The sequence below is a fragment of the Cupressus sempervirens genome, chromosome 5 (assembly GCF_028749045.1).
Source record: "Cupressus sempervirens isolate cs-2001-9-10 chromosome 5, ASM2874904v1, whole genome shotgun sequence".
NCBI classification, from domain to species: domain Eukaryota; kingdom Viridiplantae; phylum Streptophyta; class Pinopsida; order Cupressales; family Cupressaceae; genus Cupressus; species Cupressus sempervirens.
Window position 1 is genome coordinate 628,851,426 of NC_143122.1, and position 144,179 is coordinate 628,995,604.

The window sequence follows — 144,179 nt, forward strand, 5'->3', positions numbered from 1 at the left end:
CAAGAACATAACTCCAATCTGATTTGAATATCCACCCATAGACTAAGATAATTTGTGGTACCTTGTTGATTGGTTCCATATAATACATTGAGACCCTTTCAGATCTTCATTGAATTTCATAGCAGCAATTCTCAACATTTTTCATGATGATATCATGTTTGATAACTTATTCAAATTACAGATTGAATTTCTTTTAATTTAGCCTTGTTCCTAGTAAGTGATAGCCAAGTAACATGAATCCTTTATGAAGCCATATGCCCAATTTGAGTGGAACACATTGGCTAAGAATGTGATATGTTTTTGTACTCTTATGAAAGACAAGTATTATGAATCTTTTGTTGAAGCCAAGAAAAACATAGTATGGATCCATAATCATTTTACCGATGGATATTAGAATTAAACAATCAAAATTATGGAATCTTTAAGGAACATAATTATGTAACTACAGGTAGTGAAAAGTTGGATGCATATAATCTTTTTGTATAATTGATAGAATTGGTTGTTTTGAGAATTTCGAACACCTAGGACTCACCTGGTTGTGTAGCCAAGGAAAAGGGTGAAGAGGTAAGAGAAAAGAATCTGCAATAATATGAATCAGTATCAGTTATGACATAACAAGATTTAATATTTTTTTAAAGAAATATTTAATAGCTCATGCAAGATCCTGTTAATGTACCCCTTGCTGTCAAGTAGAGATGTGTCGTTAATATCAAGATGCCCAGAGGATGGTAGAATGACCCCTGTCTATTCTGGGTGGGGAGGGCCTTTCTCGTTAGAGATTGTGTGGGGAATAAGTTAAGGTTCGAGGTTGGGTAGTTAAGCCCTTGACAATGTTTCACCTCTCCATAAGTTACCAGACACGCATCGAACAAAGATAAGTCATACATTCAGTGGGTTGTTGGAAACAGGTATTATCACTTTTATGATGTATATGCAAGAAGGTAAGATTAATTGAGTTAATCCATTGTTACAGTTATTTTACACCTGGATGCAAGAGATAGATTTATAAATTGTTTATCATTATCGAATATGAGCATATTTTCTAATCTTGAGTTATTGCCACAATTAAGTAATTGGAAGGAAAGAAATGTTACAGTGGTATCTAAAGCCCTGATTTGATTCAATGGTAACTGGAACCCTAAATGATATAGTGGTATCGAAAGCCCTAATTGAATCAGTGGTATCAAAAGCCCTAATTGATACAGTGGTATCGAAAGCCCTAATTGAATCAGTGGTATTGGAAGCCCTAATTGATACAGTGGTATCAAAAGCCCTAAATGATCCAATGGTAATCAATGTCCTAATTGATACAATGGTATGTGATGCCCTAATTTTATATGGTGGTATTTATTAGTAATCGTCATTTAATTTCGATATAGTGGTATTGGATAGTAGTTGTTATTTGATGTTGCTATAGTGGTTTTATGTGGACTAACTTGGGTGGTTGTAGAAGCATCCCTACAATGATTTCTTGGTTTGAGTTCCATGGTATGTGGATTTTATTTTCTATAGTAAATTCATTGATGATGTTTTAAGTTTTTTATTAAAAAAATTGTTTAACTGTTTTTTATGGTAAATCTCTTTCACATGAACACGACTATTATAATTGTCTTACTATGAATTTGAAATAATCACTATATTTCTTGGAGATGATAGTTGTTAAATAAGACCCAAAAAATTAGGATGTTACAATACTCCCATGAATCAAAGATTATGACTAAGTCTTCGACTATTCTCTCTAAATTAATCGTCAATCTATTTGTCAAATGTAGGACTATAGGATTTGGCCTTAGGTCAATTAATTGTAGGCTTTGAATTATCTCCCTTGTCATGATGTTAATGACATGACCAAGGTTAATCAAAGTATTTGACATCAAGATCACATTAATAGTAACATAAAAGTATTGGACTACATGGATCATTATATTTGGGAATTAGAAGCTTGTATAAAACTATATTTGCTAATTTCCCAAAACATGAATCGTTGTAGGAACTTCCTTTAGTAGTATGGCTTCTTGATACAAATCTCTTTAACAGGCTTATTATAAATAGGGACATTCTTAATGGCTTTAAATAAGGGAATCTTATTTTCTTGTTTATCTTGCTAACCATCCTCATTAGATCAGGGTTGTACTATTGTTGAGACATCCTCCACTTGGATTTACGTAAAGAGAGGAGGTGTTGGGGTAACCAATATCTTTCTTGATCACAAATGCACATTGCCAACATCAAGACCATAAATAAGATAATATTGTATATCAGGTAGAATATGCTATCTTAGCAAGACTATTATTGGGTTAGGTGAAGGTTAAGATTTTAAGTAAGTTTTGCATGCAAAGGTTGAAAATTTGTAGCATTTGGCACAATAGCTTGTTGAGTTGAGGGTCCTTTCAAAGGTTATTGTTGATAACCCTTGTTTTGTTGGCCCAAAAATTAATTACCTCTCTATGGATTTTGTTGCCAATCCATTAATGGTTGTCAACAATTAGCTTGTGGTGGTATTAAGCTGGGTGGTTGACCTTGTTGTAGAGGCCATGCCTCTTGTTGGGTGTTTCATGGTGTATTACCATAATTCATTGATGCTTGAGAGAATTGATTTCGCCAGGGAGGATCATTTGTATAAAATGGTCTTGAGGCATACTACACCATTCGTTATTTCGTTTCCTCCAAGAAAAATAGAAAATATGGTCCTCTTCATTGTCTAAAGTTTCTAAAATCAAGTCTTTTCTCCATTCTAGCAATCCTTTTACACATTAAATCCTTCTTACAGTGGCAAGTGGGGCATTACTTTGTTAAAGTAACTTTATTTTCTTTCCATTTCCTCCTAGCTTGTAGAATATCCAATTGAGTAGGTATAAGGTTGATAATATCTTGCTTCATATCAATAAGAAGATTATTCATCTCTATTCGAGATACTTTAAATATTGTTTTAGAAGCTATACGCCTTATGCTTTGAGACTTCTTCATGTTTGTCCTTGATAAGTTACAAATATTACCCAAAGGACATTGGGAAATATTTCCTTCACCCATTAGATCTAATGCATGCATGCATCCTTTGTGAATCACTCTGATGAAAATCAATTTTATTTACTCCTCCCCTAAAGTATTGTGTCTAAATTTTTTGAGGTTGAACAAAAACCTCTTTGAATACTCTTCTAATGATTGATCCTCTTTTTTAGTCATTTTGAAGATATCATCACCACACAAGTCTCCTCTCCTTGAATACTCCTTGTACTTTTTGAGGACCTTCTCTTTCATGAAAGTTCACATTGTAACTACATTTTTCCCTAGTCTCATGAACTACCTCAAGGCAAAATCCTTGAGAGTTGTAGGGAACAACTCAAGTCAATGAGAACTTATAGCGGTCATAACTTCAACACAAAATTTTGAAATCAAAGAGAAATATATCTAGATCTTTACTAACTAGTCCATGAAAGTTTTAAAAGGGGAAAAGGTTGTATGTTTCTCATAACTTTGCCCCTTTGTTGATGGACTATAGGGAAGTGACTGATTGGTGCAACATCATTGTTTCCTCCTCCATCATGTCCCAAGGAATAACAAATGGAGGAAGAGTTTTGTGAAGGTGGACATAAAGCCATGCATGATTCAAATATCGGTTTCTCTATAACCGCTTGTTTAGGAACAACTTGTGTGGCAGTTGTTTCTTTAAGTATTGTTTCTTCCAATTATGGTTGACTTCTTTAAGGAAGGAATCTTCCACGAGTATCCCTCCTTTGGTGCATACAAGGAAGAACATTTAATTCCCACTATCTTACACAATGTTAGTAAAATGGGTACTCCTAAATATGGCTTCTAACTCTAATCTACTAAATTGCAACTCTTAGGAAACTGTTAAGTAGTCTACATAAAATAATGATTCAACACCATCCCAACAATAACACAAACAATTTAGAGATTCGTTATCCGTTAGCCTATCATCTCTAAGAAACTTCTATACTTGAACAACTTCTCTTGAAAATGGTAAACTTATCAATCTAAAGTCATAAGCATGAAATGTTGTAGCATAATTTATGTATCATGATCATACTTAGACTGTCATCTAGCTACTAAAATGGAAGTTACAATAATGTAACTATTCATTCATTCTCAAGAGTGTAATCAAGTTAATTAGTTAACACTAATCCTATAACATGAAGTAAAAATATCTATGTTATCTTAATAATGAAGATGACTATGAACACAATGCATAAACCAAAAAAAGAATCAAACACCTACAACAACTTATACATTGGTGTCATCCAAAGCTACAAGAGGACAATCACATAACACAAACAATATGTCTCAATAGATTCTAATAACAAGTATAACATACTACTGCTATATTACATAAAGTAAGTATAGAGATGTACCTCAAGTGGGGCCCCTTGATGTAACTCCAACTAAACTTTACAGAAGAAGATAAGTCAATTAACACTTAGTTCAACCATGAATTCACCAATACAAAATATAATTGTTCAGATTTGACTATATAACATTATATTATCTAAAGAGTAGCACAATTACTTAATTATATTCATATATAATGATCTCATAAGCCTACAAATGCAACTCGAACTGATTATTTTTTATTAATATAAAAACAAGTATTGAGGGGACCTAAAACTCCTAACAAGTATATTTTGAAGGGTATCTAGAACCCACACAAAGATGAAACACTGCCACAAATATTACAACTACAATCTAGCAACCCAAAACTAACTAACAAATTGCAACCTAGATACAAAAGGCAAACTAAACACCCACTACCCCTAAAAAACTAGTACCTAAGGCCTAAGCCTTACAAGGAACAAAACAAAACAAAAGAGAAGGTTTTATCAACATGCTCCCTCAACCTTTGACCCCCTTCGTATGGGACCGAAGAGTCGTATCAAAAGAGGACAAAGACTTCTTGAGGAATTTTCCTTTTACCAGGATCCAGCCTTGTTCCACCTTCCCAACCTCAACCTGCCAAGCTAACGAAATCCAATGCAGAAAACCCACCACCCATAGGGAATACAGCGCATTGCACATAATACTAATTCAAGATCTAGAGCAACACACAACCCCAAAGATAGCATCATCCCTAAGGATAGCACCATCATGACCAACAAAAACCATGCCAAAAACACTAGAAGAACCAACAGGAATCTTATCGCAAATACCATCAAGGTCAATAGGAGTTTTATAAAAAAACGTAAGTTGACTTAACAAGACTAACAGGACCCTTCTCAATAACACCAACCAAACCATCATATGAAGCAACAACTCCAACAGCAATTCGAATGAATTGTTATAATAGAGGTATTATAGGTAATTTTGTTAGAAGGTCATGTAGACCTTTCATAGTTGAACTCATTGAATAAGCTCCATATCGATGATATTCTTCACCACTCTGCATGCAATGCAAAGAGTTCATAATATCTCATAGGCTAACTAATGAGCGTGTACAAGATGTGATGAAAGTCAACATGAAAGATTTTTGGAGATATTAAGTAGGCATGTCTCTATCTAATGTAGAGAAACTTCAAATGTTGCCTACTAATATTAAGGAACACACTTCCAAATTACAACTGCTACATCGAATATGCATAAAAGAAAATTGAAGACAAAAGGGTGTAAAACTTGATAAACATGTGTGCTAATGTATATATCCATCTACAAAAGAGCCTCAAATATTTTAACAAATGTGTGAATGAACTTATAGTATACCAATCTTTCCATAGGTGGCCCACTCAATATAGAATATCAACAATCAGATTGACCAAATAGTCTCAAACATATACATTTGAAAAATGATTATAATAGCACTAGGAGATTTTTATTTTATTTTATTTTTATTTTATTTTTGGGGGGAGGGGAAGAGGGGGGAAGGGGTATCAGAAAAGAGCTGTCCAAATATGTGTTTTGTAGTGATAGTTGAATAACGTGGAGATATCACCCTTTCGCCTTTGATGTCCAATGAGGAGAGAGATACAATTGGGAGGTATACAAAGATTATACAAGTGTTATTAATGACAAAGGGGGAGATTGTAAAGTGTTGTCATTAAAGTCAAACTCATTGTCATTGATGTCAACAAAGGTCAAAAGAGTATACATTTAGTTGCATTCCTATTGGTTCCAAAGGGAGTTGTATTACAATATATAGAGATTGTTGGTGATGATCACAAGTGGAGTACCTAGATTATTCTTGTCTATTCCAAAGAATTGAAGCATTGTTCATGTATTCACATCAAAATTTGGCTTTCATTGACGTGGTGCCATTGATGTGATGCTCATGTATTTGCATCTAAATTTGACAAAGTGTGATTTTCCAGTAAACAATATAATAAACAAGTTTCACTAATGTAGTTTGTATTGTTCTAGATTGTTTCACCTTGGATTGTTCTCGAAATACATCTTAAGATTCAAGTTCTAGTTCACTTCGCTAAAGATTTTTTGAGGTTTTGAGTGTTAGACTATGCAGTGATAATGAACCTGAAAGTTGGAATGGCTTACATCCTCCCCCTTTCTAGATTTTATGTCGTGGCTCTCAAATGAACTTTGTTGGTGTCAAGAGATGCTATGACATACATCTTGAGATGTTATTGAGCTTTCCATCACATTTTTTAGTTTGTCGGTTACCAATTCCAGCTTAAATTAGAATGCCTTGCATCATCACCCTTTATAGATTTTATGTTGTGGCTCTCAAATGAACTTTGTTGGTGTCAAGATGTTATGGAGGTTTCCATCACATTTTTCAGTTTGTTGGCTACCAATTTTATCTTCCAAAGCCAACTTGAGAAGTTGTTGGTTTGTGAGTTAGCATATAGAGTTGAAGGCAATGCCTTGAGTGTGATAAGGTGTGGCAACATGGTCTGATGCTTCAAGTATTTTCCCTTCCACAATGCATTAGAGAAAGTATTTTAGGTCCAATATTTATGTTCTACACAGTACATCTTTAGGTCGACCTAATTGATGTTATATGTATGTATGTATGTATGTATGTATGTATATATATATATATATATATATGTATATATATATATATATATATATATATATATATATATATATATATATACATACATATATATATATATATATACATACATATATATATATACATACATATATATATATATACATACATATATATATACATATATATATATATACATACATATATATATACATATATATATATATACATACATATATATATACATATATATATATATACATATATATATACATACATACATACATATATATATATATATATATATGTATATGTATGTATATGTATGTATATACACATATGTATGTATGTGTATATATATATATATATACATATATATATGTATATATACATATATATGTATGTATATATACATATATATGTATGTATATATACATATATATGTATGTATATATACATATATATATATATATATATATATATATATATATATATATATATATATATATATATATATACATATATATGTATGTATGTATGTGTACATATATATGTAGATGTGTATATATATATGTAGATGTGTGTGTATATATATATATATGTAGATGTGTGTGTGTGTGTGTGTGTGTATTCCAAAGTTGACTTGAGGAGTTTTTGGTCTATGTGGTAGCATGCAAAGGTGAAAGTAATGCTTTAAGTGTGATAGGAAAGTGTATCACATGGTGTGTTGCTTCACACATTTTATTTCTCTTTCACAATGCATTACAAAAAATATTTTGGGCTAACTAGTTATGTTCTACACATTACATCTCATTAGGTCAACCTAATTGATATGTGTGTGTGTGTGTGTGTGTGTGTGTGTGTGTGTGTTGGATAAGGGTGTGCATATGATGCATGGTGTAAGTGTGAAGGTGTGTAACCATAGATGAGCAATAATGAAGTCAAATTCATTTCAAATGTATATAACAAAGAAATGTAATCAGTATAGTAGAGGTTGTTTTCCACTTTAGTTCAGTAATCATATCTTATTTTAATTAAAACATATTGTATCTTGCTCTCAAGTTGTGCACCTTAGCTTCTAAGTCACATTAGGAGCAACGAGCATTCTTGGCCTTGAGATAAACTATTGTCATGAAATTTCATATAGTGAGATAATTCTCTATAATTTTTCCCCCATCCTTTTGTGTTACTTTTTTTATATTTACTTTTGCACATGATGAATGGAATGAATGATTAACAAACGATTAAGTTTCAATACATGATGATTCTCCCCCCTACCCCACCCTAAGCATCTGAAAATATCAACAATTATCTCAACCTATCCACTAAGCTTCCATAATTGAATGATCCATCTATGCACAGTATGAACATTGGAGTGATTATAACAAAATCTCCTAACAACAGAACTCATCAAACAAATCATTAATTCATCAAGATGGGAATCAAGAGCAATGAATTCAATTTGTCCTTCCTGCATTACCTTTAAAGGCTCATAAAAAATAGAACAAAAAGTTTGTCCCAAAGAAGTCTCCAAGGGTAAAGCATTCTTAGCAACTGCATCAATGCACGATAGCATGAGGTATACCTATGATGTCTCCATCTCATTCAAATTATGATATTTGAGTAGTCGCGGTATTTAAAGAGTCTTAAAAATGACTTTTTTTATTGGTTGAATATTGGCAATCATTGCCATCACGATGCCACCATGTTTATTAGTCCCTACCTATATATGTTCCCGGTGGCACCTGTCTATTAATTTATAATCTAAAAACATTTCAAATCTCTAATGTTTAAAAAGATCTATTTTTAAAATCAATTTTTATGTGTTAATTTCTTTTTTCTAATTGATGAGTCTTTTTTCCCAGGGGTTTAATTGTTTTTTAAATTTAGAAAAATAATAGAAATTCGGATCTCTCCAGAACATTCCATTTTTCACTTTATCAATTGAAAAAAAAAACATAAAAATTAAATAGTGGCAATGACCGACTGCAATTAGGGGGAACTGTGTAAAGGGTTTCGTTTACTGGCGGATCCGCAACAGGGTATGATTACTGTCAAAAGTCTAAGGAAAAATTTTGCAATTTAAGGGGTGGAATCTTTGATAGATTCAGAAATAGAAGCGATGGTGTGGGAATGAGATTTAGACAGTGACAAAGCTCTGAATGAGCATGAATTTTGCATTCTGATGGTTCACCTTAGCCCTTCTTTCATGGCGAAGGCCGATAATTGGCTCAAGGAAGCCCTACTCGATGAATTGGAATAAACTCTGAAAGATTGTAAATCTTAAAATATAGAAAAAGATAAATTTGTTTGCATAGTATTTTTTCCTCTCCCTTTCATTCCTAGTTTTTGAGATGTGAATGATAACATCTGCATCAAAAGCTGCATAAGGAGTTTTTTTTTTTCCTAAATTGAAAAAAGCTTATAAAAAAATTATATAAGAAATGAATAGCAATCTAGAAAGAGACTGTACAAGATACAAAATAAGATACTACATCACTGAAATGATCAGGTAGTCAGTTCTGGAGAGTTATCATCAGCTAGATAATACCTTGGTCAATTTGTAATCAAATGATGGGGTATAGACTTAGCATATGAATTGTTTGACAAAATCTCATTAACAAATATGACTCCATAGACTGGTGATTGCTGGATTTGCACATTGAATTCTTAAAAAGACTTTAGAAACTTTCAACTACATGCGTTTTAGAAACTTATGGAAGATATGGCTGAACAAATCAAAGGGATTTCATCTCATCGAATCCATTGACAGTAAGATACACCGAAAATGGATTGTTGAACCAAATTTGTAGAAGCCTTCAAAAAATGGATTGATTGATATGATTACACATGTGAAATCATAAAGAACGAGTCTAGATTGTTTAATGGAAGGCATCACAATACACAACGCACCCCAATTGTTTGACAGAATGCCTATAAAGATGTCGCATTGGGAGATACCATGAGTGCAAAATATCCTCGTTACAAGTTTATTGAAAGGGTTTAGAACCTCCAGAGAAATAAAATTGATAGCAGTCAATCCAAATTTTGCAATGGGGTCATTGCAGTTAATCCAAATTTCAAATAATACAAAACTGTGGAACCATAGATGATGACGCTGTGAACTGTTTGACGGAATGCCTCAATTAGATGCTGCAACTTCTGCAAAAGTTATGAACCCAATGTGAAAGCTTCAAAGCATAGACACATCGTTTTATTTAAAGGTCTCCAAATTTTTAAGCAAATGTAATGGCACAAACAGTGCCAATTTCTTAACATTTGTCAAAACCCCGTTGCGATAGAATGAGAGCTTTGGAACAATATATTAACATATATCAGCAAGTGAAGCTGAATATAAAATGGGGAAGCATAGATAATGCACTTGAATTGTTTGTTAGAAAGCCTAAATGACAACGCATTTGAATTGTTGGATAAAATGCTTCGTAGATGTCATCTTAGGGAATGAAAGGATATGATTGATTATGAAATATACACAAGTGATTTGTCCTAAAAGGTTTGAGAAACTTCGAAGTATCAGCCACACCAAAATGGGAAGCTTTCAAGCAAAATAAAGGGTTTTGTTCGCCAGCAGATCCAGAATGGGGTTTGATTATTGTTGAAGTTCTAAGGAAAAATTTTGCTATCTAAGTAGTGAAATCTTTGACAGATTCAAAAATAGAAGCGATGGTGCAGAAAGGAGATTTGGGAAATGATGGAGTCTTAAATGGTTCGGCCCATAAATCTAAAAAGGTCGAGAGAAGTTGAATAGTTGTGTGATCGTAAGGCTTCATGTCTCAACAGTCTCCACTATGAACACCAATTAGCACAGTCACAGACAGTAGCATCCTTTGTTTTGTATTTCGAATCTCAGAGCACAACTAAACCCTTGAAAGATTTCAATTTCACTAGACTATTTCAGCAACACTCCGTATGAATAATATTTTCTAAACCTGAAACTAAGCTTAAAATCACTACATTATGATAACAAAAAATAACCTATAAATAATATTAAAAATTTAAACTCTATTAATATATTAATTTCTAATTTTACAAATTGGCAAAAATATTTTAAAAATGAAACCATTTTTCTTCCTATTTTTTAATTGTAAGTCTAAAAAAGTTGAGGAAACATTTATACATCAAATAAAAATGCATATCTTACCAAATGGTCATTTAATATATGTCCACATGGATTTCTATTGATTCAATACTATAACCAAAAAAGTATGCCTCTCAAAATAAGTCAATACTATGGCACTTGCTAAACCATCAGATATTTGTACCTACTAGCAGTGCCCCTTTCCCATCCTTCCAAACACCAACTATTGAATGGGTCCTCAATCAATTTGTACGAGACCACTCTCCACTATCAACGGATCATTAGAATTTTTTGAAATTATAATAGAAGTTATAAATTGGGGAACTGTTGTCAGTGCACTTTAACTAGAGATTAGCTATTTATTCAATATGCAGGGACTAGCTCTTCCAGAGCTCGTCTAACGTATATTATTGTGTCGTTGTGTCTATTCATATAATGTATCTTGATTTATTGATATTGAATACACACATAGGTGTAACTGTTGATGACTCATTCAACTTTTTGGAAAGACATTCAGTTCGTATGTGTCAATGAAAGGTCGCGAAAGAGAATTTGTAGAGATGGTCATTTCAAAAGATAAATGGCCCACGGAAGACTATTTTGTGTTACAACATTCTTGATTCAAAATAAGCCCTCTTTGTTTTATAAATTTGATTCATTGTCTCCCGACATGGCATATCATCCGCCATAGATGTTTTAAAGTTTCTTGTATACATTTGAATAATGATGTTGGAAAGTTTTCCTTTTATCGTCATTTCAATATTGATGGTATTTATGTGTTCACAGTAACATATTATAGTGTTGGTTTGTTGAGAGGTATTTTTTGTGACATTATCATAAGCATTCTTGTTTTGATCTTTGTGTGGCTGGATTTTTCCCTCGAGCGGGAGGGTTTTCCTAGGGTATCTCTGATGTTATTGTGTTTTTTAATTTACCAGCACTTCATTTGTGCAATTATGGTTCAAAAACTTAACAACAACCACCATCAATCCCTCGAGCGGGAGGGTTTTCCTAGGGTATCTCTGATGTTATTGTGTTTTTTAATTTACCAGCACTTCATTTGTGCAATTATGGTTCAAAAACTTAACAACAACCACATTCAGTTCGTATGTGTCAATGAAAGGTCGCGAAAGAGAATTTGTAGAGATGGTCATTTCAAAAGATAAATGGCCCACGGAAGACTATTTTGTGTTACAACATTCTTGATTCAAAATAAGCCCTCTTTGTTTTATAAATTTGATTCATTGTCTCCTGGCATGGCATATCATCCGCCATAGATGTTTTAGAGTTTCTTGTATACATTTGAATAATGATGTTGGAAAGTTTTCCTTTTATCGTCTTTTCAATATTGATGGTATTTATGTGTTCACAGTAGCATATTATAGTGTTGGTTTGTTGAGAGGTATTTTCTGTGACATTATCATAAGCATTCTTGTTTTGATCTTTGTGTGGCTGGATTTTTCCCTCGAGCGGGAGGGTTTTCCTAGGGTATCTCTGATGTTATTGTGTTTTTTAATTTACCAGCACTTCATTTGTGCAATTATGGTTCAAAAACTTAACAACAACCACCATCAAAAGTAGAAGCTTTCTCCAAAGCTAAAGGAGGAACACCCTCAAGACCAGCAATATTCAACTCATCTTTGTAAGGAAAGAGTCAACCCAAAATCATTTTGACCTTCTTCAAAGCATTTTGAGAAAAATTTGGGATACAAGCAAAACAACAAACCACCTCATCCTCCACTAAATTAGAGAAGGGGAAGGAATAAACCTATCCATATAATTATGATATGATTTGGAGTATCTTCTCAAGAAGGTGAAACACTTTTTCAACCCAAAAAACTTACCACAAGAAGAGGCTTTTGAATCTAAACTCAAAGCCCTCCTTTCCTTCTAAAGAAATGCCCAAAAGAAGCTCATCCTCATTAGGAACATCAACCCCGTCAAAAAGGAAGAATCTAGTAAACAAAGGGGTAGAAAGATCTCAACCCAATCCAAAGGGGAGAAACTAGGAGACAAAGGAGTAGAAAGATCTTCCAACGAATCCAACCTTCTTCACTCCTACCACCTTCACTCTCGCCTACTTCATTCTTCTCTTTAGTACAAATATGAGTGGTACAATATGGTTCTACCCATGGTTGACATGTATGTGCCAAAATGGACACACCTAATTAGAACGATAATTTAAAGTGCATCACAAACAGGTTAGCCATATCCAACAAAATTAGTACTTTGACTTGTAAAAAATTGCACATACAACATTCATTAACGTTAATCAATTATATTGCATTATACATTATTTTTAAATGGTAATCCTCAAATTAATTATTTCTCGATTTTACAAGTTGTGGGACCAATTTTTATTGGATCATTATGAGGAGGTTGAGGGACTTAAATATGGTCGGCAGTTGATGGCCAATGTATCTTTTAAGGGCCGTTTTTTTTTTCCGGCTAATGTTTCGCAAAGTTTTTAAAACGTGCATTCACTTATTAGAAAATATTTTAGAGGTTAATCATCAAGTTTACCAAAATATGCACGTATTGGTAGTAAGTTTGGTCCTTGACTTTAATTCCCCATAGTACATATTTTCGAACTGGAACAATTTGTCTACCACTCAGTAATCCAAAATAATTCTGTAGAGCAAAAACATTTATAGACATTGAAGCATTAAGCAAATGATCTCTCCCCAACAAATACAAAATATAGAGGAAGCTATACAGAGTTTCAATGTTCACTATTCCCATCAACTCCATTAAAAGATTCATCCAGGCATTACGTCAAGTTTTCAGTACAACATTCCATGCAAACTAATTAAAAGTCGGCACGAGTGTACTTTCCGAAGTTTCAATTTTCTATATACACAATCTATCTTGTTGGAATCAACAGTAAAAAGGATACAAATCTAACAACAATAACATCCAGGTGTCCATTGCATCATAGTTGAGGTAAATGATTCAATAATTTATTGATCACATCTGAATTGTTGAGCTAGTCAGGTATGATAATATCAGACATCGAAGAGAATTTACATGACCTTGAACTGATCTAGCTAGTTGCATCTGATGAAAATATTTTCAAGATAATCACCTTCCATTAGAACTTTCCACTATACGTTATTTGGTAAAACCTCTCTCATTAAACCTGTTAAAAATATATTACCCTTAGATTCTTCTTGAAAAGCTGGCAAGTGAGCACAAACACTTAACGTCGCTAATGCACTAAGGTAGTTTATAGGTAAAAGACGAAAACCATTTATGCTATCATCAAAATATAAAAATATGGCTTGCCGTGCAAGGAGATTCAACTGACCATGAAAATCACAAATATAACCTCTATGCTATCTAGAAATGAAATGCTATACATCCACTGCAAACCAAGTTAATGAGCCACACATACCTTGTTTGTTCTGTTCTATTATCAGTTCATATACTAAATGCAGAACATGGCTATTTCTACTCTATTTAAATCTTTGGATAGAATACAGATAAGATCATGCTCCTAAGATACATCTTTTACAGGCTAACTGATGCCATTGACCAGAGGCTTAACTGCATTAAACAACCATGAGAAATGACATTTTATGCTTATCCCACTCTCTTGAAAAGGAGTTCATGATAAGCTTATGAATCACAGTAAAAAATAGATAAAATTTATAAAAAGAAAAGCATGACCCAAGGAAAATGTAGAGAGACACCTGCAGGCTGTGGCATTTGCCACCTTTGGATCTTGTACAATAGAAGCGATATACAGAAAAAATAGCTAATGGCTTGGAATCACATAAACGAAAAAAATGAGTCCTGTAGGATGCACCATTTACAATCCAAGGATCTCTAAGAGCAACATGAAATATACCCACAAAACAGGCAAGTAAATAGTGATTTGGATAATTATTAATTAGAGAATAAGGATGACTAATATCAGCTTCAATCATTACCTTTAAACTCTCCAGCTTTCTACGAAGATCTTACCTTTGAGCTTGAAGCCATATACTGAATTAATAGCCAAAAGGTTTGTGTTTTTCAAAACGGATTAAATAGTAGATGAAGATAACTTCTCCCTATCAGCTTCAATCATAGACTTAATATAATACTCTCCAGCTTTATATGAAGATCTTACCATAGGCCCAGATGCTACATAACGAAAACCCTGCAAATTATTGCAGAATAACATTAATACAAATTTATGCTTCATATCAAACAGCTACATGTTTTCTTTTTCTTGTGTGGTGAATCTTGAAATAGAGTGCACATCAAAGGTAATAACAGCAGAGATTGCATTATCCCACCAAAACGTATGCATCAATATCCTCTATTCTACAGAAAGGACATGACCTCTTTGTGAGCTCAATTCAAAGACAGCATGGATAAACATGACTACTAAAGGCTTTCTTTTCTTCTGTAGAACGTCTTAACAATATGAATATTTGTTTAATAAAATACAGTTCCATTTCAAGGTCAGTAAGAGCAGAGAGATTATATCATCCCATCAACACACAGCAATATCCCTTATTCTACAGAAAGGATACGATCTCTCCATGAGCAAACTACTTCAGTAACATAGATAGAAATGAATACTTCTGTATTTCCATGAACAAAATCTGTCAGTTTTCCCATTAACAAAATCTGTGCTAGCCAAGACTCAATGATATATTGGCAGAATAAAGGGTTTGTCATCATTAAAAATTCACGTTCAAAAAAATGATGTAAAGAAGAAAAATCTGCATACGATGTAGTTTTAACTTTTTCATATTGTTTCTGATCTAAAACTTCGTATATTTAGCATTAGATGCAACTTAAGGGTCTACCCACATGCTAAATTTTGCAATACAAATTATTAGAGGATATATCAGCACGCAATAGAGTTAAAAGGTCATAACTAGTGCCCAGAAAGAATCATGACAATGATTTGAACTTAGAGAAACAAAACACCGGCTGTAAACTGAATATAGTCCAAGTTAGAAATTAAGGTACAATAAGGTGTCAATAGAAAAATAGTTTGAATATTTCTTTTAGCTTCTTTTTGTTCAATTAAAGAGATTACCTGGTAGAACAATGATGACTGAGGCATCAAAATTTTAAATATTTGATTAGCTGTGACTGTATTTGAGCTTTGTGTGTGCATGTATGGGTAGTTAAACTGCCTTGGCAAGACCTAGAATAGGGAATCTGACATGCAGAATTCATTTAGAGATTAAACAGGAGGAGATCTTTTACATTCTCAACTCTGGTTTCAGATTACTTTTCTAATTGAATAGGCCTAGGTTGTTTTCAGGCTTCAGGGCATCATTAGTGTGGCAACTGATAAGGAGGCTGAAATAGTCTAGCTCCAATGTCCTCCACTCGATCTTCCTAAAACCCTTAGATCTCTCCTCGGTAACATTCTTCTTGGGTTCCCAAATATCTCCAGTGCCTCACGCAGAACATCTAGATTGTGATATTTCCAATGACCATATCCTTGAGTCAAAAACACTTACTTTTGGGTATTCATAGCCCTTTCTTGATGCAAAACAGGCCAAACAAAGAGAAACTGATCACCTAAAGTTGTACACAAAAATCTGCCATCAATCCAACCAGGTAGTAGACTGGCTTGATATTATTCCCCCGATAATATGACAGTGCCTTATTATTACTTGGTAATGAGGACACAAGTATAAAAGCAAAAGTTATCGTAAACTATAATACAAAAATGATAGCTTTCACCATTATCATAAACTGTAGTCACAAATTCATACCAAGTTCATATTTCTAGGTGATAATGTTTTTCCCACTCTAATTCAGAATTTTCAACTGGTCTAAATTTCGAGGTTGAAAAAATCAGACTCCACAATATCTCGGCCAGCCCAAAAAATTGGACAATCTCAGAATCGCCAGAAACTCCACAAAAAATCGGTAATAAATCAGCACTTTTATCAAATACTTGAGAATATATAATTTCTTACAATGATTTCAAAAACACACATATCCACCAAATTTGTAGAAGATATACTGATTTGACATATGCACCATATATTATTCAAAGTTTTGAGTTAAATGCACAGCTGCTAGCTTTAAGTTTGATTCTCCAGAGTTAAAATAGTCAGCAACTGCTTTATCCCCTATCAATTTTTCTTGATGCAACTTTCAGTCAAATTGACTGTTTTTCTCACTTATGGATATTGATACATTTTCTTTTAGTTTTCTTTTATCTAAGGGTGGAAATGTCTTATAAGTTACATTTGGCATCATACCTTTGTTGACTTTACCGCCAGTTTAAACTCTAATATTTCGTGTTATTTTCACGTTTGTTTCTGATAATATCTGGGTATGAATATGGAAAAAAATCCTAAGTTACCGATTCGTCAGGGACAGGTTTGGGTGGGGAATCCGATGTGGATGGGTTCTGGAATTGTCCGGAAGCCCTGTGGAAGCTGGCCAGAAGCAAGCCACGAGCTTCCAAACGCATCTGGAAGCCTATGGCTGGCTTTTGGCCAGCTTCCACGGGGCTTCCGGATGCATCCAGGAGCACCCATAGGCCCCGCGGCCAAAAGCATTCAGAGAACCCAAAATAACATCTTAAGTTGGACAATATGGATGTGTTTTAATTTTATTATTCTTTTAATTGATTTTTTTTAGGTCGTTTTTTGCTATGAAACCCTAAAATGACCCTAAAGGTGAATGTTGAAGCTTTCACAACTCATTTTGGAACTTTGTTTGCACCGACAACCACTTCTCATTTGGTCTCTAGTTTATATTGCCATTGTGAAGCCAAGTTCAGCATTTTCAAAGAGGATCAATCGAAGGGCGAGAGATGGCTTTCTCAAAGGAATTTAAATCATTCAAGGTAAGTGATCAATCCCATTTTTGAGTATTTTGATGAATCTTTTCAAGTTCTTGAAGAAATTTTTCAACTCTTTTTTCATTTTTTTTTTAAAGACATAAAAAAGCAAGTTCGGGTATCTATTTTAGTATTTCTTTCACTTCTTTCTACTTGTATGCGTGATTTTTATAGTTGTTAGGACCTAATTAAAATTTATTTATTTTCTGATAGAATAGGTTGCAAAAAACTAGGCAAGAATGGATGTCAATGGTAGTGGTAGTGCTAGTCAAAGTTCAATGCGGGGACAAGGAGGGCAAGGGAATGATAATTTCAAAACTGATATAGGTTCTCCTTTGTGGAGACATAAAATGCATATATCACAGGTTGCAGAAGGTGACTCATACTATTAGAAGTACAATTATTTTCAAAGTAACATAGGAAAACTTTTCAATAGCCTAGGTGAAGCTTGATTTTATGGGCCCTACAAGCAAAGCATTTGGAATGTGCAAAGGAAAAAATGGTACTGGGATGACTAGTGTAGAAATACTTTAATTTGTAAGAGAACAAGAAGCTACTGATGCATTGGTCAATAGATCAAAAAAAAGCTACTATCAAGGCCCATCCTCAAAGAGAAAGATGCATGCACTCACTGAACCAATTGTATCCTCCCAACATCCATTCTTGTAAGTACCTGTGCCAAGAGAGGATGAGGAAGAAGTAGAAATTTCAACCCGCAAAAGAGTCCAATTGCACACCGCATCTAAAATGGAAGCAAGAGATCGTGCTAATGAAGCTATTGCACATTGCCTCTACACGAATGAGCTTCCTTTCAAATTGGTGAGATCACCGTATTGGAAGGAAATGGTGGGGCAGTAAGCAAAGAATCACCAGCTGACTGCACAAGCCCGAGGTATGAAAAGGTGCGTAGAACTCAATTGCAACAAGAGAAGACACATATAGAGAAAGACCTTCAACCAATCAAAAAAATTGGAAAACTTCAGGCCTAACTGTTGTGTCAGATGGTTGGGAGCATACACGAAACCGGCCACTAATTAATGTGATTGTAGTTTCCCCAAAGGTGTAATGTTTTTGAAGGTTGTTGATTGTGAGAGGCAAGTGAAGGATTCCGAACTCATTTCTAGAATTCTCATCGAGTCCATCAAGATAGTGGGTAGTGAGAATGTGGTACGAGCAGTCACAGATAATGCCAAAAATTGCAAAGGTGCGGGTGCTTTGGTTGAGAGTTGGTATGACCATATTTTTTGGATCCCATGCACTGTTCACTCCCTTGACTTGATCTGCAGAAGATTGGCACTCGAATAGATTGGGTGAAGAAAATATACCAAGAGAGGGAGGAGATACAAATGTTTGTGACAAACCACCACATGTCACAATCCATTTTTAGAACATACTCCAAATTGGAGTTGCTGAAGTGATCATGCAAAAGATTGGCACTCGAATAGATTGGGTGAAGAAAATATACCAAGAGAGGGAGGCAATACAAATGTTTGTGACAAACCACCACATGTCACAATCCATTTTTAGACTACTGAAGGTAAATTAATTTTTTTAAATTACTATGTTTCATTGATTTGTAATTTAGTTAAAAATTAAAATTTATATTAAAAATTGTCAATTGACATATTGTTAACTTGCTTAGGTTGTTGAGACCCATTTTGCATCTCATACAATTGTTATGAGACGACTCCTCAAGGTAAAAGATGCATTAAGCCAAATGGTCAACGATAATCAATAGGGCATATGGAAGGCCTCAAATTTAGAAAGAGCACAACGGGTCAAGCATTTGCTCTTGAATGAGAGTTGGTGGGCTCGTGTGGCATATGTATTGGATTTCATCAAGCCCATCATGACTATGCTCCGCTTTGCTGATACAAATACACCTTTTTGGGGGATGTGTACGATGACATGGACACCATGGTTGAGAAGGTAAAACATTCTATACAAGCACATGAGAGTGACCCCACACAAAGTGAAGCCTTATGCAATCAAGCGGAAGCAATCATCCGCCATCACTAGAATAAGATGACTAGCCCATTGCACCTCCTTGCATATGCCTTATCACCTAGGTACTATAATGAGGAGGTACTTGATATGTCAAGTAGAGTTGCACCATTTACCGATGAGGAGGTTGCTGAGGGGTGCCACAAAGCTCTTACAAGACTATTCCCACTGGAAGAAATGCATGAAAAAGTAAGGGTAGAATTTGGGTTGTTTGCTTCAGGGTTAAAGCATTCTCCATTTGCACTAAAGGACCAAAATAGAATGGGAGCTATCACATGGTGGTACATGTATGGTCAACCTTTCGAGCATCTTCAACCTCTTGCAATCAAGGTCCTATCAAAAGTAAGTTTTTAATTTTGTTTTGTTTTAAGCTTTTATGTTTACACTTGCATTCTAGAATTTAGTATTTCACACATTCTTTAAAATGTTTTATGACTACTATCTAGGTTGCTAATTCTTCTGCTCCTGAAAAGAATTGGAGTACATACTCCTTTGTCCATTCAATGATGAACAACCGACTGGGCTCCAAGAAAGCTGAGGATTTGGTCTTTGTCCACACCAACTTGCGTCTTTTGTCACGTAAGAATGATCCTTACAAGGAAGGGGCAGCAAAGCTTTGGGATGTAGCCCTTGAGTGTGTGGATTTGGATGCAACACTTCATGATCTTACTACAGTCAGAGATGGTGATGATGATAGTGTGGCACGTGGTGCATCGAGCATAAGTGGAACCATGTTTGGTTCAAATCATCTTTCAGCAGTTGGAGATGATGATGAGAATGTGGAATTTCATGTGAACCTTATGATTCAAACACTAATGCATATTAGTTGATTGAATCTTCAATCATTAACTAAGTTTTTATTTTGTTGGAATCTTGAACATGACCTATTTGAACTTATAGTCTAAGACTAAACTCTTATGTTGGACAAGCACATATTGATATATCATATGAATTTTGAAATATCTTGAATTTTGATAAAGGGTTAAGTATCATTGTCATACTATCAAATGATTTGTTTTTGTATATTTCTTGCATTTTTTTGCATATATTATATATATAATTATGTATATATATTTTTAAATATATATATGTTTCCTCCCACATCTGCATCCAAAAAAAAATCCTCGCATCCTATATCCGCTTTCAGAATCCGCTCCGAAATCCGCATCTAAATCGGTAACTTACAAAATATCACTGGAGAAGTCAACAAAGATTATATCTTTGTTGAGCTTGACTCGTGATATATAGTGCTACAAGAGATATTATCGCGAGATTTTCAACTATGGACTGTCTAATACTATCGCTTCAAGATCTGAAAATGGAAAAGAATATGCTTGCCTGATCAAACTTTCACCTTCATGAATTTTCCACAAACACAGGATTTATAAATAAAAAAATTCTTTATTACACTGACCCAATTTACCTTACTTTCCAGGATTGAGCCCCTCTTATCAAAATTTCCAGCAAAAGCATTTTGTTTTATAATCATGACTTCCATCCTCCCTCCTTTGGTTGCAGTCTCTACTAATCATCTCCTTCACTGTTATTCCTATCTTTGCATCCTATTTGTTTCATTTATTTTGGCTCAAAATAGATCATACTCCTAAGTTTCGGATCATGCTCCATGATCCATCATTGGCTCTCTTCTAGCTCTCATCTTGATGATGGATCATGGAGCATGATCCGAAACATTAATGGTTAAAAAGTGCTAACACAATCAAATCTAGAAGATACTAATCATAGAATCAACCAATTTCCATTCCCATAAATATATAGTGTATCAAAAGAATGGTGGGATGGTTTGATCAATTTTGTACCCTTTCAAGTTTCAAGCAGCCTAAGAAATGTATAATCTAGCACTGGCTATACAGCTGACAATTTGTACCAGTCGGCATGCCATGCCATAACCATTTATACAATCCCCATCAAATCAACTATATTGTACCCCTTCTGCCATCTATGACACAACGACCAATAGTAAACAACTTTTCTGAAATCAAGGGACGAGCCTATGTTATTATATCTTATGTCTCACTACAATAATTTTAAACTTATATCTTTCATGTTTCATGAAATTTTATGATTTTATTAGAGTTTTATCCACACCAAATTTCTTGAACTTATATATCTCGTCACAAAATCAAATAGAATGTAATATTAGTTTTTTGTAATCTAAACTCAAAGAAAAGTTGATATGATTATTTAATTGTTAATATTATTTTTATTGAACACTAACTATCTAATTTTAGTAGAAATATTATTCGTATATATTAATAATTAAAAATGTATTTGATTTTTAATTAAGAAAAATAGGTGGTTTTTATCTTCTTTTTTTCATACTTTTCAAATTATATGAAGGTAGAAATGTTATTGGTGTATATTTAATAATTATAAACATATTTGATTTGTTAATATCAAAATATTATTCTTAACAGATCTTGTTTAGGATTTGGGTTTAATATTAGGATTATGGTTTAGAGTTCAAAGATTTACAATTATTATTAATAGTTTTTTTGTATTTTTGTATTGATTGGCTTAAACTTAGGACTATAAAAGACTTTATATTTATGTCATGTTTAGGGTTATGGTTATGAAATCTAAATTTTCTAATATAATAAATATTTTAATTTCTAAAATGAAAATCATAAAACTAACAGATATAATCATCAAATTGTGATATTGTTATCAGGATTAATACTGGGATGGGTGACCTCCCGGAAAGTCATGGTGCTTCACCTTTGTGAGCATCACCTAGATCCAATGAGTACTAAGTTAACCATTTATTCTCATGAGATACGGTCCTCATAAAACATGGGTCAATGAGTTTGACTCAAAATCTACACAATTAAAACCTGATAGCAATATCACAATTTGACTTGATGTGGAAATATCTCCTACTTATCAATTGATGAGCTAAAGGAGCTTTCTAATGAATGGTTCATAAGGCACAACACTTGGTGAAGGTTTTGCAAATGGGGTTGCAAGAAGAGTGGGTTTAACCATGGCGGAATCCCTATATTTAAGCAATGATCAAGCAAGAGTAGTACTGGGATGGGTGATCTCCTGGGAAGTCACAGTGCTTCACCTCTGTGAGCATCACCTAGATCCGATGAGTGCTAAGTGTTCCATTTATCCTTATGAGATATGGATTAATGTGAATCACTACTCATGAAACATGGGTCAATCAGTTTGACTCAAAAACTACATAGTTAAATCCTAATAGCAATATCACAATTCGACTTGTTGTGGAAATACCTCCTACTTATCAATTGATGAGCTTAAGGGGCTTTCTAATGAATGGTTCATAAGACACAACACTTGGTAAAGGTTTTACAAATGGGGTTGCAAGCAGAGTGGGTTTAACCGTGGAGGGATCTCCATAGTTAAGCGCACTCAAGCAATGAGAGGTTGAATGATTGTGGGTTAACTGCCACTGGGTCTGATTTCTTTGCTCAGTTTTCTTGTTAAATGATCTTGGGACTGTGTTGTGCTCTGAACTCCATTCTCCAAACTGGATGAATTCAATTGCTTTGTTACCATTTGATATTGGATCATGTGTCCAATCACTGACCAAATTATTTATTCACTTTGCTTCAAAGAAAATAGGAACATGCCCCCCACTCTTTTTCAGGTGTACACCATACCAAGGACATTCTGAGGACACAAGAACACCTAAAAATGTCCTCAAGCCAACCCCTAACCCTCACTGCTGTTAGGAAACATAACTGAAATGTTTAGGAAGCTTCAGACAGCCAGCCATCCTCCCTCTAAAACAGTCAGAAAAAATTAAGAATTTAACCAGGTTCAATGGAAAATTATAAGACTATCTTCTCCTATGGATTACCATGTCACACTCAGCCCTGTAGTACATATACCTCAATGTCAAACATAATGGATAAGCATGAAAAATCCAGCGGAACAGTTGGAAGATTAAAAAAAAGCTCGTTAATTGTTTGACCTTTTGAGGAGCAGCAGCAGCAATAGTAGAGGTACATGTGCCTTTTTTCTTATAACTTTTATTCCTAAAGTTTCAAAGGTTCAAATTTTTTGCCCCCTTTTTGGCATTTTCAGTTTGCAACTTGCACTTCATTGTTTTCATAAAACGACAGCATGAATACCACCAATGAGAATAATGAACATTAAACAATTGGCATGGAAAAAAAGAGTTTCAACAAGGGGTTCATCAAGGTGGTTGAGGTAAAATAGACTATGACCTGTTTGAAAGCCCTTCCATTCTTTTGAGACCTTATGCATAAGGCACATTCAAAGCCTCTAAACCTCTTCTACAGTTTCTAAACAGTATTAGACAAAGATAAAGAGAAAAATATGGACAGAGCAATTTAGACGTTGTCATCTATGCAACAATAATTTTGCTGGAGCTACAGCACAATATATAGTTACCTTTTGGGTATTACAGGACAAGGGACTAAGATTTGTCCAAAGATAACCGCAACAAAGAAAACAGAGGTCAATATACTGTTTACAAACTAAGTTGCACGGGTACCTCACCCCCCCCCACCCTCCGCACCAAGAAAAGTTCAAACCAGTTCGTAGTTCTAGTCCGGTTCGGACTTGGTTTGACCAGGGTACTGTTTTTGCCGTGTAGGTTCGATCAGGGCGAACCAGCACCAAAAAGTTCGAACCCGCAGTGAACCGGACCCCGCGGACGGTTGGGAAGTGCTTTTTTGGGCAAAAATTAAATGTTTTTTGGTGTCCACAACCCTAAAAGTTGTTATGAATTGCTTTGGTTGGCCTCTCATTATCATTTTATGTTTCCAAACAAGGTATTTTGTCAAATGTTTTGAATCTTTGATATTGAAGTTGATTGAACTAAATGATGGTTTGATCACTATGATTACAAGTTTAACTGTTTATGATGTTTTTGTTGCTTAAATGTGTTTATGCTACTATGCTACATCTAATTTAACTCATGCTTCATAAATATGTTTGTGTGTGTGTGTGTATATATATTTATTTATTTATTTATTTATTTATTTTTTACATGTTTTTCTACTAACGAACCCAAACCACTTTCCAAAATTTTGATGAACTTGCGAACCGGTTCTCGAACTTCGAACTTGGAACCACACTCGAACTGGCAACTTAGTTTATAAAGAGCAAACCAAAGTCTAAGAATATGCCATTACTAGTGGAGTCTACAAAATCCACTATGCCATCCATGGTTGCCAGAATGGCCAGCAGTGATATTCTCGTAAGACTAAAAAGAAGACTAATGGTACTAAGAAGTCGAGGCCTAGGACAATACTGAAGAGCACACGATTATACTGAGAAGGGGGGGTGAATCAGTATAATAATGATTTTGCCAATTTAAAACTTAAATCCAAATAGTTAACTTCAAATGCTGAAATAAACAATTATGCACATGAACACAATAACAAATGATTTACGTAGAAACCCAATGCAAGAGAAAACCATGGCAAATAAATGCTTTCTTATACAAATTGCTCCTTTACAATGGTCTGTAGGCTCCAACCTACTAGAGGCTATGACCTCTCAGTTTGTGAGCACCGATCCACGGAAGCTTTGACTCCCACACTTCTCAGGCTCCGACCTATTGGAAGCACCAACCCCCATAGCTTGTCTTCGTGAGCACCAACCCACTGCACACAAACTTCTCTCCACCTTTGCACTATTGCTTACTCAATTGATGATGGATGCTTATAATTGCATCTTTATCTTCTCCAATCTGATAATTTTTTCTTTACCAATTCTTTACTGTTCGTGCACACCTTTCACTCTTATTTTTCTTCCTCAAGTTAGCTTTAAAATATATTTCTTCATCAACACATATTTAATATATGTATATATATGCATTAATCGTATCTTCAATATATATTCTTCAAAATGAATCTAAAGTCTTCTTCATATTTTTGCTGCCTTACTTCTTTATATCTTTTCTCAACTCAGATGTTTCTTTCTGACTGCATATATATTTTTCTTTTTAAACATTCCACATCGCTTATCATATACTCTCCTCTATTCCCAACTCGCACTCCATATTTAATTGATGGTTCTAGTTGCTAAATAAGATAGCCATCACTGTCAAACATGCATTTCTGTTCCTTTCAATCATTCTGTACATTCCATTAGAAAATATATGTCACTGCAATATATTCGAATCTGTCTTTAAACTTCATCGCTTCAAGCTATCATTGTTGTCCAGGTTTCTTTCATATCATCTTGTCATTATAATTGTTGTTTAACTAGAATGTTTTACTTTTCACCTGCAGTCCTTCCATCACTGTATATGTGTGTTGTGCCCTCCAAACAGTGTTATCTTCGATGTCCTTTATCTGTAGTTTAATATTTATAAAGTCTCTTTATGTCTGTTTGAGGGAATTGTTTCATGCTGAGCTTTTGCTTTTTATCTTCATTGTTTCCCATTCATAAGGTCACTGTTTCTAACTAATTCTTATTACATCACTGCATATTGAAGACCTTAATATAAAGTACTCAAAACTTGAATAGATAACGCTGCCAGCCTGGGAGTTGTATGATCTCTATAATGAGTTATTTCCATCCTTTATGTACTATATTGTTCACTATCAATTAAGAGCCTTTTCATACTTGTACTAATTCTATCTTTGCTCTCTTCTATTTACTCTTCTCCTCTGGTCATTAGTATTGTATGTCTTGTCTATATGCTACCTTCTTTATAATATGTAATCTTCTGAAGATAATGGTTTATTAATAACAAAGCTGTAATGATGATAGCTCTCTCATAATTATAATATAAATTTATCCATAATTTTCATCTCTGATCTTATAACACATTTTATATTTGCCATCAATGACAATTTCTTCTTTGTACTTTTGGCATCAATGACAATAATTCCATCAAATACCCAATCACATGAGATAGTAGCTAAGTTCTTTGCCCAAGCCATCCCATTTCACATGGCATATTCTTCCTATTTGAAACAACTGTTTATAGTTGCAACTTTTGTTGGTCCCTTGTTTACTTCCCTAGAGACATAAACAACACAGTAGCCACTTTTATTAAAAGTACTTGAAGGAGAATTTGGTGGTGGAGAACAAGAGGCAAACTTGGCTGAGGATGGGCTACTCTATTATCATGAATGGGTGGACAGGTGGACCAATGTTAGACATCCACCACTCATCAACATCAGTCACATGTGCAACTAAATCTTATTTCCTTCGAGTCATCAATTGCTCAAGAAGTGCACCAATGCAAGCTTCCAATGTCAGATTTTGCAGGAGGCCACTAAGGTTAGTTTCTCAAATACTCAAGTGGTCACCATTCAGCACATCTGCAAATTAATTGGCATAATGAGAGTTGCCACGAACACCTTTTTTTAACCACATACTGTTGAAGCACGAACAACACATTGAAAGAAAGTGAAGATAGTGGCAACCAAAGTGATATGTGTGTGTGTTCTTTTGCAACCACCACATTTCGCTCTATTTAGGACTTTCAAGAAAGTATATCCTAAAACCTACGGAGACTAGATGTGTGTAATATCCCTAACCGGATATTTTCCCAACTTCTCAAATAAAATCTCAGAAATTTCTAAACAAATAAATTCATACAACGTATTTCAGATTTCACCAGCAAAACTTCATTAATTAACCAAATAAAAATAAGTCTCAAGATGTTATTGCAATAAATTTCCAGCAGAAATACATTCTTAGAAATATAAGTTCAATGAAGATCTTCAGCAAAACGACCAAGAAATCCAATCTGGCAAAACATAATCCAGCAAGATTGGATATGAAAAAATAAACCCGAAGAACAATGTGAAACACTTGCGCGATGTCTCCAAAAGACAATGGGTTTTCGTCCACTATCCAAGATCGAGGTTTTCGGTCCTCTCACCTGCTGCAAGATGAAGCTTTCGAAAACTCTCCAAGAGAGAAAATGATATCCAAATTCATAAAACCAAGTATGCCGAAATAAGCTCCTCCTTTTAATCACAACCTAGTGACCCTTCAAATTTCCTCTTCTGTCTCTTACTTTCCTTTTTAAAATAATACTTTCTCCCACTAAGGAAATAAAGTGCCCTTATTAATAAATTGACATTTAATAATATAAACATATTTAATAAAGTCACTTTATTAATAAACCAATTAAATCTCCAGGCGTTAAAATCACTGATCATATGGACTCAGATAAGCCATGTGTGATAGCTTGTTCAAAAGGTCTTGACAAGACACTCCTAGTCCAACACCGAAGTGCCAAGAATACTGAGCTTGCTGACTTACAAATACTAGTAAGTGTTCAAAAACCCTGCTGAAACAACCCCGATTGGCCAACAACTGAAATTGCCTAGGCCAAAAACTGAACTAATGCCAAAGAATACTCGGTTAGCCCATGGGACCAAGGCAAAATGGGCTAAAGGCACAACGAAACTCGCTGACCTAGAAAAGGGGACATGACAATGTGCCAATTACTTATTTTGTTAAATAGGATGTTTGAGGTGCAAGAGCCTCTACACTTGATGATGGCTAGTCCAAAGTGGGGTAGATGACCCAATATAAACAGTAGGGAAAAGTCTGAAGCAAAACACCTTGTATAACAATTACTGGTCCGCAGTGACATAGGAAGGAAAGAAAGAAATCGACCTTACACCAACCTTAAATAGAAAGAGAAACATTAATAAAATAAGAGAATTCTAAATTTTTAAATTATTAGTTTATTAATGTTTGGGACTTGTAAATTATCCTTGATGCTGTATTCGCATTGACTTGTCATTTGAGTCTAAAACCTCTAATTTTTTGAAATTTTTGTTTGTCGATGAGGTTGCTCGTTCATTTCAATTATCATGCAAATTATATACGACAATACAAATTCTCCTAGTCTTGGAAAAATTTACATGACATTTACTAGCATGCTTGGTTAGAAGAAACAAACAATTCATAACAAGGGCCCTACTTGGGAATATATAAGAAGCATATCAAGCTCATTGTGTTGTGGTGGTATAACATTGTAAACAAACTACATATTGCAGCCTATGCTGTAAATCCCAAAATAGTGTATATCAAGGCCTGGAGTGCCTCCTAAGGAAGAAGAGATGAAAGAAAGGTTAATGGAGGCCTTTTAAAAGATGTATTCTATTAAGGATCAGGTTCAAAAGCCTTTCCTAAGGTTTGTGGTTCAAGAATCTGAAAAAACAAAAGCAAGGCAAAATAAAGCTGCATTAGCTCAATACAACCCTATTGGGCGAGGGACATGGCAAGGCAACGATGATCTAGACTAGGGAAGCTTGCCACTCACCACTTTTCATGGACTGTCAGTTCCTCTACTGGAAAAGGGAGTCAGTCTGTATACAAGTTCATCCACTCTATCAAGAGAGTCGAGTTTACCTATCAACAAACAGAGAAGGTGGTGGTCATGTATGCTGGCTTGTGATTCTGAAATCAACAAACTCCTAATTATCAATAGATTTCGTCTTTACAATGGAATGTTGATCCCAAAGACGACAACAAAATGAAGACAAGGAAGAACATGAGAGATTAGCGGGTGTTCCATTAGCTGAGGAAAACCTTGATAATGGTTATAAGTCAAGTTCAAACTCTAGATTTGATTTAGGTGAAGACAAGCAAAGGGTGTGGCACAAATAGACCTTATGTTGTCTACGTTTTGTCATTTTGTTGCATCATGTATGTGCATATTGATAATGATAAATCAAAGTGAAATTATTCGATGTTGAAACTTTGTGATGTACAATGCATGTGAATTCTCAATTGAGCTGTGACGTTTCATAATATGGTTATATAGTAGGTATGCTAAAGGCCTTATCATATGAATATTTGAAATTTTATATATTTTAAATGTCTTGTGCATTTTATTTGTTGTCTCATAGTGTATCCTAAAAAGGGCCTACCATCCTAGAACCACATTTCCTTGTTTCTTGTTGTCCCCATCCTAGAAAATTCGTGGAACAAAGTTTTGTTTTCACTTGACCAATGTGTGGTTGAATTGGGGAATACATAAGTGTGCTTGAAGAAGCATTGCCAACAAGAAGGAACTTGTCTTCTAGCTCTAACAAGAGAAAACATTATAATAAATTCATTTCTAGCTCTAAAAAGAGAAAAACACCATAACAATCCATGGCAGTGTTGGCTTTCTCTACCGAACATATCCTTAGCATCATTGCCTCTCATTCTAATTTTCATCCCTCTACAATAAAAATACAATGGTGTGCATATTTATTTCCCTTGCGCTTATTTTACCTATTGGTTCATACACCATGGAATGCTCTAATCGACATACAGTTGTCTATTTACTTCATAACAATTCAGATAATGAGATGTCACCATTCTTTTTGTAGCATAATTCCTCCTTTATAGTTTGTCAAGTCTCTGGTGAACAACATTGCTGTGTAAAAATCAAAGCATTGGGGCAATGCTTTAAATCCAGATTCATTTCTTCCAGGCTCAAAGTATCTTTTACAGGATTCACTCATTATGATTGAATGGATGATATTTAATTTTACTTTTCCCTAAGTCACTCTTAAATTTGATTACATTCAATTGTAACATCAATGCAATTGTATAAGGGATTATCCTTGATTCCTTGAGGCAGACTTTCTCTGATCTGCAGTAAAAACCTACTTGTAGCTTATAACTGTAAGCAAGAAATTATAATAAACTAAAAGAAGCAAAAATAGGAACAGATTGGAAAAACACATATTTCTAGGCTCGAGTACAACACAAATTCTCATCAAAGGTCATCCTCACCCAATGTCTTCCTCTTTTATGAAGACTTCTTTTCTGCCATCAAATATGGCGACTCTGAAGATCTTCATTTCTGTTGTGCCTTAATCTCTAACGTGGATTGCTTCCACAGATGCAACATCATAGGACCTCTTTAGTAACAAGTTGCATTCATCATCATTGCATTCTTTAAACTCTTCTCCTCTCCCATACTAATCATCAATGTTACCCTCCACATCCATTGCAGCTTGTAAGTTTTCCATAGCTTATTGCCCTACAACAGATGATCAAGAGTCTCATTTTCTCACCATCTATTGTTACACCGTAACAGCTTCTGGCATGCTCACACTATCACACCCCTTACATTCATTCTTCACAATGTCATCCTCTTTTATGAGCACTTCTTTCCCGCCATCAAATATATATGGGGCCTCCAAAGGTCTCCATTTTTGTTGTTGATTTATCTCTAATGTGAATTGGTTCCACAATAACATCTTAGGCCGCCTTTAGTGATAGGTTGTGTTTGCCTTCATTGCATTATTCAAACTCTTCTCCTCTCCCATTGTAATCATCAATATTTTCCCCTTCTTCGAGATAACACAGCTCAACATCTTCATCCCACTCATCCTCTTCATCTTCATCCCATTCATCTTCTCCTCTCTCACAAACTCTTTGCAAAATACACTTAGAGCCTTCTATTCACTTGTAAGCCTATAAACTCCTCAAGGGACTTAATATTTCCCTATTCTAGCAATTGTATCTCTTCACTAATTATAGAATTTGGCTTCCCTTCCTAGAAAAGATCTTGTTCATAAGGTGAGTATTTATTCCCGCCAAACTATTTCACCTTCTCAAATCCCTTGAATGCATTCGTTATAACTTTTTTTTGTGCTTTCCATCATTAATTGCCACATACTAATTCATCATCCACCGTAACTTCTCCAACTCAAACTCCATTTTTCGCAACTTTCTAACTTAATCTTTTGTTTGCTCCTATCTCTTTTTCACATAATGGATGATGGAACAACTCCACCTCTACGTTGATAGTCGTAGCCACAACTCTCTTTTGAGCTATTTAGAACATTTTTCAATAACAGATAAGGCTATCCGATTATCTTTATTGGATAATGATTCAAACTTTCTCTAATCAACAGCAAAACCTGCATTACAAGACTCATCTAGACTGAGCAAGTCAGGAAGCGAGTGACCATTAGCAATTTTAGGAGACTTGACTGTCGTGTACTCGCCAAACTCGTTGATTCTTGATGCAAAGACTTGACAGCAACTGGGTTTGGAAAAAAAAGCAAAAAGAAATATTAAAAATCTACTCTCACAATTTCTTTTGTCTTATATTCACCCCCTACAACATAAAAGCAACTTCATTTCATTCCAAGCCAAAGGAGAAGGAATAAAGAGAGTTTTGAGCTGAAATTAAATTGTCTTTATCACAATGTCACAAACCATAGTTAGAAGGGACCCTAGACATTTGTTTCTAGTTATATGTATTAGAATATTAGAATGTTTCTTTAATGATCATCTTAGTCTTTAGTTTATTAGGTAGTTTCTATTGATGTCTTTAGTTCAAGATTGTTTTAGAAACATTGTCTTTGTAAATCTATATTAGGAGTTTATATCTCCTCACTATTAAGATAATATCTTATACTTTCTATAATAGTCAACTACTTGTCTGTGGTCTGTCTTTCAGTCTAGATAGGAATGTTTCCTATCCCGTCTCTTTTTTCTTCAGTCCAGATAGGAATGTTTCCTATCCTGTCTCTAGTTTTGTTTCTAATTCCGTCTTCAGTTTACGTTGTTTCTTTTAGAAACGTCCTTGTAATTCTTTATAAGGAACACATTTGTTTCTCTGTTTAATCAATCAATCATCCGGAAATCCGTTAATCTGCCAACTCTTCTTGAATCTTGTAACATGGTATCAGAGCTATTACTTAAATTTTTTTGAAAAAATTTATAATTTCTTCGTGAAATTATTTGTTTAAATTTTTTCAAAATTATTTCTGTTGAATTTCTCTAAAACCTGCTTAGGGTTTTCGGCCTAGAGAAATTCCCGAACTCGGGTCTGCCTGTGTTTGTTCAGCACACTCTAGCCCCATTCGTCCATGCACATCGATCCTTGAAGAAAAATCTGCCATTTTTTATCAAGAAATCTGAAGTTTTTTCAAGCTTTTTTCAGCTAGGGCCTTTTTTTTCGAAACACTAATTTTTGGGGTCGAAAAAATGTTTTGTTTGCAGATTCTTGGTGGGTTTTTCAAGAGCTCAACTGGGTTGTCGTCCGTTTTTTCTGGGTGCCTCGATTTTTGTGCCTCAATTTTCGAGCCAGCGGATCCAGAAAACAATAGCAGATTCCTTCTGGGTTTTCCGAGCTCTCTTCTAGGTCATTCTCTAATTCTTCTGGGTCTTTCGTATTTTTGCCTCGAAGAATGTGCCTTCACAGATTTTCACAATTTTTCATTGAAAAACGTGCCATGGCATCTCTGACAAATATTCTGCTCGAACATAATTCCAAATTCAATGGTCACAATTATGGAACCTAGAAGCAGAACATCATCGCAATCTTCGAATATCGAAACACCGATCAACTTGTTCTGGGTGTTACGCAGCGTCCGACTTCTCCAGGGCCTGATCAAGGCGAAGCTGCATTTTTCGCCTTCTGAATCTATTTCTATTTTTATGGTTTTGTTGATTTTCTCCTCAAAAATCATTTCAAGTTGTCTGTAATACGCAAGGTTGCATGAGATTCTAGGTTTGTTGATTTTCTCCTCAAAAATCATTTCAAGATGTCTGTAATATGCAAGGTTGTGTGGAATTCTGGGTTTGTTGATTTTCTCCTCAAAAATCATTTCAAGTTGTCTGTAATACGCAAGGTTGCGTGAGATTCTGGGTTTGTTGATTTTCTCCTCAAAAATCATTTCAAGTTGTCTGTAATACGCAAGGTTGTGTGAGATTCTAGGTTTGTTGATTTTCTCCTCAAAAATCATTTCAAGTTGTCTGTACTACGCAAGGTTGTGTGAGATTCTGGGTTTGTTGATTTTCTCCTCAAAAATCATTTCAAGTTGTCTGTAATACGCAAGGTTGTGTGAGATTATGGGTTTGTTGATTTTCTCCTCAAAAATCATTTCAAGTTGTCTGTAATACGCAAGGTTGTGTGAGATTCCGGGTTTGTTGATTTTCTCCTCAAAAATCATTTCAAGTTGTCTGTAATACGCAAGGTTGCGTGAGGTTCTGAGTTTTACCGTTTTTTCCACAAAAACGAAGTTTTGTAATTGCAACTTATTTTGAGTCATAGCACTCTTCTAGCAAAGCTTCTTGGTTTCAGCATTCTGTAGATCCAGGGAGGGTCTCAATTATCACAGAATGTTCCAACATCCGTACGTTGACCATTAAGGGAGGGTATTAAGATAATATCTTATACTTTCTATAATAGTCAACTACTTGTTTGTAGTCTGTCTTTCAGTCTAGATAGGAATGTTTCCTATCCCGTCTCTTTTTTCTTCAGTCCAGATAGGAATGTTTCCTATCCTGTCTCTAGTTTTGTTTCTAATTCCGTCTTCAGTCTACGTTGTTTCTTTTAGAAACAACGTCCTTGTAATTCTTTATAAGGAACACATTTGTTCCTCTGTTTAATCAATCAATCATCCGGAAATCCGTTAATCTGCCAACTTGAATCTTGTAACACTCACATCAATTTACCATAACATAGTATCAGAGAAGGTCAGTGGGATTTCATAAAATTTAGCAGATTTTTTAAGAAAAAAATCAAGCCTCTTTTGATCTGGAATTTTTTCCAAAGATTTGGTTTTCAGTTTTCATAAAAAATCGTTAGATGTATTTTATGAAACTTTTGTAGTTCGTCTTTCAGGGTTTTCGCTGGAAATTGCAAGCCTAGTTAAGGGTTTTGATTTTGCAATTTCTTGGTTGCAGCAAAAGTCTCTTATTTTTTAGAGTTGCATATTTGTTGCATGTACTTGCATATGCTTGCATGTTTCTGGCATGTGCTGGTTTACCATGCGAAGTCTCGCGTTTTGCCATCCTTAAAAATTTCTAATGGGTTTTCATAAACTTTTCTCTTAAAAAATTTTCTAATTGATTATCATAATTTTTTCCCTCGAAAATCTTCTGATTTTGTAATTTGCAAAGTTATGCAAGGTTCCTTTGTGGGTTTATAATTTTTTTCTCAGAAATTATCTAGTGGATTTTACCATTTTTCCTTTAAAAACAAAGCTTTATATTGTCCAATTTTTCTTGATTTTCACCTCAAAAATTATGCTAGGTTTTGATTAATTATTCACCTCAAAAATCGTGTTGATTTTTTTCAATTTTTCTCCTAAACAAATCACACCCTTTTGCAATTTGTTTTGGGGCATCGTGCTCATCTGCAAAGTTAGGAGGGTTTGTCGATTTTTCCTCAAGATTGCACAAGTTGTTCTCATTTTTTGTCTTTGTCCCCAAGGAAGAGCAGCTTCGTTATCCAACATCAAGTTGGATATTTTGTGATATTTTCTATTCAAATGTTTTGTTGATTCTAAGAGGGTTAGTGGCAGACTCATCTCAGTGGAAGAGTCAGTGGAAGGCTCTTGTCTTTTGTTGCAAAGCATCCTAAAGAAAGGGACGCCCTTATCTGTTCATTTTTTGGAGGATTTTGGCTTCTTGGTCATCTACATTTTGCAGATCCAAGGAGGGTCTTAGCAGCGGCCAAATGTTTTAAAGGTTTCGTGACTAAAAGACATCAGTTAGACAATGACCATTAAGGGAGGGTCTTAGAATATTATAATGTTTCTTTAATGGTCATCTTAGTTAGTCTTTAGTTTATTAGGTAGTTTCTATTTGTCTTTAGTTCAAGATTGTTTCTTTTAGAAACGTCGTCTCTGTAAATCTACACAAGGAGTTTTCATCTCCTATGTTTAGTACAACTATAACAACATCGATTTACCATAACAATATGTTATTGCATCATTCTTGAGATTTATAAATTGTCTTTCTTACAATGTCTTGAACACCAGTTGGAAGGAACCCTTTGTTGGAAACAATCTATTATTACTCTTGGGCAAAAGAAGGCAAAGATAAGTTATTTTCATTGCAAAACAACATTTCTTGGGGTAGGCATTAAGAAATTGAAATATCATCTTGAACATATCCATGCCAAAGTGTTAATTCGTGCTCACGTGCCTACTGAGGTTAAATGTAAAAGTGCAAATTCAATTAGAAACCTTTCAATATGAAAAAGAAATAAAAAGAGGCAAAGAGAGGAGATGGCTGTCATTGGTGGAAATGAAAAGCGTTCTTCCACTCTATTTCATCCATTTTCAAGTGCTAGTAATGCTACTGCTAGCACTAATGGCAGTGGCAGTCAAAATGTTAGCATTGGGTCTGGATTTCATGCATCTTAGTCAGATTTGTATATTTTGCCACATGCTATTTTGGATACCCAATAGACACTTAAGAGCATGGATTGCAACATAAAAAAAAGGATGTAGCTTAAAGAGCAATTGGAGACATTTGGTTCTATTGCACCAATCGATTCCATGTAGCCAAGTAATTTTTTTTTGTTTGTTTTAAATTTATAGCTGTAATCTTTGCCTCTAAATCCTTTTATTTGGAGGTATGGAAAAATTCAAATTTCAAATCTCCCTTTTACAATATTTATGTTATTTAACTTATTTATGTTAGGTCCCTTTTATTGGCAGAACATGGTTAATGCCATTACTATTTGCAGGGTAGGATTCAAAGCCCCAAATGATGAGGAGATAAAGGGCCCTATTTTGTCACAAAAGGTGGCTGATGTGAAAGTCATAATAGAGGAGCAACAAGAGATTTGGAAAAAAAAGGGTTTCCCAATCATGATTGATGGTTAGATGGATAGAATAAATAGATCATTCCTCAATTTTCTTATTTTTTCCTCTTATAATTGGACTTCCTAAGATACATTGATATAGTGATAAAGATTTTTAATTTATGCTTTATTGAATCCCTGATTTTCTTTCTTTCTCAAGTGGCACAGTATTCATCAAAACTATTGATGCTTCGGGAATAACCAATAATGTTGAAGTCCCATGTGAAGCTTTGGAGAGACTCTTGGCTGAGGTGAGTGCAAATGTGATGCAAGCAGATACATATAATGCAACAAATTATATTGTTGCAGGTAGAAAATTGATAGATAGACATCCATCATTGTTTGGACTCCTTTGTTGCTCATTGTCTTGACATCACAATGCAGGATCTTGGAAAAGATTCTATGGATCAAAATATACAATAACACATGGGACCTTGGGCTAATAAGGCAATTCACAAGGCTAAAGGAGATGGTTTGTCCTAGAATAACTTGGTTTGCAACAAATTTCATCACACAATACAATCAAATTTCAAGCGAAGGGAGCTTTGAGGCACATGCTAGTTAGTGAGGTGTGGACTTCCTCATCATTGCTAAGACTACTACAAGGGCTGAAGTAGCAAATTGGATTTTTTATGAGCAAAGCTGCTTGGTACAAACCACAAAGAATGTACAGTTAAATCCAATTCCCCATTATAGTTTGTTCATTTTTTTTGTGCACACTTATCTTAATATTTCACAATAACTGCAATTCACAAAGCTTGTGTGTCATGTCCCCAACCATAGTGTAGTCTCTCAGGTCTACAATTGGCCTATTTTTGTTGCTTCCCGGTAAGCTAAGGTGCTTAACTCAGCGGGGTGTGGTAGGGGGTTACAATATGGAAGTTGTTATTTCTTTTGTCTTAGAGTGCATATCATTGTTAATGCTTATAAAACCATATTATGTCCCTTTCTTCCTTGGTCGGTGTCAATTTATCTTACTTGGCATTAAATGGGATTTGGAGGCCCTGTTCAACCCTCCAGTCCAGTTGTCACGATCCTAGTGGCGGGGTGTCGTAACTGAAACACATAGGCCTTGTTGTAGCTGCAATCAAGTGAACATTTTTATTCTACTCTCACTGCCAAGTAACACCTCCTTGCAGGCTATTAACAAGTTGACCTGGAGAGGAGCAGCTCATTTGAAATGTTTTGGAAAACCAATTTTTTTAGGTGCGACTTGCAGAGGGAACTCTATGCTTTGATTTAGAAGCGACATCTTTCAACTGCCTGTGTTTGGACAGAAACCCAAACCTTTTTGAGAAGTGTCGAGAAAAACATTTAGGCCCTGCTCAATCATTTTCTGGAAACAGGATTGATTGTTGTAGTAAGGTGGATTTACTGGAGCAGATATATTTGCAGTCACCATAGACTCTAATCATCAGTGGAGTCATCATAGGATAAGTTGTGAATGTCGATAGTAAGATACTATACAACTGGAGTCAAAGGCAACATCAGAGGCATCTTTCCTACTCTGAGACTCAAACAGTAACTAACTGAGGATTCACAATCCAGGTTCTCATTTTTTATCTCAACTCTTATTGAATCTCTGACATTAATGGTTATAGAGCTATGTATGAATTATAAATAAGAACCGTTAAGAGTTTACACTGAAGTGAAAATAGAGCTTTTTTCCTATTACTCATGTCTTTACACTCTCAGTGATCTTGAACTGCCATTTCAATTGTTTCTTTCATTCCAGTATGAATATCTCTGTTCATTGAATGTTTATGCAAGTTTCTGGTTATTACCAAATACTCTTCAAGATGGCAATTGATTTAAATAATTCATCAATAACAGCTTAGCCCCCTAAAAAGTCCTTCAAGGGATCAAAGGCTAATATGACATCTTCAAATCAGGACATAGCCACTCCACCCAAGTTGGATTACGAGTCCAAAAATGAACTAGGAAGGAAAAAGCTATGCTTCACATGCAAAGAACCTTGGACTGCAGATCATAGGTGCCTTGGAAAGTGTAAGGTTCATTTAATTGAGGTGGTATCTGATGATAAAAATGAGGGACATCTTCAAATCAGGACATAGCCACTCCACCCAAGTTGGATTACGAGTCCAAAAATGAACTAGGAAGGAAAAAGCTATGCTTCGCATGCAAAGAACCTTGGACTGCAGATCATAGGTGCCTTGGAAAGTGTAAGGTTCATTTAATTGAGGTGGTATCTGATGATAAAAATGAGGGTAACAGATCTAATTACAGCAATGAGGAAGGCAATCACGAGCAACACCAGGTAGAGACAGTTGAGGGACAAGTTTCCAACCAGCCTCCTACAGTTGGCCACCCTCTCAGGAGTACCTGCAGGTGATCTTATCCTCCTGAAGGGAGTGGTCATATGGCAGCAAATGGTTTCTTTAGTGGTTACAGGGGCTACACATAATTTTAGTAGTGCCTCCATAGCAGCAAAAAAGAAGTTGCAGGTGAACACAATTCCCAAATTCAATATTAAGGTTGTTGGTAGGGATTTACTTAATTGCTCTAGAATGGTTCCACAACTTAATACACAATTGGGTAGTTACACATTGATTGCAAATTTTTATGTGATTAAGTTAGGAGGGATGGATGCTATTTTGGGCCTACGGTGGCTTCAATCTCTTGGCAGGTACACTATTAACCATGACCAGAAACAAATTGAGTTTATGAGAGGAAATTAGCGGGTCATTCTTAGCGCCATGACTGACAGGTGTCCCAGGATTGTTTCAGCTCATACCATGGAGTCCATATTGAGGCATGATGATACAAAGTGGGCAGCACATTGCTTTGTTTCCACTAACTCCATTTCAGATTTGGGACAGCAGCATCACGTTGGTATACAGTCAGTGTCAGGTAAGCACAAGGGTATTTTCGGTGGCATTCCCCTAGGTATACCTCCCGACCAAGGGTTTGAGCATGTGATAGAATTGGTAGAGGGTGCGAAGCCCGTCATCACTACACCTTATCGTATAAGAAGGAATTGAGCATACCATCAAGGATTTACTAGCCATGGGACATGTTAGGCCGAGTTCAAGCCCATTTACTTCATTGGCGGTTTTGGCTAAAAAGAAAGGGATGGGACTCTACGGATGTGCATTGATTACAGGGCTATGAATAAGAGGACTATCAAGAAATAGGTACCCCATTCTTCGCATAGATGAGTTATTGGATGAGTTACATGGGGTTGCTTATTTTTCAAAGATTGATCTTCGTTAAGAATACCATCAGATTCGAGTCTATAGGAGGATATATATGACACAGCCTTTAGATGCCATCACTTGTCACATTCCAATCATGTATGAATCCACATCTTTCATAAGCAGTTGCATAAGTACGTGCTAGTAATGTTTAACGTTATTCTAATATTTAGCAGAATGTGGAAAGAACACAATAACATCTAGGTGAGGTTTATCATGAAGCATCACTCATTATTTGCCAAAGAATCCAAATGTGAGTTTGGCTTGACAGATATCTTATACCTTGGGCATGTTATTAGGGCTAATGGGGTCAAAGGCTATCAAGAAAAGATACAAGCTATACTAGATTGGCCACCACTAAGAAATGTTTCTACTTTGAGAGGGATTCCTTGGGCTATGTTCTTATTACGGGAGATTTGTGAAGGGGTTTTCTCATCTTGTGGCACCACTTACCGATCTCGCAAAAAGGGGTTCTTTTAGGTGGTTAGAGAATGTAGAAGTGATATTTGATAAGGTCAAGAGGGTTATGAGTACTTGCCTAGTACGAGCATTACCGAATTCCTCTAGGTCGTTTGTTTTAGAGTGTGATGCCTTGGGTGAAGGAGTAGGTACGATACTTATGCAGGATAGGCATCCTATTGCTTATGAGAGTCGGAAGATGAAGGATCACAAGAAGTTGTATTCCACCAATGATAAGGAGATGTTAGCCATTATGCATGCTCTAGCTATGTTCAGGCAATATTTGGTGGGTGGACGTTTTGTAGTAAGAATGGACCATAACAGTTTGCCTTTCTTCTTGGCACAAAAGGAACCAAATGAGAGACAATGGAAGTGGATCAGCAAGATTCAAGCTTATGACTTTGACATTGAATACGTCAAGAGGAAGAATAATGTAGTAGCTGAAGCACTCTCCAGAAGATCAGGTAGTGCTACTTGTGCTATGTTAGCAATTTCTGCTAATTGGAAGTCTCAACTTTTAATTGAGTATTCTGAGAACACATTTGCATATGAGGTTATGGATGGTCATATTCAAGATGACTAATACAAGGTCATTAATTATGTAATCTATTATAAAACCAAAAATTATTTGATTCCTCTATCCAAACTTACGGATCAAACTTTGTAGGTGACGTATAATAATCCGACAATAGGTCATCCCAGGTACTTTAAGACTTATAGGCATATTAAAGAGAGGTACTCTTAGAAAAGCCTTTTCTTAACTTTTAAGCATGTTAGAGTGTGCCTAACATGTCAACAAAACACGTTTAGGCATGTGTATCCTACTGGTCTATTGCAGCCCTTATTGGTTCCTAAGCATAAAGAGAAGAGTATATCCATGGACTTCATAATAATGCTTCCAAACATGCAAGGCAAGGATAGCATCTTTGTTATGGTTGACAAGTTGAAAAAACATGCTCACTTTTTTGTTGTGACAGCTGATTGGACAGCCTCTCAAGTAACAACATTGCTTTTTAGAGAGGTCTTCCTAAGACCATTGTTAGTGATAGGGACAGCAAGTGTCTTAAGCATATTTTGGCAGAAGTTATTCTTACTAGCTGGGACTCCGCTGACCCCTAGTACCAGTTACCATCCACAGATAGATAGGCAGACAGAGGTCGTAAATAAATGGGTGGAAGGTTACCTCTACAACTAAATTTCAAACAACTTCGAGCTTGGGTCAAATGGTTGTACTTGGGCGAGTATTGCTACAACTCAACATACCATATGACTATTGACATGTCTCCTTTTAGAGCACTATATATTTATGATTTGTTGTCTTTCATGGATTTGACCTTAGCAGATAGAGGCCCCATTGGAAAAGGATTGGTTATAGAGGCAGTAGGATATCGTCACAGCTCTTAGGGAGAATTTGCAGCAAGCCCAAAATCAGCAGAAGCTTTATACTGATTGCCGTAGGACAGAAAGGTCTTTTAAGGTTGGAGATGTGGTGTTTCTATAACTTCAACCCTACAAAAAAAGCTCATTGAAGAAGAGCGGTTTAGAGAAATTCAAGCCTAGATTTTGTAAACCCTACACGGTGTTGAGGAGAATTGGGGAGGTAGCTTATGAGCTAGAACTACGAGAGGACAATAGGATTCACAATGTCTTCCATGTCTTATGCCTCAAGAAGACTATTAGTCAATATATTAGGAGTTCACCTAGATTGCCCCACTAAATGAGGAAGGGAAATTAGAATTAGTGCCTACTAAGGTGTTGGAGATAAGGGAAAGACAGTTGAGAAATAGATCTATCAGGAAGTACTTGGTATGTTGGAAAGGCTTGGCCATTGAAGATGCGACTTTGGAGAGTGAGCACATACTTTGGCACCAAGCATTAATATTGCTTGGGGGCAAGCAATCTCGAGATGGAGAAAGGCCATGCTCCCCACTGTGTTGTAGTCTCTTAGGTCTACACTTAGCCTATTTTTCTTGCTTCCTAGTAGGCTAAGGCATTTAACTCAAAGGGATGTGGTAGGGGGTCACAATATGTAAGTTGTTATTTCTTTTGTCTTAGTGCATATCATTGTTAATGTTTACAAAACCATATTATGTTCCTTTCTTCCTTGATTGATGTCAATTTATCTTACTTGGCATTACATGGCATGTGGCAGCCCTGCTAAACCATCAAGTCAAGTTGTGACTATCCTAGTGGCGGGGTATTGTAATTGAAACACATTCTAGTGTAGCTGGTGTAATTGTAGCTACAGTTGGATGATCATTTTTATTCTATTCTCACTGCCAAGTAACGCCTCCTTGCAAGTTATTAACAAGTTGATGTGAGGAGGAGAAACTAATTCAAGTCGTTTTGGGAAATCAATTTTTTGAGTTGTGACTTGCACAGGGTACTTTGTGCTTTAGTCTAGGGATGACATCTTTAGACTGCATATGTTTGGACAGAAACCAAAACCTTGTTGAGGAGCCCATAACAGAACTTCTATCTGTGCTTTAACGGAGAAGTCACATTGGTTATGCTTAGCAACTGCTCAAGGGGTTAACGACATGGTTCCATTCAGACACCAAGATTCAATATGTGGTTAAGTAGTATCATATGTTGCTGGGAGTTGACGGGTATCAAAATACAATTGCGTTTTGGGACAACAGTTATTTACTTGTTGACGGGTGTGGAGAAAAACATTGAGGCACTGCTCAATTATTTTCCAAAAACATGATTGATTATTTTAGTAAGGTTGATTTACTGAAGGAGATATATTTGTAGTCACCATAGACTCTTATCATCAGTGGAGTCATCACTGGATAAGTTGTGAATGTCAAGGGTCAGATATTATACAACTGGAGTTATTACAGCAAATTCAGACGCATCTTTCCAGTGCTAGACACACAATAACAAAACTAAGGATTGACGATCGAAGTTCTCATTTGTTATATGAACTCTTATCACATCTCTATCGTTAATGGTTATATAGCTATGTATGAATTATAAATCAGAACTGTTAAGAGTATGCTGAAGTGAAAATAGAACTATTTTCCTATTACTCGTGTCATTACACTCTCAGTAATCTTGAACTCACATTTCAATTGTTTATATAAATCCAATATGAATATCTTCAAATTTAGTAATAAAACTCAAGAAAGTGAAGTGAATCTTTTGCTAGGAATATTACATTGTGCTTCTCCTATGAGTTGCTAATGGGGAGAAGCCTACGATGGGCTACATATATGAGGAAATGAATAGGGCCAAGGAGGTCATTGGATCCATATATGTAGGGGAATTGAGGACAAGTATCACCCCATTTGGATAATCAGTGCTAGACAATGGCACCTCTACCTTCAGAAGCCCCTACTTGCAGTTACTTATCTCCTCAATTTCAGCATTCCAATTCTCCCCTAATCAAAGCATATGAGGAGGTTTTGAGTGTGTTCTATACAATATAAAGCAGATGATGCCTAATTCTAAAGTTCGAGCACAAAAAATCACCGAGATTGAGATCTTAGACTTGCACAAGACATGTAAGACAACATAATTGACATTGTAACCAGCTAAAAATCTATTAAAGATGTAATTGAAGTTCAAAAACTAAAACTTTTTTCTAATTTTATATTATTTAATATCGAAACTTAAAGTTGGACAATAAAATTGATTTTCTTCTTTTTGTCATCTTAGATGAATGATGAGAAAAATTTGGTACAAAATCTTTGATCACGAAATAATTCGGAAAATTATTTTTGGGCGGGAAACCCTAAATCCAACAAGCAAATTTCTACTTTTGGGCTCCTATGTAAAAACAGGTCTTTTTTAAAAAAATAAGCCTTAAAAACACTGGGTTTTTTTAGTTTTGTATCCTCAAAAAAAGATTTGTTTGGGTTTTAATATTTTTTCCTAAAAAATATTAAGTTGGGTTTTAATAATTTTTCCTAAGAAAATATTTTGTCGGGTTTTAAATGATTTTCTTTTAAAATATTTTTTGAGGGTTTTAATAATTTTCCCTCAAAAATTATCTGGTGGATTTTCATATTGGTGGGTTTTTACCATGTTTTCGTCAAAAATAAGGTTTTATATTCTCTAATCTGTGTCTTGTATTTTGTGTTTCAATCGATTTTTCACCTCAAAGATCATGTTTGGTTTTGGTCAATTTTTCTCCTCAAAATTGTTTTTGGCTTTTGTGATTTGTGAAGTTCCCATGGGATTTTAACAAGGATTTTTGTTTTAGGGTTTTACTTTCTTTCCAAAAAAAGATACTTTGTGAACTTCAAATCATGGTATCTTGTAGTTTGTCTTGGGGCATCCTACTCATTTGCACCAATTTGGAGGGTTTCACGGTTGTTTCCTCAAAATTGTGATAGTTGTTCATAGTGTGTATCTTTGTCCACAGGGAAGGGCAACTCAGTTATCCAACATCAAGTTGGCTGCTTTCTAGATGATTTCTAGTCAAAAGTTTTGCAAATTTTTGAGAGTTTGGCAACTTCATCATCTCAATGGCAAGTTGTTGTCTCTTGTTGCAGACTACTCTAAAGAAGGGGACAACATTCTCTATTTTTTTCTAGGCTACCCTTGGTTATTGATATTTTGTAAATCCAAAGAGGGTCTCAACAACAACAAAATGTTCTGAAGGGTTTATGACCACAAGAAATGTGCAGCTTTATGTAAGTAAAGAAATGTGCAGCCTTACGTAGGGTAGTTAATAGACTGACCATCACTGGAGGATATTAGAATATTTATAGTATCCTAGGTTCTTGCTATATTTAGCTCATTCTTCTAGAACCTTAAGCAACGGTCATTTAGGCTTTCTTTTGAGTTCTCTTGATCAGTTATATTTTTAGACATTATCTTTATTCAAACAACTTTGCTTTTCTACTCAACACTTTTTATAGTGCCTGTAAAACTCTATTAAGAGTGTGTATTGCTAAAACAATTCATTCTATTTTTAATAATTCCATTTTTAAAATTTCACCATGTAATCCTTCAAGTTGTGAGCACAATTAGATTATGTTTCAGCACCGTCACTCTTTGAAGCGCAGTAGCTTGTCAATGCAAAGGCTTAATGGTCTAGTTTGTGTTCATTACAACCTACACTTGCAACACAACAATATTTGGGCACTAAATTATCACCCATCACACGAGATAGATCCACAATCAACTTGGATCACTAGGGTTGAAGATCCTATCTTTAGGATGAGGACCTTGAATGGGTTGATCATGGATAGAGAGGTAGAGGCAATAGCCATCGCAAAGAAGGATGGAGCATAAGCAAAGTCAAAAAACATCTTGGATGTTGGTGTGGATGTCACTAAGACACAAGCAGATCATGGCTACAAAATCATCCAAAACCTATATTAGATGCCCACACAAGAAGGTTGAGTGATGCAGGCTCCTTTGAGCCATAGACTTCTATCTAGCTTTTGATTTGATACTTGTTGAGTATGCCCACAAAATCATCTTGGATGTTGGTGTGGATGTCACTAAGACACAAGTAGATCATGGCTACAAAATCATCCAGAACCTATATTAGATGCCCGCACAGGAAGGTTGAGTGATACAGGCACATTTGAGCCATAGACTTCTATCTAGCTTTTGATTTGATATTTGTTGAGTGATGCCCACAAAATCATCTTGGATGTTGGTGTGGATATCACCAAGACAAAAGTAGATCATGGCTACAAAATCATCCAGAACCTATATTAGATGCCCACACAAGAAGGTTGAGTGATGAAGGCTCCTTTGAGCCATAGACTTCTATCTAGCTTTTGATTTGATATTCGTTTGGAAATTTTGATGCCATGGATTTCATTTTACATGAATTTTGCATACATTTAACAATATTTATATAGTTGGTAGCTTGGCACTAATTTTTCACTGTCCATCAAATTGAGAAGCAAAAGCTTCTATGTGTGTGTGTTATTTCCTCCATCTAGAATTTGTGGTATTCAATATATTCTTATTTATATGATCGAAGTAGTTTCTATTCAGCATGATTATTGTGTTTCAAAAGTTTGTTTATTTAAGGATGCAAGAAACAAATCTTAAATCCTTAAAGCACTTTACATTTCTTAGGTTTTCCAATTTGCCAAGTTTGTGCCATATCTATGCACCAAGTTTGAGTCCAAGTCCAAGTCAGAAATAGAAACCCCAATTCATTATTATTTAAAAACAATATCATGGGTATATTCTTTTAGTCATACAAGAGAAGTCTTTTTCTATTTCTAACAAGAATCAACCTCATTTCTTTCTAATTTGATCATATCTTGATGTGTTCTGTATCAGTTTTATTAATCAGCTTCTTTACTCTCTCATTTTAAATAAGGGAATACAACTCTATATGCTTCTTTTCTTCTCTCTAGCAATTGCTCTTCTACAAAACAAGTAACGGAATTAAAGGTATACTGTATAGAAACATCTTTCTCTATTTGAATAATAGTATTACAATATTATAATGTCTCTTTAATGGTCATCTTAGTTAGTCTTTAGTTTATTAAGTAGTTTCAATTTTCATCGTTAGTTCACGCTTTTTTTTATTAGAAACATCGTCTTTGTAAATCTATATATGGAGTTTTCATCTCCTCTATTCAATACAACTACAACAACATTGATTTACCATAACATAACATTAAAGCAAGTTGATGGGATTTCATAAATTTTGGGGAATTTTTTGAATAATAATCATTAGAGGTATTTTATGAAAATTGTGGTTTTTCTTCGACAAATTTTGCTGCAACTTGCAAGTTTATTTGAGAGTTTTGATTGCACAATTTCTTGGTTTGGGCAAAAGTCTCTGATTTTTGAAGGTTGCATGTGAGTTGCATAATCTTGCATGTTGCTTGTATGTGCACTTTGTTACTTACATGTATTGTTTTACCATGCAAAGTCTCATGTCTTGCCACATGAAGGTTTCTTTTTGGGGTTTTCATTTTTTTTATCCCTTTAAAAAATTTTGATGAGTCTTCATAAGTTTTTCCCTTCAAATGTTTTATGATGGGTATGAATTTTAATACATTATTCCCTAAAAATATTTTTTGATTTTATAATTCGCAAAGTCGAGTGGGATTCCTTTGTGGATTTATTATTTTTTCCTCAATTATCTAATGAGTATTACTGTTTTTCGTAAAAAACAAAGCTTCGTATTCTCTAATCTGTCTTAAGATTCTATAGTATGGGTTTGATCAAATTTTCACCTCAAAAATCATGTGTGGTTTTTCCAATTTTCCTCCTTAAAAATCATGGTTTTTTTGCAGTCTATTTTGGGGCATCATGCTCATCTGCAAAGTTTGGAGAGTTTGTCGATTTTTCCTCAAAATTGTGCTAGTCGTTCTCAGTTCTTGTCTTTATGTTTAGAGAAGAGCAACTTCCTTATCCAACATCAATTTTTTTGATGCTTTCCAATCAAATGTTTTTCTGGTTTTTGGAGGGTTAGTGGTAGACTCATCTCTGTAGCAGAGTCACTACAAGCTCTTGTCTCTTGTTGCAAAGTATTCTGAAAAAGAGAGCACCCTTTTATAGTTCATTTTTTTGGATGGCTTCTTAGTCATTAACATTTTGAAAATCTAGGCAGAGTCTGAGCAGCAGCAAAATGTTGTGCATAATTTGAGATTGTTAGACTCATCTCTATAGCAGAGTCACTGCAGGCTCTTGTCTCTTGTTGCAAAGTATTCTGAAAAAGGGAGCACCCTTTTATATTTCATTTTTTTGGATGGCTTCTTAGTCATTAACATTTTGAAAATCCAGGCAGAGTCTGAGCAGCACCAAAATGTTTTGGATAATTTGAGATTGTTGGCCTGTTTTTCACATGTTTAAAACTTTCTTCAAATATAGTGTGAAAAAATCCAGTTGTTAATGAATAATTAGGGATTCTATGTTTCCTGATTGATTATGCCCTAGAAAATCCCTATTTGTTCTACCCTAATGCCATTTGTGCCCCAGGTTCATTAATTTTGATTAATGTGGTCAGCATTCTCAAAAAATATGCATGAGAAATTTTAAAGCCCTAAAAATCTTTGAAATCCTCTTATTATAAAGTTTTACTGCATTTGTATGAAAAATTTCCGCGCTGATTCTGCCCTACCCTAGTTCCTAACTTGTTATTAACCTAAGGTCTTGTCGTAACACCTTCTTCTCCTACATGGGTTACCTTTTTTATCTTCCTGAAGATCAAGAGTTGTCGCTTTGTCGCTATGGAAAACTAAAGGTATTTTAATCCATGCAACAGCAATAGAGTGACACCTGTCCATGGGACCCAGCTGGGGTAAAACTTCAAAAAACACCACTACCGTGGATCAAAATTGAAATCTAAGGCTGTCGCTAATGAAAGCTACTTGATTTTTAATCCATGCGTTTAATCCATGCGACATAACGACGTGAAGACATGCGTCCTTGTGGGCCACTTCCTGTTGTGGCTGGTAAGATTGTCAGGTGAGATGACAGGTGTTCGTATATGATTGTTTGTTTTGCGAAGTAAGCTAGGTTCTTAAAATATTCTATTCACTAGCGATCTGCAAATTAACCAATGGATGTCGTTGTGTCACCATGAAGAGTTGCATTATGTTTGATCATAATGACACAGCGACAGCATGACACGTGGAATTGGTGGGACCTTTTCTTCTCGAGCCACCTTTTTAAATAACTAAAGAAAAATATGGGGATCGTTGATCAAAAGGCAGATATGTAGTTGTCACTTTGTCGCTGTGGAAAGACGAAGGCATTTTAATCCATGCGACATAGCAACAGCACAACACATGTGGACCTATTATGCTATAACGCAGTCTTTATTCCAGCCCTCAAATCAGAGGTAGATCAAGGGTTGTCACTATGTCACTAACCCAAAGTGCAAGGTTGTTAACTATAGTGACATAGCGACATGATGACACGTAGTACAGGTGGCCCACTTTCAAACAAAGTTGAAGTCTTGTTCTCGATCATCAAATTTGTGGAAGATCTAAGGCTATCGCTATGTTGCTAGCAAGAATTGCTGAACCTTTAACCATAACAACATAACGACAGACTGACACTTGTCTTGGGACATGTAACCAGTATACGAGGAATGCCAACAAGGTAAGAAGGTTTCCATGTGTCAAAATTTGATTGGTTTGACTGCCAGGTCAAAGAATGGAAGATGAATCAAAGCATGAATTTTATTCTCATCGTCAAATTTTTGCGAATCAACGGCCCTTTTTCAATTTTTTAAGAAAACGTGTCATTTTGTTCTCTACAACACATCTATGCAAATTAAAGACTTCTCGTGTGAATTAATACGAAGGCTACAATGGAAAGATTGGAAATTTCATTCTGCAAATAGATTGTCGAAGAATTGGAGCGTGTTGCTTGCTAATGAATTGTTACTCAGTTGAGCCGAATTCTAAGCTACTACATCAACAATCTACTATAGCAATCAGAAGCGAATTGACGAAACCAAGTAAGTACTTTTCTCCACCTACAAAAAAGAATTTGGGTATCCTGTGTCTGATAGTTACAATGCCTCCAAAGAAGGGTTTCTCCGAGCAAAGGGATTATGCTCATAGAAGTATTCATGATGATTTTTTGAAGTAGTTGAGTGAATCCACTAATGATGCTGCACAAATGAAAAAATTAATCCATGTAAGCCCTAGGTTGAAGGTAGCAAAGGGTTTGTATGATAGGGGGAATTGACTCGAGATGCAGTGATAGCTAAAACCGGACTACAGTTATTCAAGAAGTGGTTCTTCGAGAGAAAGTTGTTTGCTCCTCATGGAAACATTTGGAATTTTGATCTAGGGAAGCTAGTAGTCCCAAGAGTGTTTATGGACTCAGACCTCCTTACTTTTGTAGCTCGAAATTATGACCCTCTAGCCCGAATTGTAAGGGGAACAAATGAAGAATGCTTAATAGAAGTCACTGCTGAAGAAATTCAAGTAATGTTTGGAATGGATCCCACTTCGCAATATCATGAAGTCATTGTCACACAAAGATCAGATCAAACAAGAGGCACTGAGAGGACATTTGGTCACAATTGGAAATTTAATGTTTGTCACAGCCTCTACTAAGGAACCCTTTAAGAAGCAATTCTTTAATTCCAGTGCCATAGACATTTACATGTCTCTATGTAGGGTTTTTGGTGGAGATGAGCAGGATTTTATGCCCATAAAGTTTATGTATATGATGATTCAAATTTCATCCTTTGGGGTTGATGTTAATTTTGATTTTACATCTTTTTTGGCTAAAGAAATCCATGTGGGATTAATAGAGATTGCTAAAGAGAAAATTGAGAAGACTTCTAGTCTTTACTCTATGCTAATGCACATGATTCTCTTTAAGGGAGTTCAATATTTTGAGAGAGAGATGGACTTGACAAGAGAGCATGAGGGAGAGCCTCTACCAGTTCAATTGTGGAGTGCAGATATGACTTGGAATGCAGAAGAAGCCAGCTTTGTAAGATTCGACAGATACTTCGCATCTAGGTTGAGGGTCCTCTTGTCAGATGATAATCCTAGGATACCTAAACTATTATCGAATTTCACTAGACCCACAGATTGCCCTAACAATTTGAAAGTCTCCCATAATTGGGAATACATTATTCCATATCCAGTGTCAAATGTTTTTAGGATATACGGATTCCAAGGAACCCCATATGTGCTACCCTACCAAGTACCTTTTAAGGTAGGACTAGCTGAAATTCTATGGCAGATAGGTGGATTAGAAGAGGTAAAGTTAACTGGTAGATCAAGGGGTTCTATTTTTCCATCTTGTACTGTGGCTCATCAATTTGTAATTACAAAGGGTGGCTGGATTTTTCTATATAAAATTTTAAACCCATTTAAAATGGCAGTTTCTCATCCCAGATTCAATGACAATGAAGGATTCTTCAAAAAAATTAGACAGTTAGACAGAGGGCTAAGGCCAGAGCTCGCCAACATGAATTCTATTTTTCAAAAAATATAATAAGAAATAAGTTCTCCCTACAAGAACAAGAAATAAAAAAGGAAAAATGTAGTCTATTCTAAAGTATTGAAATTCATTAATTGTTTTGAAAAAGAATATAGTCCATTGAAAGATGCCAAGACATCAACTGACAGGATAAAAAAGTTAATGATGACTTTTGCAGAGATCATGGACACCATGAATGAAAAGAAAGCCCTCCTTATCAGTACTTACATTGATAGAGCAAGAGAGGTAATGAAAAGATTATCTTTTACCCCTGTTGTAGGTACAGGCCAATCGATTATTCAAAAGAGAACTAGTTACAACATAGTTAGAACTGGGGAGCTGGTTATTGTCAAGGCGAAGGAAAAGGTTGGATCAAGCACCAGTGCTCTAACAGGGAAACTTCATCTTGAAGAGAGGCTTTTAGAGCCAATGCCCAAGAGGCAAAAAATAGAGGGAAAGAAACTGTTACAAGAAGAAAATTATACACCATCCCAATCTCCCCTACGTATAGGAGAAGAACAGCTTACTGGTGAGCAAATTGAGCAACTTGGATCTCAAGGTGGAGTGTTCATTACTACAGAAAAACTTGAAGAAGGAAATCCTAAGGAACCTCCTATGCCTAGCCTGGAATTAATATTGCTGATTTCAAAGGAAAGGAGCTAGATCCTGTGATTGAACAAGCTAACCATGAATTTTTATCTGATGATAATTTTATTAAGTCAAGGGCCTTTTACCAATTTGCATGGAGAACAAATATTGCACATTTTGAGGAAAGATGTAATAAAAGGAAAACTGAGCAGCCAGAGAAAGAAGACTTGATCATACAAAATGAGATCAAGGAAGAGTTGATGCAAAAATTCAATAATGTGACTCTTGAAGAAGGAAGAAAAATGATCAAATCAACTGGAGTTTTACTTCTTCCAAATTGAGACATTGTGGATGCAATGGTGTTTAGTACTATTACAAAGGAGTTGAAAACTGAAGAGCAAAAGAAAAAGGCACTTAGTGGTGCTAAATATGGTGAAGATCATGTTGCCCTAGTTATTTGGTCTTTGAAGAGAGGATCTAGAATTAGTTCTTCTGAACCTGGTCACTTTGAGTTAATGGGCAATTTAATTGTCAAAAGAGTAGAGGACACCCCAAATGAAGAGGCAGCAGAATAAAATGTTGAAACAGCAAATCTCACTTTAGCTACTACCAGGAAGGAGAGAAATATATACAGGAGCTACATGAGAAATATGAATAAGTCTTAGCTGCCTACAATAAGGAAGTCCAAAAAAGGATTAGACTTGAAAACAAAGGGCCAAGATATAAAAGATAGTCTAGTCAGCTCAGGATTGCTCCTCCTCCCCCAATGCCACCTTTTAATACCATTCCAATTGTGGAAATCCCAAGCACTCCTCAGAAACCCGAGCTCTACACAGCTAATGAGCTAAATGAGGAGAAAGCAAAAATCTGGTCACTACATGTTGAACTGGGCATCCAGCATGAGGATAGAATCAGAGATGCAATTTTGTATCTAGTGGACAAGGTAGGTTGGCCCCTATTTTATTTGGAATTATCAAGGTTAGTAGAGATATGGAACGAATTGCTTAATAATGAGGCAACCTTGAGGCCAATCTTGAACAAATGGATAAGCAGGGATGATGCCATCACAGGCTTTCGTTGCTATGTCATTGATTTTTTGATCAATCCAATAATCTCCTAGATTTTGATCACAGGATGGACATGCTCCAAAAAAGAATAAATAATTGTTTTTTAAAGTATCTTGGCAAAAGTTTTGATCTTTTTCCTCGTGCACTCAAAGGCATAGGTAAAATAAGAGAGAAAGAAGAATGGGATAATGAGTTGAAGTAACTAATGAGCATCAAGTTAAATAAGGTGGTAAACAAAGAAAATTACATCTAGTCTGCCAAAACCACCAAAGAAGTTGTATAGGTACAAATATTTTTTGACTCTTTCAAACAAGATTTTACTAAGATAAAAAGGATGGGAAAAGATTTCGTAAAGAGAGAGCAAGAAATATTAAGTTTCAACTAACCTAATGATGCACTTTTTGACAAGTGGATAGCTGACTATTCCCCAGCAACATAGTTGTTGCAAATGGTAGTTGAAAAAGAGAATGTGGACAAAGCAATTGCCACAGAAAGGGTACAATTAGTTGATGCAGTAGTTCAAACAGAAGAAATAAAAGAAAAACAACAAACTTCAATCGTGGATACAACTACCCAAACCGATGATCTAGCAAAAGAGCAACTAATTATAATAAAATATCTAGATTGTAGAGCCTGATACAGCATTGAAAGCCAAGTGGTCCCGCAACCTGGAAAGCAACAAATGGAGCAAGACCAATCATCAGATGCAATGGATCTACAAAAAACTGCTACAACAAGGTTGGCCCCACCATGAGAAATTCAATGAGGAAGCCTTTTTGTTTTAAAGGCAAGCAAACATCACTTTTGTCTTTTCTCAAGCGTCTTGTCTTTAGGCAATTTTTTTTTGTTGTCCTTTTCCCTCTATGCTTGAAGCCTGTTGCAACTCACACTATATATGTGAGTTTCCAAGTCTAGAGGATGGTCTGAATTTGGTAGAATTTTAGAGCTTATGCTATTTACAGTCGGTCCAATTTTTGTGTCAATTGTATATGATGTATTCAGTTTTGCAAATCTAAGAATAAAATGAAGCTTGAATGACAGGTTTTGTCAGTCTTGAGTTATATTCTGAGTTATACTAGTAATGTATTGTTTTCAAGGAGAATTAATACAAAGGAAAGTTCTACATATCTGTGCCTCTAGTTTTTGTCTCCATTTTCATGTATCTATTATTACGAGATTGAAGTGAACAAAGTTCTTTCAATTAAATGCAGCTTGGATGGGTTGTGTATCTTTTCATTGATTGCTTTTAATTCAAAGAGTTAAATTAAATGCTGTCATGAATTGATAGGGTTTCTAGGTATATGGGAGGGATATCATAAGAATGAAATTTGGGTTTAGCAGCTCATAATTTGATTGCAAGTCAATTAAATAGGTCTAGGGTTACTGATTTGACTCTGCATAACAATGGATAAGGCATTGATCATCAATTCAGATGCAAATTGATATGTTCATGTGGTTGCACAATATATAAATCAAAATCAATATTTGCTTTCTGTAATGAAAAACTAAATTGCTGGTCATTACTTATTTGTAATAGCTTTCCTCTAAGTTATAGTTGGCTATTGTAATCAAGGAGTTAATTACAAGTCCAAGAAGATTCTTGATCATTTTTTGCTACAGTGAATAGATATAAAGAGAAGAGTGTGAGTGAATGAGTTTTGAAGAAGAATGTCAAATAACGAGTCATTTCAATCCCTAAGGTGCACTTGCCTTGGCCCTGCAGAGCCTAAAGTGTAGAAAGTCTTTGTGCTCTGTTGAAGTTGGTCCAGCTCTGAGATCAATTAGGTTGAATATGGGAATTAGCTAATCCTTAGACCTTGTTGTATCTTTCGTATCCTAGACTTGGGTATTTTGCAACTTGGTAGTTTTGAAACACCAATAGAGACTAAAAGACAGCAGTAAGAAAATGACCATTAAGGGAGGGTATTAGAATATTATAGTGTTATTTTAATGATCATCTTAGTTAGTCTTTAGTTTATTAAGTAGTTTCTATTTTGCCTTCAGTTCACGATTGTTTCTTTTAGAAACATCGTCTTTGTAAATCTATATAAGGAGTTTTCATCTCCTTTGTTTAATACAACTACAATGTAGTGCCTACCCTCGTTCACATCTTCTCTGGACATATTATTGCTATTGTTATCAGACTTTGGTGGACTAGTTTATATAGATGGATTAGTGGTATTGTTTTGACACTATTAGACATTATATTATGGATTCAGTTATCATGTGATGAGATCATTTAGACTTCACATTTCATGTATGTATGATGATCACTATATTGTTTTCAGTTACTGCTGATGATTAGTTAGATGGTTGATTATCTTATGTGCTTTATTATGGATACTTACCCCATACTTGCATGTGTATGGTGTGCGTGTTTTCTTATTGTATGACGTTTCTGATGTGGTTAAGGAAGGGAGCCGTAGTCACCTGCTTAGTCGGGATCTACACGATGCACCACTTCCTGCCATTGCCTGTTTAGCTTAGCACTATATATATATATTTTGTATGTACATGCATGGCTTTTTCTGCAAGTTGCAGGTACCGGGTATCGATTTCCCTGAATTGCCAGGATGAGCGTACCCTATTATACTATCTCAATGATAAGAGAGGGGAGATAAATTCTCAAGTCCAAATCCCAAACCCTAAAACCATTTGTCCTAGTGAGTTAGGACAAGTATCTGAGTTGAGTACCCACTAAATGTGTCGGATGACATATTTTGTGATTTTTAATCTTTTAGACTGATTTGGTATGAATTGTTCTATGATGGGTTTTCATATTTTATCATGAAGGTCCATGGTGAATTTTCTATTAACTAAGTTTTAATAAATAGATTTAATTAACCAATTAATTATTTGAGAGATTAAATATCATGATTTTGATATTTTGATTATTAATTAAAGGAGAATTAAATTAAAAGAAAATTAGAAATTAAAATAAATAATAAATTATAAAATATTAATTAATTAATAAACAAATATTAATAATAAAAGTTATAAAAATAAAATAAAAATTAAAAAAATTATATAAATAAAAGTATGAAGATTAAAGTGGGAGTTATAAATATTTAAATGAAAATTAATTTAAAAGTTATTGGAGTTATAAGTTTGCATGGGAAATAATGCAGTTCCCTATTTTTCATGTGACATCAACACGGGGGTTAGTGCATCAATTAAGCAACATGGTGTCTACAACCCTAGGGCTTATCTAAAAGGCTGGAAATAGGTCCATGCTTAGTTGGCGATATCTTCCAGTTGATTCTAGAAGCATTCTAGGGTTATCCGAAAGCTCTTTATATTCGGGCATTCCTTAATAGCTTGGAGAGAGAGCGGGGACATAGCGTGGATAGTATGGTTAGCATGGAGAATAGTTGAGGCATTGGAGGATTCGGGAAAATTCTGAAGAAGGGAAGCTTGCTCTGCGGGTTGTCTGAGGATAAGCGAGTTTAGCATCAGAATCCGGGTAGATTCTTGTGATTTCATTATGATACTTCTGCATCTTGCTTTTCCCTGTCTTCTTCGTATTTTCCATATGTCTTCATTGTGCATTTTCAATTTGGGGCAATTAAGTTTTATTTAAGAATTCTATATGTTTAGCTCTGAAAATAATATGGACTAGGGTTGCAAATTCATGGACAAATCCATTAGAATTAGTCATCAGAGAAATTCTTAAGAGAACAAGTTCATAGAGAGGTTCTGATAATGAAAGCTTGTAATTTTATAAACAATCTGAGATTCTGTATATTATATATATATATATATATATATATATATATATATATATATATATATATATATATATATATACACATAAACCTTGTTACATATATATATGTATACATATATATACATATATATATATATATATGATATGTATTTATATAATGGTATCCTTATTATGGCGGAATCGCAACTTGTTGAATCGCGCTGCGATTGTTTGATTTCATGAAAACTTATGCATATTGGGTGGGGGCGGAAGTCGCACCCCGTACCCATGTATTTATGGGGCGCGCGGTACCTGCTGCGCAATGTACCCGCGACTGCATTGGTCGCAGGGTACCTGCGACAGCAGGGTACCCGCGGCAATGGTCGCCACAGTGACAGCCGACGGTACATCGATTCAGCTCTGGTCTAAGGAAACCTTGTTAATTCGATTTCTTTTATGAATCGGATTTAATAAAATTCGGTTCCGTATTTTATAAAATGCAAAAAATATATATTATTATATTATATATGTACGTATGTATATGTTTAAATATAAATATATATATATATATGTATATATGTAATATATATATATTAAAAGATTTAAAGTTGTTAATAAAATATTTATAAATTCATCTCTTTTTAATGATGAATAGTTTTGTAATTTTATAGTTGAGGAATTAATAGTTTAAGATCATAAGATAAATGAAGCATATGAAAGTTTAGTTAGTGGAAACATCTTTTAAATGTTATAATTGGGAAACTAAAGTTTAGAGGGAATTTTTAATCCATCCAAAAAAAAATAATACATGGAAAAACGTAGGAAAATGTTCTTGGTATACAAAAACTGAGATTATGCATATGAATTCAAATTTGAAAACTTAGCAAACCAAAAACATGTGTTTACTTTGTGTATTCATTATGCTAATGTTTGGGGTTATGGGTTGACTAGTGTTGACCGGTATAGGACGTCTACCAGAGGCTTGGAGGTTATGTGAATGTGATGTCTTGATGATGTTTTAATCTCGATCTTTATAAACCCAACCATGATTATGTGATGGAATGCTCTATGAATTGGTTGTGAATACTGATTGTTATAGTTGAGATTTCTTATGTCTGGAACCCTTGACTTAACCATTATTTTGGTCATCGATCAGTTATCCTTGGATATATTCTAGTCGCCATGATGGGACTAATATGTGGATTTATTATTGATGATGTCATGATGTGACATGTTTTGACTCAACCATTTTGGAGTCTTCGATCAGTATGATTTTGAGATATATTTTGGTTATTGAGAACCAATGGATATTTTGATTATTAGTGATACTTCAGTTGCCAATAGAGAGCTGTTGTGTTCATGATTTTCTATGGATGTTGCTCATGGTGATTTGATGCTTTTATGCATATTTAATGATTTTTAATCATGGATATTTGTTGATTCCTTATTATGGTGATTTTGTGGACTTTCTTTATGATTATGATACCATGAGCATTAGGGTAGGATATCTGCATGTAGTGTCGGGAAGTGGCTTGCAATGGGGGCCGGGGCCCTAAGAGGCTGCCAGGGTAACTCATTGTAAGTTGGTTAATAAGTGATAACATTCACACACTTAATACTAACTGAATGAACCTAAAAAGATAAGAGTTTTGGTTCTCGCCCATGCCTTGAGTGCTTGTATAGGCTAGGATGGGAGTAGAGAGAACGCATGGTTGCGACCTTGCATTCCATAGTATGCCTTGTCAGTATGAAAGGATACTAGTGGCCGCATGAGATCTGTATGGACCCGTGGAGTTTAGCTAACTGCCAGGGTAACTTGTACGAGATAAATGCGATGACACTTTCCCGCTTGCATAGTAGGTTCCTACATGTCATTGTGTGCCTCTGGGAAGTAGATGTCTATTTTGTGTTTGAAACCTTTGAGTTAGTATACTTTTAGGATTCCTGGACTTTAGAGTCGTGTGCTATGTGGTTTTGATAATCTGTTTTGGGACTTGAGATTATCTCCTCTGCACGGTGGGAGTGGACCACTTAGGTACCACGCGGTCGGGTGGTAGTGTATTTTCCACTCTTATCATTTGAGATACGTTGAGACTTTGTGGATAATGCGTCCTTCGTGATGGTGGATATGTATCCTTTCATTGATGATTAGCATATGTTAGATAATGATATCTTATGCTTTACTTTTTATGTTAGTAGGATGTTTAGGAGTGACATTCCTACTATGATAATACCGATGATCTCTTCGGTGCTTGGAATGTTACGCACGGAGGGATGGCTTGGATCCACGATGGTCTAATGATGCTATTAACGGTTGGGAGGAACCGTGCACTTAGTTTATTTATTTGATCTTTCTGATAGATGTAGACGGCTTTTATGATGATGTATCATGAGTATCATGTGATGTATCATGGTTAGAATAGGATGATGTACTTTATTCTACATGTGTATATTCTTTTAAGCCTTCATACCCTGTGACATGTACAGTGGATGAATGAGCAGTTGGATATGTAATAATTGAACATTGGACTTATCATATTATTTCATGTGGATGTTGTACTAGATGGATTCATGTAAGTAATTCACGTTAAGGGGATCTTAAAGAATGTAATCTGTTGTATATGTTAAGTTTACTCTTTAGATGGACATTGCTATTGCTTCCGTTATTGTGCATAAGTTGTAAGTGGTAATTACTTTGAAAAAAAAAATGCTACCAAACTTAGTGAAATACTAGGTTGATTCTTTGGATCCCTTGACGGGGCATTACATACAACAACATCCATTTACCATAATAAATAAATGAACCTGTTTACTCTCTGATTTACTCATAAATTGACATGTACTTTATTTATATCATTTATTAATCTCTTTACTCTCTAATGTACTCATATATTGATGGTTACAAAAGATATATTTCTCTATTTGTATCCTATATCAAAATCTTTTCTGGATGATGTTGACACAAGATAACATGCTAGTTGACTTGCTCAAAGAAGACTATGGAGCATGACAGGAGTAAAACTTTATTAAGTTTGCATGACAGTTGCCTTGCAGAACACAGCTAACCTACAGATATGGGTAGAATGTCGCCATTATTCTATAATTACAGCATTTCTTTATCATAGTCGGAATGTTTGTTAGAAAGTTTGGGTAACTGAAAAATGTTAAATTCTTACCATAGATGACTTGAAACTCCAAGAGTCTTAAGTTTTTTTGGTTCAATACCATTAGCATCCAAATTATATGGCAACAAGGCATGGCAAATGCTTAAGGGCTTTTTTCAGTTAGGTTAAAATGGTAAAAACAAGGCAATCATAAAATAGGTAAACATTTGATAAAAAAACATAAAAAAATATTTATGTTATTTCATGTCAAATATGGTGATCAGCATTGAAATTAAACATATGATATGTATTAAATATGAAAATTATCATTTGGCTTCTACTGTATCTTCAGATTACAAGGAGGAAGATGTCTCTGTAGTCTGGACTGGGCTCAACGATAGCAAGAAGGCTCGAAAATCTAGCTCTTAGGGCATATAGTTTCTTAGCTCTCGTAAAAAAATGGTCTGACCTGACATGGCCATTAATTTATGCCTGTTACGCAAAGGTATGCGAATCCCTTTTGTTTGGATTTCTTGCTTTCTAGGTTGGCAATCCTGAATAGAACCCCAACATTTAATCTAGAAAATACATTAAACATGTGACAAATATGATGAAAATGTCCCCAAATAGGCCAAAAGACTCAAAATTTTCAATGCTATAATGGTTCACATGGAAAAATTGGAATTATGTGAATACTCATGTTCTTTTGCCAAAGTAATCCTATAAAATTCAACACACCAAACACTCAAGATGTTAAATGTGGTACTAAATAGTAAAAATAATTCCTCAAAAAATGATCTGTGAATATATGGATATGTGCTAAAAGAACAGATCGTGGCACACAACAAGACTAAAGTAAAGATACACATTTATCTTATTATTTAATCTTTATATACATATATATTTCGTAGTTAAGAAGAACCACAAATGGTTGGATAACTTTCATTCATGGTGGAATGGTCCAGAAGAGCACGTAACATTAACAAGAAGTTTCACTCCCTAGAGTATTTCCATCCTATATTTTGCATTGATATCAGGCATCCATTTTGAGAACTAAACAACAAAATATTGAAAAGAGGGATTAGCATACTGGATTCACTTTCATTATTTTTGAGTGAGACAAGTAAATTGATTAGGTCTCTTAAAATAGTTCTACTGACAGGACACCTCGCAAGTAGTCTCAAGTGGAATTCAAATATTAGTTTAATGGCTTCCACTCTTGGTGTGGGTATCTTCTAGAAGACGCTTGGATGATTAGGAACAGCTGCACAGCATCACAGCTGACTACCAGTAGCTTTTTGGGGAAGACAAGAAGGAAATGATTCAGAACATTTACTGCCTAATAACATCTAAACTTAAGCTTTTGCAGGAGGACCTGTTTAAGCTTGTCAATGCTGGGCTGCCTTGATTTCATAATATGTTGACTCCTTACATATTGGTATACAAGATCAGAGTTTATCTTCCCTTGATTATTTTAGGAGAGCCCAACCATCTATTCCAGTTGTTTGGCATTTACAACTATTAAGCTCTTTGAGGAATTTCTGGAGTCTATTTCTCACCAACAATACTCAAAAGCTACTCTGCAGAGATCGATATTAAATAAAGCATAGTCTGTTTGCACGTATGATGGCCCAGGATGTTAATCAGTAAATTTCAATAGATAGGCATGAAATACTATTGAAAGAATTTAAATGGATGAATGTAACCTACCATTTCCATTCCAAGCTTTTGATAATCATCAAATGCTTCTGGTGTTACATACTCTGAGACAGGCATGTGTCGCTTTGTTGGCCTCATATATTGACCAAAGGTCATCACATCAACACCTGCTTTCCGGACATTTTCCATCGTTCTAATTATTTGGGTTGGAGTTTCCCCACACCCTAACATTATTGATGTTTTGGTTAGAGTGCCAGGAGGGGCAAAACTCTTTGCTATTTTCAATACTTCAAGTGATTGCTTAAAATTAGCACGCCGATCTCGTACAACAGTCTGAAGCTCTTCAACTGTCTCAATATTATGAGCAAAAACATCCAGCCCAGATGTTGCAACCTTCTGCACACACTCTGAATTGCCCTGAAAGTCGGGTACTGAAGCAAATGGTACACAGAAATTAGCAAATGATTGAAAGAGATTCTAATTAAGTTTCATTTAGAGCATCACAAATCCCTGAGATTACCAAATCCACATGATATAAATTTGGTAAGTTATTCTCACTATGCTTTCTGGGCCTAAATGAGCATTTTCCAGGCACTTTAAACTAAATATGGCTACTTAAAACCCAGTTTGTAGTTTAGCTTAGTAGGATAAGCATACAATCGGCATTAGTAATAAAAGAAAACATGAAACATACAATCATGAGGGAAGCAAGTTACCAAGGGCCTCAACAAGCATTTGAGGTTTCAACTCCTTCAATTTACTGACTGTTTTTGCAAAATGACCACTCCCTTGATCAGGCAAGTCATCTCTGTCAACACTAGTTAGAACCACATAATCAAGTCCCCATGAGACAATTGCCTCTGCCACATTGGTAGGTTCATCAGGATCAGGAGGTGGTGGGTTGCGTGATGTCTTCACAGCACAGAACCTGAATAAAGATAACCATAATCAAACCTTGGACAAATCTTGGTTGGATCAATTTCAATGCAGAGGATTAATTAAACTGACTGTCAGTGCATATTGACAGTTAGTACCATCAGGCTAATCTGGTTTAGTTCTTATTCATTTATAATTTTACTTTTAACTAAATAAAAGTCAGCTGCACAGAACCTGAATATAGAAAACAATAATTTAAATAATAAATCAAATTTGTGGACGCTTATTTATACTGCCAATGTCTGCTAATACATATTAAAAACAAATTAGTATCATCAGCTTAAACTGGTTTAATTTCATATTCATTTACAATTTCAGCTTTTATTTAAGTAACAGTCAATGTAGATATGTTTTACACACGTGTCTTTGAACACCAGAAAAAATAAATTTACCATTTACCATTATCAAAAATGTTACATCTAGATTGGCTTGACTAGAAACTTAAGAATCCGGGCTGCATAATTATACATTTAAAAATACATGTGTTAGTTGGCTGCAGGTGCAAAAGAGTCCTAAATTTAGGATTTGATAATAAATAAGAGTATAATGCATGCAGTGATATTATATCTACAAAATAGCATTTGAAGCAAAAGAACCTCCTTTGAAGTGCTTTTTGTTTTGATGGCTCAATCAAATATTTATTAACTATAGAATAAAGTCGAGTTGAATATTTGTACTTTTGCCCTTAAAGACACAGAAGGATCAAAATATTATGATAAATTTTAAAACAATGCTAGGATATCTCCCTACTTGATTGGTTACAAAACTAAACAAGCAACATAAGCTATTGGAATCTTCTTTTGCCTTATTGAATGCTTCTTGTTCGCTTGAACATAGACCAAAGTACAATCACATCCCTCTCACACTCAATTTCTTCTTACTTGCAAAACAAGCATATACATTGTTCTAATCCTACACTCAGTGGGTTCACAGATTCAGATTGGGTAGGCTTTGTAGACGATAAAATGTCAACTTCTGGATATGTTTTCAATTTGGGATCCAGTGTCATCACATGGACCAGTAAGAAGCAACAGGGAGTTTCTCTGTCCTCTACAGAGGCCGAATACAGAGGAACTGTTAAGGCAAGATGTGAAGCTATTTGGCTCCGTCGAATGCTTGCAGATATGCAGATGTCACCAACAGAACCGACTACTACGTTTGTTGATAACAAAGGCGTTATTAAGTTAGCCCTAAATCCAATCTTCCATTAACGAACCAAGCATGTGAATGTTCATTATCACTACATATGACAGCTGGTTGAAGACGAGACAATAGATTTACACTATGTTCCTACCACAAGTCAAATTGCAGAAAGTCTCACCAAGCCTCTTGGTCCTAATAAGTTTGTCAAATTCAAAGGACAGCTTGGTGTTGTAGATAGATTCACCATTAAGGGAGGGTATTACAATAATAGATAATCGTCTATTATTAGTTAATGGTAATCTATTTTGTAATCTATTGTAAATATTAGAATGTTTCTAATATTTAGTTAGTTGTAGTTATCTGTTAGCTTTTTTAGCTTTCTTTCAGCTAGAATAGAATGTTTCTATTCTTTACGATCATTTCCTAAGGAAACATCCTTTCATTCTTTTGTATATATAGACCTCTTGGTCTTTGTTAATAACAAGCAAATGTTTTCCAATTACTTCGTAATATGGTATCAAAGCCAATACTCTAAATTTTTTCGAAAATAATTATAATTTCTTGGTTGAAATTATCTGCCTTTTAATTTTGAAATTATTTACATGCATATTTGCTTCCAACTCTCTCTATAATCCAACTAGGGTTTCCGTTCTGAGAGATCTGAATCTGTTGATTTTTGGTTCAGTTCTGCAACCCATTTCTGTCCAGATCCGTCTGTTTTTCTGCACATTTCTGCTAGCATTTTTTGTGATTTTTTTGCAGCAAGGTTGTTTTTGTTCAAAACCCTAATTTTCTGTACCAGTTCAAAAAAATTATAAATTCTTGGTGGATTTTTTGAGATCTCATTTGGGTTGTCTATTTTTTCTAGGTGCCTCGAATTTCATGCCTCAATTTTCGAGCTCTCTTCTGGGTCACCCTTCAAATTTTTTGGGTCTGTACTTTTTGAGGGTTGCATGTGTTGCTTTACCATGCAAAGTCTCGTGTTTTGCCTCCCTTAAAAAATTATGGTGGATTTTCATAATTTTTTTCCTTGAAAAAAAATTCTGATGGGTTTTCATATTATTTTGCTTTAAAAAATATTCTTATGGGTTTCTATAAATTTTCCCTTAAAAATTTTTGATTCTATAATTCACAAATTTGTGTGGGATTCCTTTGTGGATTTGTAATTTTTTCCTAAAAGTTATATGTTGGGTTTTACCATTTTTCTTAAAAAACAAAGCTTTTATTGTCAAGTTTTGATTGTTTTTTCATCTCAAAAATCATGTCAAGTTTTGATTATGTTTTCACCTCAAAAATCATGTTGGGTTTTGATTGATTTTTCACGTCAAAAATCATGTTGGGTTTTGATTGATTTTTCACCCCAAAAATCGTGTTCAATTTTTCGATTCTCCTATAAATCTTAGCTTATTGTTGTTTTGGAGCATTATGCTCATCTGCAATATTTTGGAGCATTATCCAAAGTACCATCAGCAAACATCATCTACTCTAGATTCATAAGGCTCTTGGAAAAAGAACATTCAATACAACTATTGCCACAAGTATGGGCAAATGAAAGTTGAATGCCAGAAGCACTTAGCTGCCCTATCTAAGCAATCCAGTTCGTAGCCCACAACGAACAGTGCGGAGCAACTTGAGCAAACAAAATCTGTCTTTTACGCTTTTTGACAGCTTCATGCTCTAGATAGATTAACCATTAAAGGAGGGATTACGATAATAGATAGTTTCTATTATCTTTGTTTAGCATCTAATGGTTATCTATTGTAATCTTTTGTAAATATTAGAATGTTTCTAATATTTAGTTTTCTGTTTCTAGAATAGAATGTTTATATTCTTTAGTTAGCTATAGATGGTTGTTAGTTTTCTCTTCGCTAGAATAGAAAGTTTCTATTCTTTGCGATTGTTTCCTAAAGAAACATCGTTCCATTCTTTTGTATATATAGACCTCATGGTCTCTATTAATAACAAGCAAATATTTTCCAATTACTTCGTAATATGGTATCAAAGCCAATACTCTAAATTTTTTTGAAAATAATAATAATTTCTTGGTTGAAATTATCTACCTTTTACTTTTGAAATTATTTACATGCATATTTGCTTCCAACTCTCTTCATAATCCAACTAGGGTTTCCATTCTGAGAGATTTGAATCCGTTGACTTCTAGTTCAATTCTGCAACCCATTTATGTCCAGATCCATCTATTTTTTCTGCATATTTCAGCCATTTTTTGTGGTTTTTTTGTAGTGGGGTCGTTTTTGTTCAAAACCCTAATTTTCTGTACCGGATCAAAAAAATTACAGATTCTTGATGGGTTTTTTGAGATCTCAACTGGGTTGTCTATTTTTCTTGGGTGCCTCGATTTTTGTGCCTCAATTCTTGAGCCAGCCGATCCAGAAACCGACAACATATACTTTTAGGGTTTTTTGAGCTCTCTTCTGGGTCACCCTTCATATTTTTTGCGTCTACTTTTTAAAGATTGCATATACTTGCATGTTTGTTGCATGAGTTGCTTTACCATGCAAAGTCTCGTGTTTTACCTCCCTTAAATTCTAGTGGGTTTTCATAATTTTTTTCCTCAAAAAAAAATTTCTGATGGGTTTTCATATTTTTTTCCCCTAAAAAAGAATTCTTATGGGTTTCTATAAATTTTCCCTTAAAATTTTCTGATTTTGTAATTCGCAAATTTGTGTGGGATTCCTTTGTGGGTTTGAAATTTTTTCCTCAAAAATTATCTGTTGGGTTTTACAATTTCTCCTAAAAAATGAAGCTTTGTATTGTCAAATTTTTTATTTATTTTTCACCCCAAAAATCGTGTTCGGGTTTTTTGGATTTTCTCCTAAAAATCATGGTTTTTTGTTGTTTTGGAGGATTATGCTCATTTGCAATGTTTTGGAGCATTATCCAAAGTACCATCAGCAGTCTTCTTACCAGACAATCCTCTGCTCTAGATTCAGAAGGCTCCTGGAAAAAGAACATTCAATGCAACTATTGCCACAAGTATGGGCAAATGAAGGTTGAATATCAGAAGCGCTTAGCTGCCCTATAAAAGCAATTTGGTTCGGAGCCCTCAGCGAACAATGCAGAGCACCTTGAGCAGACAGAATCTGCCTTTTACGCTTTTTGACAAATTCGTGCTCTGGATAGATTAACCATTAAGGAAGGGATTGCGATAATAGATAGTTTCCATTATCTTTGTTTAGTATCTAATGGTTATCTATTGTAATCTTCTGTAAATATTAGACTGTTTCTAATATTTAGTTTTTTGTTTCTAGAATAGAATGTTTCTATTCTTTAGTTAGTTGTAGATAACTTCTAGTTTTCTCTTAGCTAGAATAGAAGGTTCCTATTCCTTACGATCGTTTCCTAAAGAAACATCGTTCCATTCTTTTGTATATAGAGACCTCTTGGTCTCTGTTAATAACAAGCAAACATTTTCTAATTACTTTGTAATAATATCTTCTTACAAAACAAGCATATACATTGTTCTCACTTGATGCTTTTCATCTCTATAATCATATTCCAAAGAGATTCATCTCCACCATTGTATTATTATTATAAGAAGTGTGAATTTTTTTAAAGTAATTCCAAACAGATGATACTGTTTGTCATTGTCTTTTTTATATATTATAAACACCTAAAAATCTTTAACATTGAAGTCCTTCATTATTCTCTATATGTTTAATTTTCTGAGTTTAGAGTCAGTTTACCACATTCTGGAAATTGATCGTCCTATCATATTTTATCATAGCTCCTTCACAATTCTCCTCTATGTTTAGTCCCTGTGCACCTAATTAATTAAAAAATAAGATAACTAATTATCCTCCCTCATAAAATCCTACTAAAAAGTCATCATAATTCCTCTTGAGTCTTTACCCCTGACTATAGTTAACCAATGAAGATTATCCACTCAATCTCAATCAATCTCCATCATCCGTCCAAGATCAAATCTCGAACATCCATATTTTCATCAAAACATCTGTAAATCTATTCTCATCCTTCATGGAATCAACGATGTGAACCTGACAGGCACATGCTACAGAAATCTTGCATAGCTCCTTGAGCAAACACATCAGTTGCATCTCAAGTAATCAACTTCAATGAAGAGGATTCATGCTGCTACGATTGTCATGTGTTTCTTATATTTGAACTCTCTTTAGTTCAATCTAAGATTACAGTTAACTTAGAATAAAGGATTCGATATTGCTTTTATCTTCTTTGTCTTTTGATCTAAATCTTGCATATACACCTCTCTTAGACTAGTAATTGAAGTCAAGCAGTTAATTGGACTTTAGTTTTTGACCTATACATCTCAAATCACAAACTTAAGCATGGCACACCCATTTAAGTGTCTCTTGACCTAGCTGCATCCATGCTACTCATGTTTCTATTTAGCATTCCATTTTTTTGTGATCTCCAAACATAGGCACCTTATGAGATTCCAAATGCTCTTATATTACCAAGCACAACCCATCAGTAAAATAAGCAAGACAAAGCTTCCCAATTTGTGTAATATTGGCCAACATGAAAAGCAAATTAAGGAACACTCTAAACTAAAGCTAAATTCAAAGCACATCATGACTGACATTGAGTTCCTTGATCCTTTAAAGTTTGGGATAATGTTTAGCTTCACTTAGCCAAACAAAGGTTTTACAACAATTCTAAAAAGGTAATCATACTAAGTTCTCAGATATAGGACAGTTCTGATCCGAATAAAGGGGACATAATTAAGGAAGGATTAATGGAAAAAGAAAGTAACTTACAAAGGGGCCAGCAATGATGACAGATTGTGACCCCTTTCAAAGGATGGTAATTATGAAAGGGCGTGATCATTGACAAGGGCAAACACAATGATGACATGTGACCCTTCCTCACAAAAGACATATAAGGGAAGAAGGATCAAATGAAATGGAAGAAAGGGAGTAGAGGAGATCTAATTCAGATCTAAAGCAAAACAATAAGAGGGATAAAGATAAAGGAGGAAGAATAGAGATAATGTAATACATTTGATATTCTTCAAAAGAAGAGATGAGAAAGGAAATGAATTATATATATTGCTGGAAGGCAATTATGAGTTAAATAATGATGACAGAAAATTATATCTGAATTCTATTAAAGATAAAGAACCCTCATATATATCTGTATATGTGTATGTGTGCGTCTGTTAGTAAAAATGAAATGAGAATTATATATCAGTTATGTTATATGTAATAGTAATACATAAAATATTAGTATATACATAGCCATTTCTTAATCACTTGCTAATACCATTAAGAGGACAGGTTGGTTTTGTCAGGGAAAGATGGAGTAAAACCTTGCAATGTAGGAGTGAAGTCCCAAGATGGGGTAAGGACATATATCACAAAAACTTGACAGAGAAGTCGCGAGATAGGTACGAATATGTATAACATAACATTGAGAAAGCCTACTTGAAGATTGATGTCCAAGTGCCCAAAGGACAAGTAAATCCCCATCCTTCTTAAAATTATGATTTGGGGACAAGTAAGGAATTACGGCTTAAGTATGCACTACGAATCAGCGATTGTTTCCTAAGCTAATCTGATTTAAAAGCATGGTGATGTATGTTAATCATTGGGAATTGGCAGCCTCCTAATACAGAACCTTACAAATGCCCATTTGCAAGCGCAATCCCAACCCTAGTTGGAAATTTTAGGGTAAATATATGAAAGTCCCAATGGGGGACAGTACACACAGCCCATCAGTAATATAAGCAAGCTTAACATTGACCAAAATGAACATCAAATTAAAGAGCACTCTAAACTAAAGCTAGATTTAATGAGTATCATGACTGACATTGAATTCCTTATTCATTTAAGTTGGTAATCGTGTTTAGCTTCAATTAGACAAACAAAGGTTTCACAACAAATCTAACAAGTTGACATCCATAATACATGGACTTTAGACCATTCTTGAAGCAATTGGACCTAGCATCTTTCAACTTAGCTTTTTAGGTCAGATTGGTATCCATGATGCCAAATGTAAGTAATGTGAAGATGTTTGAGCATCTAACATAGAGGAGGAGGCTTCTATGCTTCGTCCTAAGGCTGCCTTTCCTGATGTTGAACAACCATCAGCCAACATACTTTGCTTGATGATTGCACCTGTGCCAATCTCAAGAGGGAAACCACAATAAATCTCATCAAACACAAAGGAACTGTATACATGCATGCCAGGTTGTTCTCTAAGATACCTGTACCATAAAAGTTTCCAAATTCCATGTATATATTGGAGACAATTTCCTCTGAGTCAGAAAGAAATGTATAATAAATAGTAATTACTTATTTTTAGATATCATATACATAAGCAAACAGGTAGATAGATATAAAGAAATATAATTGACAATTAGAATAGCTGTACATAGTACCAATAGTAAAAAGTAGATAAAAATAAATTTGAAGTGGAAAGAAAACTAAATTGTCTGGAAAGGTCAGGTAGACAGCTGAACTTTTGCCTATATAAAAACATGGACTATCACATGACATTTCTTGTTCACCTCAGATTATTGAAAATATTAACATGTGTTATCAAAATCTTACAGATTTGAGCTTTATGTATGATTTATGGACATGCTTTCGAGTGAATCTTGATGGTTATGTTTTATTGACTTTTGAGATGTTTGAGCCATTTGTAATGTGAATGATTGATGAGTAGCTATGAAAATATTAAATTGCACATATATAGATATTCACTACTTATATGTTTGTTTTAACCTCCTCAACCTCATTCCCTGCTACATCTATCAATACTGGTGACATCAGTCCAAACGATTCCTACTGTTTAAATGGCTAGTTGTGAGAATGATATAAAATTGTATGAAATATTTTATCATTATTCCAAGGGAATACATCCAATGCCCTATGCAGTCACGAGTGTCTTCCCCTGAACAAAATTATCAGGTGGGGCGACCCAAAGATGTAGATCAATGGGATTTTTAAACTTAAACCCTAGGGTCCAAAAGACATTTCAAGTTGTCGACTACAACTAGTACCATACAGCATTATTTTATTGGTATCAAAGTAATTCTGTAATATTGAGATTATAGTGGCCATTTAAGTAGTTTAGTTAGTAACTTGCTATTTTGCAAGTCGGCTAGTTAGTTTTAGTAACTTCCGTTTATGTCTTTAGTTCTTGATCATTTTCATTATGAGAGATCCTCTGTAATCATCTACACAAAAAGTATTCCTCTCCTTTGTATAATCGACGACGACAATCAATTATCCTTTATTATATCAAAGCATAGATTAGTTTTTGGCAATTTTTTCTAATAAAATTTGCAATCCATTTACCTAGAAATTTCAAGGAAATTTTTAGAGTTGTTTTACCCCACTTTTTTTAAATAAAATCAAGGGTTTCTATTTTTGGCAGATTTTTTTGAAAAAATTGTGGACAATTCCTGGAAATTCTGTGGCAATTTCTAAACGTCTTTTTGATCAATTTTTTGTATTAAAAAAAAGGATTAAAATTGTGGTCTTTGACTCTAGAAAATGTGGGAGTCTTAATTCCACTACAAAGTCCACATGGGTTTTTTTCGCATGGAGGTTTGGTGGTCTAGGCCCTCATTATTCATGTTTTTTGAAATTTTTTGAGCAAAAAACATGGTCTCTACAGATTTCCTTTTATATCTGCAAGGATTCTCTATTCCTATGACCAAGGGTTGCTATTTTTTAGCCGAAATCTCTCATAAAACTCAAGGCCTTTCACAATTGGGTTTGCATGATTTCTTCCCAAATCGCAGTGGGTCATGGAGGTCTTTTGCATGGTTTTTTCCCAAAAAACTGTGGAGGGTTTTCACATTATTTTTATGGAGAGTTTTTGCATGAATTTCTCCCAAAAAATCATGGAAGGTGTTGCATGATCTTTTCCCAAAAAAATCGTAGAGGGCTTTTGCATGTTTTTTTCCCAAAAATCATGGAAGGTTTTTTCATGATTCTTTCCCCAAAACAGTGAGGTTTATTTTGCTGTTGTTTAACGATTTTGGTCAGAATCATGGGTTTTTAGTATTTTACCCTTCTTTGGTACAAACAAGGGTTTTGGGCATTGAACAAAAATTGTGGGCATAAAGGTTTTCTTGCATGGATTTTAATTTTTTGAACGACTTTCCATAAAAAATGTGGGTTTCAGTATTATGCCAATGTTTTAACAACAAAAATCTAAGTTTTTTAAAAAGCTGTTTTTTATCTCATTTTTCATGTCTCTAAATAGTGGGGAGGAGTGGCTTTGTTACCAACATCATTTGGAAGGTAACTAGAACATGCACACTATTTTTGAATCTCAGGATCTTGCACTGGCTGTAGAGGAGATCATCAATCAGTACTTTTTGGCAAAAATTAGCGAAATCTTGAGGCATGGTATAGTCAGTCCATTAAGGGAGGGTATTAATTTATCAAAGTACTATTGTAACAGTTAGCTTATGATGGTCATTTAAGTAGTTTACTTTGTAACTTTTTACTCAGTAAGTCAGTCACTTTTAGTAACTTCCATTTATTTCTTCAGTTCTTATCGTTTTTGCTATGGAAAGATCCTCTGTAATCGTCTACCTGAGTATTCCTCTCCTTTGTTTAATACACAATAACAATCAATTATCATTTGATTGGTGCATACCTCGATGGGAAGGGACAGATACACATCCCAGATGAATTTGGAAGAATAGAAACACCTTGATGGTTTCTAAATCGAAAGTACACTGTCACTGTGATTAAGAAGTGGGCAGTTTACCAATTAAAAACACTGCACAAATCTTGATATAAAGGATGACGAAAAATGTACCAATTTTATATGCCATCAGCATCTGATAACAGGTGTGGTCCATTACTATGGCTTTCCATTGCTTAGAATCCTATTCCAATTCTCACAAGAAGCATGCCAACAATATAGAAATCAATCATATAATTTGATTCAATTGTGCCCTTACAGTTTTATGTTCCCAAGCCACTGTACTTTTATCTCAAAAAAAATGCACAACTTAAAGATCACTCCTCCAGAAGCATTGATTTTTCATCAGGAAAGTGGATGGGCGCATTACACCATTTTAACCTGTGCTACTCGAGGTTTATCCATGCCCTTCCACCTTAGATACTCTTAAGAGGAGCACTGGCTGGATCAACTTTCTCATACAAGGTTATTCCAAAGGAGAGCAAATGCGACCCAATAAATGATAAGCCACTCTTTTACAGCTCATGATACTCTAATATTGCAAGCAAAGTTGATCACAAAGAAATTGGGGAAACTAACAGTACTCATCACATTTCATTTCATTGAGTTTGAATTGGAATTCTTACAAGTAAGACCTGTCATTTCCACAAGGAAATTATCTGGAATCAACTGTGAACATCACCAGATTCACCACCGGCAAAATTAATGAACCAGAGAAAGTGCAACTTACAGTACAATTCAATGGCTCACTCTATCTAAACTTAACCTCTGTAGCTTGTAGCAATGCAAGCTATCGAAACTGTGTAATCAGTTTCCTCTGGACACTTTTATTCCTAATTTTCACTTAATAGTGAATATGAAACATTCTTATGAACAGAAGACATCATGTTTGACATTTCTCATTTCTGGCGACAGAGGTTCTAGCATTGGCTGTATGTTATGCATAGTACATAATAAATACCACAATTCTGCTCTAACTTCAAGCCATTTTACACAGGAATGTAAGATACCACAGAACCATAAAACCCCAGATCTGATATTTCTGCCAGTTGATAATGATTAAATTGTTTTTGCCATCATGCTTATCCATTCCCTTACATCAGAAGATTCCTGTGTCTCAGTGGTTAACAAACTCCTCCTCCATTATTGTTAAATTGTGTTGGTAAACTTGTTACCATAGTTCATTAATTTTAATGTAATTTTGCATAGCATTTATTAACAAGATCAATAGTGTCAACTGAAAGTACAACGGTTCACCTTAGTTGTGTTGTACCATAACTTATGAAATGTTAATCCAGTTAAGTCTATATATTTTGCAAAATGTATTCAACTGAATTCACCTTTCCTTATCAGCAAGTGCTACCGAACTACCCTTGAACTGTTCCCTATGCCCCTTGAACATAATGTCCCATATGTGTAAATCAAATTTATGTCCTTCCTCTCAATTCATTGCTGATTTTCACAAACAAACAATACTTTTGCCAAGTGAATAACTAGACCTAATATATTATCAACACACTTCATCCTTATTATGCCCCACCCCTTTAAGAAGCTAGTGCAGATGTAGCTACTTCATCCAATGCTTTTGCCTGTTGCAAGGCAACCTATTGCTAAATCCTTCACAGTCTTATGCTGGTTTCAGTTCTTATAGGCCCCTGATTTCATTTTGGAAAGATAAATCCTTTATAAATAAGAAGTTTGTTTGTATTGACAAAGTATAAATCGATAAGTAGGAGATAATTTTCTTGCTAGTCTTAGCGCATATCATTCTTGCTTCTTTTGCTTGCTTAAGAAAGATCTGTGACTCTGCCAATAGGATGAGCTTTAAAAATAATAAACAAGGATTTTATAGTTTACCGCCAAGAATAATGCATAAAACCGAGTAATATACTGCATAAGTTTTAGATACCCTGATACAGCATACCTCAACAACTCGTGCCAGCCCTGTGTCAATTTGACAGAAAACACAGTCCCAAGCTGTGGCATCTGAGCCCAAAACACAATGGAAGGGACATTTGCCAAATCAATAAGAAGGATCAATGGGGGTTGTAAAGCTTAGAACTTGACGCCCCCAAGTATATGTATATGTGAAAAGCTATACAAGTCCTTGGTATAGAACACTAAAATGAATGAGGCCAGATGCACGTGCTGTGCGCATTTAACAGAGCAGATAACTCCAACTGTGGCATCTGTAAAAGAGTAATTGACTAATTGAAAAAAAAAAGAGAGAGCAAGTGGCAAAACCATGAGGCTTTCGAACCTTAATCCTATGTTTAAATGCCAGAACAACCCCATTATGTGTAAACATGAGTAACATGTTTATCTGTCAAACTAAGAAACGTGTTGCATCCAATTCTCAATTTCTCAGTGCAGCGAATCTCATAAGATAAGTCCTGGACTAATTTAATAGAATAGATAGCACTGGGCTGTGGCGTCTAGACTGAAGTTGGCCTGTGACAGGAATTCACCAATTAAAACAAGGTAACTCTGTCAATGGAAAGACCGAGTGGTGAATCAACAAGCCTATAACAAAGATGCGGATTTAAAATCCAGAAATTAAGTACTTAATCTTGTCCAAATCCAAGTACATTGTATCTCAGAGACGCATCCCCAACCAAAACAATCGTTCCGCCCAATTAAACATTAGTCGGAGAAGAGAAAAGGATATATGCAATCCTAACAATTGTAAATAAAATGTTGCAATCCTAACAGTTGTACCTAAAATTTTACCTGCAGCCCCTTGTGCAAGTGTCTCCGAGTATCATAATAGTTGCAGTCGCAGTCCCTGTCTCGCCACCTGACCAGCATTCTGCCAAATTAGGGCACCTGGCTTCCTCACAGACAGTGTGCAGTTTCAATTCTCTTAACTTTGTCTTGATGGCTGTATACTTCTCTCCGCCTGGGACCGAAGCCTTCATCCATTTGGGCTTAGGAAGGGGATTTTTCTTTGTGCCTACTTCCACAGAATATGCCTCTTGAGGGTTTTGGGATAAAAAATCTGCTAGATTTGGACCACCATTAGCCAATCGTTCTCGTAAGGCAGCCAAAGCCGGTGTTGCGGGAGTGACAGAGGTTGAGAATTTTTGTCGAGCCCAGTTGCGAACGAGGTTGATGAGAGGTTTCGACCCCTGGTCGATCCTGCGTAACAAAACCAGATTGCCCGTCATTGTTTTTCAGCTATTATCTTCCACGGGAGGATTGCGGGCTGGCACCCGTAATTCGAACTCCTGGCCCCTGCACATTTACTTCAAAATCGTTCGCCTCCCGTATATTACTATGGAACGGGCCATTATTAATAAAAATTTCCAAAAATCTTGTCCACGGGATGATGATATCTGCTGGTACAGAGAAAATACTCCTCCACCAAACAAAATTTTATTTTTATTTTTTGTCAAATTGGAGAACTATTTTCTATTATTAGTCCCTGCCCAGAATACTTATGCATTCATGTCAATGCAAATATGAGATTAACACTAACCAATCAAATCAAAGAATTTAAAAGATTATATGAAATTTTAAATGTTTATATTTTTTTTCTAATTTTTCATTATTTTATAAACTAGCACTTGTACCTATGAGAGATTCAAGGGATAAGCCGATAGCGTAAATTTAGACAACTATCATTTTATAAAATTGCATAGAATAGTAACGGGTTTAAGAAATAATTCTTTATGATAAATAAATCTATTTGTCAAGAAAATAATGATTTTTAGTTTGGTCCAATAGTGCATAACAATAATGGTTTTTTAGAAGCAAAGTAGTATACAACAAAATGGAAAAAAAATTATTTGAAGCATGCACAATGGTTGATACATATGTTTACCAAGAAATGTATGTGTAGACCTAAATAGTAATTATAATAAAATTGTAAAGTGTCATTTACAACATGCATGCTATTTGATAGAAGCATTTTTTTTCAAGTAACAGTAAATGTGCCAAATTTGACAGTACAATGTATTTGTATAGATAGTACTTGTAGGTTTTCCCACATTACATTTATATATCGTCTATATGACAAGTCAATCTGAGTTTTGTCGGCTCCTTGCTGCATATAGTGAACCTATAAAAGAGAAGTAGACAAAAATGTCATCAAACAAATGTAACACTTAGATAAGGTAATTTTTTTTTAAAAAGGAAAAGTTTATAGAAAAGTGGAAGTGATTACGAAAAAGTACCTTGTCAAAGTGAGAGCAAGGACAATCGAGCTTCTTCTTTCTTTCTAATAATATTGTAGGGGTTTTTTTTCATTTTGCAGAAGCGCTCAAATGAGAAGGCAGGTTTAATTCGAAGGCCTTGTATGGATTTGACCCTTGATATGGCTGTAAAGGTGAGGCCTTGTCTTTCAGTTTTACCTATATCAATTGTGGCCTGTTCTAAAGTTAGGCCTTGCGATTTGTGTATAGTGATAGCCCAAGCAGTGGTTAGTGGTAGTTGGATTCGCCTCGGGTAATTGGATGGATTGGTATGGTTTTTGGGTTGTTGACATCCCATGGAGGCCCATTGTAGCTATCAAATGTGACAATAACATATGTTGGCAACTGAGGAGGCTTAGAGGAAGTGGCATATACAATGTCCTTAACTACACCAAGGGATCCATTGACAAGGCCACCTTGTATCCATAGGTTTGTGGTAAGCATGACATGTTGGAATTTACATATGAGTACTTCTTGTGAGAGTTGGTCATCTGTATATGTTTCAGCATTATTACGTTGAGTATTTATAGCTACACAAAGTGCAATAGGTACATTTATTTGTTTGAGTTTTTGTTTATTATGTATAGCAACTTGTTCATTTGTGGCAAACAAATGTATTACTTGGTTGAATTCTGCTTGCTCAGTTGGTGGAAGGTGTGTGTTTGTGTGTGTCATTAGTAATTTCCAGTCATCCTCGGTTGGTTTAGTATTGCGCACGTTTTGTAGTGCATGATGAAACTTTATTTGTGTTGGGTCACAATTATCTTGTCTAAATATTGTTTGTAATGTTACAATGATATTAAAATTGAGCCAAAGACTTTGAGATATTGTTTGTCCTACATAAATAGGTTTGTCCATAACAGGAGGTAGTTGTGCAAAATCACCAATTAAAATTATAGATAGTCCCCCAAAAGGAATGTGTTGTTGGTGGGGAAATGCCTCACGTAATCTTGAATCAATTTTAAGTAACAATTTTGGGCCTATGAAACTCATCTCATCAATTAAAATATATTTGATGTTTTTCATTTTTTCTTGGTACATTGTTAATGTTTGTCCTTGTAGTGGTTTCATTTCTCTAATTGGTATCTTGAGGGCTGCATGTATAGTTGTTGCATGTATATTAAATGTGGCTATTCCAGTTGGTGCAAAAACAAGGATAGGAGTTAATCCATGTGGGGATGTATTTTGAAGAGACATGCGTATGCAATTGATTAGATATGACTTTCCCGTTCCTGTTGTTCCTTGCAAGAGCATGTACAAAGGTTCAATATGATTATTTGCAATGGAATGGTCTAAAATTAGTTGAAAGGCCAATTGTTTTTTAGGTGACAACTTGTACTGGCAATTGTACTCATGTTTTGGTGGTTGATTTGCTTGTTGAGATATCTTAGTTCTAGGAACAAATTGGTTTGCATCTTCGTGCAATTGTATAGGAACATTGTGACCTTCCCAGTTGTGGTTATTGTCAAAATCATGTTTACCCAACAAGTCAAGTTCATTAAAGTTAAAATTATTGGAATGAGACATATTTGAAATAAGTTCCCACTCGTTCAATTGGGGTGGGTCTTGTAGAGATGGCTCATCCTCACTTTCGATATCTTCTCCCAAATCATTTTTAGTTTGTTCTTTGTGATCAATATGTCAAACATTGTATTTTTGCAATGACATGGCCTTCCAATGAGAAATGATTGCTTCTTTTGAAAGACCTATATCTTTTGTGAGTGAACGAAAATGTTTGTACAAAAGAAGCTCACTCCAACAAAATAGTTCAAAAATTTTAGAGTCTTCAAGTGATACCATATAAAATTTTGGGTAGACTTGAACAATTGCTTTATCATCTCTATGACACCATTTGCACCCTTTACGATTGGCTGAATATGTATATGATCTAGCAGACCCTATGAGTGAAATTTGATCTAAGTGTGATGGGCGTTGTATGTAGGCTTGTATGTAGGTAGATTGTATCTCATGTCCATTTGCAGTTGGTTTAATGCGATGAATTTTTTTTTTTCCAACATTAAGCAATATGAAATGTCGGTTGCAAATGACAAGAGGAAGTTTTTGTAGCATGTGGCATGTTTCTTGTGCACTGATATCATGCTCTGAAACATTTTCGGACATGAATTTTTGGTATGCTTTGATGACATTATCTTGCTCGTTAGCATCTAAACATATCCTTGATAGCATATTTACACAACTCTCTGATTTCTTCTCTGCTTTAGAAGCATATTTGGCGATGTATTTGAGAACAAGAAGTTGTGACGTGACTGGTTGACAATCAATGTTTTCCCTCCAAATAGAGAGCATTTGTGGATTATGTATGTTAACCGTGGCATCATTGCGTGCGAGCACATATGACTTGTGACCGAAGTCATCACATATCAATTGTGACTCATCACATTCTATCCAAGGCACTTTATACCTGCATTCTAGTTGGTGGCCTTTTTTTCGTAGGCAAGTCCATTTGGTGCATTTGGTGTGTCATTGTACATGATTAACCAATTCCTCATAGTCAATGTGTGGATTAGTCGCATTTATTGCATGTGTGTTGTGCAAGCATGGATCATCTGTTGGGGCCCTATGAATAACATTTTCAATATTACATTTTCCTTGAGGGTTCCAAGCAGTGACATATTGGTCAAAAAAATCTTTGGCCTTTTTTACTTCATCTAGATTATTCCAATCCAATGTATCCATATTGGGTGCATTTTTTAGCCAAATGAACCCATGAATGTGAGCAGACCCACGATTTTGCCACTCATATCGATACCAATAATTGACTGCCCCCATTAGTTTCTCGATGACCTCTTCACGAATTATTGTAAAACGTTGATGTAGGTATAAAGTTGTTGAATGGGGGTTCCTAATGACATTTTGTATGTGATGTTTGTTGTTTAGTTCAGTAAATGCTATGTCTGGAGATAAGACTGCATGTAGGTCAAGCCATTTGGTGTCAACTACACTTAAAGTGAAGAACAATGTGGGAGTGCCTATTTGGGTAATAAGATCTGTTAGATTTGTGCGGTGTTTATTCCAGTATGAGCATGTGCCTCACAAGGTGGATCCAAAAGGCATTAGTTCTTCAACTAATTGACAATCGGGCAGGTTTTTTAAGTGGGACCAAAGATTTTCTATACTGGTTGGTATATTATCATCAATTTTGCATTTAATAAACACCGATGCTAGAGCTTGGCTACAATGGTGCATCATAAGGTTAAGTAGGAAGTATGTAAACCGTGGGTGTTGACTGAACCTATTGTCAGGGTAACGCATAAGGTGCAGAGCATATTCATGAAGTTGCACATCTCTTGCTCGAGGTTGCATGGGTTGTGTTGTTCCATTTGGGAATAGAGTTGGAAATGCCATGTCAAATAGTCCCTCAGTGGTGTACTCATTAATTGGTGTTGAACTGATGTGAGGCCAATTGAGTTTGGTGTTAGGTTCATGGTTGAGGTCCAATGATTTGCAACTCACGTTGTTTGTTTGGTAGACTGACCATAAATGAAGTAGAGTTTTGAGTGTTTTGTTCATGGTCAATTGGTACACTTTCAAGGTCATTGTTGGTTGAATGTGGGTCTTCATGTTCATTATGTAACGAGCGAAGCATTTCAGAGATGTCAGTAGTAGTATCTGGCAAGACCGATAATGTGCTCTCATCAATTATCACGTCATTGTAATAAGGGTCGTATTTGATTTTGTATTGGAGTGCATTGTGGACATGACTTTTATTGACATAACAATCATAAGCTTTCCCATGTGAATTCAACTTACGTACTATTAAAACATCCAATTCATGAAGCCTACGTGGTAATGTTTTTGCAATGAGTTTTATATCTCGAGGGAAGCTAATTGTATAACCACTATATTTGTATTGTCCTCCATGAGCATGTGTTACTTGTAATATTAAATTAACACGTGCAATGAGCATTTCTTCTACTTGTGTGAGTACTTTAAGAACATTTGGTTGTTTGAGTGGGTCCATATTGTTTGCAAGTGAGAAACGATTAAGACCTTTCTCTGCAATGCATCTTCTAAAAGCTATGTCTTTGTGTGAGGAGCACGCAAGCATACCCAAGTAACGCTCATTACATATATAACACGTGTGTAAGTTGGACAATGCATCTAGCCTAGTTCTAAATGACTTGGTCGCATCTAAGAAGGAAGATGACATATTGAAATCCATATCGCTTGATGGGAGTGGATGAAGTGGCCTATGTTGTGAATGGTTTGTCTAAGAGGGGGTAGACGAAGAAATGGCATTGGTTGGAAGAGTTTCTATAGACAAACATAGTGGCTGATTTGATGTATGGTTGAGTCATTGCATGCGCTGGAGTTTTCGATGAGAACTAATTTCCTGTTTATGACGAGCATAATACAAATGACTTCTCTTATGTGTATGTAGATCAATGGGGATATTAAAGTGTGAAAGGCTTTTAGATGTTTGCACATTTGGAAGTGGAGGTGTTGGGGTTTGTGATGGAAGTTGTGTTGAAATGGGTGGATTGGCTAATTGATGTCAGGTGGTTGTAGAAGGATGGGAGTAGGATTGGAGTATATGAACAAGTGAGGTGGTGGTGGTAGTTGCACGATGGATCTTACGTTGTGCACTAATCTCAGCTCTATGGCTAGCATAATACAATTGACTTCTTTCACGTGATCGAAGATCACCAGGGCTAGTTAAGTTTGTCCATCCATTAGAATCATGTACATTTGAGTCCATTTTCTGTACTCCATAAAAGATAAAATAAATGTAATCAGTAACTTTGATCCTTAATACAATATACAAGTGTAGGAGCATGTATGGTAGCAGCAAAATTAGTTGTTAATTTCATTGCGAGGTATAATGTATTAGAATTAATCATGTGTAGTTAACCATTAAAATGAGAAAACATTCTACTAAAAATCATAAAATTAAGGTTAAAGTAGTAATCTATTTGTTTGTAGATTGAATTGGTTTGTAGATAACATGTATAATTGTAAGCCAATAAAAAAGAAAAATCATAAAGTTAAACATAACAAGTATGAATATTAAGTATTTCAAAATGTGTGGACAGAAAACATGAAATAATTTATAAAAAGGACTAACACATATGTGTACAAGGTAAGTAGTAGATACATTTGATGCTTTACTATAACCATAAACAAAGTGTTATTTGTATATCTAGTGTATGTAACAAGTTTTGAAGGGGCCTTGAAACCCTATACATAGCTAGTGTAGAAAGCAGTTAAAAAAAAAGGAGTATGGTAGTAGAAAGAAGTAAAGAGGTACATATATAGGTATGTAAGATTGAGGTGTTAGGCACTATTCATAAGAAAAAATGAGGAAATACCTTGTAACAAAAAGTTGATTTCATTAGTGAAACCAAAATTTGTCACATCATCAATAGTTGATTTCAAACGTGTTTCATTGTTGTATGTTTCCATGTGGTTTGATAGAGTAAAATGGTATTGATGGTACTGTAGATTTTTTATGACCAACTCAACAGAATGTTCACTATCATGGTTGAATTGTAGCATATATAGTTCCTTTACAGGCATCCCAACGAGTTTAGTTGTAGCCTCATCAAATGTTGTTGCCCAAAGACCACCTGTGGGGTCTTCAATCTTTACTTGAAGAACATACCTATAGTTACATTCTGGAAAAGTAAGTAGACACTTTGAACAAGACCAATGGCCATCAACATTTTGTTCTACTCTTTTTTTTGCATTGTGTACCCCCAATCTCATTGGGACAAGCTAGATAGCAAGTAGTTTTGGTCTTAATATAAACCAAGGTTGCTCTAACAATGCAATGTAGAGGTTGTAATGTACGTGAAGGATCATTAGTAATAGATGAGATGGTATTTTGTTTTAAGTTGGTGGATGGCCCTACACAGTCACTTTGGGGAAGGAGGATATCTGGGCCATTCGTTGTGAACCAAGATTGTAGTTGCTTTGTCTCTTCGATATTAGGATTGATAAACAATTGTGATGTTGCCAATTTTTTCACCACCTTACCATTGTATTCAGCGATGTGGCCATTTTTTATGGCAAGAACAATAAACTTTTGTAGATGATACATTTGTTGCAGTTGGCTACATTTAAATTGGGTTGTTTTACCCCACAAAGTAACAGTTACCGTGGACGAAGACATATCTATAAGTTTGAGACTTTGCCTAAGGACCTCAGTTGCATCATTCTTTCATTTTATTGTAGTGGAAGGATCAACACATATAACTATTCCAATAATATCTAGAGAAGTGTTAACATTATGAGATAGGATATCTATAATGTTTGTAAATGAGAAAAGTAGTGTTGGAATTAAGCGGTCATCCTCACAATGGTTGACCCTAGAATCTTCATTTAGCGTGATTTCTAGATCGCTATTAAGCTTATTATAAAATATGTTCGCTAACTTGATAGTACCATGAGACAATGTATACACACTTCCAGGTTGAATCTACTGGAAATGGAGGTCAGCCAGTTCATTGAAGCAAGTGACATGAACTTCAGCTCTTTCTTTATCTATCATATCAAAACTAAACATGTGCCCATTTCCTTTGTTGTTTTTGAAGTGGTGGATCTCCTTCTTTGCAGTAACACGACCTTGTATCATCCACAGTGGTTGGAATGGATTCAAGCTTCGGATAGGAGAAATAGTAGTGGGGGGTGTTTTTTTAATTAGGGATGCATGCAATCCAAACATCAATTTTGGAGGAGTACATGGAACGGAAGCTGGAGATTCTATTGCATTTGTGAATTTAACTGTAGAAGGTTGTTCCTATTCTACAAGTTTGTCATGTTCTTTGCAGTACAAGGTGGGGTCACCAATTAATTCATGTGTTGCCGAGGAGACCAATAATTTGGAAATTACAATCAACCTACAGAAAGGACAAGAATGTATATTAAGTATAGATTATACTTGGATGGAAAAAAAATTGTTTATTGTAAGAATATTTAGACAATAAGTGGTTTACCTTGATGAACAAATGGTTGGAATAGTATATGGAGTAAGTTGGATAATAGTGCCCTTTTGAATTTTTCATGTTGTGACAAGGCTAGTATATTTGCTTGGCAAGGTTGCTTTTTGTATGTGGATCCCATCAGAGAGCTCTAACTTGTATCTAGTTGTTGATTGAGCTGTCTCTCCAATTGGTGCAAGCGAATACACTTGAAGAAATGATTGCACATCTAAGTTGTGACTATTGAGAAGTTTAATGGCATCTTCTATGAGAGATGAAGCCATAACTAAATGGTTTCATAAATTTTATATTATTAGTTGATAGGTGTTAATATTTGTTTAGAATAGATATAAGAAATGTATTATATACTAAAGAGCATAAAGGCAAAAATGTAAAGCAAGGAATACATGTTTGTTTGAACATAGAACCACAAGCAATAGTCTTGTACAAGTAGAAGACTATGAAAGGAAAGGCAATAGAAAAATTATAGGTTGTCATATATTTAATAACATGCTTGAAAATTGTTGGAAAAATAAACCTTGTGCAAAAATTTATAATAAATAAGTAATAAGTTGGGCTAACGTAATTTGTAAGGAAAAAGCAGTGCAAAAGATATAAAGAGGTACCTTTAAGCAACAAGTAGATGAATGTATGATGTAGAACTTGTAAATGATAGGTACAGTAAATCCTGTAATACAATAGGGGGGAAACAATGTTAGCTAATAGATATAAATGGAAAAACATTTGCAGAACTTGGGCTATGATAGTTTAGCTTAATAGTATTTGTTTGTAAAAATATATTTTTAAAATAGATCTAAATTGGCATAACATTAATAAAATGTTAACTGTATATTCAAATTTGGCATGGAATAAATGTACTTTAACTTATAACTAATGAAGTTGTGTAATAGTTTTTTTGTTAAAATGAAGACTTCAATTAAACAAACTATAAAACAAACACATAGAACAAATAAGTATGACAAAAAATAGAATAGAGTAATTAATTTGAATGGTATAAAAAAATTAGGTCTAAAGAGTATTATTTTGAATGATCTAATATGTAATAGTAATGGTTGTAATATTTTTTAGAAGACCAATTTTAATATGTAGAATATACAAAGAGGGATAGAGATAAATGTAACTTCTTGCAAATATGACTATTCTATATTAAAAAAATATTGAAAATAGAAAATAATAATTTGTAATAGACAAAAACTATAGTTTTAAATGAACAATATCATTTACTTTATAGTTTTCAAAGTTTAAAATGCAAAATAATATAATATATTATTACATTTTCTGTAAGTACAATAAGTAGCTACCACTTGCCATATACATGTAGATTGATAGGGCATACTCATGTTGGTTGTTTAGGTAATGAAAATTTGTTCAAATAGTTGTAATGTTAGAAAAACAATGTATAAACAAGGACGCATAGCGTCTAGTTCCTGCCGATGTATAATTTGTTATTGCATTAGTCATACAATTAGTTCGTAAAAAAATTTGAGTTAAAAAATAAATTGTATTATACTTGTATATGCAAATACAACATTGATTAATAAGCTAATACAAAATTTCAAAAATGAAATGTCATTGATACATAATGTATATTGATTTTGTTGTGGTAAAAGAAAAATATAGAAATACATTTAAATCATACGTGACCAAGAGAATGTCTATTTTGTATTAAGCAATTAATGATGAGGAAGACAAATAATAGTTTTTGAAAGATAATGTAGAGGTAGATTTATTTTGTTTGGATAATTACATTGATCTATCTTGTGGTACAATTTTTGTTATTATGTGCCAATTTTGTTTTAAATTGAAATAAAAATACTTCAACAATATTGTAGAATGTAAAAAAAATAAAATAAAAAAATTTCAAGATTGTTATTGTTGTCAAATGAGTACAAAATATTTATGATACTTTTAAAAATTCATTTATTATTGTCTTTAGAATAAGTACAAGATATTTATGGTGCTTTTTCAACTTTATTTATTACTCTTTTTTTTTTTCACATTGGAGTGTATAAAGTTCTTAAGTGAGCCAAAGACACTACTGCAGCAAAAAGAAGCCAATCATATTGAAGATAAATGTTTTCTCTATAATTCTAAAAACTTCAATATATATTAAAACTTTAGAAATTTAAAAAGTTGTCAAAAAATACTCAAATCTCATTGAAAAATTAAATAGAACAGTTGCATTTCAATGAATGCTATAGTATCCTGCCTTGGCAGGAACTAATAATGAAAACATTTGACAAAAGAGTATTTTTTTAAAGTATATTTGAAAATAAATTATATACATCACATTTGATGAAGTGTCTCTAGTTATCAAATTACATACTTTATTAAGTGTGTAAACATAAATTTTTAGAAGATGTAAGAAGTGAAATAGGACAATCAAGTAGGTAAAAAAATTACAACATTTAGATGTGAATATCCAAAATAGGTCATATGTTGTACAATGTCCAACATTTAATTCAAGGCTACATAGGGTATAATATGCATAGCAAATAGCTAAGTGCGTTTGAGGTAGTCCTGGAATGCATAACGAATGAATGGAGCATTGCCCTATTGATAGAATTCATCAGTGTGCATTTCTCTCAGAAAAGTATAGAATCCAGCAAATATATCATAATGGGCATGGATTTTTTCTAGCACCTCGTATACAGCCAACACTTCACTTTCTTTGACATCAAATGTATTTCGACGTATATCTTTAAGTTGTTGAACATTAATATCAGAAGCCAGATTAATTGATCTTGCGCAGTGTTCAATCTCTGTTTCTGCATACCCTTCGTAGTTGATGGATGAGTTTGAAGCAGAAGATGAATGTGGAATACTTATGCTACTTCATATTTCAATAATTTGTTCTTCAATTGGATTATGTGCCATGACCTATAGAATAAGTTCACTATGTTAAATATATGATAGAAAATAAATTGTACAAAATTTTTTGTTCAGGAAGTGTTATATATACATAATTATAATGTAAAAAATAATTTAAACTATATATAGATGTATATGAAAATGAAATTGTACAATTAAATAATAGTTTTTTTGAGATACCTACTTCTAATCTCCATAATCAAATGTTGAAATATTTAAAACTTAGTGAATGTTTGATATGAAGATAAACATGCTTCCTATAAAAACATCATTTACCCATAGCTAAATTATATATATTTTTAAGCACACCCCAACAATGCCAATAATAGATATATAAACATAATAGTGAGCAATTTTCGTACACGAAATATAAGTATTGAATTAAAATTTGTACTTTTTGATAAGTGTGGTGCCCTATTTATGTGGTGCAAAAACTACCATTGTCAACTAAAATGTGAAATTCTTTAATTAGCTATAAATTTTTAAAAATATAAGTAAAAAATTTACTTTTGATAGGTATAATCTATTTAATTTACAAGGAAAAAATAATCTTATACTTGATAATAAAAATATATATACTAAAAAAAGAGTTAAATTATACTTGATAAAAATAAAATTAATTATACCTATCAAAAAAGAATAATGTATAAACAAATACAAATGTAAATTGTGTAATGAGCGCATAATAATAATAATTAAACGTAGCATATAAAAATAATTAAAATTCTAAATTTCAAACCCTTTAAGCATTAAATAAATACATTCATTGCCTATTTTTTCTAAGATGGTTTTAAAAATTATGATTTTAAATTTATGCAAGAAAGATAATTATTTATTGATTTTGATTGAGAAATTATGATGGTAATCAAAAGTAGTAAATAATACAATAATAAAAATATTAAGTTACCTATATTTGAAATAGAAATTTCATTTTAATTATATTTTAATATAGTTTTTGAATAATATTATAATATGATTTTTTTTTAAAACTATTTCATATTTTTTCTAAATGATCTAATAACAAATATAAAACAAAATTAACATTCATATCTATGTTGAAAGGAAAAGACCTAATTATATTAAAATAGTAATAAATATAGAGTTGTTTTTAACATAAAATGTATACTTTAGTATTCATTAATTAATTAGTTAAGATAAGTTAGTTGTCTAACATTGTAAAAAGACGAAAAAAAGAAAGTAAGTAGACTTTAATTAAATTTTAAATTGTCCTAAATTTGAGATAAAATTGTCCTAAATTATACCATTCTTGTGAAAGATGCACAATCTTGATACCAAAATGTGTGCAGCAGGAAAACCAAGAAGATATTTTAAGGTTGCAAAACAATCACTTTGTAGAAAACACCATTTATTTATTATCACGTCATAAAACATCTCAACACATTCAAAATTGACAAACACCCTAACATAATTGCAACCAGCGTAATATTATTATTTGCACACAAGTATAAATTCATTTATCGTTATATAAATAATTATCATGTATAAATATAAGTAAATTTTTAAACATGAAATATACAATTACTATATTTTCCTATATCAAATAGATTGTATGTTAGTATTTTTTTTGTCGATTTCTTTTAATCGTTTCAATAATAGCTCTTAATTGTAGATTCCATCTTATACTATTACAAAATTTGAAATAGTTTGCACAAGCCGACTGATTGTTAGCTTCAGTCTATGATTTAGAACTAAAATGTCTACCAATTATGATTGCGTGTGACATTACAGTTTTATGGATTTCCATTATAGGTGAGAAATTTTTTTTATAGGATTGAGTGATATCAACTTATTTGCTAGTTTAAAATTATAAGAAAAGATTCAACACATTAAGTTTACCGTAAATTCATGATTTCGTTGAAAGACCTTTACAATTACAGATGCATATTTTTAAAAATAGTTAGGGTCAAATGGAGAAAGTGATTTGCAAGATTCAAAATCAACATTGTGCGTGCTTTCCTAATTTCAATTATGATTATGTAACAAAGATTTGTGGTCAGAGTAAAGGAGCGTACGTATAAATGTGTTCCCGAGAAGAAGCCACACGCAAGCTAAGAAGCCATAAATGTCTCGTCCTTGAAGAAACCTTTGCAAAAATCAACTTCAATTGTTGAAACAAGAAAAATAGCATTAAAAAATTATTAAAACCATTTGTAAGACACGATATTGGGCAAAGAAACAGAATCGCAGGAAATGGAAGTAAATATCAGTTCAATATAAGATATTTATGAATTTTAAAAAAGAATGGAGATAAATTCAATCACCATATAATAACAATAGTAAACATAACAAACCAAAACTAAACAGAGGAAGGAGGAAGTATTTACTACGAACTTGTCATGCTCAAAAAACAAACAAGATCAATGAGTCTCTCATAATCACCAACAATATATAATCTAGGGCCAAGTCTATAAGTTTTATTTATAGACTGCAGCAGATAGTGGGAAATTGGGAAACCACTACAGAATGCATGAAAAACAGAGAACTTTTCAATCACTTATCATACGGTTGGAGAATAGGGAGGGAAGTGTGACAGATAGGACAAGCAATTATATCATTTGATGACTACTGGACATTCATTAAATCAACTTCCTGGTCAACTGCCAAGGTAGCCATTTATTTCACGTCTCAATATTTATGGTCAATTAAGTTTTGGCTTTATGATGAAGTGGAATGGGAGGTGGCGGATTAAGATCACCAAGAATCTCCAAAAAAAGTCCTCTCTTATTCATTCGTTGCACTCTCTTCCTCGACACATACTTGCAGCAGAGAAACCCTGTGAATATGGATCCCCACGCCTCATTGCTTGTCGTTGGCTTAATAATGCTAGGGAGGGGTAGCCTTTCAAGCTGCACCCCTTCGCATTCAAATTCTCCCCACACGTTCCCTATTTGGCCATTGTGACCTTTTGCATGGCCAGCATGGCTTTTGAAGAGCCCATGAGGTATTTTGAACTACCATCACACTCGAGCCAACACCTAGCCAAGACAAAACATCTCCTCTACCAAACCAAACAGCAGGAAGACACGTTAGAGCCCAAACAACCCTTGAGCTATTATAGATCGAGGTTGATGATAGAGAATGAATGTGTTAAAGGCGATATGTATTTAGTGTGGGTTTTCCACCATGCGAGTGGAAGGTAACTAATCAACGAACATAATGATTTGTGTTTTCGATGGGAAGAACACTCCCAACGCAACATCTCATTCCACATAAATAAACTCATATAGATGCCTCCACGTGTTATAGGTCCATCACATGGTCAGTCTCATTACTCTCAGTTATGCTATACTATTGGTTCCAATGCATTATTGTAGCAGTGACAATGTGTGGTGCCAAAGACCCCTTCAATTCAATCGTAGAAACGTATTGTCTTGTACAGTGTGGCGAAGATGGAAGATTGAGAAATGACAAGGCTGAAGTCATTGCTCACAATTCTACATATCTAATTTTGACCTAGACTACATATCAGATTTTGACCTAGTAGAGTATTTATTGTGTGAGAAATGATTCTACGTGAGACAAAAAATGCATTTATTTTGGAGCGTTACTCCATAGGAGAAGCCTACCGGCTAATCGCATTTTTCATCCATTCTATTGGTCTATACTATTTTTGATGGGGGAAAAAATTAATTTTCAACCAAAAATATAAATATTTTCTAACAACTTCATCTTGTATTAATGAATGCATTAACTACAACTTTGCCTTTTCCACATTTGTGACAAGTTGATAAGATTTTATTTTTTCAATCATTTTATTTTCCACCTCATCAATATTAATTATCACAATCTATTAAATATTTTTAATTTCTTAATTTAAATATATTTATTATTAGTTTTACATTGATGTTTATTTTTGACTATTTGATATAACTTGTTCCTAAAACTTAATGTAATGTATAAGTTCAAATTATACTTCTATATATATATATATATATAACAAATAAATATGTCTTTTTAATATAATTTCAATATGTTATATCTTTGTATTTGAATTTCCAATTTTTTAAAAAAGTAGTTAAATTATTACTATTATTTTACTTTTATAAAAACAAATTAAAAAATATTATTTTTTAATTATATTTTATAACAGTGTTTGTAATATGTATAATTGATAAGTGTTACAATTTATAAATTATATCATTTATTATTATTAATATTTTTTATTTGAACAATTTATCATTTAGTTTAAATACATTTAAAGCGTAAATATATATTTTAATATTAAATTAATAATTATATTTTATATCAAAAAAATACTAAAGAAATAACCACAAAAAAAATAATTCAATTCTAAAAGATATATAAATTATTATCAAGTTTTTATAAACTATGTATTAAAATTAAATAGTTATATTTTATTTCTTATTAATTACATCATATTTATTCATCAACATCAAATTTATATATATTACATCTATTTATTATTTGCGAATGTACATATTAAATTATATAAATATTATTTCATAATTAAAAATTACTTAATTTTATGAAAATTTTGGAAATACAATACATTAAATAGTAAACCTTCTCTAATTGTGTAAAATTAAACAATTAGTTTTACTTATAAAATATTTTTATATTTCAATACATTTCATTTTTTCTTATAAAAATGTGAGTTTTAATATAAAAATTAATTCTTAGTTTCATTAATTAAAACATAATATATTTTAATTTTTTATTATAACCATGATTTTATTTTGACTATTTGCTTTACTAAGAAAAATAATTATATTTAATTCTCTCTCACACACACACACAACTTATGTTGGTATCACTCTATCTTACTATTTTATATCTCTTCCTTTTCCTCTTCTATATTATCTATCCTTTTTTTTTCCTCTGCATATATGTTTATGTTGTTATTGTTGTATATTGTTATTTATCTCTATCTATATCTCTATCCTAGTTTTTGTCCAGTGCTAATGATTAAAAATAGTGTGAGTTCCATTTGATAATCAAGATGAGAATAATACATAGTTGGGGTAGTTATTCCAACTACTTATGGTTCTCTAGTAGCATGCATGGTATGCTTTAACATATAATGTGATAGTCCAAATGCTTTATCACTTCTTCAAGCTCTATAATTCAAATATTGGTATGGATATCTTTCCTCATTGCACATAATTTAAGTTGTCAATGTAGAAGGTACAAATTTGTCTAAAGCATACGAATTGATCATAGTATGATATTAAGTGCTTAGTGTCATATTGGGGACTTTGGCCTCTTATTCTTGGGCTTAAATGACCAAAGATATAATAATATAGCACGAGAACTTGACAAAAAAATATAAGCCATCCTATCAAATCACAAGCACATTTCTAGGACGAGAATTTAACAAAATATGAGCAATCCTATTAGATCACAATTGCATTTCTAAGCAAAAATTAATGCATTCACAATGTTAATTTAGATTCTCACTCATCTACACCTCTATAACCATTATGCATTAGGCAAGAACTATGACACATTGTGTCTCCTGTTATTGTATTTGTTCTAGGCTAATACTTTTTTTTTTTTTTTTTTCAATCACGCATTCTTAACTAATCAAAAGTATTTTGTTTTTAGTTTTAGTTTTTTATTTTTAAAATTCAAAAGTATTTTGCTTTTAGTTTTAGTTTTTAATTTCCTAATGTTTATATATGAGATTTTAGAATTATTCAAATCATTTTACATTGGTTCATATATGTAAGGTCTTATAAGAAGCACTATCTATTTAGGGCAATTATTAGATTTACATATCTATAAATATTAAACATATTTAATAATTTTTCAATTCAAACAAAAGATTAATACAAAACATGATAAATTATGAATTATTTTGAATTATAAATATCTTTAAAATAAAAAATATTTATTTATATACTTTCAAATTTATTTATTTTTAATGTAAACCCTTCATCTAAAAACGTTACTCAAAAATTATACTATCACTACAATGTTAATTAAATTATATTAAATATTTTTATTATAATTAACTCAATTTTTTTCTTATAACTATTAAATTTATATTTTTACTATTCTACTTGATTAAACTATACGACAAATACAAGTAACTATGTTGCATTTCTTATTTCACATCTTAATAAATTAAAATGAAATGAAATGAATTTTTTTAATAACATTGATGATGTCTTTGGTAGCTCATTGTACGTATAAAAGCCACTATGTTGCACTTGTTATTTCATGTCTTAATAAATTAAAATGAAATGAAATGAAAGTTTTTAATAACATTGACAATGTCTTTGGTAGCTCACTATACGTATACAGGTCACTATGTTGCACTTGTTATTTCATGTCTTAATAAATTAAAATGAAATGAAATGAAAGTTTTTAATAACATTGACGATGTCTTTGGTAGCTCACTATGTTGGGTTATCTAGTTGTTCTTCCATTAAAAAAAGTTAAAAAATTAGCAAAATTTGTGCTAATGAATATCATTTTTAGGTGGTTATAGGATGTGATGTAATTCGTTTGATAGTGGTAAGGGTTTGGATCTCCAAATTTTTAAGGTTGTTCTTCATTTCTATAGTTAGGGGTTTCTCCATAAGACCACCATTTTCACATATAATTTATACATATTTGGTACACATAATGGGGTCAATTTTTTCTCCCCATAATGAAAGGGTATTTTTCTAGTTCTTAACTTAAAAGAGCATTCTTCGAGCTAAAAATTAAAACAAAAAATTAATATATGTTAGAACCCAACTCAAAACAATCTTGGAACTCATCTAATGCAACATTGTAGCACACTATCTAATTAGTTTTCATTCATTTATGAATTATAAGCGATCTTAGTTTTGATGATGTATCCAATAGAAAAGTTGTGAGGTTTTTGTGAATGTTGTCTAAGGTTTTTAATTAGAGTTATAATGGTTATATTCTATATTTTCCATATTTTTCAAATTGATCATGTAACCCAAAATAAGGTAGGTCTCTTGATTATATCTATGAATAGGTATAGATGTTATTTTTATGATGTAGGAGGATCCTTGAGTTGTTGCCAATCTTACATCACCCAAAAATATTTTCTTTCAATTTGTTTGTATACTATTTATTTGGACACTTTTCTTATTATTCTAAATTGTAATTGATCTAGTTGTCTCATTTTATTAGGTGATTCGTAGGGTGTTGTCTAAGCATCATGAAGATCCTATGTCTAACTTCTTTGCTTGTCTTGATATTTATGGATAAAGCTATCTTAAGTTTGATTTGCCCTATATTGGCTTTCCTATTCTAATGGTTAGGGTGGTGAGTGGTGACTTGTAATGAAGATTCATAATATGCAATGCTTAATGGCACATTGTTATATGATAGATCAACCCTCTTGCATGTTTGTGTGACTTATTATATCTATTTGTGGTTTTTTTTATGGATTTGGGTCTTTGCCTATTTGTTTGTAATATGTTTTCTTTATCTTGGATTTAATAATCAAATTAGCCAACTTGTGGTTGGTGATCTTGTATATAAGAAGCATAGAAGGTCTTATTTAAGAGAGAAGGATGGGGTAGAAGTAACTAGGATAACTAGGGTATGTAAAGTATTTTAATCTTAAGGGATGATCAGATAAAAATATGTTAATGAAGGTAGTGAATGTATATAACTTGTTAGCAGTAGCATATTGATAATGGTGATGTAGTATTTGCATTTACATAAGAGTCTAATGATAATCTAGTGATATTTATTCTATTATTATTCATTTCTTATAGTTTGTTTCCAGTCATTTTTGTTGTCACATACATAGTTGCAAGGATAGGACATCTACTTTGGAGGTTCTCTTTCCTTAAAAGTGTTAAGTAGTATCAAAGAATATTCTACATCATAGCAAAACACTTGGAATCTAGTCCCTAACTTGCATGCCTTATTTTTGTGGACTGGCAAAAGTTAAGGATTCGATCTATACCAACCAAAGTTTAAAGCAAGGTGGATAGAGAAGGATTGGTCGTTTGGAAAATTTTGAGATCACACTTGTGAACCTAGTTGTGGGGTGGCAAAAGATTATATCTGACCTACAATTGGTCAAGGTTGCACAAGGAAGATTGGTTGGTTGGTAGTTTCCTAGTTATTGGAAAAACCTAATTACATGAGGTAGATTGTTTCTATTGGTATATTATTGGGTCAAATTAGGGCAATCAACACCTAGAATCAAATTGTCAAACTTGAGCAAGTTGAAGATTGGTATCCTTGTAAACATGTCACTTAGAAGGATGAATGATATAATTTTAGAGAAAACAATGGAGGAATTCAAAAATGAGATCCAAAATACTTTAACTGGGGCTAAGAGAAATCTTGGTATAGGAGATGAGATTGAGGAAGCTACAAAAGATCTTGATACAGTTGAAGTTGAGATTCATATATAGGAAGAAATATTTTTGAGAGCTATGGTAAAAATGGGTAAGATTCATAGAATCGATGTTGCATGATTTTCTGGTTCATTTCATTAGGAAGGATTGATAGATTGGATCAATGAACTAGAGGATTCCTTTGAGCTTGAAGATTTGAGAGATTCACAAAGAGTTAGGTTAGTACAGACTAAGTCGAAGGTTCATGTTTCATTATGGTATAAAAAGTTGCAAATAGATAGAGAGGATAATGAAGAACTTAAGATCACTATATGGAGAGTTATGGTTTATAGACTTGAGGTCAAGTTCATACCAGAGGATTGTGAACTAGAATTTTGTAAAATATTGCAAAACTTTATGTAAAAGGATTCAATAGTTAAGGAGTATACCAAGGAATTCTACAAGATGACAATCAAATCTAGACACTAAGAGTCATCTAAGGAAAAGGTGGCTAGGTATGTTAATAGTTTGAGACTTACCATTCAAGATGACTTACGTATGTTGAGGATTATTATAGTTGAGGATGATTATCAGTATGCTCTAGAGGTAGAAGATAAGTTAAAAAGAAGACAAGGTAACCCTAAGGTTAAGGATATACTAGTTGTTGATAAGGGCAAATATAAACTTGTGACTAAAGAGAAACCTGATTAGAAGATTCAAGGAAGGGTCAAAGGCAACAAAGATTTCAAAGGTACTTGTTCAAATGTAGGAATGTTGAACATAGAGATCTTTAATGTTTGGTTGGTTCTAGGAAAGGAAAATAAAAGCTAGTAGCACATGAGGAAAGAGCAAAGAAAGATGAACTTGTTGAAAGGTAAGTTGTACCTAAGATAGGAAAATATGTGATACTCAGAAGAGTTATGTTGAGAAAGAAGGAACCAAATCCTATGCAAAGAAGGCAACTGGTCCATATTATTTGTAAATTAAAAAGAAAATGTTACAAAGTAATCATGGATGGTGGAAGTATTGATGAACTTGTATAAGAAAAAATGGTACAAAAGATAGGATCGAGGAGACTCAAACATCCATATCCTCATGGAATAAGTTGGTTTTAGGATGACTATATAGTGAAAGTGAAAGAACAATGTTGGGTTAATTTCAACATTGGACCATATTGTGATGAGATATTGTGTGATGTGGTTAACATGAGTATTTTCCATGTTTGATGGATGGACCTTGGAAAATATGATGTTGGTGCTATTCATTATTGTTAAAGGAATTTTGTTTCTATTGTCAATGGAAAGTTTCTATTGTGAAAGAAGGAGGAAAGAAAGATGAGAATTTGAGTATGATGAGAACTTAGACCTTAGGAGATTAGACTTCTTAAGATGAGAAGGTGATATTTTGTAATAGGTGGCTAAAAAGGTCACTTAGATGGTATAATTATTAAAGGATCCTATAAGTGAATATGAACCAATTGAATTGAGGGATGGTGACAATTAGATGATGTTACAATAGTTTATCAAAGGAGTGATATTAGATGAGTAGTAGAATCTGGTGAATGGATTAAAAAGTGAGAAATTATTGAATGATGTCAAATATGGAATCAAACAATGGGAGATTAAGTGAATATTGGTTGCTTGTTGTAGAAGTGTGAAAGGAAGTAACAATTATTGTAGGTTGGAGAATCTAAATAGAGGTTGCAAAAGTATAACATAGAACAACTATATTGTGAAGTGTATTCTATTAGATTTGTGGATTTGCAAAGTTAGTGTTGTCATTTTCCTTCTGACGAGGAGGATATGTGGATCAAGAATGAATATGGGATTTATGTTTCAAAAATTGTTAGATTTTCATAAGTCCCTCTTATGGAACATATTATATTCACCTAGGGTGTCTTATGTAGGAGCACCATTGGGTCATTGGCAATCTTGCATTGCCCAAAAATATTTCCTTTCAATTTGTCTATTTACTTTTCATTTGAATAATTTACATATTGTTCTATGTTGTGATCGATATAGCCGGATCATTTTCTTATGTGATCCTTATGACATGGTCTAGGCATAATTAAGGTCATGTGTCTAGCTTAGAAACTTATTTTGATATTTCAGGATAAATTTATCTTAATTTTGGTATGGTCCTATACTGGTTTCCTAGGGTGGAGAGTTGTGGCTTGCGATGAAGATGTGCCATCTTAAAATGGATGCACTTCATTTTGAGACCTTTTATCCCTCCTTAGAGTGGTTTTAGTATCTTTTTCTTCTATCTCAATCTAGCTAATGCTTCTCTGTCATATCTCAACTTTCGACATGATCTTCTAGGTGTTGCTTTGCCACCTTTCTGGTCATAGATCCTGATAAGCCTGATAATTTCAAGTTTCATCTACACATCCTTCTAAGCCTTCTTGAGGTCCATGTTCTCCCTCCTCTGGGTCAAGGTCAACTTAGGTTGATCTATTCCAGGTCAAGGCCTACCAGGTCGACCTTGTCCCTACTGATTGTGGGGTTCAAAGCCTGAAGTGCCTTGAGTTTGTCAATCAATTTATTTTGTTCTTTGATCGGCCAGAGTCTTTTTCCTGCCTAAAAAAATAGTATAAAAGGAAGCTTGGGGGATTCATTTTCACATATAATCTTTACAAGGCATCCAAAATAGAGAAATGGATCAATGAATTCTTCTTCAAGCAAGCATCTTCAAGCATTCAAGTCTAAACATCTTCTTCTTTCATCAAGCTTCTTTCTTCAAGGTGGTAGTGGAGTTTGGCTCTAAGGAGAAAATATATCATTCCAGTCCATTCAAGATCTTCTATTATTTATCATGTTATGTCACATACATTTCCATACATGAGGTTTTGGCTTCTTTGATTTCTTTATGATTTCTTTGAGTCAAGGCTATTACACTTACATACTTGATCACATGTCAAATGCAATTGCATCCATAGAGGTGAATATATATTTCTTCTGAAATTTTTCACTTACTACATGAAAGCATTTTATTTATCAATTATATTCCAATTCAAGATTGATTCCCCAATGTAGGGCTTGACCAATGCAAGCCCTCATCCATCAAAGACCAAAAACCCTTCATTTTTTGTGTGTAGGAGCAAGATAGCATAATTGTGATTGCGGATTTAGAAATAACTCCCCAAGAGATTTATGGACAAGTTGGTTTGACTTTGTTACAATGCCCCCAGTAGATGGCGACTTCTTAGAAACTTGACAAGTTAAGTTACAACCAAGTCAACCTAGTCCCTACTACTTTTCTACAAAATTAATTTATGGGTCTTGTCTCATTTATCATTTTATCTGGGAATCCATGATCAGATATTCAAAAATAGGCCCAAGTCTTTTTTTTTAGAGCTAAAATACATCCCTCTTTACACATTTCAAGGTAATTCTTTCATATTTTATTCCCTTTCATACTTTTGGCTTAAATCTATATCTTGATTGGGTTGTTTACTTACATTGAGGACCTAGACCTAGCTCACACTTCTCATTTAATAAATTAAATCAGTTGCATATTTAAATTTTCATGTCTTTAATCAACTCTACATTGCATGAAAGAAGCCTTGCTAGTGTACTTCCTTGATAAGACTTTGGTTTTGTATTGGCATCCCTTTATCACACTTGGGTTTTAGTAATCTAAACTTGGTTTTATTGAGAGGTATGTGTGGAATCCCCTCTTTCTATTGTATTTGAATGGCTTTTACTTCACAATACTAAAGAATTAAAAAATGTGTGCGAGGGAAAGAGGGGATCCCCTAATATGTGTTAGAATGATTAAAATAACTAGGGGGTTTGAATCAGTTATCCTCAAGTCTAGATGTACCAATTCAACTTTTAATAACTTCAAACAACTTATTCAAACTCATAAATCGACTCACCCAGTATAGCAATTCATTAGTAATTCAACTTATTCATCTCATCACTAGCTCTCTATTTAGTATATGCCATATAACAAAAACATATAATAGTAAATAGCATGAAACATGTAAACAACGCTCACACAAGTATGACACCAGTATTTAACATGCAAACCCAAATTGGGAAAAACCACCATGTAACATGCTACCACTTTTCACTCTTGTAAAGTGAGCTCGGTTAAGAGCCAAACCTGGTAACGGTTACAAAACACACTATAAGGTGTGACCTTGTTAAAGTATTTAATCACCCTGTTAGGAGTGGCCTTGTTAGAGGACTTTAGAACATCCCATCAGAATGTCACCTTGATTAAAGGATTTTACTATCACAATGGTTAGAAAGTAACAACTACGTTGCTTTGATAAAATACAACTTAGTTTGTGAATTTAGATCTTCATTCAACTCATTCCTGGTTCATTGACTAGACTTCATCACATTCTCCATCTCTTATATGCTTGGAAACTCTTCAAGCAAACTCACTATACCAACTTTTGACTTTTACTCTACAACTTTGTTCTTCACTTATTCTCTGCAAATTTTCTAGTCCAACAACCAACATAGAACATCTCTTATGTCTCCTTAAATAGGCAGGTTTGATCTTTTTCTTCTTAAACATAACCGCAGATCTTAGGGTTTGATCAGATTCATTGAATTTGTCGATCATTTTGTCCTTATTCTTCTTTCTTGAAACTTATGGAAACTTCTCATTAAATTCTTACCTTAGATTGCTTAACAAACTCAATTCATGCATTAAATATGTTAGCTTATCAATCCTTATCATTTACACGTTTTGACCAATTCATAAATTCAATTGTGTTGACCTCGTATCTTGTTTCTTTCATGATCTATTAACTTGTTGACACTCGTTCCTCACTATGTTCTTCATCTTGGTCATCACTGGGTAGCTTGGTCTCTACTAATCTATCTTGCTCAACTTACATTGGCTCACTCAATCTTCACTGTGCTCAGTCACTACTACAATTTTCTCCTCCATTTCATTTGGTCATTACCATCACTCAGCTAACACTGTTATGTTCGAATTTTACTTAAGTTCCTTAATCTTCTACTTCATTGACCTAGTAAATTGTCACTCGATCAAGCTTTGTGATTTAATCATCTCTTCTACGCTTCATACAATGATCAAACAACACATTATCTTGTCAAATTCTAACTGATCAAGTTCCTATTGTGATTCCATCATACTTACTCCTCTTTACTCAACAACTTTACTAATTCACCTTGTTATCTTCTCTTTTTGAATCCTCTTCATCAATCAACTGGTATGGAACTCTACATTGTTAACAAATGTCTTACCAATAAGGTTTGACATCAATGATAACATGAAAATTGTTCTGATTGTAGTTTCCAACAATCTCCCTCTTTAGCATTGATGACAACACCTTTAGTTACCATGCAATGGAAAAAGTATTCTCTGAATTTTTATTATTAGCTCCCTCTATGTTCTATATCAGATCTTTATTAATATCCTTAGTTTCATTATAATTCTCATCCATTGGCACTCTACATTGTTAACGAATGTCTTACCAATAAGGTTTGACATCAATGACAACATAACAATTGTTTCAATTAAAGTTTCCAACAATCTCCCTCTTTGGCATTGATGACAACACCTTTAGTTACCATGCAATGGTAGAAGTATTCTCTAGATATTCATTGTCAGCTCCCTCTATGTTTTGTATTAGACCTTTAATAATATCCTTAGTTTCATTATCATTCTCATCCATGCAATCTCTAATATTCTCTTGATTAACACTTCTCCCTCTGTGATACCAATTATGATTCATGATTGAAATACCAATTATAATAGCTCCCTCTTTAACATATCTCTCATGATGGTAACTTAACACATATTCTCCCTCACACATCTTTAGTTATTGGATGGTAATTGACAACATATTCTCCCTGTTTGACAATAATGCCAAATACATCATCATCTTTATCACTTTCTCAACTGACCGATCTTTGAACTATCTCCCCCTCTTTCATCTTATACTTGCAGCCTCATCACCTCATATTTTTTCCCTTTTTCACAACTTTAGGTAGCTCCTAAACTATGACCTTTTGCATCAATCTGTATGTTATTCTAATTATAACAATCGATGCAATGGTGCATCTGTTCTTAGTTTTCTTCAGATAGGGAAATGACCCCTAACTTACCTCTTAGATACATAAATGAATCCTTAGGTAGTGCGTTGGTGAATATATCAACTATTTATTCCTTAGTATTCACATACTCCAGTCTTCTTTGTATTTCACTAATTACCTTAAGTAATGGTACTTAATTGAAACATGCTTGGTCTTTGTGTGCATCATAGGGTTCTTGGATATGCTTATAGCACTTGTGTTATCACAATATATCACCACAGGTTCAGTAATTTCTTCCTTTATTCCTTCCAACAATTTCTTGATCCACACAATGTTTGATCAATTAGTTGTTGTTGCAACATATTAAACTTTTGTTGTGGATTGAGAAATACAATTTTGTTTTTTATTTGTCCATGAAATCAATATCTTTCCTAGAAAGAAAGTGCCTCCTCTTGTACTTTTTCTATCATCAATGTTTCTAGCCCTATTAATATTTGTGTAAACTTTCAAGTCAAATTTGTTAGTTTTCTTATACTATAAACCATAGTCTTATATTTGTTTTAGATATCTCAATATCATTTTCACAACCATCATGTGATTCTCCTTGGGATTAGTAGAAAATATTGCAACAATTCCAATAGTTAATGCAATGGCCAATCTGCTATGAGCAACATATTCCAATTTGTCAATCATTGACTTGTACAATGTCTGATTTACTTTAGCAGAATCATCATTCTTTGAAAGTTTATGTCCACTAGTTATAGCTGTTAATATTCCATTCCAAAGGTCTTTAATATCTCCTTGATATACTTTTATTGTGTAATGTATATACCTCCTTTCATTTGATAGACTTGCAAACCAACAAAGAATTTTATCTCTCCAAACATTGACATCTCAAATTATTTCTTCATCTCATTAGCAAATGATTTGCACAACATATCGTGTCCTCCAATTATGATATCATCAACAAATATTTCAGCTAGCAATATCTTATTCTTAGATTCACTTTTCAACTACAAATTGTTGTTATCATTAGTTCTTACAAAACTATTTTTTACCAAATATGTATGTAATCTTTTCATACAATGCTCTAGGGGTTTGTTTCAAACCATACAATATTTTTTGCAACTTACATACCATGTTCTTCTTAATAGGATCAAAAAACCCTTTAGGTTGTTTGATGTAGACTTCTTCTTCAAAGATTCCATTCATAAATGCAGATTTGACATCCAATTGGTATACCTTGAAACCTTTGTAAGTAGCATATGCAAGTAATGTTCTTACTCCTTCCAACCTTGCAACTAGGGAAAATGTCTCTCTGTAATCAATTCCTTCCTCTTGTGCATATCCATTACAAACCAATCTTGCTTTGTTCCTTGTGACTTCACCTTTCTCATTCAGCTTATTTCTGAATACCCACTTGGTTCCAATCACATTCTTATCCTTTGGCCTTGGTACCAATTTCCATGTTTTGTTCTTCTCTATTTGATCAATCTTCTCATTCATTTCTCTAATCCAATCTTCATTCTCCAATGCATCTGTGACTATTCTTGGCTCAAACTCACATACTAAACATGTATCATTCTTCAACTTGTTTATTGTCATATCTCTTGAATCTTTGTCTCTAATGGTTTGATCTGGTGTATGGTGTATTCTTACATAGTTTGCTAAAATAGGTTCAGATCTTCTTTCTCCTTGTGGTAATTCACTTGGTCTAGCTTGCTCATCTACTCTAGGTGTTTCTTGTTGAAACTCATCTTCCTTTGTCAAGTGTTTGGTCTCCTCTCTCTATGACTTGACACTTACAACTTGATGCCCAACAGCCTGCTGATGCTCGACAAAGATTGTCTATTGTTGGTCAACAGTGCCAATTTGTTGATGCTTGGTAGTCTCTTTCTCTAGTTCAAGTAAGGTACTTGATTCTCCTTCATAGATGTATACAAAGTTTCTATAATCTTTAGGTTCCTTCTTGCATTCTTCTTCTTTCTTTTCTGCAAATTCATCAACTCTAACATTTGTACTTTCCATTATTTTGTTAGTGTTAGTATTTAAACACTTGTATGCCTTGCTTTTAATGGAATATCCTAAGAATATTCCTTCATCACTTTGTGCATTAAGTTTTCCTTTCCTTGCATCTTTTAGTATATAACACTTGCTTCCAAAAACTTTGAAATATTTGATATTAGGTGCGTAGCCATACCACAATTTAAAAGAGGTTTTGTTTGTACCTTTATTGACTTGAACTTGGTTTAGTATATAGACAATAGTGAATATACCTTCTCTCTAATAATTTTTTGAAACATTATGTTCCATCATCAATGTTAGATTGCATAATCCATGATTGATCTATTTCTTCTGTCAGCTATCCTATTTTATGGTGGAGTCCTTGGTGCTAACATTTGTCTCTTGATTCCTTTGTCATTGATGAATGTATTGGATTCCTCAGATATAAATTCACCTCCTCTATCTATGCTTAAGCATTTTAGAGTTTTGCATCTAGTCACCCAATAATGGTCATCTAGACTATGAGCCCCCTTTCTAGCATTTTTGCATAATTTATCCATTGCTTATTCTTGATCAAATTATCACTTTGCTATTTATTCTGTTATAAGCTATGGTTTGACCACCTTATCCTAATTTTTTTATTTAATTAAAAGAATTTTCTCTCTTTTAATTAAATAAATTCCCCAAGACCCACTTATCCTAAGTGTACACACATAAAGCATTATTATTATTTTAAAAATAAAAAGAAAATGCTTTTTGTATCACATGAGGGGCACACTTTTCTATGTGAGAGGAAACTTCTATTTTCAAAATAACTTTAATTTTTCTCCACACATATTTTTCCTCTTAAAGCCTATCATTGATCTTGATTAGGTGAGATGCTTGTGCATGTGGAACACTCAAGATGCATTCTCCACCCTTGATTATGCCTCTTTTGCCTCTTAATCTCAACCATCTATTTATCTTTAAAATGGAGACTCTTCTCATTTGAATACCTTATGCTTTTGCACTAACATTGTGTTGCATGATTTCTAGGTGACTTGGAGCTTTGAAGACTTGGAGCATTCTCATTCTTACATTTTGTATTCTCACACTTGCATTCTAGCTTACTTGCATATAGTTTAGTTTCCTTTTGTACTTTAGATTAGCTCACATAATCTGAGTAGGAAAGCTTGGTAACACTCTCATTTTGTTAGCTTAGCTTGCATTTTCATTTCTCATTTAGCTTCCATATTGCATTGCATTTGCATATTGATTCTTGGATGTTAGCACTCTTGCTTTTAGCTTTCAATCTCTCGTTCTATGGTGCACCTTGTAAGGGTTGCATAGCTAGGTTCATTTGAGAGCCACCATACTTATATCTTCACCTTTGCACACAATAGATAGAGAGTTATAAGTTGCCTCTTGATATTCTCTCTTTCATGGGTATTCTTGAGAATAATGGCTTATAGAAGTGTGCCACATTCTTGGTATACATTACCTGTTTCCTTTTCAACTCTAGCCAAATACCACTTAAACATTTGAAAAGTATTAGATTTTTCTTTAAGAAACATCATAGTCATCATGCTAGGAAAATCATTAACAAATATAATAAAGTATGTGCCACCATAATAGCTTTGCACTCCAATAGGACCACATAAATCGGTATAAATCAACTCCAAAATATCATCAGAACAATAGGTCCTTCTCTTGAAACTAGACTTCCTCATTTTTCCCATTTGACATTTTTTGCACATTACTTTATTAGGTTTTCTCAATCTTGGTTATCATCTTACTCTTTCCATCTTACTAATGCTTACCAAATCATCAAAATTCACATGACATAACCTTTTATGCCACAACCAAACATCTTCAAATTGTGCAAATAGACATGTGTCTTCAGGTAGTTCTAGATAGAACAAGTTACCTCTTGTTTTCTCTCCACTTCTAATCAGTTCAACAATAGTATCATAGATTTTTGCCTTCTTGTTTTAAAATTTAACTCAGTAGCCTGAATTATTCAATCATGCCACACTCAATAGATTATATTTCAATCCATCAACCTAATATGCATTATCACATTTGATCTTGTCATTCAATATAATAAATCATTTACCTTTGACATAACATGGTACATCATTTCCAAACTTAACACAACTTCCATTATAGTGTTCAAACTTTTCAAACTTACTTTTATCACTAGTCATATGATGTGAGAAACCATTATCAATCATCCATTTATCACTCTTACTTATATGTGAAATAAGAGCAATTTTCTCAAGTTTTTTATCTTCATCTAATTTTCCTTTCATTGCAAAATAAACAAATTATTCATCCTATTCATCAGAATCACTATCAAAACCATCTTCTTCAGTAATGTAACAAGATTTCTTACCTTTCCCTTGTAGTCTTTGTTACCTTGGTTGTCTTTGTTGTCTCTCCTTCCTTGGTATTTTTTGTTTTTTCTTTCCCACTTTTCATCTTTGTTAGGAGACTTTGCCATAATATGACCAACTTTTTTTTACATGTAATACAAATTATAGGAAGTTTACCTTTGTATTTTCCTTTTTCTGTTGGTAGCCTTCTTGTCAATAGTGCTTCTAGATCATCAAGGTCATTATTTGATTCACTGTCACTATCCACAGGCTTGCTTTTTGAACACTTTTTTTTTTTCTCTTAGATCCATCAAGGGTTAGTTGAGACTTGGAAGTACATTCAACACTAGAAGCTATGTAATGATCAAAATTTGACAATTCAAATGCAACGAGTCTACCAATTAGTCTACCTAGGGTTAGATCATTACCAGGTGTACACCTCAACTCTCATATCACAGATATTCTAATGGCATAGATAGGAAGTAAAGTTCTCAATACCTTGTTGATCACAATCTCTTCAGATATATCTACTCCACCTCCACTAATTGCATTCACCACCTCTTTGATTTGACCATAATACTATACAACAATTTCTCCTTCTTTCATTCTCATGTCATCAAACTTGCCTCTGAGACTTTCAACTTTAGCCCTTAACACATTTTTGTCTCCTCCATGAATTTGTACCAACTTATCCCATATTTTATTTTCAATAGTGAAATCCTTTGCATCATCAAACTTAACATAACTTAGGGAAGATGCCAAATCTATCATCATTTGATTGTGCTCATGTTTCTCTTTTATTTGCTCAATTATCATGGGTCTAGGAACTTAAATGTATCCATTGTCCAAGTAATATAGTTCATAATATCCAACTCCAGGTAGATGCAATCTCATCAATCATTTCCATGCTAAGAAGTTCTCTTTGTTCAGCTTGGGTACCTCTCTCTTGTACATCTTGATCTTTAGCTTAAGTCCCTTCAATCTTTTCTTAAAAAACACAAGCTCTGATATCAATTGTTAGAATGATTAGAATAACTGAAAGGGGGGTGAATTAATTATCCTCAAGTATAGATGTACCAATTCAAATTTTAACAACTTATTCAAACTCATAAATCCACTCGACCAATATAGCAATGTAAGGAAAGTTGCAAGAAAGAATATAACCATTTCCTCAAAACCCATAATAGATCTGAAATAAATATCCAATCTAAAATCCACATGCAAGAAAATAAAATAGACAACATATCTACAAAATTGTGACACAAGATATACCCTGGGAAACCCTTATTGAGGGAAAAAAATCCAACCTCCAAAAGCATCCATCACTGTGTATTATTCAACAAAAAATACCATTGCAATACAACCATGGAAGCCTTCAAAGCCATAGCCACAACCAAGCAATCCATGTGAACAAGCAAGAATCCACGCATCCCATGCCATGCTTCCAACCTTCACATATGCTACCTTGGTGAACCTATCAAGCCTCGTCCCACTCGACTCTTGCCTTTTTCCCTTCTATCTTCTCACACAACAACTACCCTTTGTGGCTGCTTATATAGTAGCAAGTCCCACAAAACCACCAAGTGGTATTACATAAACTGTGTGCTAAAACCATGTGCTACCTAACCCATTGACCCCACATTTAATATTGGAATTTTAATTCTTTTCTGCAATATTAAATAATTACATGAAATATTATCACAATGTTACAATACAATACTTTAAGTATATCCGATGGGAATTTTTACATGTTGTGCATCCATCTACATGTAACATTACATTATAAAAAAAAAATACTATATAACAATATTGTGCAATGTGTGCAACACCCATTATCTCAACAATCTCCCACTTGTTGTATACATTGCCTATGGCAAGTCTGTAACCACATAAATGAACAAGGGAACAATCCCTCCTAGAACATCCACCATCATGGATCAAAGTACACAAAGTGTTCCATCCTAGTACCTACAACAAAATCAAAGTATCCATCATCTCAAACATGAATGATCTCACCTCCCATTATGCCACTACCATTAGACATACATAGAAGCCATCCAAAGGAAAAGCCACCAAACCTGTCGCATTAGAAAATCATAAAATCCTGTACCAACTAAAATTTCAAGCACAAAAAACCTGATCCAAAGGTAATCACATGTATTTGTAGTTGTCAAAATATCCATAGTTGAAATAACACCCACAACAAGTGTCAAACCCATCCAACTATCCATACCTCCAAGGGTATACCAAGTGAATCTTACATCATCAACATATCCAATCTATAACTTGCAATCACAAGCCTCAAGAGCAATACCTGCCACATATATATTGCTCTGCCACATATATACCAAGAAGCTCCCACTATAAAAGATAATGTCAAATCTATAACCAATCCACTCACAACATCTCAAAGAAGTGAATCCATGTAGCCTCAAGGGCATCCACAACACATAAACCAATAACCTGTAAGAACAACTCTAAAAAAAAAATCTCCAACAGTCTCCCAAGCTCTCCACAACCAATAGAGGAAAGAGATAAAGGAATAACCATGTCATCTCTCACATGACATACATGAGTACAAACCAATGGTCACAATTGCTAACCAATCTCAAGTCCAAAGTAAGCAAAATGAACATCCAGGAAGATAACCAAGACCAAAGAGAAACCATACAAATCATAACATGTATCATGTCCTTCTACACACACCTCTAGAGGTAAATTGTGCAAGTATGATCTCCTCCATAAAACCCCAACAAGAAGCCTCAACAACATCCAAACTATACTAGATGGAGACAAGGCACCAGGGTCATATGGGTTTCCTTTCCTATTTTTTCATAAGTATTGGTATATCATCCATGAAGATGTTTTTAATGGGGTAAAGGAGTTCTTTGGTTCTAGAAAAATACTCAAAGAGTTTGAAGCTTTTTACAAAGAGGGTTGGAAGCTTTTGGTTTTAATAAGAGATTTAGGGAGTTGGTCTTTATGTTGGTTTCTTCTGCTACTTTCTCAGTGCTGGTGAATGGATCTCCAACTCCTTTTTTTCAAGCTTCTCGTGGTTTGAGGCAAGGGGATCCACTTTCGCCTATCCTCTTCATTCTAATGGCTGAATGTTTGGGAATATTTTTGGAAAAGATGGTGGTTTTTGGGGATTTTATTGGTCTCAAACCCTCATTTAAATAACTAATTTGTTCTCATTAGTAATTTGTGGACAATTCTATTGTGATGGAAGAAGCTTTAGTTAGAAATGCTAGAAATATAAAGAATGCTTTGGAGGATTATGGGCAAGCTTTTGGTCAAATTATTAACTGGAACAAAAGTGTGATATATTTCATCAATGTTAATGATTATAGGTAGAATAAGATGAAAAGAATTATTGGTTGTGAAATTGGCACCTTACCAAGCTCCTATCTAGGATTGCCCCTTTGTATGGACCCACCTAAGATTTTTTGGAGTTCGTTGATTGATAAAATTCATTCGATGTTAGTAGGGTGGAAAGGATCCCTTCTTAGTCAGGCTAGTAAGGTCATTGTCCTCAAATCCATATTACAAAATGCTTCGCTGTATGCCTTGAGTGTTTTTAAGATTCATACAAAGTTTTCTCTGGAAATTGAAAAAATCATAAGCTTTTCTTATGGACGGGTATGGAAAAAAAGACAAGATTGGCCCTTATTGCTTGGGAGAAAGTTTGTATGCCTTTCATTAAAGGGGGTCATGGCCTTAGAAGAGTGGCCACTATGAATGATGCTTTGCTTGCCAAGTTGTTATGCAGATGACACAAAGAGGAAGGGGAATGGAGAGATATTTGGAATGATAAGTAAAATAGGGAGAATCAAGATCTTAAAGACTTCCTTAACAATGAGACTATTCAAGGGGGTTCAATGATTTGGAAAAATGCTCAAAAGAATAAAAGGATTATTAAAAAATGGGTCAGATGGTAGGTGGGAAAAGGGAGAACTATTCTTTTCTGGGATGACATTTGGATTCTTGATCACCCCCTCAGTGTTGATCAAAGGTGGAATGGTTTTATGGAGCAGTGTAAGAATCTCTTCAGGATTTTTGTAGAAGACTATTGGGAGGAGAACAATTGGTTGGACTTCAATAGAGTGGACAAAAACCTGAATCATCTCAACAAGATTTTGAATGCTATCTTTTTATGCCATGAGGAGGATGCTCTGATATGGAAATATTAACCTAATGGATTATATTTTGTGTCCTCAGTATATGCTAATGCTTTTGAAGAGCATCAGGAGCCTTGTTGGGCTAAATCTTGGTTTAAAGGTATGACTCCTACAGTTAACATTTTTTTGGATTCTTCTGCAGGATAAAATTTTGACAATGGATAACTTATTGAAGAGAGGGTTCAACATAGTTAATAGATGTTATCTCTGTAAGAATGATGTTGAATCGGTTAATCATTTGACTATTCAATGTTCTTATACTAGAAGATTATGGGAAAAGGTGTGTGGTTTGCTGAATATTTCATGGGTTTTCCCTGCTACTATTCAAAAGCTTTTCAATGGTTGGAAGTCTCCTTCTACTAACACCTTGGTTATGAGATTGTGGGACTTCATTCTCCCATTCCTTTGCTGGGGCATTTGGAAGGAATTTAATGATAGGGTGTTTAGGGCTATAGAATCTAATCCAGGTCAGTTATTCTGTAAGATTAAGAATATGGTGACTAAGGATATCGGATCTTGTGAAAAAGGACACCAACCTCAAAATGATTGGGAAGATTCAGTGTTTTAGAATTGGAATTTGAATAGTCTTACTTTGATACAAAATGGTCCTAACCTTAGGGATCTAGCTAGATGGGATTGTCCTCTGATGGACTGGTATAAGATAAATTTTGATGGGGCCTTGAAGGGAAACCCAAGAATTTTTGGTTTTGGTATCATCATTAGGAATATGAATGGGGATAGAGTTGGTGAAATAGCCATTCCTATTGGTGTTCAAACTAACCATTTGGCAGAAGCAAGTGCGGCCCTCTATGGTCTTAGTCATGCAAAAAGCTTGAATTTGAATAAGATATGGCTAGAGGGGGACTCCCTTAATATAATTAATTTCCTTAATAAAGTTACTAATCCTTCTTGGTCTATTAATTTTATAGGTAAGACCATTGATCTTATCAACTCCTTTGAAATTTGTGTTGTCACTCACAATTATAGAGAAATGAACTAAGTTGCTGACTAGGCTGCAAATGTGGCATGCAAGAGGGATGAAAAGGTAATTTGGAGTCAAATGATATCATCCCTATTGAAGGGTGTTTATTGACTGGCCATGACAAAGCTAGAAGTAAGCAAAAATGTTTCATTAATGATGACTATGCCAGAAAGGAGTAATTATTAGATGGGCAGTATTGGGAAGTGATGAGTTATTATGAGAAGGATAGTGTATTACCATTCAATACCATACGGATTGTAGGTCTTTTTTCCCATAATTTTCCTTGGTTGTAATGTCAACTATGGTTTTCTGTTTTAGAGGGTGTATTTGAGAAGAGGGAAACTTTGTTTTAGAGACAAGAAGATGGGAGGAAAGAGAAAAAGAATAGAACCAATAAGCTGCAAAGAATGGAGGGATAAGAGGGAGATTTGGGATATATTGGATCAAGGGAATTTTATTGGTTATATGGAAAAATTGAAAGGAAGAAACCCTACTATTATCTGACATTTTATAAAAACATGGAAGGATGGGAGTGTTTTGGTGGGGAATCAAAGGATGGAGGTTTCTGAAGATATCATAGCGGAAGCTATGGGGCTTGACATGGAAGGTATTAATTTCTACTAGGACATGAAGCTCTTTGATCGGAATGAGTTTGCAGACTTAGCTAAGGAACACAATAGATTAGTGAAAATAGGTAATTCCTACTTTAGCCCCAGTTCCATTTCATGCCCCTAGAGATTTGTAATGTTTGTGGTTATTATCTTACCTTAGATGGTCACTTCACTAAGATTTACGGACACCATTTCATGTTGGTTAATCATTTTAGGCATAGGGTTAGGATAAATTTTCCTTTTTACCTTAGACAATCTCTAGGTAATTCTATTCTTGCCTTTCAAAATGATCTTGAGGGAGATCATGCCTTCCATGAGGGGTTAATGGTTTTAATAATGAACCTTCTAAAATCAAAAAAGGTGGATAGGCCTAGGTAGAGTAAGAAATCACTAGATTATGAGACTAAGGGTAGTGATTCTGAGGAGGATTTTGATAAGGGAACAGAGGATGAGATGGATGAGGTTGATAGTAAGAAGAGAAAGAAAGGTGATCTGGGAAGCTCTTCTAAAAATAAAAGGGAGGAGAAGGAGAGGGAGATTGATTTGAAACAAGATAGTGATTACAAGGAGGAAAAGAGAAAGGGTTTTGGGAAGAGAGGAACTTTTGGAAAGGTGTTGAGAAACAAGAATGTTGAAAGGGATTTTGTCCCCTTTGATGATGAAATCTTAATTAAGAGAGTGGAAAGAAAAAGGAAAAAGGAGCTGGCTTGAGATGTGGGTGATGACAATAACATAAAGGAGGTGGACTTGGATAGAAACAAATAGGGGGAGCAGGAGGACCACTTTAAGCCTAATAGGGAAGAGGATGACCAGGGGTTCCTTAAGGGTATCATAGGTAACCCAAGGTCCATACTGAAGGATATTGACAGCCTAAAATATTAAATAGAGGATATTTCACGGGAATTTGATAAGCTCAGCAAGATGGAAAGGGGGGAGAGAACACTGGGTCAACACATTGATAGGCTCTCTGAGGTTATTGGAAATGCGGAGGAGGTAAAAAACTTGATAGAGCACATGCCAACAATTGAAACTAAGAATAGGAACATAGATCAGTGTGGCAAATATCTTCAAAAAAGGATGGATGGTCTGGATTCTAGAGTGAGTAACATGGAGAAAACAATCAAGAAACTAGTAGATCAAAACTGCAATATTTTGAAGACTATGGCTGACGACTTCAACACCCTGTTGAACGAGATGGAATAGAGTGAAGGTCGAGACTCCCCTATTGTGAATGAGGACCAGGGCTTGAGAAAGTGCACGAGGGCTAATTCCAAGAAGATTGAAGGAGTGGAAGCTAAAAAATTGGATGACATGAAAACTTCTGTGAAAAATATGGACATACTGGCAGACCAAGCTGTGGATCTACTTAAGACTCTGCAGCTATCTTTTTGCTTTCCTTTTGTTGTCTTTTACTGCATAGTTGTACTTTGGCCTCCTATTTTAGCCTTTTTTTGTCAGTTCTCTTTTGGCTCTAAGGCCTTCTGTTCTCTAAACTTTTATATTATTGTTTCTTTGATACTTTGTTAAAGGTTTCAAGTCCTTTAAAACCTATTTTTACGTAATAAAAACATCTAAACCATACTATATAACTAATCATGGATGTAAGCCTCTCACAAGAAGATCAAACTCATAAACCAGTCCTAATCCAAGGAATATGCCCAATATAAAACCATCTCCCAAAGTCAACCATCATAACAACATATGCAAATGGAGATAACCAATGCTAAACCATTTCTCAAATGAACTGTCCAGAACTAACTCATGTATTGTAGCTCAAGATCCATATCCATGAAAGACAAGCATAAATAGAATGCACTTAAGAGAAATAATGGGATATACCTCTCAAATAGAAAATCATTGAGTAGATGAAGAGAGGGGAATGAGAATGCTCATCAAGATATCCAAGTCTCCAACTAAGACTCATCTAAGAACAATCTCCTCTTAAGTCCATATCAGGTGAATGCCCCTCGGACTTCTTGCTAAAACCATCAACCATCCCAACAAACACTTCTCTAATCCAAGAGAAATCAACATCACCATTGTCTCTAAGTATCCATGAGCACTTGTAGCCAATCAATCCATGCCAACTCCAAATGCAACATAGCAATATTATGAAGTATCTAGCTTGTGATCAATGTACTCAATACCAAGAAACTAAACCAAGATCATTGTCAACATTCCAACCATGGCCTCAAGAACATGAACATGACAACATGATCTAACCATCTCAACCAAAGAGACATCATCTTCCATATGAACATATTATAACATGTAAAAACTCTAAATGCGCATCAAGAGTATACCATGACATAAAAAATGAAACCATCCTAACACCAAGTATAACATGTCAAATGAAAGCATAAACCACACCTTTACCAAGAATCCCATTAATCCTCAATATGAAATTGTCTCCACATACCATGAAGAAAACCATCTCCACATACCATGAAGAACCATCTCCACACACCATGAAGATAACCAATAACATTATGCAAATGTTAAAGACACTTCTACATCAATAGGATCTAAGACAAATATCCAACATCTGCAATCACTCAATAAATATATCAATGCCAACAAATCCCACTCAATTATGGTACCAAGTCACCTACAGCATCGTACAATCCATCTCCCACATGAAGATCCTCTAAGTCTACACTCACACAACCAAAGTATCAGTACCAAGTGAAAACAAGATCTCCAAACCAAGACTAGGAACTAATCCTAAACTGTCACCCTATCATTTTCACAAGCTCCCACTAAACCATGTATCCAAGCTATCCAAGACATCATGATGAAAAAACCATCCTCTAACCATGAGAATCAACCAAGGCATCAAACCATCAAAGAACTTAAAGTGCACATCATGAGCTCCTCAAAAGAAACCAAATAACCATGATCCTCAACCAAGAAGGTATACCACCATAACCAAATCAAGAATCCAAACTAATGAACATCAAGGATGTACATGTATATCCAATCATGTCATGCCAAAATCCATGGCACCATGATCACATCCATGAACCAAGCATCTGACTCTCAATATATCCAACATGTTAGCATAAAATAGTCAACCACAATCCTCCACCATGACTATACATAGTAACAACATCTCATCCCTTCTACATGAAGTAAAATTAGAAAATCATGTGACTTAGGGCATAGATAACCTAAATCCAACCTACCAATCTGAATATGCATTAATAAGAAAAGATCAATGGGCAAAGACAACCCATATCCAAGCCATAAATGCAACCTGTAAGTATAGACCACTTACAAAACTACACAACTTGTAGACCCAACAAGTCATCATACATATCCAAACCAAAGACTAATAACCATATCATCACGAGACCAATCTAAAATATGAATCAAGTATACAATGATATCAAATCTTAAATCTCCAAAGATACAATGTCATAGCTTACAATGCTACCATAGTCAATATATACCATAAACTATTTAGATTAATATATCACTGAATAAAACATGCCAAACTTACACCAAATCTAAACCAATGTGTATAGCTCTCCAAGATCTTTTTGCTGACTACTCGAAGTCCAAAATCTGACTCTGTATGCCCAAGTTATGCCCTAATCTATGCTCAAAATGAATAACATCTACCTTCCATGCTATAAAAACCTGACAAAATTTCAAAATCATAGAACCAAACCTACACCAAGTTGTAGTACTCTAAATTATCTTTCCAATGCCTATGAGAAGTCTGAAATTTGATATCCTAAGAGAAAGTTATGGTTTTTTTACTAAGATAGTCTTTTTACCATTTTCACTGCGATTTTTTTTGTGACGAAAATTTTGACAGGATTAAATTTGACGGCCATCACAGGCTAAAGTTAAAAAAACTCTTTCATTTCTTTTGAACATGGCCAAACTAGGGCATGTTATATCAAAATTAATGGACATGTCGATCCGGATCTAATGGTAAGGTTTGTTTTTATTTAGGAGGTCATTTCTACAAGCTCCCCCTAAAACCCTCATTTAAATGAAAGATCTGAAAAAACCTTTTGTCCAACAATTTCACATTCCCAAAATCTACCAATATCCTATCATAACAACAAACCCAAAACCCTCAGATCTGCAATAAGCAACTCATATATCTTACTCTTTCTTTTATCCTTCCATGCATTCCCATGGATTCAATCTAGGGTTACAACAATAAAACTAGGCTCTAATACCACTTGTAAGAAAACTTGCAAGAAAGAATTTAACCCTTTCCACATAACCCATAATAGATCTAAAATAAATATGCAATCTGAAATCCAAATGCAAGATAATAGATAACATACCCACAAAATTGTGACACAAGATATACCCTAGGAAACCCTCATTGAGGGAAAAAATCTAGCCTCCAAAAGCATCCATCACTATGTATTATTCAACAAAAAACATCATTGCAATACAACCATGGAATCCATCAAAGCCATAGCCACAACCAAGAAATCCATGTGAACAAGCATGAATCCACACATCCCATGCCATGCTTCTAACCTTCACAAATGCTCCCTTGGCTAACCTGTCAAGCTTTGTGCCGCTCAACTCCTGCCTTTTTCCCTTCTATCTTTTGACATAACAACTACCCTTGTGGCTACTTATATAGTAGCAAGTCCCACAAAACCATTGAGTGGTATTGCATAAACCATGTGCTATCTAACCTATTGACCCCACATTTAATATTGAAATTTTAATTATTTTCTCCAATATTAAATAATTACATGAAATATTATCACAATGTTACAATACAATTCATCAAGTATATCTCATGGGAATCTTTGCATGTTGCACATCCCATATAGGTGCAACATTACATAATAAAATAAAATAATACAATATAACAATATTATGCAATGTGTGCAACACTCATTATCTCAATAAGAAATTCATTAGTAATTCAACTTATTCATCTCATCGCTAGCTCTTTGTTTAGTATATGTTGAATAACGGATACATATAACATTAAATAGCATGAAACATGACAATAAGATTCACACAAGTATGATAACAATATTTAACATGGAAATCCAATTTGGAAAAAAAACTACCAAGTAACATGCTACCACTTTTCACTCTTCTAAAGTGAGCTCAGTTAAGAGCTAACCCTATTAAAGGTTACAAAAAACATTGTTAGGTGTGACTCTATTAAAGGATTTAATAAACATGTTAGGAGTGGCCTTGTTAAAGGACTTTAAAACATCCCATCAGAATGTCACCTTGATTAAAGGATTTATAATATGACTGTTAGGTCAACCTTGATTAAAAGACCTTACTATCGCAATGGTTAGAAATTAATAGCTAGGTTTATCTAATATAATACAACTTACTTTGCAAATTCAAATATCCATTCAACTCACTCATGGTTTATTGATTGGACTTCATCACATTCTCCATCTCTAATATGCTTGACAACTCTTCAAGCAAACTCGCTATACTAACTTTTCACTTTTCCTCTACAATTCAGTTCTTCACTTGTTCTCCACAAATCCTCTAGTCCAACAACCAACATAAAACATCTCTTATGTCTCCTTAAATAGACGGGCTTGATCTTTTTCCACTTAGACATAATTGTAGATCTTAGGGTTTGATTAGATTCATCAAATCTGTCCATTATTTTGTCCTTCTTCTTCTTTCTTGAAATTTATGAAAACTTATCATTAAATCCTCACCTTAGATTGCTTAACAAACTCAATTTATGCATTAAATATGCCAACTTATCAATCCTTATCATTTATATGTTGTCATCAATTTGTAAATTTAATTGTGTCGACCCCAGATCTTGTTTCTTTCAAAAACTATTAATTTGCCACCACTCGATCATCACTAGGTTGTTCAGCTCAGTCATCACAAGGTAGCTCAATCTCTACTAATCTATATGTTGGAAATATAGGATAGGCTAGGTTACTGAGAAGGGAGGGGTGAATCAGGAACCAACAAAATTTAATCTTAGTCACCAATTAATCCTTCATATGTATTTTGATCTAATTGCATGCATGAAAAACTAAAAGCATTAAAACATTCATAACACTTTGACACAAGATATGGTGACCAAAAACCTTTCAAATAGAAAGTAAAAGTTGGGTGGGGATGATACCCACAAGCTTTAGTACTACAGTACAAAGTTGGCCAGTTTAGGCTTACAATTGATCACTTCTAATGATCTACCTTGTTAGGAGTAATAAGGATTGATAGGTCCACCTTGCTAAAGGATTTACAAAACATACAATGAAGTATGCACTTGGTAAAGAGATTTGCAAAAGACTATTAAGTCTACCTTGTGAAAGAATTTAACTGTTCCACCTATTAGGATGAGCCAGTGGCCGATCTCTGATCTACAACTATGATTTGTTGGTTGAGATTCCTTTGGAGTGTAATGATCACCTTATTGTGATACATAAATCTTTATTGCTCCTTATACTGCTTGTAGCCTTCTTACTTCATACCTCAACTCTTATTATATTCATATCATATGTTCTTCTATTTCTATCATTTGGATGTGATACAATACATCACATATATACCAATCCAAACCATTATTTATCAAGGTCAGCTACAATACAAGTTTCACCAAAATACACAAAGTTGACCCAACTGCTAGTACTCAGGTTCTGAAGACAAACTCAGTGAGGTTTTGATACTCGACAACCATTGTCAACACTTGAAATCATCATGCTCTCGATAGACATAGAAGCTCGGTTCATACTAATCACTTCCAAGTAGTATGAACTCGATCAACACTGGTGACTTAATGAACATTGTGAAACTTGACATATGAATTGAATCACTTGGTTGACACTACACAATTTAGTCAACACTAGTCACATCATTAAGGCTATGAACTTGGCAAACACTAGAGACCACGGTTTGCATCGTGCAACTCGATAAATACTATGAAGCTCAATTTGCACTGATATTCATCAACTTGGTAGATACTACTCGGTATGAACTAAATACTAATTCTAGAACTTGGTAGTGTAGACACCTAAAACATAGTCTAGTCTCTCCTTCTCATAGTCTAGTCTCTCCTTCTTATCCAAGAGTGGGGCAACTTTGTTGCTAAAACATCTTCCTCGTGTCGTTTATATTCAAACTTTTTTGAAATAGTGTTGTTTCAACACTATGTCAAAGAGAGGCAAAATGTAGACACCTAAAAATCCTTTAGAGAATAAAGTATTTTTATTTTCTAAAAAATTTCCTGATGACATCATCATTAATTAATTAATTAATTTATTTTTATGCCATTAAATCCCTTTATCTTAATTAAAAATATTTAATTAAGGAATCCCTCCCGAAAATGTTTAAATCTTATTTAAACATATTTCCTTATTTATTAATTATTTAATTAATAAATTGACCACAAATCCCAAAATAAATAATTTATTTATTTTTTGCCCAAAACTTGGCCAATTTCCTTAAGACCACTAACCTCTTCCAAAATCTTCTAATCTTTCTTTAATTTCGATTAAAGGCTAATCCCATCATTTCCTACCCCTAATCCCAACTCAAAATATTTAATTAAGATTAAATATTAATCCTCATGTTTATTAAAAATATTTTAATAAATATCTCTTCAACCCAAACCCTTGAAATAAATAAAACTTTATTTATTTCCTAAAAAAACCTTATTTATCCTCATCCTAGGAAGTTATAGACTCTTCTAGAAAGTCTTCATCCTCATCCAAAGCCTAAACTCTTCTAGAAGATGTCAATCCTTATCTTTGACCCTAATCCTAACCGCCCCCCCCCCAACCTTGTCACATTCCCTAAACATGGGTTAAGACTTGCTAACCCAAGCCAAAGCCAACAAATATCTCCTCCTTCACCCACCCTCATTAAATGCCATCCACTTGCCCATCTCTAACCAGCCTAATCTAATCTTAACCCAAGCCTAATCCAAGCCTTAATCATTTGCACATTCCTAAGTCAAGCTCAAGACTTTCTTAATCCAACCCAAGTCAAATATCTCAACTCTCTCACAAATATCCCAACCATAAAACTTTATGAAGCCCACAAAGCCATAAATGACTCTTACAAGCCCATTCATTTCTCTTACAAGCACTTATGAAGGGTCTTTATGAAGATATTATCCCTTGAGCCTCCTTTGTTGACTCATCCTTGCCCTTTCCTCCATCCTCTCACCCTGTGACATGTGTCACTCCCTGATTGGCTATAAGGAAGCACAATCCATGTACTCTCCTCTCATTCAATCTAAACCTTCTATAAGCTTTCTCCCATCCTTGCATCCTAGCCCTTGATCCCTCAAGCCCTTTGCCTATTTAAGGAATCCTCTCCCAAGCCATTTTAACACAATCACCCATAGTAACAAAGTAATGCCATTTTGATTATGAAGTAAAACCATAATGCCATTTTTGAGAAGCCATTTTACATCAAATCCATTCACCCAAGACAAAATCCATCAATAACACCATTGAAGCCTTTGGAGAATTGAGCATACATCCTATCTAATTAGACAAAGCTACTCAACAAGAGAGCTTCTCATTGAGAGAGCCCATTAATGGCTCATATTCTCAATTGAGAGCTCATCTTAGTCTATCTTGAAGTTATGTTTATTTAGTTTTGTGAATACTTTTGATTTGATATTTAGTGTTTTTTGCATTACTAATCGTCGTATACAGGTAGCAACTGTAAAGCTCTATAGAACCTGAATTACTTGGTTAACATTGTAAACTGCAAGATAAGCTCGGTAGCTACTAACCAATTGAATAAGTGTGAGTCACTAATAAAAAAACTTGACCATAATGTCAACAATCTCCCCCTTTGGCATTAGTGAAAAAAATACTTATCAATCAAAAACTAAATTCTCAAAATTTCAAGTTCAATACAATCTTTACTCTCCATCCAATGTCTTCAACTTGGTAACATACTCTATTTTAAAGATTTTTTAAAATTGCTTTTGTAAAGAATGTTTTTTGATTATTTGTATATGTATATGTATAATATTATGTTTCTCCCCCATACATATATACATTTTAGTTACTATAAATCTCATATCTTTATATCACATCTTCTCTCCCTTTTTATCTTATCTCATCTTTTCCCCCTTTTTGACATAAATGCCAAAGGTGTATGCTACATGGTAATGCCAAAATGTGACAAGAAGTCAGAATGTACCTTAAAAATAAATGTCATTGTCTTGTCCCAATTTTCTTGTAGCACCTTGCTTGCATGTAATGCAATTTGTACTTCTGCTACTAACTCCATCATGTGATCAGCTATGGAAAAATTATTATCATGGATGAGAGTTTTGGCATATGCAATGTGTTCTACAATGCATCCATGTTCGAAAGAATCATTCCTTGGATGTCTACAAGTGTGGTCCTAATCCTGGCTTCTTCCTTTAATAATTCTACTTGTATATTAGTTAGAAATTTGATCTTTGAGTAGTGAGCAGAACTGTAGCTTGGGTCAAGTGACAACTGGTGTGCACTTGCCTTCAAGTCTTCATCTATCTTAGATAGTTTATCTTTGATTTCCTGAGTGAAGATAGATGTATCACATAACTTTTTGAATAATGATGCAACATTATTTACAGAGGTTTCTAATGAGCTAAGAATAGCAGACAAGTGTACTTGATATATTGCAATATTTTGTGCAACTTGCTCCAATACTTTGTTCTAAAATTTCCTCTCTGCTCTTTATAGCAACTTTTCTTGTCCATTCAAATCTTCATTGAATTTATGAATAAATTCTACTAACTGAACCAAAATAGGTTGTATACTATTAACCTCAGTACTTAATGCATCTACAAGTATGTTCTTCACATCTTCAAGCACTTGATCTTCTCTGTTTTTCTTTTCTCTAAGCTTCTGTTGCTTAACTTTCTTCTGCAATAGCTCACCTATGATGTTCATTTGATTAGGATTCAGAGTAGAGATATCCCAATTTAGGATAACTATATCTTCATCAAGATCAATGACTTCTTCTTTACCTTTGTCCTTGCTTGAAACTTTAGTACTTGGTTGAGGTTTGCTCTCAACTATCTTTGTACTTACTATTTGCATACTGGGAATTGTAACAATAGTAGAAATAGAAGGGCTAGCAACAAAAGTAGATATTGTACTAATAGTAGATATACCTAGTTGTTGAGAAGCAAAATTTGATGATGGAGGAAGTACTAGCTGCTCGGTAGATGAAGTGTTGATCACTTTAGTCAATATAGTACTCATCTAAATAGGTGCAGAGATTGGTTGGGTGCATGGAGTTGTAGTGGTTGCCACAACCAACTCAAGAGAAGCTTTCTTTGAGCTTGATGGCATTAAAGATTTTTTCAGAGAGTGAGGAAATGAGGCCATAACTATTGCTACAATCTTCTTTGGGTCAGTTTCCTCAATGCTTTGAATCTAAGGGAGATTCCCCTCAATAGCTTCTTGTTCTTGCTCCTCATCATCTAGATTTACATCAACTGTTTCTATAACTTCTTCATCAGTATTTTCATTCATCATCTATATCACTGACATGAACAAAAAAATCACTCTTTTGATGAATATTGTAGATGTTCTTCCATGCAGTTGTAGCTATCTTCAACTCATGTTTAATGTCATTAACCAATATCATGCAAGTGTTGAATTTCAGTGTGAGTTTTTCTTCATTTTTCATCGTGGATTCTTTCACTTCTTTATCACTAAGACTTGGTATGAGCTACCTTAGAGTCTGTTCAAATATATCTTTTGTAGTTTTCTATCATTTTCCCATCTAGACTTGATTCTTTCCATAAGCTCATTGGGAATTTGTTGTACAAGTTGATCATATGAGCATTTCCATTTACCTAGTTTTTACATTATCATGTCTTCAACTTGCTTCTTTTCATCTGTATTCCTAGTCTCATATCTAAGAGATTTGAAGTTTGCCATGCTAGCTCCTACATCAATCTCTTTTAATTTTTTCTTGAAAAGTAGGTGGAGGCCTTTTGAAAATAATGACCTCTACATTTTCTTCACCTAATTTCAATTTCTTTCTTGATCTAGATGCTCTTCTTGTGAATACTATAGTGGATGACTTGGTAGGTTTGGTTATGATAACCTTACCCTTCTCCCAGATTGGCTCCTCTTCTTCAGATTTTGTTTCTTCTATCTCATCTTCTACATCATCTTCTTCCACATCATCTCCTTTTCCTTCTATCACCAAGAGAGTATAACTTGCTTGCCTCAATTTTGCTATCATCTTCTTTCCTTTGTTGACTTGCTTGAGGAAGCTTCATTTCAAGCTCAATTCTATCTTTGGCTTCATCAAAAGTTCCAAAATATGTGGCCTTGGGATCCACAAGTTCATTCAATAGTGTCTCAATGACATCCTTGGTGTCATCAATGTTAACCTCTTAGCTTAGAGGCTTAACCCACACCACTCTAGGTTTGACTGCTTGAATGTACACTTTGCCATAGTCTACCATGAAACAAACATCATCCTTGTAATATTCTACAAGTTTCTTAGGAATTCTGAATCTATTATTCATATTTTCCTTGAATGAATCAAAGTAATTGTCCATGATACTGACAAAGTTCTCACCCATCTCTGCTCTATATTCATTAATCTGATATAGTACTAGTACATCTTTTCTCCATATGACTAAACCTTTTGAAGGGAAAAACTTTTTCACAAGGAAGAATAAACAAGTCAAGAGTGAACCAAACTTACATGGGTTATTCTTTAAAGTCCTTATGCTCTCCATGTTTTTTTTGAATTGATTCAACATTAGCTCGGCAAGGTCGAAGGACATGGTGCTCTTTACCACCTTGAGAGCTAGATCAATTGCCTCACATGACATGTTGTTGAGATGACTAGAGCTATAGATCTTGTGTGTTATCACATGAATTTCAAATTTTAGCTCCATGTCAGTCACACTATTGATCTTCATGCATCTTCCATCACACTCGGTAAAAGTTTTGCTTTCTAGTTCTACCTGACTTATGGTTTTGGTAGTCTTTGCCTTGTTCAACATTGGAAGCCCTGTGATTCAATGAATCATTTTCTTTGTTATTTGAACAGGTTGCTCCAACCATAACTACCCATTGTGTATGCAACTAAGGATAAACCTTATCCATTTTATCTAAAAGTCTTGGGGCATATGCAAAATGTGTGTTAAACCCTTGGTCTCCAAATGTTGATGCTCGGGTTTCAATGCACCATTCACACATAACTTTTCTAGAGTCTCATCCATCTCTAAGGTTTCAATATCTTGTATTAAACAACAAAAAATGTGAACAAATATCATTAACAAGTAATACCTTTGGTGGAATCTACGACTGAGCTCTGATTGGATCAAGCACTTCTGTAATTGCTAGACTCAACTTAAAGTTTGGTGCCTTCCAATCGACTCCTTGAACCAACATCTTGGATCCTTTCTTGTTTTTGCTACTAGAGGATGCCATGCTTGGTAGGGTTTATGAAAACACAAAAAATCTTCAACAAAAAACACATAGATTGCTTGGAAGCACATAAATCACTCTTCAAAAATTCATGGTGATAACTGAATTTTATTCCTTTCCTTTTAACAATTTTTCATTTTCCAATCACGATAAATGCTTGGTATGATCACTTGTTCGATGACAGACTATCTCCCACTTGGTTCAAACTTAGTGCTCGGTAGAGTCATTCATAACTCGGTGTCCACACAATGTTTTAGTGTATCCCAACCTAGCTCGGTAAGGTTTAGATTTTCTTTAGGAATGTTGATATGGATCTTTCCTTCTACCTGGCTAGATCTGATGTAAGATGTCTACTTCAAAGTCTTAGTTCCAGTCATCCCTATGGGAGATCAAGTAGAAATGCTTGAGTGACATGTGTTTCATGGCCTTGGACTTGCATTCTCAGAAGATTTTAGAATCTATTGCTGCCTCATTTGCTTTTTGATGTTGTCAGCTTTGGCTTTCCTTTCATCTTCAATCCTTCTAGTGTTCATATAGTTCTTGGCAAGATGTCCAAATTTTGTACAAATAAAATCTCTTCTAGTGGTGTCTCTTGTCCTCATGTGATGTTTCACACAGTTTGCTCCAATGTGCCCAAATTCTCCATAGTAGTGGCATCTACACCATGTGTTGTAGTCCCAACCAAATATAGCTTTCACAATCTATTCTGCTAGGTTCAATATCTTGGTTTTGCATTCGGAAGATTTGTGCCCATGCTTCTTTAATTTGTGACATTTGCCTTCAAATTTAGGTTTCTCTTTGCATTCATTAGCTCTATGACCATGCTTATTGCAACTGTAACACTTTCCATTGAATTTTGCTTTACCATTACTCCAACATTTGTTTGATCTATGACCTAACTTACCACAGTGATTACAAGTAGGCCTTTGGTTTTTTTGAGCTCCTTGCTTGGATCATTCACCTTCTTTTGTGTATCACATTCCTACTTTGCCTTTCTATCTGTATTGACTTTGTTTATTTAACTAATTCATGTCTACTTGGGATTTCATCATCCTCTCATTGGTTTGTTTTTTAGTGTTTAGATCATTTTGCAATATTTCATTCTCTAATCTTAGATTCATGATTTCTTCATTTTCATTAGTAAGCTAATCAATGAAGTTTTCCTGTTGAAGGGATAGATGTTGAATATCATTATTCTTTCCTTCTATCTCTTCTTTGGCCTTGACTTTTTCTTCCATGACTTCACACAATCTTATTAACCGAATTTCTTGTTCTCTTTTTTAGTTTTCTAATTTCTTCTTGAAGATTACAATTATTTTCTAATAGGTCTTTGATAGCCTCATTAGCTTCATCTGACTTTCTTTCTAGATAGATATCTTCAATTATTTCTTTAGTGTAGAGTTTGTCATTCATTTGTATTACAAAATCTTTTCTTCTTTTCAAAGATTAAGAGAGTTGCTCCTTTGCTTTCTTAAGTTGCCTAATAGACAATTCCAAATCCAATTTTTCATTGTCAATAACTTTATCTAGCTTGAATACCTCCATTTCTTTTGATCTTTGCCTAAGCTGTTAAACTTCTTCTTTGAGAACCACAATGCTCTGATACCAATTGTTGGAAATATAGGATAGGCTAGGTTACTAAGAGGGGAGGTGTGAATCAAGAACCAATGAAATTTAATCTTAATTCACTAATTAATCCTTCATATGTATTCTGATCTAATTGCATGCATGAAAAATTGAAAGCATTAAAACATTCATAACACTTTGACATAAGCTATGGTGACCCAGAAACCTTCCAAATAGAAAGTAAAAATGGGGTGGGGATGATACCCATAAGCTTTAGTACTGTAGTATAAAGTTGTTTGGTTAAGGCTTACAATTGATCACTTCTAATCATCTACCCTATTAGTCCAATAAGGACTATTAGGTCCACCTTGATAAAGGATTTACAAAACATAAAATGAAGTATGCACTCGGTAAAGAGAATTGGAAAAGATTGTTAAGTCTACCTTGTGAAAGGATTTAATGTGTCCACCTGTTAGGATGGACCAGTGGCTGATCTCTGATCTGCAACTCTAATTTTTTGGTTGAGATTTCTTTGGAGTGTAATGATCACCTTGCTATGATAAATAAATTTTTACTAACCCTTATATTGCTTGTATCCTTTTTACTTTGCACTTCAACTCTTATTATATTCACATCATATGTTCTTCTATTTATATCATTTGGATGTGATAGAATATATCACATATACCAATCTAAATCATTATTTATCAAGGTTGGCTACAATAAAAGTTTCCCCAAAATACACAAAGTTGGCCCAATTGTTGGTACTCAGGTTCTAAAGACAAACTTGCTGAGGTTCTAATACTCAAAAACCATTGTCAACACTCTGTATCATCATGCTCTTGATAGATGTAGAAGCTCAGTTCATACTAATCACTTCCAAGTAGTCTAAACTTGATCAACACTGGTGACTCAGTAAACACTATGAAACTCGACATATAAACTTAATCACTTGGTTGACACTGCATGACTTAGTCAATACTATATTCACATCATTGAAGATGCAAACTTGGTAAACACTAGAGACCACAGTTTGTACTGTGCAACTTGGTAAATACTATGAAGCTCGGTTTGCATTGATATTAATCAACTTGGTAGATATTGCTCAGTGTGAATTGAATACTGATACTAGAACTTGATAGCAACTGTAGAACTCAGTAGAACCTAAATTACTCGGTTAACACTATAAACTGCAAGATAAGCTCGATAGCTTCTAAGCATTTGACTAAGTATGAGTCACTAATAAATAAACTTGACCATAATGTCAACACTATCTTGCTTGGCTTACACTGGCTCACTCAGTCTTCACTATGATCAATCACTACTACAAATTTCTCCTCCATTTCTCTCAGCCATTACTATCACTCAGCTAACACTATTATGTTTGGCTTATACTTAAGCTCCTTAATCTTCTACTTTATTGACCTAGTAAACTGTCACTCGGTCAAGCTTAGTTTTTTAATCATCTCTTCTACACTTCATACAATGATCAAACAACACATTATCTTGTCAAAGACTAATTGATCAAGTGCCCATTGTAATTTCATCATACTTAATTATCTTTACTCAACAACTTTACTAATTCACCTTGTTATCTTCACTTTTCAATTCCTCTTCATCAATCAATCGATATGGCACTCTACATTGATAGAAAATGTCTTACCAGTAAGGTTTGACATCAATGACAACATAACAATTGTTCCAATTGTAGTTTCCAAAAATATGATCCCTTTTTAAATCCAAATTAGATCAACAAGAACTAAAAGAGAAAGGGTGTGGATTCTAAATTTGAATTGTAAGAAGGAATATAATATAAGGAAATACATTCTTAAACCCACGTATGATAATGAGTATGTAAAATAAAATAAAATGATTAAATAATGTATATCTAGATGTTAAATGAGGACACACAACCCAATTAAGGTATAGATTTAAACCAAAAGTATGAAGATTTTTTTTAAAATACACAAAGTAGGATGTATTTAAGCTTTGAAAATAATAGATCCAAGCCTATTTTTGATTGTTTGATTGTGGATTCCCTGATAAAATGATGAATCAGACAAAACCCAAAAGCTAAGTTTATGGAAAACTAGCAGAGTCAAGGTCAACCTAGTTGTAACTTGACTAGTCAAATTTTCGCAAGGTCACTATGTACTAGGGGCACTGTCACGAAGTTGAAAAAACTTCTCCAAAATTCTCTTGGGTAGCTATTTCCATATTTGCAATTACTATTTTCCAATCCTACTCAAGTACACACATAAAATGAAGGGTTTTTGTTGTTTGGTGGATGAGGGTTTGCCTTGGTCAAGTCCTAGATTGAGGAATCAACCTTGAATTGAAATATAATTGATAAGGGGAATGCTTGAATATAGAAAGACTAAATAATATCAAATGAAAGATACAATTATCTCCATGGATGCAATTGCATTTGATATGTGATCAAGTTTGTAACTATAACAGCCTTGACCTATACAAACTTTAAAATTGTTAAAGAAGTGAAAACCTCATATATGTGATATGTCATGATGAATATAGAAGAAATTAAATGGATTGGAATGATAGGTCTTCTCCTTGAGTCAAACTCCACTCTACCTTGAAAGAAGAAGCTTGATGATGAAGGATATGCTTAAACTTAAATGATTGATGATGATTGAAGAAGAATGTATTGATTGTTTACTCACTTGTGGATGGCTTGTAAGATGAGATATGAAAATGAAGCCCCCAACCCTCCTTTTATACCAGTTTTCAAGAAAGAAAATAATTCAGGTTGATTGAAATAAATCAATTGGCACACTCAAGGCACTTTGGGCCCAAAGCCTTGTAATCACTTGGAACGAGGTCAACCTAGTCAAACTTGGCCAGACTATATCAACTTGGGTTGACCTTGACTAGACCAAGTTGACTTGGGTCAACCTTGACCTAGGGGAGGGAGAAAATAAGCCTCAAAAAGGCGCAGAAGGATGTGTAGATCATGGAACTAGAAAATACTAGACCTACTAGGAGCTATGACCAAAAGTGTGGCGAAGTGACACTTAGAAGACCATGTCATAGGGTGAGAGATGAAAAAGAAGCATGAGATATAAGGAAGAAGAAGAAAAGGGACTAAATCCAAACTAAGGAGGGCTAGAAGATCTCAAAATGAAGTGTGCCCATTTTAAGATGGTACATTTAGCCCCCATTTTAGCAGGAGTATGAGGCAAATAATTCTCTTGGTAAAGGAGGAAGAAATAAGTAAAATATCACAATGAGGTAGAATATCACCAAGCTTAAGGACATAAGCCCCAAACCTAGGATCTTAACTTTATTCCCATGCATAATAGTGCGAGAAAAAAAGAAAAAAGCAAATAAAAGAAAAATAAAGCCAAACAAAAATAAAGTCAAAAGACACAAACTAAAACCCAAATCAACCAGTGAAAGAGACCTCAACTGAAGAAATGTCTCACCCACCAATATCATATTTGGAAGGCAATTAAAAAGCATAAGAGATCACCTAGGAAAGGCAAGAGCATCACAAAGGACTACATCCCTCATGATTTGATCCCACCAACCAACATGAAAGCACTAAGAGAGAGAGAGTGATTATATCACCTAGTAAGGTTTGTACACCTAATTGTGAATCACAAAGAGGAAGGATTGAATGGTCTAGTAGGTTTGTGTTCCTATTAGTCAATAAATAAATAAAAAACTAGGATCAATTAGTCTAACAGGTTTGTGTGTCTGGTAATCAATCCTCTGCACCCATTGGTGACTTATGCATGCTTGTGTATGTATGTCCACTCATGGATCAATTTCTCAATATCAAAAAGGCACAAAGGAATGTGCAGATGAAATTGGAAAATACCATGCCTACTAGGAGTTGTAACAAAAAAGGTGGCAAAGTAACACCTAGAAAACTATATCAAAAGGTGAGGTATGATAAAGAAGCATGAGATGGAAGGAAGAAGGAGCAAAGAAAATGAAACTGCACTAAGGAGGGCTAAAAGGTCTCAAAATCAAGTGTGTCCATTTTAAGACAATACAAAAGATTCATGACATGTGATGCTTAATGGCACATTTTTCTATGTTTTTATATGATTGATTGACCCTCGTGTTGCTTATTATATCTTTTTGAGGTTATTTTTTGGATGTGTCCTAACCTATATTGTGATATATTTTCTTTTTCTTGGAATTAATGATTAGATAAGCCAACTTGTGGTTGGTCATCCTATATATAAGTAGGGTAGTAGTTCTTGTTTAAGAGAGAAGGATGGGGTAGAAGTAAATGGGGTAACTAAGGTTTGTAAAGTGCTTTATTTTGAGGGATAACGAAATATAAATAGGTTGACAAAGGCAAAAAATGTATTTGACTTGTTAGCAATTCCATAGTGATAATGGTGATGTAATATCTGCAGTTGCACGACCAACCTTATCATTATCTAGTGATATTTATTTTATTGGTTTTCATTTCTTATAGTTTTTTTGGGACATATAAATGTAAAGGATAAGACATCTCCTTCATAGGTTCTCTTTCCTTGAGTTTGACATTTTATCATTCCTTTTTTTATTTTGTGTGTATGATAGCTTAGGGAATTTTTTAAACTATTATTATTTTGAGGTTGTGTACAATTTTAACAAATTATGTTGCATGTTTCCTATTTATATTAGAATTATAAGGCACAAAGCTCCACTTTGAAGGACAAGAATAAGAACTAAAGTGTTTTATTATTATTATTTATTTTATATTCTTCTTCTTTTCATTTGTGCTTTATTTTCTTAGGGTATTTGAAATGGGAGGCCATTTAAAGGAAAACTTCAAAACATGCTCTATGGACTGAGTTTTGTGATGATTTGAAGATATACTATATGCTTCATATTTTCCTTATTTACCTTTTTGTCACTACATGTCTTATATCTCCAATTTCATCCTTTTATTTCTTCTCATTGGATGCACATGGAATGTTATATCTTTCCTCATTATGTCATGCACATCTCATTCTTCAATCTCATCCTTATTTTTCCTCTATAACTATTCTAGACTTACAAGCAATGAAGATTGACTTCACAAACCATATCCTAGTTTACTTTTATATTAGCATTTTAATGGCATCTTCAAGTGGTCCATTGAGAATATTTCCACCATTCATTAATTCATTCTCCTCTATAATATTTTTTATTTAGAAACCATTAGACTTTTTATTTGCATGACTTGTTTATTTTTTATAAAGGGTTCAATAAAATTGTATCTTGTATCTTTCTGGATGATCATTTTCTATCTTGTTAGGCCTTGAAATTATTTCATGCAAAGTTATTGTTATATTGTACGACATAAAAGAACAAGCTCTTAGACATGGCATGTGTATACTCTTCTAGAGGACTACATAGAGAGGGTTTGAATGGATATGTGGAGCTCTTAATGACCACTCATCTTGACACAATCTTTTTAATTTAGCCTTATGAGTTGTCCCCATATCATACTCTACCAACTATCATATTTAAATTGTCAACAATCAACTATAACACATATTTCTCTTTGATGACATCATAAGTATCACCATGATTATCATTACCTTGATAGTCTTGTAATATTACCATGCATTATTTTCTACATGTTTAAGATTGTCATTTTGAAGGCTCCATGATCTCCTTCTTCTCATAGCCACACATACACCCAAAACTCACTTTAATCACATGATTGCTTTGATTGAATCACATAAATATCCCTATAGATTATCATTTTTATTGTATGATATGAAAATTAGTAATGTAAAGAATACAAAGATAAACCAATCATTCACAAAACTAATGTCAAAACAACATATAGAACAGACCTATAAACTGGAAACCAAAGAAAATGAACAATGTATAAACCTTGTTCTCTGAAATGCTTCTAGCATGTACATGATCTTCCTGAGATGGAATGTGTGTTCAATAGATGTTGATTCAAGATCCAAGGATGGATATAATGATGGGTGATGTGTGAAAATTTGAGTATAACAATGGTGCTTTGGTAGCTCTTGTCTCTCAAAGTAGCATAATAACTTTAATCAAAAGGTGGATGTACTATGAAGGATACAAGATCTAATTCATAGGCCAAGGGTGGGATAAATGAATGGCCAAGATTAAAAGTAGAGAGATCACGAGGGAGGGCTAGGATGCAAGAAAATATGATCACATAGATTATGCTTTCTCAAATCCATAGCCTCATGACAAGTGGCACATGGAGAATTACTGTGAGGAGATAGGATTTATGGAGGGATAGTTAAGTGAATGAGGTGTGAAATGGAATTTAGTGTTCTTAGGTGGGAGAGGGTGATGTAGTAGGAGAGTGGACTTGGGCTTGAGTCAGGAAGTCTTCATTCATGCCTTAAATTGTACAAGTGATCTAGGGGAGGTGATTATAGTTTGATAAGGGGGTGATGTGGTTGAGTAAGAGGCTGATGCGACTTAGATAAGGGGGTGATGTGGCTGGTGAACGAATTTTTTAGAGAAATGGAATGTGTAAGAATTAATTAAATAAAATGATTATTTAATTAAAAAGGCTAATTATTGGTGCATGGGTTGGATTAGGCTAACTGTTGGGTTGAGGGTTAGTTAAGGTTTGAGGGATTTAATTAATTGAATTCATTAATCATATGAATTTTTTTTGGAATTAAAATAAAATCATTTGTGCAATTTATTTAATTTAATTAAGGAACAAGGATTTAATTAATAAATCATACTATTTTTTTGATCGGTAAACAATTGAAGCCTTGTATTATATTAAATAATAAAAACGAGTTGTTACATAAATCTCTATTCAAACAGGCACTAGTAGGAAAGAACAGAGTAAGAAAACCTCTGGTCTTGCCCAGGACCGAAGTCCTATATTGTACATTTTAAAAGGGGCATACCCTAGTATAAATATAATTATTTCTTATAAATTTATACAAATTTTGATGTATCATTATACATCATAAATACAATCAAAGCATGGGGAACATAATTCTTGAGGTAAGAAAACATGCTCAAAGGAGTGAAAGACCAACCTTAGTGTAGAGATCATATCAGGATTTGCAAGACACACACAACTAAATTTCCAATAGGGGATGAGTAACCAAAAAAAGCAATAATATTTGAGGGAAAACAATAATATGTGAGGGAAAAAACTAGATAACAGATCTAGAAGATCTTCAAATTAAGCCCTTTAATAATGATTCCCTGTCCTTCCTATTTTAAATTTCCCTTATTACAAATCTCCACACTTTTATTGTTAGTTGACTTCATAAATTTAAACTATCTATTATTAGGCCTAAGTGTCAAGCAGCAATGGGCCTAATCTATACTGATGAAAATTGCCAGATGTTTTTAACATTATTCTTATTGATGCACCTAAACTAGTCGTTGTTATACTTATTCTTTATACATTATGTTTTCCTTTCATTCATGAGGTAAATTTGACAACATCAATGATTAATTATTAAGCTTAAAGGGTTCTAATAGGGCATGTTCTATGCTATCATCCTTTTGATTTCTTTTACTAAACTTATGATTATTGTTACAGTTTGCAGGATTAATTTATATACTTACTTGTTATCAGTAATTATTATAGCTATACAATCTCTACATTAATTTAACATCTATTGTTTTATGGTTGATATCCTCTATTGTTAATTACTGGCCTTGATTTCTGCCTTAATTTGTTAATCCCGTCTGAGGATAGGATCCTAACCCTAATTGAACCTGCATTGATTCTGTTAGTGAAGCATTGTAAATTTATTGATTAATTCATAGAATAAATTAAGAAAATAGGATAACCAAATTTCTTGATCATAATACAAATACTTCAACTATCATCTAGCTACAGACAAAGAAGAAGAAATTGTAAACCATTCCATATAACCCAAATATGTTTAATAAATTATAAATTTGAGCATTAACCATCTTCACCAAATGATTAGAATGTATATAAATCTTATGATTATATTGATAATAGAAATATTTACAAATAGGACACCATTAGTATAGTTTATAAACATCTGCAACGAGACTAAAGGGAAACGAGACCGAAGAAAACAAGGAAGATCAATACAGTCGATAAACATCATACTATTGGTTGTCATTTGATTTATTTTTTAAAGCCAAGGTGGACATGCCACTATTTATATTATTATATAATAAAATGGTTCAAAAAATCAATCAAGAAAGAACCATAAAGAAAACCTGACATCATTGTCTTATACAATATGATATTTGCAAGAAATCGATGTTAGAAAATTAGTGTAGCTGCCATCTTGAGACACCCTCAAAATTCAAAGTACAACTTAATCTACCCTAAACATTACATGTGCTGATACAAAGCTCTTTACATATGCTGAGACTATAGTTTGTCAATTTCGATTAGTTTTTGCAGATCTTTGTCATGCTGAAAGAAGTTCGTTGATTTATCTATTTCAATATCCAGACCATCACACCCTTGGTCAGCCATGTAATGTGCCACCATGTTTCCTTCATGAAGGGTACGTGACATGCATATTTCTTGAATGGTGTCTAATAGTAGCCAAATTTATTGTAATATATATGCTAGTCTGCAATTATGTGATTCGTATTAGTGTAAATAATTATTATTTACACTTTACTTAAGTTTACTTAGGATAAATACATTATTTTATTATTTCTTAGGTTAGACACCTAGGAGTTTGCTCACTCATTTGAGTTGTCATGTTGACAACACTGGAGTAAGAAACTCTATTTAGCACATGGTGTCTACAACATTGGATTTTGCATAAACAACTGAGTCGTCATGTTGACAACACAGTTGTTCACACTATTATTTTAGCACATGGTGTCTACAACATAATTGTACATGCTACACCTTTGTAGGCTTATCTTTTCATCATCACACTAACTCCTATGCTTAATGGAGGATAATCCACACCTAATGGACATGTGCCTGGTTGTAAGACTTATCATGTTGCTAACTCCTAAGCATTCTAGATGCATCATAGAGGCCTTTATATACATGCACCTCTAGTGTACTATACAATGAATTGAATATCATATTGTTATTCTGATCATACCCTATTGGTCTTTTGTGCTAGTTATTGTGCTTCTTGGTCTTGGGTGAATTCTTCCCTAAGGAAAATTCTTACATGGTATCAGAGCCATAGAGGCGTGATTTCATAGCCACTGGAGACCGATCTTGCTTCACCTCTCTAAGGACACCTTGACATAGATCTGGAGTATTTGCAGATATTGGGAGCATCTAGAGCCAAAGTGGACCTCACCATTACATCCAAAGCATCAATTCGGTGAAATTTGACTATAAATTCACCTTTGTTGGGCCATAGTCAAAATTGAGGCAATTTTTTTTGCAAACCGGCACCTGAAGGCTTGATTTGCAAAATTCGGTATGATCATTTCAGATCTCTAAATTTAATTTTCAAATCTGCATATTTTATTATTTCAGTCTCTACAATTTCTTTGCATTATTTTTTTGGATCTGCATATTTTTTCCAAAAAATTTTGGCCATCAGGCTAGTAGGAGAGATTTTTTGCAGGTGAAGATTGGAGCTTGCTGGTGCTAATTAGATATTGGCATCATATTTAGAAGGTCAAAAAACCCCCAAAATGACTTTTGTTCTTTCCAAAATTGGACATCTGAGGTGAAAGTTAGAGTCATCTAATTTTTGGAGGCGTGACGATGGCAATTTAGGAAAAATAATTACAAATGTGATTTTCAAATAATGATATCTCCCTTTTATGGACTCCTTTTTGCGAGCAATTTTGTTTTTTGTTTTGGGGTAGGATTTCATGATCTACACATTGGTGCAAGATGTTTGCACTACTACATTTGACCTCATTTTTCTACCAAAAATTTTGACCATCAACTAAAAAAGTTTAGGTTGGTCAGAATGTAGAAGGAAAAAAAATATTTTTTTATATCTAAGCCCAGTGTTGGTTGAAATTTTGACCAACACATGTTGGTCAAAATTTCAACCAACATGGGGCTTAGATGTAAAAAATAAAAACATTTCCTGTTTTTTGTTTTTCTCGCGCGAAGGATCATTTGCATTTTGTTGGAGTTGGAAACTTGATGCACCATCACTAGACAAAAAACTTGATGCCCTAGTTTTGCCCTAGCTTGCTTATGGTTGGAGTTGGAAAGATGATGTTCTAAAGAGGAGGTGATTGATCTTTTGGAAGTTTAGATTTGGAAATAGCAAGGCCGAATGCATAAGGTAGGGATTCAATTGCTTTCTCTTTCTCATTCGATCATTTAACTTGGAAAATGGAATACTCTATATCTAAGAATTTTAGCTCATGAATTTGTTATAGCATTTTCATATAATATATTAGTGTTTGATGAATTTCAATCACTTCATATGTAGAAATTACAAAATAGGTAATTGATAGATCCCTATGATGACAAGTCTATTGCATCTACTCTCTACAGACTTGTAGCTGATAAGAATCTCTAGTATGAGTGCAAACAAAATAGCTTGAGGACATTCACCTCTATTCTTGGCCTCAACATTGCAAAGTATATTTGTTAAGAATTTCACAATGCAGGATGAGACACCCATAGTGGCAGAGTGGTCCTGTTGAAAATGTAGAATCAGAATCAGAGACTAATTCATTTAAGGATGTACAAGATACATCTCTTAGACTTTCTCTGGACCTAGATTATCACTCTAGTTCATTCAATAGTTCAGATAGACTTGTGCAAGATGAAAATTATCGTAAAGAAGGCATTACTAAGCACATTAGGAAAGCTATAGAGAGATCTAAGGGAAGATCATCCAACACACAAGAAAGACATGATGAGAATGGATGGGAAAAATAAAATCTTGAACATGGTAATATCTTAAACTCACTAGCAAAATTTCTTCTAAGGAGAAGAAAGCATCTATATGTGATTGTAGTGGATTGCTATGATTCCAATGAAGAACCTTGTGCTTAGAAACTACTGAATATGATGCAGGAGATTATCAATACAATTCACTCTGTATACACCTCTACATCCTTTGGATTTGTTTTGTCAACTTCATTGACAATTACAAAAACAATTTATTTGCTCCAATATGGTTCAATCAACCTATCTTCTTATGATGCCCTAATTTGTAGCAATGGAAGTGAGCTCTTCTATGTCTCTGGTGATAATGTAGATTCACCCATATTTCCAGATCTAGACTATGATTCTCATATGGATTACCACTGGGAGAATGTAGTAGCACTAAGAAAACATATGTTAAAATTGAGTGGACCAAAAGATTCTCCATTCTTTGAACAAGATGCGTTAGCATCTAATTCTCATTGTTTTGCCTATAAAGTGAAGAACATATCCACTGTGAGTTCCAAATCTATGGTTACCATGAATAAGTTTTTGCAAGGTTATGCTATTTATAGTTTTCAATGTATTCTTGCTTTTCAAAATAATTTCCTAGTATTGTTCTCACTAACAATTTTCGTATTGATTATCTAATATAAAAATTGAATCCGTCTAATGAAATGGTAGGCACAACTTGTTTTGTTAGAAAGTACTCTAGATTCCCAAGGAAAAACTTGACTATTAAGAGAGTATCTTAGTCTGTGACCTACATTAGCTTATATTCTAAGCATTATCCTCTAGATTTTTTTAGGCTCCTAGAGCAAATAATTTGTTGAAGCAATTGAGAATAAGAGGTGCACAGTGCCGTGTCATTTACTATCAAAATTATTCTTGATTGCAGATATTACCTTTTTATGCTTCCAGGTCTCAAGCTTTGAGGTAATCAGGATCAAAAGATTTGCATGCATTCCTTGTCTAATTCAAATAGATTTATTATTCTCAGCAAGTATTGATGATATATAAACCTATTATGAATATCTCTTAACATTTCTAGATCTGGTGATGGCAGGTACTTATATGTCAGATGGGGTCTGGATATAGCTAACATGTGTGTGTGTGTTAATGGGAGAGCGAGGTGACACAGACTATGAAGAGCTAATTCCAAGTATGCACAAGACAATAATGCTAATTAATGTTGTTAAGAGTGGAAGTGAAAAGATGGGGAGGAGTCCCAACACTTATAGAAGAGAGGATGTTGTTCCTCTAGAAAGCCCAAATATAATGATAGTTACTGTAAGTGAAGACTATGAAGGCTTTAAGTGTGAAGAGTTGATAGCTTCTATAAAAAGATTTGTTTGACACAAGAAAGAAGAAATTGATGGAAAATGTTTGTAATGCCTTGGTAACTTAGAAGGAAAAATCTGCAACTTTATATCAGTCAAAGTAGCACAATAGACCTACTAAATTTATAATAGTAGAAGATAAATAGTTTGGTGCAAAAATTAGGGGAATGAGTCCATGCATGGAATGGGTGAAGTTTGATGAAGTAGACGGATCGAGGGGTGGGTGACTTTTGCCAGCTGATTGTAACACCCCTGTTCTAGTGTTACTTCATTGTGAAACCATAAAGCTGTGTATGAACCCTTAGGAGTGGTTTTTACTTACTTCAAATATAAGTCATTTTTTCTTTTTGAGAAATGGTAATACTAGGAATTCCTCTCTTCCAGGCAAACATGTCATCTTGGTCTATTTCTTAATGAAGATCTCTGAGGCAAGGTTAAGTCTGAACACTTTTTTTGAGCTTAAAAACCATACACAATATAACTCAAAAAGAGTGATCTAGTTTTATGGGTTGTGGAGAATTAATTCCTTCTAAGGTTAGTCTTATTTAATTTTCATGTCACCTTGTTACCCATTCATTTTGTATTGGATTTGTAGTGTAGCATGGTTCATTATATTAGGTTCATTTTCATAATACTGTACTTTTAGTTGGAAGTGTGTAGTCCATGCTTGGGTCTATTCGACTACTCAATAGCTTTTGATCAGAAGACAATTTCATTGGTTGGGAAAATGTGGGTTGATTTGGACCCCTTCTAAACAAAAGATAATGGTGCAGCGATAAAAAAATAAGTTCCAATGTCTGATGATAAGGTATACCGTATCTCTGTTTGTGAAATAATTCTTCATTTTTTATTGTTACAATATTAATCTAAGTTAATGTTGTATGTATAAAGAGTGGGTAATTTCTAGTAAGGAATTTCTATGCCAATGATTTGTAGCTTTCAATCTCTTAGAATTTTCCTTGTGCGTTCCTATTGGATAGTCATTACATTTAGTAGTCACTCTAACTACTTAAACTTTACATTTACATAAATGAAAAGGGGAGTGGTGGAATAGTGATCCCATTAAAGTTGAAGCTGAAGCAAATGAAACTGGAGGTGCGGCCAATATTTTAGATGCTTTCACTATAAATGGACAACTAGGAGACCTCTATTCATGCTCAACATTAGGTACCCATTTTCTTTTTGTTAGAAAAGGCTTTGGATTCAATTGGGTATAGCTCAATAGATCAAAAACAGTTAATGGTTTGTATTAAATTATGAAATAGTTAATGGTTCATAATACATTTGATAGTTAATATATTTAAGCACCAATTCCTTACTTCTCTCCTAATCACTATCCCTAAGGAGGATGGGGAATTACCTGTGTTAGGGTAGATGGAAACCTATTTACAACTAGACTTCTTCACGGCTTCAGGACCCTATCCTTATTCCCTTTTGGGATTCATCTATCTCCCAAGGAATTACTCTGCCTCTCCCTAAAAATATCAACCTACCTTCTTAAACATAAATAGGGAGTGATTAAGGATTAGTCATTCTACACTAAGTCCAAGAGGGATGTCCACCACAACTTTCTCACTTTGCAGCTTGTACCTACTTTTAACATTTGCTTCATCTTTCTGAAAACACACACCATCTTGTGTAGTTGGGAGGAGATTGTAGGTGGGTTCCTTGGAAATCAAACATAAAGACCCTTTGGTCCATTCTAGGATTCAAGATGGGATTCAAACAGTTACACACATTTACATGATTATCATAATAAGCTATTGAGCTATCCATAATAATAATAATCACATAGTTGAAGCGTTAAGAATTATGTATGTTGATATATACAAATTGTATTTAATAATCTTGATGAGTCATTAGCATAAATGCACTGATTAGTTTGTGAAGTTTTGTAATATAGTGTCTTGTTGAATGTTGTTAGTGTCCAGATGTTTCTCTGTGTTGGTGTTGGGGAGTACTGATAGTCTGATCCTTTTAACATTGGTATATACTTATGGTTCATTGTAGATACAATACTAATCTGTATTTCTTCTATCATGCTCTTATTCAATGCCAATACTTTGTATATCCTTTCTTCTATTCATGAGATGCAGATGTATGTTCTAAATTGCTGAATATAACCGTTGTTTTTATATTTGTTGGCCCCCTCCCTTTCCATCACAACCCTTCTCTGTTTATACTTAATTATTCCTTTGATCAATGGTGTCCCTTGAGAGGAGACATGATCCTTATAATTTAATTGTCTATTTTTGTTCATACCCCTTCATTTAGGTTAACAACTATATTATTGTCAATTTTTCTTTAATCACTATTTTCCCTGATTGCTAATTGGTATGGTTTTGATTATTAGTATTGTCTTAGATCTTGATTGTTGTTTGCTAACTCTTACTTGTTTGACAATTTATCTTTATAATGATACTAATCACTGTCATTCTACCAGCAATTATATAATCGATCATTATTTTTTAACTTGCATATGTCTGCCCATTTTCATTCCATAACGATTGGGATTGCTCACAGAGTTCTGTTGTAAGACTCTACATACGGACCAGTTTCCTAGAAAATCATATCGTCTTATTTATTTTTTGATAGTTTTAGGGATGTACTAGGATGGGGACATGGTAGTGCTTATCATTCTAGTTATAGAATTGGATGAAATTGGGGAATGAAATGCCTGTGGTTTTGGTAAAAGAGTTGGATTTGGAATTTGGTATGAATTAATTATGACATCAAGTGGGGCATGTCCTTTTTGGTTAGAATTATTTGGAATCATTGACATGCATACCTAGGCAATTGTAGGTTAGATGAGGCATTTTTGTGAAGTTAATGTGGTGATTCTAGTTAGAAATGTCAAATATAGACAAAGAGCATAGTAGATATTCTTCAAGATCTAAACCTAAAATAACATCAAGAATTCATTACTCACCCTGAGTAGCAAGCATGAGAAAGCTAAACATCCTATAGAAAATAAGTAGAATTGCATTGTCAATAAATATGACAATGTTTAGATATCTATACTATTATATTTGCTTTAGGCAGTAGTATTAAATAACTTTCCTCTCCATAGGGAGAAGCATATGTTGATAACCAGAGATTGCTTGCCACCAAATTCAACGTGTCATGCTTATGTTGGCCTGGGCACAAGAACAATATCATGCCTTTCAACGTTAAGAACAATTACAAACTATTATGCAGAATAGACAGATTATAACTTTTTAGCCAAAATAATTGAGAAGTGTGTATCTATGGTGTGCCATATTCTATATATATTTCCAAAAAGTGAAAAAAAAATCAGAGTATGTTCACAACTATTGAAAAAACCACTGAGAATAATATACCAAAAAGCATAAGAGGTGACTAGCACCATATTCAAGCTTCACAGACACCCAATATAAATATCTTGGATCAGGGAATGAGGTATAAAGTGATCTCAAAAGAGACATCCTGTTATTGTATCCTATACTACAATTATACATAACTAACCTTAGAAAAATAATTCAAATTTAATCTACATTAAACTCTCATCACATATTGGCATGACATTATGCTTCAAAAGAACCTCAAAATGAACACAATTAATCATAAGCAACATTATATTTGCCTGTACTTGATCAATAGTGGAGGTGATGTTGGTAGATCAAAATAAAAGGTCAACATAAATTAGACCAAGGGATTTTAATGGTGCCATAAGGGGGTAGAGGGAATTGAGTAGATTATAGGCCGCACAAAAATAGATTTGGAAAATGTAAAATGTCAAATGAAAGATATTACAGTCATTCTCTCAAATAAAAAAATTAAGCTAGAAATTTACACTCAGCTGATGCATCATGAAGATCGTAGTATTTTCTCTATGCCTAATAATGGGAATGACCTGATCATCTTGAGATTTCTATTAAATGTGTGGACATAACCTATAGATAATTCAAGTGTCTCACTAATCCCATTATAATACAACCTTTTGGGTGAACTATGATTGTGCACAATCAAACCAACTTCATGTAGCTCCCCTTCTTTCCAGCATATTACAACTTTTGTATGACCTCTAGCCTCCAGCCTACTAACACATCCACTAGGCCATTTATCTCTGGGTAATGTAGGTAGCAAATATAGGTTGTTATCATCACTTTGAACCAACATTTCTGCAATCGCTGAAGGAAACCTAGCAAAAGTTTTATAATCAACATATGGATATTCATTTCTTATATTTACTAGAAGTCTAAATCATTAACAAAAATAATATTATAAATTTTGAAAGGATTCATCAACTATGCTAAATTATCTCATTAATAATTAGGAAAACATTTATTTCATTCTACTTTGTCAACTTCATTTTAAAATGGGACATCAGTGAACACGATAAGTTTGTTACCCAAAGTTTGCATCAATTTGAAAAGGTGGATGTGCTGTAAACAAATTTGCATAAAGTCCACCTTTAAACATTTCTTAGTGAGCATGATCCACCAGGGTAATAAGTTTCTTGACCATTTGATATGCATGGTTGTTTTCATGAAGACGTACCCAGAGTGCAGTCTTCCATACAGTTGACCATCCTGGCCCATCCACCCCTGATAACAGAGCACTTTAGTGAGAGAGATCAAGAGCTACCAAGCAGGATTTGATATGATAATATACTAATAGCTAACATAGATTCAAATGAATAGTAAAAACTAACTATCAAAGAATGAAACATTGTGTACACAAAAGAGTGTAAAAAGCCTACCACTTCTTTTTGACACAGCTAAACCTAACAAAACAAAGATGTAGGCAATTTTTGAAACTAGTGCATAAGATAATTTCTACACTTGTAGCCATAGAACTTGAGAGTTAAGACCAATTTCAAAAGTAATCAGAAAATATTTTAGTAAAAATGGATGAAATAGTCTTTGGAAATCTATTTAAAAGTTAAGACAACATAAGGCTTGTAATATCCATTAACATTCCCATTGTAAAATCTTTTATCTATATAGCTAAATGCCACTCAAGAAACAAATGAAATACAATTTTACTTATCAAAATATAATAGGATACAAAGTCAAGCTTCCATGTGAGAACTGGGAAAGTGTTTTGCAAAATTAATCTTTGATTTCAGACCTCTTTTAATCAAGCTATTCATGACAGCTTTGGACAATTCTGGGGTGGCCTCCATTGTTATCATGTGACCTGGATAGAGCCGAAACAAATGTGACACATGTTGATGTTGCACTTCTGGATCTTGAAAATCTTGTGACTGCCAAATTCATTAGAGTACACATCTTGTGAAACAATTAAGGAATATATATAATATCTAAGGCATGTATTAAACAAGCCTTACATTTAGATTCTATCTAATTGTCTACTATAGCCTGTAGGAATAAAGGTCCTAGAAATAAAGGAAAAAACTGATAGAAGTTAAAGTAAATAGCAACAACAAGGATGTCATATTCCATATAAAACATATATGGATGCATCTTAATAGGCCAATTATGTAAGCTTGTCCAGTAAACAAAATAGCATAACAAATATAGCTTTAGGAAACAATGTTTGAAAATTAGCTTTGTTATGGTTATTAGCCAACCATTTGAGGATAAGCTTCCCATGATAACTACAAAGTGAAAAACTATGACAAATAATCTCTTGCAACCAAATAAACTCTATTGCTTAATTTATGATGGTGTGTCAAAACCAATTCAACTATCATACGGGGCTTGAACATGTATCATCACCATGACTGTGGCTATTGCCATGTCAATTGAAAAGGATTTTGGTGCACATTTCTAGGTGATGGAATGCAGATAATATCATGAACATGGAAAACATCACATTCTACTCACAATGAACTAAATGTAACTGTGCAAATTTGTTCCAGACATATAAAAGCAAGTCTTTTCAATTTCATAAAGTGCATAGTTATGACTAGCTAGTTAATTGAATTTGATATCTCATAACTACAACCAATTTAAGGTAGCAACAATGCTTTATGACAAGAATCTCTATTGAATTAGCTTTAAAAAGTTGCCAAAAGTGGCTTCAAAATATTACTAATTGGAAACATTTCCTGATTGATTATTTTTTTCAAGTCAGCTTCATGGTTCTCATTACAAAGAGTGAACCTACTATATTATCGATAGAGCACCCAAGAGCATGAGTATTATCCAAGTGTGTGTTAGAAAATGATCACTATAGGAGAATTATTTGAGTTTGTGTTAGAAAATGAGTCTTCTATGCAATCATAATTCATATGTATAGCCTTATATGCACAAAATTAATGGCTGAACTAGAAAAATGGACAAAAGGCTTGACATATCAAATAGTTTTGGTTATGTAGAGTTAAACTAAAATTGGTCTCCTAGATATGATGGAGCCTTTGGTGCTAGGTTGCCACTGTGGGCCTACCAAGAGTAGTGCAGTGGCATACGATTGTTTATCTAGTTGTGTATTGCTTTTATTTGGTTTTAGTTGCTTCTGATTCTTATCAAGGTCAGCCCATTACATCTCCATGCTTCATGTTTTTGATATTTCCTAGGATTCATATTAGCAAGGGCACCAAATGTTTATTGCCTAACTCTACCAACTACTGAAGCAAATGGAATTACAAAAATAATTCAATTATATGTTTACAGTAGTACTTGACAGATACACCATTATTAGTCTTTGACATTCTTTATTATTAACTGATATGCAATGATTACAATATTCATTTGTTAGTCTACTAGTCGGCCATGATTCCTCAACTATGAATCAATGATTCAATACATAGTAGGCCAATGGTAGTTAAGATGAACACTTGTCGGTACATACTAGATGACAACTAATGGGAAATCACCAATTATAATGCATAAGAAATAACTGGCCAAATAATTAGGAAATAAATTCTTGATTGACAATTATACTTGCTTTTATTAAGAAATATTACAAACTACATCTTTTGCTAGAGCATTGTCATCTTACTTCTCTTGGTTGACAATATTTAGAAAATAGAATATGTTAAGAGGAATAAAATCCTCTGATTGCTTCTTTTGCCCTACTTTTCATTGATAGCTTGAAATGTTCTGATACTTTAAGTTTGTTTATAACTTTTTAGTGATTGGTCATTTAAACTACAGTTTTAGTAAAATTTCATGGATGAATTTGTTTAATAAGGTGGTTGTGGAAGTGAGAAAGATGGTTTTATAGATTGCTTTGTAAAAGAATCTTTTACTTTTTCCTTTGGTTAATATTAATTTATTAATCTTACTTACTCTTATGCAGATATGGTGCAGATATTTCTCATGGTCTTGTAGAACTTTATTTGACTAGTGTGGCATGCATGAATTTGAAACCATCTAATCTTCTTTTGGATGCAAAAGGATTGGCAGTTGTTTCTGATTTTGGTCTACCAAAAATTCTTAAGAAACCTCAATGTAGAAAGGCTCGTTCATTGCCAGACGATGAAATTGCAAGGGCACATTCATGTGTTGACTGTACTATGTTGGATCCTCACTATATAGCCCTTGAAGCATGGGAACCACTGAAAAAATCATTTTTGAACATCTTTTGGGATGATGGAAGTGGGATTTCTATAGAGTCTAATGCCTGGAGTTTTGGTTGCACATTGGTTGAAATGTGCACTGAAGCAATTCCGTAAGCCATTGTATTATTGTTTTAGTCATTGGTTGTTTTAGGTCTTAATTTTGAACTACTTTTCATATTGACCATAGTTACTTGAGTTTCGAGAATTGTGTTGCACGACTAATTGGGTTCTTTCTATAGGTGGGCAGGATTAAGTTCAGTAGAGATC

General features: G+C 34.0%; 1 protein-coding gene and 2 pseudogenes across 3 annotated transcripts; 2 read left to right on the top strand and 1 right to left on the bottom strand.

Moving 5' to 3' along the window:
* Window positions 1-13,673: 13,673 nt before the first annotated feature.
* On the bottom strand, window positions 13,674-75,120 carry LOC149557469 (lipoic acid synthase 1). Of its 3 annotated transcripts, XR_016364882.1 has the most exons (5): window positions 74,583-75,120; window positions 61,823-62,034; window positions 61,158-61,537; window positions 15,024-15,201; window positions 13,674-14,196 (listed from the first exon to the last, which is right to left on the bottom strand). XR_016364882.1 is itself a non-coding variant. In XM_089832124.1 (4 exons), exons 1-4 carry the CDS (start codon window positions 75,017-75,019, stop codon window positions 15,085-15,087), a joined length of 1,146 nt encoding a protein of 381 aa, XP_089688250.1. In that variant the 5' UTR covers window positions 75,020-75,120; the 3' UTR covers window positions 14,483-15,084. The 3 variants fall into 3 exon arrangements, 2 of the variants coding, with proteins under 2 accessions (XP_089688250.1, XP_089688251.1); XM_089832124.1 differs by lacking the exon at window positions 13,674-14,196 and having other exon boundaries at window positions 14,483-15,201; XM_089832125.1 differs by lacking the exons at window positions 13,674-14,196; window positions 15,024-15,201 and adding an exon at window positions 15,512-15,631.
* Window positions 75,121-134,658: 59,538 nt separating this feature from the next.
* LOC149557470 (sucrose-phosphate synthase-like) lies at window positions 134,659-136,466 on the top strand (annotated as a pseudogene).
* A 3,369-nt stretch (window positions 136,467-139,835) lies between these two features.
* LOC149557471 (E3 ubiquitin-protein ligase KEG pseudogene) overlaps window positions 139,836-144,179 on the top strand; it is a 4,449-nt pseudogene continuing 105 nt past the window's right edge.

Bases quoted from the DNA above. Each gene is read 5' to 3' on its own strand.
- LOC149557469 (XM_089832124.1), bottom strand. From the start codon at position 75,019: ATGACGGGCAATCTGGTTTTGTTACGCAGGATCGACCAGGGGTCGAAA. The intron at 61,538-61,822 runs GTAACTTGCTTC...CATTTGCTTCAG, and splicing joins AATGCTTGTTGAGGCCCTTG to TACCCGACTTTCAGGGCAAT. The intron at 15,202-61,157 runs GTAGGTTACATT...AATAATTTGCAG, and splicing joins AAAAGCTTGGAATGGAAATG to GGTTTTCGTTATGTAGCATC.